This window comes from Sorex fumeus, unplaced genomic scaffold, assembly GCF_029834395.1.
Source record: "Sorex fumeus unplaced genomic scaffold, SorFum_2.1 ptg000061l, whole genome shotgun sequence".
Lineage (NCBI taxonomy): Eukaryota > Metazoa > Chordata > Mammalia > Eulipotyphla > Soricidae > Sorex > Sorex fumeus.
Window position 1 is genome coordinate 38,915,839 of NW_026606118.1, and position 144,179 is coordinate 39,060,017.

Below are 144,179 nucleotides of genomic sequence, written 5' to 3' on the forward strand. Positions count from 1 at the left end.
AATAGTAATACCAGGTAATAGTATCTGGTGGATTCTCAGCTAAACAATCACTAGTGTGTACCTGGGATGAAGACCTCTGAGAGTAATACTGCATAACTACCTACTGTTTATGTGGTGACTGAGCTGAGAAAGGCCACATTCATGAACCACCTGGCTCACAAAGGAAGTCGTACCAGAAATAGTACTCTGGGTTTTGCAGCAGAAGAAACTATACTTATCAAATGTCCTGGAGTCAAACTGGCCGGCAGAGCAAAAATTCTCTATATTGCTCCAATGCCTTTCAAGGTACAGTGTTGTTGTTGTTGCTGTTGTTGTTGTTGTTTTTCAGGTGTAAAAATAGAAGGATACTGTGACTTCGTTCTTTTATAAACCATAAACTGGAAATTCCAAAACACAAGCTTCCTTTGAGAAGAGTGGTAGGAGTTTTACATCCATGTTATGTGAGCCAGGCAATAGCGGATTTGATACTCCTGCTTTTTATAGCCAGTGGTGAAATCATGCTGATGATTTGAACTGTGTAAGAAAGTGTTCTTATCTTCTGAATGTCTCAGTGATATTCTGTTTCAAAAGTATTCAGTCTTCCTCACAATGTGTTTGTTTAATATAAATTTGGCTTGAATACAGTTTTGACTTGCGGTAGATGGAATATGAAGGAAATGGCATTTTCCCAAGCAGTTATATTCAAGATTTTAGCAAAAAAGTTAGTAGTGCCCATCCATGCAGTGTGCAATGATAGCAGAAGGATGAGTGATAGTTACTAGTTCTTCTGTTAAGGGCTGGAGCAATAGCACAGTGGGTAGGGTGTTTGCCTTGCATGTGGTCGACCTGGGTTTGATCTCTGGCATCCCATATGGTCCCCCAAGCACCACCAGGAGTAATTCCTGAGTGCAGAGCCAGGAATAACTCCTGAGCATTGCTGGGAGTGACCCAAAAAGCAAACAAAACAAAACAAAACAAAACAGCCAAACCAACTCTTATTTATGAAAGACAGCTGAAATGGTAATTCATTAGATATAGAAAGCAAGAAATCTTTTTAGTTAGAACAATAATTAAACTCCAGACTCCGATTACCTCCCAAACAAATGAGAAAAATATCTAATGTGACTCAAAAAAATTCTTTTTAAGATAGAGTTTTGTTCAAGGTTAAAAGAGGACAGCTCAAAGGGCTGTGTGCATGCCTCACATGAGGGAGGCCTGGGAGATTAATTCCCAGCACTGCTGAAAGTCACCCCAGATAACGGAGTTTGGAGCAGAGCACCATTGGGTTTTGTCCCCAAACCAAAATGTAATATACATATAATTTTAAAATAATCATTGTAAAGTAAAAATAAAATTTGTAAATTCAGAAATGTGCACATAAAATATAGAATATATATGAAAAAATGTTCATTTAAGAATTTTTGCCAAATCATAACCAACTTGGTCCCAATGAGAAAGACATGCTAACAAGTTGAGATTATTTATGTTTAATAGGGGTAAGAGACTGAATAGGTTGTTTTATTTTGAGTTTTATATCTTAAAATTATTTTAAATATGAGCGTTATGTTGATAAAGCCTTGCTATTAATTCAAGGGACTGACAAAGTCTATGTTATCATAGTAGAAAATAAAGTACAACCCATGTAAGTAATACCGTACATGAACCTGAGGCCAATCGAGATCCTTAGGACCCAACTAAAGCCCACAGTTATGAAAGATCACAGTACTTACAAAACCATAGTCATTTTAACATCTGACAATTGCAACAAGGAAAAACCAGTGCTTAGTGTTCCAAAAGTTGATCTTCTTATAGATGATGTACTCTTCATAAGTGTGAGAATTGAACTTTCAAGTCATGGTGAAATTTCATGTGAAAATATTATCTTTAAGTTCTGAATTAATAGACAGGATTACATATTAAATAGAATTCGTTTAGTGCTAAAGTGATATGTTAGGACTATATGTATAGATGCATATATAACTATTAGTTGAAGATAAGGAAATGGAAAAGGGTTTCAATAAAAGGGAAGTTGGCATTTAGAAAGAAGAAAATCAATGGATAATCTAGAATAGAAGTCAATTTATCTGAAAGAATGTAGGGAATATTAGGTGAGATGTTCTAAAAATTGCATTATTTTACACAACTAAGTGGGAGAATTTTCTGGCAGTGGTTGAATGACTCACTACACTGGGTATGGTGACATCACAGGCAAAGTTCTTTACATTAGATTAAAAAAATTTATGTGTGGGGTTCACCCGTGTAAGACTGTTACAAGACATGTGTCCTGTACTTTTCATAAGGTTGTTGTCTTTAGTATTTTCTTCTTGAAAAGTTACTTGAAAAAGATTCAAATAAAATTTTTGTTGTGAACATTTTTTACAGTAGTAAGTAAATAATTGAGCAGATGAACTTAGTTTATCTTAAGAATCAACTGCAGTTAAAGAGAGTGCACTAAACAGATGGACATGGAGCATATCATGCTGTGAATTAGGAGAGTGCTGGACATAAGATCTTACCTTTTACACCACTGCCTCAACACCTACTTAGAATATCTGTCTCTTTGATATATGTATTTTTAGTAAATTTGGTATTTTATTTTAATTTCTGAGGTGATTATCAGATCCATACATCACCTTTCCAAGTCAACACCAACCAACACCAAGAAAGGGATGCTAAGGGTCATATTTATCGGAAAAGTTCTAGTCAACATAGTCATAACTTTTGATCCAAATGTGAATTTTACGGCCTAACTGGTTGATTAGAAAAGGGATTAAGGAACTTCCCAGATAGATGAGTTGAATTCTTTACATTCCAGTGTCTTAAGCTGTGGGTCAAGACCCTATATGGGCTCTCATAACTAAATGTGAATATTGAAAAATTTGGCAAGAGTGAACAGTTTTTAAATTTACAATGTCCAAAAATTAATTCAAAATAAACAGTGAAATAAAACCAAGATGTTTCTGGTAGTAGTCACAACATACTGCAATTCTTAGGCCAAAAGATGTTGTGAGTTAAAAGTTTAAGAAGCTCTGCTTTAGGGATAAAGATGGCAATATTACAGAGAATAAGACTCAAGTCTGGCATGCAAGAACCTCCCAGTTCAATTTCCAATACCACCTGGTCCCCTAAGCATTACTGGTGCAACCCTGGAGGTCCCCAAGCATTGCTGCAGCGATTGAGGAAATTCCAACACCATGAGCTCTGGTATTGAATCAACAGCATGGTTGACTGAGAAGCATTGGGAATGGTCTCAGAACCCTAAAACTATGGAAATGACATAAGGAAAAGAGAAACGCATTATAGGATTATTAGTGCTTGGTGGACTTGGGTGTTCCTCTGGAACACTGTTGGGGAAGTACTTCAATATACCTAAACTCCCTGCAGGAGGAGCAAGGACAACACCATGTTATCCAACAAGTTCTTCCAGATACAAAATTAAAAAAATTCAATGATTGCACTTACAAATGAGATGATGAAGTGAAAGGCACTTACTTTGGAGGTTGTACAGTAAATAGCATTTTCTGGTTTTGGGTGAAAAATTAAGGCAGTGCTTGCATACTACTTCATCAGAACACTCAATTACTCAGTTCTAAATGCCTGCTTCACTGTCATATACCCCACTATATGGCAATCCTCACTGACACACACACACCAGTGAGACACACTTTTAGGTCTAGTGCTGGTGTTTGATACTTGTGTCAACATTATTTGTTGAGTGAAAGAGTTAATTTAGACCTCATGTCAACCTTCCCATGTACATTTGGAAAAAATTACTAATTTCTGCACTGTACTAATACTACTGACTTAAAATTTAGTTTTGGATTTCCATTTCTATCATCTTACAACTGCACTTTCTACTAAATCTTAAATTTAAGTCAATTCCATTGTTTCTTTAGGGATAATTTTATTTTGAACACAGATTATGGACATAGGGTCACGACTCAGAAATTGAGTTTCAAGACTAAAAAATTAATAAAATGAGATAAACACTGACAATAAGTGAAAAAAACTTGAAAGTAGCTATAAGCTGCTAACCTGAGTTTCTTTTCTTCTTGTAAGAAATAGGAGAAGGGCTGGAGCAATAGCCCAGTGGGTAGGGCGTTTGCCTTGCACAGGGAGAACTCAGGTTCTATTCCCAGCATCCCATATGATCCCCTGAGCACTGCCAGGAGTAATTCCTGAGTGCATGAGCCAGGAGTAACCTCTGTGCATTGCTGGGTGTGACCCAAAAAGAAAAAAAAGAAAAAAGAAATAGGAGAGATGGTGTTGGAGGTTTTTTCTTGTATGGTTCTACTAATGTCTTGTATATCCTGGATATTAATCCCTTATCTAATAAGTATTGGGTAAATAATTTTTCCCCATTCAGTGGGCTCCCTCTGTATTTTGGTCACTGTTTCTCTTGAGGTACAGAAGCTTCTTAGGAGACATTGGTGATGGAAAATGTACACTGGTGTAAGGATGGCTGAAACTCAATCATGAAAGCTTTGTAACTGTATCTCACGGTGATTCAATAAAAAATATGTTCATGGATTGGGAAAAAAAGAAACAGGAGAGAAACTTTTCCATCTGTACCTCTGAGAGCTGGGCAAAAAAATGAGTCATTTTTTCAGTAGAGGCATCTATGTAGGTCATGCAATTTGCTAATATTTTATACCAGTAATTTGACACTCAGAGCTTGACTGCAGCGAGTAAGGAAGGGTATTGACTGGGGAGTGATCAGATTCTTTACTGAAACAGCTGTGGAGCAACTGGATATTATATTTCCTGTTCACACAATTTTACTTCATTCCAAGATGCAATATGTAAACATCGGACTCAGGGATAAGCTTTCTGAATGTTGATGCTGGCCAAAGCTTTACAGCTGGATTTCTAGGAAGTGAAAAGCAAAACAAAACAAAAAGCAAAAAAAAATCCAACCTGGTTGCAGCATTTGTAAACTTCCTTAGTGCACATGATTTCTATCACAAATTCCAGATCCCAGTGTGATGTCAAGTAGATCACATAATTCCCAAATCAAATGGTTATCTTCATTTGGTATAAGTAAACTACAACACAAGACTGAGTCTCATATTTGTGGGGGCCTTTCCTGTCAGCTGATTGTAGAGTTTAGTGATTTTTTTTTTTACTAATTCACATGGGGTGCAGCGATAGCACAGTGGGTAGTTTGCCTTGCACGTGGCAGACCCGGGTTTGATTCCTTCGTCCCTCTCAGAGGGGCCGGCAAGCTACTGAGAGTATCCCACCCGCACGGCAGAGCCTGGCAAGCTCCCTATGGTGTATTTGATATGCCAAAAGCAGTAACAACAAGTCTCACAATGGAGATGTTACTGGTACCCGCTCGAGCAAATCGATGAACAATGGGAGGACAGTGCTACAGTGCTACTAATTCACATATCTAGTCATTTTCTAAACTATCACTATAAAATGTCTTGTGACAAGAATGGAGGACAAAAAATGTTAATACTACCTTATAAATATCAATAGTCTAACAGATTATTTTTAGCAAGTAAATGTAATATTGGAGCTATGTATTGGCAATAAGAGATGAAAAATGAGAAAGTACTGAAGTTCCTTGAAGACAAAGAGCATATTTATGATTTAATAACTTAATGAACATATTTTAGCAAATATAATGTGACACGAGATTCTAAATATTAAGCTTGTCACTTGTCACTTGTCATCCTGTTGCTCATGATTTTCTCAAGCAGGCTCCAGTAATATCTCCATTTGTCCCTGTCACGTGCTGGTGTAGCCCAATGGTGTCTGCTCACTCCAGGAACACAAAGAACCTCAAACAGTTCATTGAGGGTTTTAATGAAGAAGTCTGACCAACTCGTAGGTGGGCAGCCACACATTCTTTTGACGTTCCTCAGAATCCAGTCGGTAACAGCTCTAGTCCAGCAATGGTCTCTAAATCGCATTATATGTCCGGCCCATCTGATTTTCAATGCCTTGGCAAACAAGACAGCGTCACTGATTCTTGATCATTGACAGAGGTCAGAACTCTGGATTCCTTCTCTCACTGGAGTGAAATGAGATATTCCAATCATAGTTCTTTTGATTCCTATTTGGGAGACCCAAATAGTGTTCTCTTCCTGTTTTTATAGGGCCCAGTTCTCTGAGGCATATGTTAGTGCAGGAAGAACGGTAGAGTCGAAAAGATGTGCCCAGAACTGGAGGGTCTTCAACTTCTTAACCACTTCTTAGACACTCTTGAAGGCGTTCCATGCCTCTCTCTTCCTCCTGCACAGTTCATGTCCCAGGTCATTCATCATGTTGAGTTCTCAACCTAGATACACATAACTGCTGCAATCAGAGATGTTCATTCTGTTGAGAGCAAATGGAATGTCAGTAACGAGTCCGTTTCTCATGAACATTGTCTTGGTGAGATTCAACTGCAGTCCGACCTTTCCACAATCACAGTCGAAGTCGGCCAGCATTCATGCCGCTTGGCTGATATTTGGTGTTATTAGAATGATGTCATCAGCAAAGCGGAGGTGATATAGTTGCCGACTGTCTACACTTCCATTTCTTCCCATTTCAGTCGTCGTGTGACATTCTCGAGGGTGGCACTGAAGAGTTTTGGTGAAATGGTATCACCCTGACTAACCCCTCTCTTGACTTCAATGATCACCTCCCTATAGAATGGTGATATCCTGGTAATAAATTCATAATACTGTTCATGGAGGATCCTGATGTACTGAGTTTGAACAGGGCTAGGGCTTCGATGACCACTTCAGTCTCAACAGAATGAAAGGCCTTCTTTAAATCAATGAATGTTAAACAGAGTGGCATCTCAAGAATCCTTAATGAGCTTGGTCACCATGTGGATATGGTCAATAGTGCTGAATCCTTTTTGGAACCCGGATTGCTCGCATGGTTGTCCTTAGTCTAGTGTTTTACCAATCCTACTCAGGATGACTTGAGTGAATAATCTGTAGATGACAGGCAACAGGCAGATAGGACGATAGTTGCTGATGTCGTGGATGTCTCCTTTCTTGTACAATAGAACAGTCCTGCTGGTTTTCCACTAGGATGGAACCTTACATTCAGACAGGTAGCATGTGAAGAGCCAAGCCAGTGTATTGATGAGTACTAGCAGCAGATTCTTCAGGTGTTTGGGTCTGAGCTTGTCGGGACTGGGTGCCGTATGCTTCTTTACCGATGAAATGGCATGTCAGGTTTTGGAAGGGAGAATGCTGGGTATGACATATCTATCCTGTGGATAAGGGAGGATCAGGGCAGGGATCAGATACTGTAGATAAGGGAGGAGTAGGGAGGGGGCCCTCTATTGTAGATAAGTGAGGAGTAGGAAGGTCCACTGACCTCCATGGTTCACCACCTCATCGTGGTAATGGGGTGGAAATGGTGCCAACCAGCACAGAGCGAAGCATCAGGTACTGGCAGAGATGCAGGCAGGTGCAGGGCTGGACTCCTTGCATTGACTGTGTCGATCTGGTCATTACTTTCTATACTTGAGCAGCACGTCCATGCACAAGGTGTGTATCATCTTTGTGAGAGTACAAATGGTTACAATATGCCAAGCAAATGGCATAGCCTGGCAAGCTACCCATGGCATATTCGATATGCCAAACAGTAACAAAAATTGGCTCATTCCCCTAACCCGAGAAGAGCCCCCAGTATTGCAGTGTCAAGAAGGACGAACAAGGAGAGGCTGCTAAAATCCCAGGGCCAAACTAGGCAGCCAAAACGATGAAGAACTAAAATGACTGTATGCACTTTAAACACATATAAACTGGCATTGAAAGCATCCATTGAGGACCTGATGGTGCAAGTGCAGAAGACCAAGTACAACGTCATTAGATTGTCAGAGATAAGAAGGCATTGATCACATCACACTGTTTCAACACTGGAGAAAAACTGTTCCTCGGAACATGTGACAGTAGAGACGTTGGTGGTGTCAGTTTCATAGTCAAAATGAACTTGGCCATGAGTATTGATTTGTTCGAATGCCTAACAACCTGAATCTAATGCTTACATTTGAATAGATGTGGCTCATTGCCAATAGTTTTTGTCTTCATCTCTATGCACCAACATCCAACTATGACAAAGAAGAAATTGAGAAGTTCTACATGGAGCTGGAGAAGTTCTATAAAGAAGACCACACCTTCTACAAGGTTATTGTCGGTGATTTTAATGCCAAGATAGGATCGAGAAGGTCGTCTGAAGAACTCCACATTGGGACCCATGGCCTAGAATGGAATGAATAGGGTAAGAAAGAGACTAAGTTCATCATGTTAACTAAGACCATCCATGGTAACTCATAGTCCTAGAAGGCAGAATCTAAATGTTGGACATGGGAGTCTCCTGGTGGACAGTTCCACAATAAAATTGATCACATAATATTCAATCAATGGTTTTGCCTGACCAATGTTGGTATTGTTCCAAACAGGATTAGACTACCGTCTCCTTCATGCAAAATTCTACTTCATGGAGTGGGGAGAAAGGGCTGCAAAATTTTAGAAGAAAATTCCCAAAACAACCACCAACTGGGAGCTCTTCGGCACTATTGCAGCAATATGGGAAGATGCCATTGTTTACAACATTGACAAAGAACCTCCATGATTGTGCAAGGAACACTGAGAGAGAGAAAGCCACCAAAAGATGCCTGTCTTCAGGAACTCTCGGGCTCATTCGCCAATTTGGTTTGGCACAAGCCTCAGGCAATCAAAAGCAAACATCCAAGCTCACAAAGCTGTGCAGAGAAGTGATGAAGGAAGACCTCAAATAGAGAAGAGCAGCAGTGATGGCTAATGTGGCAGAAGTTGGGAAAAGTATTAGCAACGCCCGCCTGTCCTTCACCCACTACAAGACCAGGATGACTGCCTTCTGACATCCTGATGGATCTATCACATCTTTCAGAAGGGCAGTGGAAAAGGTTATCCAAATATTAAGCTAAGAAATTCAAATTAGAATTAAAATATTTAGAATATTTAAAATATTTAGAATAATAAATTTAGAATATTTAAAATATTCACACTGTAAGAGGAAAAATGAATGTTCTAGTTTGAGTTCAATTGTAGAAGTGGGTATTTGGAATAGCAATGGCATAAAAGCACAAAATCCACACTGCTTAGCAGTAATAAGATCCTAAACAATACGTCTACTTGTCTACTCCATGGCTTTCTAGATTCATTCTTGCAATACCATGTAATCTGCTCTAATCTAACTGTGCATCTTAAAACTGCTCTGAAATTTTTATCGCCTGATACTAAAACTTAGGTCTCCCACTCTTGGATTCAAGTAACACTGAGTAAGTATTTCCATAGGTAAAGGTAAAGGCCCTCCCGTTGATCGTCGATTTGCTCGAGCGGGCCCAGTAACGTCTCCATTGGAGACTTTGTTGTTACTGTGTCTGGCATATCCAATACTCTCGGTAGCTTGCCAGGCTCTCCGAGAGGGGCGGAGGAATCGAACTCGGGTCGGCCATGTTGGCCGCTTGTAAGGCGAATGCCCTACCGCTGTGCTATCGCTCCACCCCATTTCCATAGAACCATTTGTTATTGTTGTTTTGGGGCACATCTGGAGGTACTCAGAGAGCTATTCCAGACTCTGTACTCAGAAGAATCTTCTGTTAGTACTTATGGGACAACATGGGGTGCCAAGCAAGCTGTATGTGAGGCAAGTACCTTATCCCCTGTACTATCCCTTTGGTTTCTTCATATAGCTATTTTTTAAAAAATTCTTTTATTTTATAAGTTAGCTCACAATATTTTATTACATTTAATATTCAAAGCACCAATTCCACCACCATTACACCTTCCCACCACCAAATTTGAGATGTTTCCATCCCAAACCCCAATCCCTGTCCCAAAACACAATAGAAAGAATATATTTTGTATTGTCTGTTATGAAGAACTGCTGAACATGCTTACAAAAAAAGTTTTCATATAGGAAACAGTGTGAAGATTGTTCTATTTTGCCAGGAGCCATTAAGACGTTCTATAGGATATCACTAACATGTTCTTAAAGTTTCAGTGATGTGAGCTTTGGTATATATATATATATATATATATATATATATATATATATATATATATCTGAAAATATGTATATATGCATAAGTATATATTTCCATCTATGATTTGTTGTCTACAGTCTGAACTCCATCAAATATGGTGTGGTAATTATGGAGAATGGGTAGGGATTATCTTATGATGTGTCCAGGAATATGTTCACTCATATGTGAGACTCAGCCCGAGTGAGGTTTTCATTTGCCGGGGCTGGTTCCCTTGGGGTGGGGAGCGCTATCACCCACCCCCTTCTGGGGTGCCCTGAGGAAGACAACCTGGCACAGAGCCCAGTGGCATGGTTATAGGGGCCTCATGTTATGCTCCCTTCCAGGAGAAGCAGCCCTGTGATCTGGATGGTGGTCAATGATCCATATAACTATATTTAAGGAAAGTACACTATCATAGTTATTGTCTATCTTATTGTTTTTTGATTTTTGAAAACATTATATTAATTTATAGGTTTTATGGCCCCACATGATTTTGTGATTCATAGTTTAAGAAGTTAGGCTCTCTCATCCGAGACAACAGGAGGGGAGGAGACAAGTCCCACCACCTGCCTCAATTGAGCCCCAGCAGCCCCAAACCTCCAGAACCTAATTGCCTCCAGGCTCACGGCCCATCTCCACAGACTCAGGATGAATCCTCATGCATGAGACGGAACCCACTGAAAACCTCAGGTATGTGGCTTTTGTGACAGAAATCTCCAGGCTCTCGCAGAGTTGGGAATAGGTGACTACTGCGTCTCCCTGTTCTTCTGGGAGTCTGCCAGTCACGGCCATGAACTCTCTCTGGAACCTACCTATCAGCTCATTAATGGCCATGATACAAAGACTCACAAATAAATCTCCAAAGAGTGCCACAAGCTGTGTAAACTCACACAAAATAGGGGGCACGGCACCCACAGCGGCGGTGGCTCTATCTCTCCCGCCGCCCGCGTTCGGTAGTCTCACCCTTCTCCCACCCCGGAGAGGTCGATGGCGATGGTCAGGCGGAGGAAGGAACGAGTGCCAGGCTGGTAGGCATTAGTCGTAGTTTATTCTGATTCTCTCCTCATCTGTCTCTGATCCCTCTCTCCTTCTCTCTCTCTGTTTCTCCTCGTCTCTCCTTCTGTCTCTGCCCCCCATTCTTCCTCCCCCAGCTACTTCATACTCCTTCTCCATCCCCCTTCATCCTCCTCTTTCTTCTGATCCTCTCTGAACTTCTTCTTCCTTCTGCCCCCAGCCCACTCCTACAGTACAGTTAAATCCTCTCTCCACGAGGAATTGGGGGAACAATTACACATAGGTGTGGTCACAATTAGTAGGGGTAGAAATCTTAGCCTCAGGGAAAGCCGCTCCTAGGACAGATCCTTTCTCAGCAGGATGACCCACCCTAGAGCATAATCCCATGGGCGTGCCTCTCCTCTCCTTGTCCGACAAGCATATAAGAATATATAATATAAAACATTTTGTATGGATACAGTAAGAAATATCTTAAACTTATAGAATTGTTCTCCTAGGGCCATCTCGATCTCAGACTACAGTGCTCAGGCCAGATAGTCTTTCCCACCCCTAGCAGGATCCTAGTCTCGACGTTACTTTTGGATCATAACAGCATTTGTCTATCTATGATCAAACTCTTAACTTATAGTTAAGAATCATGGCACTTTGACCTGACCCACTTCGATGCCAGGGTAGCTCACCACTTGCCCTGGGTCCATTCAGTCCCTCGTTGGGACCCTGCTTTTGGGGTGTTAGGAACTAAGGGCAACTGAGGCTTAAGTTGAGAAAGCAGATGCCCAGGAGTGAATAATATTCAAAGCCAATCAAATCCTAAGTTACAAAGCATAATGTTAACGGTCTTCCTGTATCTATACAAAAAAAGGCATTGCTTTAAAGTAAACTGTTCATAAGGCATAAGGAGAGGAGAAAGGCAATATTTCACTCATACATATAAAATCATAGATTTCTGGGAAACTGATTTTACAGATTAACAAAGTCTGATTAAGGGGAAAACTGATTAATTGGGTGGGAAGGAGAGCGTAGGGAAGACTGTTTACATGTTTACATGTAAACACAATGGAAGTGGAAGTGCCTCTGGAGCACTGTGATGGGTGTAACCAGATTAATGGGTGTAACCAGATTAATGGGTGTAACCAGATAAATCTAAGCTTCTTGTTGAAGGACAAAGCAATGTTACCCAACAACAAGCTGCAGAGATACCTCCAGATCCCAAAGTCACCTCCAGTTGTATCACCCTATTTAAAAGTTTAGAATACCTGGAACGCACTGCTGTGAAATCTTACATTCTACTCCACTGATGTATAAAGAATAGCACACCACATTTGATGGGTTGTAAGGTAGAAGACAGTTGCTCTTGATAAAAAAAAAAAAATTAGCACACAAGGCTCAATTTGTAACAACATGTTAGTAATCTCTTATACAAGGGCTTAATGGATCCAGGATGAGATATAACAATCTTCACATACTTTTTTCTAAGAAAACTTTTTTGGATTATTTTTAGCAGATTATTCAAAACAACCAATACAAAATAAATCATTTAGGACCACCTTTTGGGCAGGCCTGTGTGGTGATGGGAAAATTTGAAATCATGGTGGTAAAGGTGTAATGGTGGTGGGATGGTATTGGAATATTGAATTTAATAAATTATAGTGAACAATTTAAAAATATATCACAGTGAGTTGCAAAGTTAAAAAACTCGTGGAGGGTTGGTGAATAGGGGAGTGAGATGCTATGGTAGAGGGACATTTGTACTTAAGTGGTGGACACGTATTGTGTGTAAAATGTTTTGCTGAGGGTGAACCTTATTCCCCAAAAGAACATGCTCATGTAAACGAATGCTATCTCATAAAATATTTTTAACTTAAAAAATTCATAAATTTTCATCTAAGAAATCAAACCTGCACTTCAAAATTGAAATTATTGTTTCCTTATAATCATATATACTCCTAAATAAAAACTAAGCAAAATTCATTCAGTCATATGTAACAAAATATATTTTATTTAAGTGGCTCTAGTTATGAATTACCAGATGGTTTAATATTTAATTCTTATTCATATAAATGAATCAGTAGATCAAGATTAGCACTTTAGTACTGCCCTCCCATTGTTCATTGATTTGCTCGAGCGGGCCCAGTAACATCTCCATTGTGAGACTTTGTTGTTACTGTGTTTGGCATATCAAATACGTCATGGGTAGCTTGCCAGACTTTGCTGTGCGGGCGAGATCCTCTCAGTAGCTTGCCAGGCTCTCCGAGAGGGGCAGAGAAATTGAACTCGGGTCAGAAAGGCCAGCTGCGTGCAAGACAAAAGCCTACCACTGTGCTAGATCAAGATTAAAATTTATAATGATCTCACTAGAAAGCAAAACAAATTTCAGTAAAATTTAGTATTTTTTTTTACTGAAAGAGTATTCATAATTAGTTGAAAGGACATTTTCTCTGTACACTAACTAATATCTGTATGGTGTTTCCACTTCTGGTTTCAACAAAATATTTTATTGTAGAATAAGTATCTTAGTGAAAACAGGGAAAGTTAGGCATGCATATAACATGCATTGTTCTCTGCCCCATGATGATATTGTTAAGTGATTTGGCCCTGGACTGTGGGTAAGGTCTTTTGAGATCTTTGAACCTCACACGAATACTCTGTAAAGTAGCTGCAATATTTATTATTCTAATAGAATTCATGGAAGGCATGCATTTTATTGAAATGAAGCAGAACACCCCTCTCTCTTCCACCTTGCTAAGTAGAAGGGCAAAACAATGTTTTTTCCATAACCCAAAGACAGTTGAATATGCCAGAATAAACCCAACCTTGTAGCACAGACCAGAGAGAGAATAAGTCACAAGTTTCTTACAATAGAGATTCATATTTGCTTCTGCCAGTAGTATGTTTTAAATATATATACATATATTTATTAATAACTACTTCTGATAAAGATTTTTAAAATATTCCTTTGATCAGGCTAAAATGCACAACATATCCAAACGTTTCTTCCCTTTTCACCTCCAGGTTGTGCAATATAAACTCACAGTGTTATTAATGTATCTCACTCTGTTATTCTCCACTTTACTATATATGGTAAGACCAGAGAACATTCTTAAAAGAGGCAAGCATTCTTCCTATTGAAGGTATGAACAGTTCTCCCTTTCTCTTTCCCCTGGGCTGCAGATCTTCTTCAGAGGAATGTTTTTAAAAGCAGAGAGAGCAATAAATCCATGGGTAGGCCCCACATAAGCTCTATCACAAAATATGTATTTCCTCAAATCTTAGGAAATACTTTACCTAACTAAAGAGCTCTTGGATTATGTATTGAAGTCAGTCTGAAATTTTAAGAGTTCAACTGTGATGGTTATTCTGTCTTCCTAATTTACTTTGGTATTTAGCACAGCAGGTAGGATGTTTGCCTTGCACTCGGCTGACATGGCTGACCTGGATTCGATTCCTCCATCCCTCTCAGAGAGCCCGGTAAGCTACCAAGAATGTCCTGCCCACACGGCAAAGCCTGCAAGCTCTCTGTGGATATACCAAAAACAGTAAAAACAAAGTCTCACAATGGAGACATTACCGGTGCTCGCTCGAGCAAATCAATGAACAATGGGAAGACAGTGCTACAGTGCTATATAGAAATAATAATTTTTTTAGGTTCTCCTTTATATCATTATTTTTCATGCCCCAAATCAAAAATAACCTGGAAATTGTATGTGTAGATGAATTTATATGCTTTATATTTATAATATTCACACAAACTGTGTAAACCTAAGTACTATTTATTTATTTATTTATTTATTTTTTATAATTTATTTCTTTATTGAATCACTGTGGGAAAAGTTACAGAGCTTTCGGGTTTAGGTCTCAGTCATGTAGATATCAAACACATTTCCCTTTCCCAATACTTATTATTAACCGGGAACCCCAATAGAACCCCACCTCCCACCCCTCCCAATTCCTGTGAGGCAGATGAGTTCTAGTTAATACTCTATCTACTTTGACTAGATACATTGTTTTGATAGAAGATGCACCATTATTGTTTAGAGTTTACAACCCCACCCCCCCAATCAGACATGCTGAAACAGCGTTGTGAAATGATTTGCTTTCTACAGCTGGGTTTAAGAATAAAATGATGTCACACGGCCGCTATTGTGGCCGCATGGTTTTGGATTTCTGCTATTTTACTTATTAACCCTGGAAGTATTTCTATTAAAAGTTAGATAGTTAAGAGATTGGTTTCTGTGCTCTGGAGTCATGGCCGTGTCGGAGAGCCGCTCGTGGGGGGCAGCTGGTGACCTCGGTCGGGCATGAAGGACGGCCCATTACGCCCCCCTTCCCATGAGGTCCCTGCCGCTCCCACCCCCGGCTCAAACCTGCTGTCCCCCAAGTACTATCTAAATGCTCACCTCTCCATTCCATTGTAGAATGCCCCAGCCTTTGCCTATGGCTGTTTTAAAATTATTTATTTTTTTAATTGAATCATAGTGACACAGTTACAAAGTTGTTCATGATTAGATTTCAGTTACATAATGATCCAACACCCAACTCTTCACCAGTGTACATTTTCCACTACCAATGTCCCCAGTTTCCCTCCCACACGCCCATCTCTCTCTCTTTCTCTCTTTCTCTCTCTATTTCTTTTTGGGCATTATAATTTGCAATACAGATATTAATAGCCATCATGTATATAACTTTACCTATTTTGTTTTGGCAGATCTAAGGCAAGTGACTAACTGTGCCTTAGTCTTTTGATAGTACTCTTTTTATTCATTTTATGCAGAACCCTAGAAAGAAAACATTGGTTATTTTCATAAGTAATACATATTTTGTGGTAGAGCTCATGGACCTTCTGTTATAAACTTGAAAGTGATCAGATGTAGATATAGACATTTCATTTTTTTCTTATCCCTCTGCTTTTAATATCTGTCTGAGAAACATACCCCTTCTGCTCTTTTCTTTCTAGTAGAATTTTAATGAAGAATCTTTGTCTATGTATGTCAAATATGTCAAGGCAGGATCAGGAGGTCAGTGTGATTCAGGGGTCAGTATTATAAAGTTGGTGTCCAAATACACTGAAAGTCTCATTTTCAAAGTATAATTGAATAATATGACCCTATCTTCTTTCTGTCTCATATTTTCCCTGACCCACAATAAATTCTAAAATAAGGCATCAAAAAGAGGTATTAGGATTGACTTCCTATGTACCAACAAGTCATTGTAACTGTGCTGTACAAAAAAGAAGTACAAAATATGGCATATAGCAATATGAATTTATTTCTCTCATTGACCAGACACTGTGGCTCTCTACTGTGTTCTTGAGTGCAGATGGAAGAAGTAACAAGCTAATAGAAGTTTTTCCTGTAATGAGAATATAAATGCAAGAATATAATGAATAAAATCATATAAATGATCCTATTATTTCATGCTGCTGTTAGTATTACATACACACATTGCATTCATTAACCAAAATCAACCTTTTGAAATGTACTCTGCTTTAGAGGCCATGTCCAGTTATATGACAAAGAGGGTGAGGATGAACTAAGGTCTGTAATTCAATTTACCACAGTCTAAAATTCTTAACAACTATAATAAAGGAAAGTAGAGAAATAAAGACTGCTGAGTAGAAGTTGAGATGTCTCTTCTTTTCCCCACTTGAGCTATAAAGTTTTATTTCCAGTTCTCTGCATGAACTAGATACTGTCTAACTTCAATGTTATAGCATATGCTAGTCTTAATCTAAAATGCCTTTACCTTCGCTAATCTAAGACTATAAATCTTTTAAGATCTCCCAAGTCCCCGTTTAAGTCTTCCACGATTTCCAACTTTTGTATATGTTGTCATTACAAATCTACTTCTTATATTCTTCTTTAAAATCCAGGATTATATATTTGAAATCATGTTGTTTATGTCAAAACAGTGCTTTTATAAACAAGATTGCCTAGTAGTATCTCCAGAATAGTATATAGTCTCTGGAGCCTAAGGTTGCTAGAGCACCTGGAATGATCCCTGAGCACAGAGACAGGAGTTTTAATAGCCCTAATGCCTCCCATTCCTCCAAAACACGGAAAAGATTTTTAATCATGGTTTGTTCACTTGATGACTTGACATCCCGTTACTCATCGATTTGCTCGAGCAGGTGCCAGTAACATCTCCATTCATCCCTGTCGCGTGCTAATATAGCCCAATGGCATCTGCTCCTTCTAGGAACACAAAGAGCCTCAAACTGATTGTTCAGGGTTTGACAAAGAAGTCTGACCATTTCATAGGTGGGCGGCCACTCTATCTTTTGACATCCTGTGGAATCCAGTCAGTAATGGCTCTAGTCCAACAGTTGTCTCCAAACCTCATTACATGTCCAGCCCATCTGATTTTTGATGCCTTGGCAAAGGAGATAGTATCCCTGATTCTTGACCATCGAAGGAGGTCAGAAATCTGGACTCTTTCTCTCATTTGAGTGAAGGAGGTTACTCTAAGCATAGCTCTTTCGATTCCTCTTTGGGAGACCCAAATAGCGTTCTCATCCTGTTTCCATAGGGCCCAGGTCTCTGAGGTGTATATTAATGCAGGAAGAACAGTGGAATTGAAGAGATGTTCCGGGAGCCAGAGGTTCTTCGTCCTCTTAGCTATTTCTCTGAAGTTCTTGAAGGCGTTCCAAGCCGCTCTCTTCCTCCTGTGCAACTCAGGTGCCAGGTCATTCATCATGTTGACTTCTCGACCTAGGTACACAAGACTGTTGCATTAGGAGATGTTCATCCCGGTGAGAGTGAATTGAATGTCAGGAATGAGACCGTTTCTCATAAACATTGTCTTTGTGAGATTCAGCTGTAGTCTGACCTTTTCACACTCACAGTCGAAGTTGGCCAGCATTTGTGCTGCTTGGCTGCTGTTTGGTGTTATAAGAAGGATGTCATCAGCAAAGCGGAGGTGGTATAGTTGCCGAACATCTATCTTCACTCTCATTCCTTCTCATTCCAGTCGTTGCATGACTTTCTCGAGGGTGGCACTGAAGAGTTTCCGTGAAATGGTATCACCCTGCTGATCCCCTCTCTTGACGTCAATGATTACTTCTTTGTAGAATGGTGAGATCCTGGTAGTGAATCCGTAATACAGCTCATGGAGGACCCTGATGTACTGAGTTTGAACGCCCAGTTTGGCTAGGGCTTCAATGACCACTTCAGTCTCAATAGAATCAAAGGCCTTCTTTAAATCAATGAGCCTTAGACAGTGCGGCATCTTGAACTCCTGAGAAACTCCTGAGAACTCATTGAGATGAGCTTGGTTATCATGTGTATATGGTTGATTGTGCTAAATCCATTTCGGAAACCACCTTTCTCGCATGGTTGTCCTTCATTTAGTGTTTTGCCAATCCTATTCAGGATGACTCGAGTGAACAGCTTGTAGATGACAGACAATAGGTAGATTGGACAATTGTTGCCAATGGTGTGAATGTCTCACTTCCTGTACAGTATTACAGTCCTGCTGGTTTTCCATTGGGGCAGAACCTTGCATTCAGACAGGTAGTGTGTGAAGAGCTGAGCCAGTGTATTGATAAGTACTGATGGCAGGTTCTTCAGGTATTCGGGTCTGACCTTGTCTAGGCCAGTTGATGTTTGCTTCTTTACCCCGATGAAATGGCATGTCGGATTTCGAAAGGGAGAACTTTGGGAACAACATATTCATCCTGTGGAATTTGGTATGTGGACAGGTGGACATGGCTATCGAAGATATCCGAGTTGATGTCATGGATAATCTTCTCCATTGCCCTTTTGGAAGATGTGATAGATCCATCAGGACGTCGGAGGGCAGTCATCTTGGTCTTGGGGTTGGCGAAGGACAGGCGGGCATTGTGAAAGCTTTTCCCAGGTTCTGCCTCATCTGCCAGCACTGCTGCTCTTCTCTCTTTGAGGTCTTCCTTTATTGCTTCTCTGCACTGCTTTGTAAGCTTGGACATTCGCTTGTGGTTGCCTAAGTCTTGTGCCAAGCCACATTGGCGAATAAGCTCAAGAGTTTCCGAAGACAGGCGTCCTTTTGCGGCTATCTCTCTCTTGGCATTCTTCGCACAATCATGGGGGTGCTGAAGAAGTCAATCATATTTCTTGTCAATGTTGTCAACGACGGTATCTCCCCATGTTGCTGCAATAGTGCCAAAGAGCTCCCAGTTGATGGTCTTTCTGGGAGTTCTCTTCTTAAACTTTGCAGCCCCTTTTCCCCACTCTGTGAAGTAGAATTTTGCATGAAGAAGATGGTGGTCCGATTCCATTTGGAATTTTGGCACAACAATGACATCAATCAGGCAATACCATTGATTGAATATTATGTGGTCAATTTTGTTGTGGAACCATCTGAGAGACTCCCAAGTCCAACGTCTAGATTTGGACTTCTGGAATTGTGAGTTACAATGGATGGTCTTGGTCGACATGATGAACTCAGACAGTCTCTCACCCTGTTCGTTCCATTCAAAGCCATCGGTCTCGATGTGGAGTTCTTCGGCTGATCTTCTTGGTCCTATTCTTGGCAATGATCCTGTAGAAGGTGTGGTCTTCTTTATAGCACTTCTCCAGCTCCATGTAGAACTTCTCAATTTCTCCTTCATCATAATTGGATGTTGGTGCATAGACGACAAAGATAGAAACTGCCGGCAGTAGCCACATCTATTCAAGTGTAATCATCAGATTCGGGTTATCAGCATTCGAATGAATCAATGTTTATGGCCAAGTTCATGTTGACAAGGACACCGACACCACTGATGCCTCTTTTGTCGCATGTTCAGAGGAACAGTTCTTCCCCAGTGTCAAAAATGGCATTATGTGATTGATGCCTTCTGGTCTTGGTTAGACTAATGATGTTGTACTTGATCTTTCGTGCTTGCACCATCAGGTCCTCCATGGATACATCCGATGCCAGTGTACATGCATTGAAAGTACAGACAGTCATTTTTGTCCTTCTTCATTGTGGCAGCCTAGGTCGACCCTGATATTTTATCAGCTTCTCCTTCTTCTTCCTTCCTAATGCTGCCATATTGGCGGTTCTTTCAGGGTCAGGGGAATGAGACCCATTGTAATTACTGGTTTTGGCATATCAAATACACCACGGATAGCTTGCCAGACTCTGCAGTGCAGATGGAACACTCTCGGTAGCTTGCCAGGCTCTCCGAGAGGGATAGAGACTTGTAGGTGGCTTCTAATCGTCTTTGCAGGTGTTCCCCTGGTTTAAATCATATTTCAACACAACGAAATACAGTGAGGTAATCTTGTATTAAGTGTTTTATGATGTGTTGCACAGCCACATTGCATCCGCACAGTCCTGAAAGTGTCCTGGAGTGTGTTGGCGGCCAGGTAGTGGAGGTAGTGGAGGTAGTGGAGGTAGTGGAGGTAATGGAGGTCTGCCGGGCTGCTGGAAGCAGGCAGAGGATCTCTGTTTCCGGGTCTGTTGAGCCTGGAGTCCAAGGTCACAGAGTTCCGCTTTCCTCGCTCTGTTGGGCTTCACTCCTGCATGAGTCTTGGCCTGAGTATCCAGAAAGCGTCCTGAAGTGTGTCGGCGGCTGGTTAGCAGAGGTAGTGGAGGTAATCAAGGTCTGCTGGGCTGTTGGGAGCAGGCCAACATGGTTTGTTAAAAAGTAAATATTCATTATGTCCATTTCTTAATTTTGGCCCAAGGTATTAATGCTAGCTAATCCCGAAACTAAAAAATTTTGAAACGGTACATTTAGTCATGTGACTGTAACACTGTAGCACTGTCCTCCCATATTCATCAATTTGCTCAAGCGGGCACCAGTAACGTCTCTATTGTGAGACTTGTTGTTACTGTGTTTGGCATATCGAATACGCCACGGGGAGCTTTCCAGGCTCTGCTATGCGGGTGGATAGTCTTGGTAGCTTGCGGGACTCTTCGAGAGGGATGGAGGAATCAAATCAGGGTTGGCCACGTGCAAGGCAAACAACCTACCTGCTGTGCTATTGCTCTAGCCCTTAGTCATGTGACATCTTTATTAAGTCCTCAAGATAGCCAGACCTAATGGGGAAATACTTCATAGGATACTGTGTGTGCTTGAAGAAAGGGATGACAAAATGAAGAAACATCCCACTGCTTGAAGTCAGGGGAGAATGCATCACTATTTTCTTTTTAATTTAATCACCTTGAGATACAATTACAAAGCTGCTCATGATGGGGTTTCAATTATACAATGTTTCAACACCCATTCCTCCACCAGTGTACATTTCCCATCACCAATGTCCCCAGTTTCCTCCTACACCTTCACTCTTCTCCCTCTTCCTTTCCTCCTCCTCCTCCTCCTCCTCCTCCTCCTCCTCTTCCACCTCCACCTCCTCCTCCTCATCTTCCTCTTCCTCTTCTTCATCTTTCTTCTTCTTCTCTCAATCTGTGTGTGTGTGTGTGTGTATGTGTGTGTCTCCTATGGAGCACTATGGTTTGCAATACAATGTCATTATTTTCTAAACTGCAACATGTTTGGGTCATGTTCTTACTTGCTCCCTTCATGCTATTATGTGGGTTATGTGCACCCACAAAAAAATGCTCAGTGAAATGCTCAAGAAATATCTCTGCTAGAGAACAGATTTTGGCACAGTCTCTGGATGAGAGTGGAAAGATTCTGACACAGACTCTTTCAGCAAGATGAATCAGCACAGAGTTGGAAGAATGGAAAATTCTGCACAAGCAACCACACATCAAGCTGAGCTGGCAGTAGCAGTGCCACTGGTGAAGATCTGCCAATAGAGCAAGCAGAATCAGTCTTCTATCAGCTACAGAGATTACTAGAATCACTGTCTGGAAAGTTGATATAACGCTCTTTTTCATCACTAAACCATATCTATGAGAGTCCAGCTTCAAATACAAAGATATGGGGTGGGGGTGGAGGTGTTGTAGCACTGTAGCACTGTCCTCCCATTGTTCATCGATTTGCTCAAGCGGGGACCAGTAACGTCTCCATTGTGGGACTGATTGTTACTGTTTTGGGCATATAAAATACATCACAGGGAGCTTGCCAGGCTCTGGGGTGCGGGCAGGATACTCTCAGTATCTTGCCGGGCTCTCCGAGAGAGACGGAGGAATCGAACCTGGGTCAGTCACGTTCAAGGCAAATACCCTAACTGCTGTGCTATTGCCCCAACCCAGGGGTGGAGTATATAATAAAAATTATTTGGGACAAGAAAGCAAATAGGAAGGATTTATCTTAGCAAGAATAGTTGGTAGCTTGTGGGAAATTCAGAGTTAAAGAAAAGCTCTTTCAGAGATTCAAGCACAAATTCTAATTATGGAAGAGGAGGGTGAAGAGGAAGAGAATGTTGAAACTGCTATGGAAGATAGGACATAAATTTGGTCATATTACAAGCAAATGTATGAATGGCAAGAGCAATTCAGACCTGTAGAACACCAGTAGTGATTATGTAATACTGTAAATGCTACTATGTAATTAATGCAAACATGTTAAAAAAAAGAACGTTTTTTGTATTTCAAGAGTAATTACAGTTTGAAATTACAGATTGAAAATTTTTACGGTTTTCTTCATTAGCAATATTATGACTTCTTATTTGAAAACTCTCTCTACTTTAATCTGTATCACTATCCTCATTCATTAATGACATGTTTCAAACTTTCTTCCTCTGTTTACAGAACATTAAGCACCCAAGAAACTGAGATACATAATGCAGATACTCTTCTTCGGGTACACTGTGTTCAAATCATTGGAACAATTCCTATTCTTAAAATCTAAGAACCATCTTGTCTGAAGAGCCATTGTGACTTGGTCTCTTCTCACCTCTCAGGACTCAAGTTAATCATTCACAATACTGGTCAAGGAAAATCCAGTTACAAGGCTTTTTTCTCCCTTTACAAATATTATTTCAAAATTACTTGTGAGAAAGTCTGAAAGGTGTAGGCATCACAAAGATCCCAACATCTTTGCACTGTCACTTCACTTTAAGGAACCAAAGGTGAGAATTTATCCTGTGACTTGTATATCAGAACTTTATAGGTAAGATATATATATATATATACATATATATATATATACATATATATATATATATATGCTATTTTTGCTTTTTGGGTCACAGCCGGCGATGCACAGAGGTTACTCCTGGCTCATATGCTCAGGAATTACTACTGGTGGCACCTGGGGGACATATGGGATGCTGGGAATCGAACCTGGGTCAGCAATATACAAGGCAAATGCCCTACTTGCTGTGCTATTGCTCCAGCCCCTCTCTGGACATTCTAAAGTGTTTTAACTTCTTTGATAGTTTAAGCAGAACAATTTTAAAACTGCTTAAAAATATTCGTTAAACCTGCTTGTTTTTGTCTGGTTGAGTTCACAGATCACAGATCATCCTGTTATTCGTCGATTGCCTCGAGCAGGCCCCAGTAACGTCTCCTTCATCCTAGCCCTGAGATTATATTCAAGGCTCTTTAGGAGAATAAGACCCATCATTGTTACTGGTATTTGGCATATTGGGTACACCACGGGGAGTTTGCCAGACTCTGCCGTGTGGGCAGGCTACATTCGGTAGCCTGCCAGTTTGTCAAAGTAGGAATGAGATGTCATAATAAGATGTTGCGCGGCTGCGAATGCGTCTGCGTGGTTCCGGGAGCTGGTTTTTATAGTCTCTGAGTCTTGGCCGCTGATGGGATTACACAGCGCCAGGGGGCCAGTTGGTGGGTGTGACCCCCGCCTACTGGAATTTGGAGGATCTGGGTGGAGGGTGCTCGACTCCAATCCGAGTAGGCTTGGAGATCTTGGGCCCCGGAACCCACGTGGTTTTGTCCCTCTGCCGGTACCTTCAGGTGTGCGGAGAGTGGTCTCAGCATGGTGGTGGCTGGTCCTGGAGGTCTTCGGCTGCCGGGGCCCTGGTCAAGGTGGGGAGGAAAGCTCAACCCGCTCCCCTCCAACGGGCCCCGGTGAGGAATAGCCAGGCGCGGGGGCAGGAGACTGCACTGTTCTCCCTCCGGGAGCTGGTTTTTATAGTCTCTGAGTCTTGGCCGCTGATGGGATTACACGGCGCCAGGGGGCCAGTTGGTGGGTGTGACCCCCGCCTACTGGAATTTGGAGGATCTGGGTGGAGGATGCTGGTTGAGTTATGATAAAATATAGTGTGCACATTTAAAATATGACAACATGAACAAAGTGCAGCATTAAATGAAAAAGTTTATATTTATATAACTTTACTTGTCCAACCATTCCTATTTCAAATGAAATCACTGTAGTAATAATCTTGGGATATGCTATTTTCTGGATTGTAGCTGTGTGTAGCTCACCTATTTTAATTTTGTGAAACATACTGAATTAAGAGAGCAGCTGTAAGCTCTCTGCCTCTTATACTAATTTGATCATTGGAGCACTCCAGAGTAGCATTTCAAATATGCTAACAACATTAAAGAATTTGGATTCCAGAGGAAAATTTAATGCTGTGCAACTTTTTCAGCTCATTGTTTTCTGATTTTGACTAAACTATTTTTTTCTACTTTGAATATTTCTTCACGTTCTTCCATTTTCTTTTTGCAGAAATGGAGTTGATTTCTCATAATACTGATAAGCAGAAGCCTGAACTGACAGTGTCCATCCTTCTTCTACCATAGTGTATATTTACTTCATAAAAAAGGGGCAACAGGAGAGCATAAAATGTTCTGCAAAATTTCCTGAAAAGCTCTTCTGGGGTCTCTGACTGGTGAAAACAGATCTGATGTTTCTGAAAGGTTTGTCTCCATGCCCTCCAGAGAAAACACACCTGATGGCATTCTTTCAAACTAACACAACTTTAAAGATTTCCCAAATTTCAAAACAAATTATTCCCAGTTTCCTACTGAATTGAATTAAATTGCGTGTGCTTTAAAATGCTTGACTCATTGATTTGATTTAATCAATTTGATTCATTTGAAGGAAAAATAAATGACAGGGCAGATCAAGTTTCAAGTTAAAATAAAACTAGCTCGGAGTTCATTTGGTTTTCCTTTGGATCTCTAAGTCTACATCAGTTTTTAACTCTCTCCTCTCACCTTCAGACATTTAATTATGTCTTTCTTTCTTTCTTTGGTACATTCAGACATTACACTTTTATTTTATTTACCTGGGCAGATGTTACTTCATTTCTGTCCTATGAATTGATTTTATTTGGTGCTTGAATTATTTGACGATATGTCAGCAAGTACAGATTAAAAATAATTTTAATTTGGCTGCTATTATTTATCTCCTTTGTCCAGGGTAAGAAGTAGAAGTGAACAGATGACTGAGATCGTTTGAGAGGAGAACAATTCTATTGTACATTTTATTTGTTCATGCGTTTATTTATGTATTCACTCAAAAGATAGTTAACAAATTAGGTACCAAGCACCTCACATCTGGCTATTACTGTAATACACAGGTGAGAATTTTGATAAAGTTTCTATCTCTATCAGAAAACTTAGGAGTTTGATCAAGGGAAGATATTTATTAGATGCAAATTTATAACTGCACTGACTGAACTTTATAACAAATGTTTTTGACCTATAGCAAGATAGAATCATTTAGAGAAAACAACTGAGAAGGATTATATTTCAGGGGCAGGGTTACAAGTCAAGTAAAAACTGGAAGCTCAACAGTGACTTCATTAGGAAGCCAACAATAAAATCTATAATATTGATGGCAAAGTCAGCTTTAGGTAGGTACCAGAGTGTTCCAGAGGAACTGGAGTCACCTTAAAAAACAATACCACCAATTACAATACCCCTGGCAAAAAAAGGAGAACTGTGACTTCCATTTCCCTCTCATCAGTTTTCCTCCAGTGATTATTTTATTGACTGGATACCAGTTGGTACCGGAGTTCATGATTTTGTTTGCATAGAGCTCCACAAGAGAGGGATTTTAGGATTTGCTTACCCAGGCCCTATAAAAGAAAATTTAAACAGGAATTAGTAATATTTTTAAATAGTACTAGAAATATCAAGGATAAATCCTCTATTCATTTTCTACCTTGACATCAGCAGGCTACATATCCTAGCTACACAGTCATAAATTTTTACTGGTTGACTTCATACTTTTCCTTTTCATTAGACATAACTCTGAGTAAAGAAAAAAAAGTATGGTGAAAAAATCTCTAAATATGGTATAAGAAATCAAAGAAGAAATTAAAATATACATAGCTATGTTCTCAATATAGATACAAAGGAGAAACAAGATTACTGAACCACCGTAAAGAAAAAAGTATTAGATTTAAATCTATCCTTCATATTGATACTAAAGTAGTATGAAGTATATTTTATACTAAATGTACTTTATGCTAAGATTTAAATCTAAGCTTTATATTTGTAAATTGTAACTGTACATGTGAGACCTTTGGAAATTTATTTAATCAAGCTGACCTGAGTTTCTTCATTTAAAAAATGATGGGGAATAATGCTATGAAGGTTTCCATAGAGCAGAGACAGAAATCGCAGGCTGATTGCAGGATTGAGGGATAGTGACAATTTAAATTTTTGTTTTTACATCTTTAATGTTTATTAAACAATTGGCTAAATAATAGGTACTCAATAAAGCTACTTTTATTATGTTGAAAGAAAAATTATTTGTCATCCAAATCTATGTTCATTGACTTAATGTCAATTAGAATAAGCAAATACAACATATGTAAAAGCATTTGTATTTCTTCTTTCCCAGTAGTAATCAAATTTCTTAAACATTTGTCATCTCTTTCTCCCAGATAATGAGTCATACCTGTCTTATCCCCTATGGTGCATACAATCACTGTATCACTGTCATCCTGTTGTTCATCAATTGCCTCGAGCAGACACCAGTAATGTCTCCTTCGTCCTAGCCCTGAGATTTTAGAAAGTGCCACATTCGAGGCTCTTTCAGGGTCAGGAGAATGAGACCCATCATTGTTACTGGTTTTTGGCATATTGAATACGCCACAGGGAGTTGCCAGACTCTGCTGTGCAGGCAGGATACTTTTCGTAGCCTGCCAGGTTCTTCAGAGTAAGAACTAGATAATAAGATGTTGTGCAGCTGCCAATGCGTCTGTGCGCATCGGGGAGCTGGGTTTTGTAGTCTCTGGACCTTGGCCATTGATGAGATTACATGGCGCCAGAGGCAGTTGGTGGGTGTAATGCCTACATACTGGAAGATGGGGGATCTGGGTGGAGGAGGCCCAGTCCCAATCTGACCAGGCTTGGAGATCTACGCGCCGGGTCCTGCACACCTGGGTTCCTCTGCCAATTCCTTCATGTGTGAGTCTCGTCCGAACATGGGGAGAGTGGTCTTAAGCATGGCTGTGGCTGGAACCGGAGGTCTTCAGAAGCTGGGACTCTGCTTGGGGTTGGGAGAGAAACTCAACCCACCCCCCTCCAAGGAGCCCCGGTGAAGACAGCCAGGCACAGCGGCAGGAGATTCTGCTCTGTTCTCTTCCAGGAGCTGGGTTTTATAGTCTCTGGGTCTTGGCTGTTGATAGGACTACTGGAATATGGGGGATCTGGGTGGAGGAGGCCCAGTCCCAATCTGAGCAGGCTTGGAGATCTACACCCCAGGTTCCGCATACGTGGGTTCCTCTGCCGGTTCCTTCATGTGTGAGGCTCGTCCGATACAATAGAATCTTCTAAGATATAAAAGTTCCAGAAATCATTGTTGAAGTTCAGGTTTCATTTTAGTAATTGATTGAGTTGCTGATAATTCTGAAGTGTTTAAGGTTTTGCTAGTTTCAGTTCTAAATGCAAAAGATTACTTCCCCACAACCTTCCTGAATGACATGTATGAATGATTAAATCTACTGCTTCTGTATCGAAAGAAATGTCTTATGGACACATGAGAAAATGCTCTACACCATTAATCATCAGGGAGATGCAGATCAAAACAACAATGAAATATCATTTCACACCACAGAGACTGATCCACATCTACAAGAACAAAAGCAACCGGTGCTGGCATGGATGTGGCGAGAAAGGGACCCTCTTTCACTGCTGGTGGGAATGCCAACTGGTTCAGCCCTTCTGGAAAACAGTATGGATGATTCTCAAAAAACTAGAAATTGAGCTCCCATTTGACCCAGCAATACCACTCCTGGGAATATGCCCTGGAGAGGCAAAAAGTATAGTCGAAACGACATCTGCAGTTGTCTGTCCATTGCAGCACTGTTTACAATAGCTAGAATCTGGAAAAACCTGAGTGCCCGAGAACAGATGACTGGTTAAAGAAACTTTCGTACATCTACACAATGGAATATTATATAGCTGTCATAAAGGATGAAGTAATAAAATTTACGTACAAGTGGTACTACATGGAAAGTATCATGCTAAGCGAAATGAGTCAGAAAGAGAGGGATAGACATAGAAAGATTGCATTCATCTGGGAAACATAAAGTAACAAAATAGGAGACTAACACCTAAGAATGGCCGAGATAAATATCAAGAAGTTTACTCCATGGCTTGGAGGCCAGCTTCACACTCTAGGGGTAAAGGCAGCCTAGATGTAGAATGGAGAACCAAATGGGAGGTATTGGGAGGATTCCCCCAGGATGGGAGAAACATGCTGAGACTAGACTCTAGACCGAACATGTTGCCACTCGATGCCTCTTTTGTAGGCCACAGCACCCAAAGAGAGAGAGAGAACAAAAGGGAGCACCATGCCACAGAGGCAGGGTGGGATGGGGGTATGAAGGCGGTGGGAGGGGTACTGGGAACAGTGGTGGTGGAAAATGGGCACTGGTGGAGGGATGGGTACTCGATCATTGTACAACAGAAACCCAATCACAAAAATTTGTAAGTCTACAACTGTACCTCATGGTGTTCCACTAATAAAAAAAATTAAAAAAAAAAAGGAAATGTCTTATGGACACAGATTGCTCAATAAAAGAGTAGAAAACTCTCAACTAAATTCCCCAGGTGCCAGTATAATTCTGTTGAATAGCCCAGCGGTAGGGCATTTGCCTTGCACGCAGCCAACATGGCCGACCCGAGTTCGATTCCTCCACCCCTCTCAGAGAGCCCGGCAAGCTACCGAGAGTATCTCGCCCGCACGGCAGAGCCTGGAAAGCTCCCCATGACGTATTCGATATGCCAAACACAGTAACAATGTTTACTATAAACATCCAAAAATTATTCAGATAAGAAAATCTTTAAATAATGGTAAACTAAAGAAGAAATTATTCTTGGTCATTTCTTTTCTGTAAATGAGAAAGTCTAAAGTTGTGAGTAATAATAAATAAGACAGGTTATATCTTGAATATAAAAATAATTTTGACTTGTGATACATAATTTTAGAACACATGCTACTTGATCTTGATCACTTGACTTCCCGTTAATCATTGATTTGCTCAAGCGGGCGCCAGTAACATCTTCATTTGACCTTGTCCCATGCTAGTGTAGCCCAGTGGCGTCCGTTCGTTCTAGGAACATGAAGAGCCTCTAACCAATCATTCAGGATCTTGATGAAGAAGTCTGACCATCTGGTAGGTGGGCGGCCACACCATCTTTTGACATCCTGTGGAATCCAGTCAGTAATAGCTCTAGTCTAGCGGTCTTCTTTAAATCTCATTACGTGACCAGCCCATCTGATTTTTGACACCTAGGCAAATGAGACAGTGTCCCTGATTCTTGATCATTGATGGATGTCGGAACTCCGGATTCTTTCTCTCATTTGAGTGAAATGTGATATTCCAAGCATAGCTCTTTCTATTCTTCTTTGGGAGACCTGAATAGTGTTCTCATCCTGTTTTCGTAGGGCCCAGGTCTCTGAGGCATATGTTAATACGGAAAGAACAGTGGAATCGAAGAGACGTGCCCGAAGCCGGAGGTTCTTCGTCCTCTTAGCTATTTCTTCTAGGCTCTTGAAGGCGTTCCAAGCCGCTCTCTTCCTCCTGCGCAACTCAGGTGCCAGGTCATTCACCATGTTGATTTCTCGACCTAGGTACACAAAACTGTTGCATTCAGAGATGTTTGTTTCGTTAAGAGTGAATGGAACATCAGGATCAAGATGGTTTCTCATAAACATTGTCTTCGTAAGATTCAGCTGTAGTCCGACCTTTCGACACTCACAGTCGAAGTCAGCTAGCATTTGTGCCGCTTGGCTAATGTTTGGTATTATAAGAAGAATGTCATCAGCAAAGCAGAGGTAGTGTAGTTGCTGACCATCTATCTTCACTCCCATTCCTTCCCATTCTAGTCATCACATGACTTTCTTGAGGGTGGCAATGAAGAGCTTCTGTGAAATGGTATCGCCCTGCCGAACCCCTCTCTTGACATCAACGATCACTTCTTTGTAGAATGGTGAGATCCTGGTAGTGAATCTGCAATACAGCTCACGGAGGATCTTGATGTATTGGTCTTGAATGCCCTGATTGGCTAGGGCTTCAATGACCGCTTCCGTCTCAACAGAATCAAAGGCCTTCTTTAAATCAATGAACGTTAGACAGAGTGGCATCTTGAAACCCCAAGAAACCTCAATGAGCTTGGTTATCATGTGGATATGGTCAATCGTGCTGAATCCTTTGCAGAACCCAGCTTGCTTGAATGGTTGTCCTTAGTCTAGTGTTCTGACAATCCTATTCAGGATGACTCGTGAACAGCTTGTAGATGACAGATAATAGGCAGATTGGTCGATTGTTGCCAATGTCGTGAATGTCTCCTTTCTTGTACAGTAGTACAATCCTGCTAGATTTCCATTGGGATGGAACCTTGCATTCAGACAGGTAGTGTGTGAATTGCCGAGCCAGTGTATTGATGAGTAATGACGGCAGGTTCTTCAGGTGTTCTGATCTGACCTTGTCTGGACCAGATGCTGTTCACTTCTTTACAGGTGAAATGGCATGGTAGATTTCGGAAGGGAGAAAGACATAACCATCCTGCGGGATTTGGTATGTGGGCAGATGAACGTGGTTATCGAAGAGATCCGAGTAGAAGTCATGGATAATCTTCTCCATTGCCCTTTTGGAAGATGTGATAGATCCATCAGGACGTTGGAGAGCAGTCATCTTGGTCTTGTAGTTGGCGAAGGACAGGTGGGAGTTGCGAATGCTTTTCCTGGCTTCTGCCACATCTGCCAGCACTGCTGTTTTTCTCTCTTTGAGGTCTTCCTTTATAGCTTCTCTACAGTGTTTTGTGAGCTTAGACTTTTGCTTATCGTTGCCTGAGACTCGCGACAAGCCACTGTTGGCAAATAAGCTCAAGAGTTTTCAAAGACAAGCATCTTTTCATGGCTATCTCTCTCTTGACATTCTTCGCACAATCATGGAGGTACTGAACCAGTCAATCGTATTCCTCGTCAATGTTGTCAACAATGGCATCTTCCCATGTTGCCGTAATAGTGCCAAAGAACTCCCAGTTGGTGGTCGTTCTGGGAGTTCTCTTCTTAAACTTTGCATCCCTTTATTCCCGCTCTGTGAAGTAGAATTTTGCACGAAGGAGATGGTGGTTCAATCCCATTTAGAATTTTGGGACAACAGTGACATCGGTCAGCAAAACCATCGATTGAAAATGATGTGGTCAATTTCATTGTGGAACTGTTCACCAGGAGACTCCCATGTCCAACGTTTAGATTCAGCCTTCTGGAACTGTGAGTTACCATGGATGATCTTGGTCGATATGATGAACTCAGTCTCTTTCCCTGTTCATTCCATTCCATTTGAACCATGGAAAACTTCCGCAAGGGTGATTAAAGGCCATCCTAAAATCCTCTATCTCTCTAGGAGAGCATGGCAAGCTACCGAGATTATCCTGCCCACATGGCAGAGTCTGGCAAGCTATCTATGGTGTATTTGATATGCCAAAACCAGTAATTACAATGGGTCTCCTTCCCCTGACACTGAAAGCACCACCAATATGGCAGCGTAAGAAGGATGAGAGGCTGATAAAAATCTCAAGGCCGAAATAGGCTGCCAAAACAAAGAAAGACAAAAAAATGAATATCTGTACTTTCAATGCATGTACGTATACTGGCATCGGATGCATCCATCGAGGACCTGATGGTACAAGCATGAAAGATCAAGTACGACATCATTGGTTCTACCGAGACCAAAAGGCATTAATCACAAATCACATCAAACCATTTTCGACACTGGAGAAGAACTGTTCCTCCGAACATGCGACAAAAGAGGTGTCAGTGGTGTCGGTGTCCTTGTCAACGTGAACTTGGCCATGAGCATTGATTCATTCAAATGCCTAACAACCCGAATAGGATGATTACACTTGAATAGATGTAGCTCATTGCCAGCAGTTTTTATCTTTGTTGTCTACGCACCAACATCCAATTATGATGAAGGAGAAATTGAGAAGTTCTACATGGAGCTAGAGAAGTTCTATAAAGAAGACCACACCTTCTACAAGATCTTTGTCGGTGATTTTAATGCCTAGATAGGACCGAGAAGATCAGCCGAAGAACTCCACGTCAGGACCCATGGCCTAAGTGTAATAGGAAAGAGAATTACATTTGATTCAAGATTGAGAGCTACGTTGAGCCAAAATCTAGGAAGGTTATGACAGTCAAACACGATTTGGGGTAAAAGGAAGAAAAGCAGTTTAACAGGAGTAAAGTGGATGAAGGGGAATAATGGACATGTATTTTTATACATGTCCATACATGTCCAAATGATTAAAGGAATGGCAGTTCGGTTTTTGTAGCCTGAACCAGCAAAGAATGACTAATATCATCATGCCAATGAACTTTTAGCATATAATTGAGTATAATGGTGTTTGGGGTAAAAAGTATTTACAGATGTTTGCTTTGTTTCAGGATCACACCTGGTGGTGCTCAGGGCCTACTCCTGGCTATGTGCTTAGGGATCAATCCTGGTGGGGTATAGGGACCATATGTGGTGACAGGGATCAAATCCAGGTCCCACACATACGTGGTTTAAAGCACCCTACTCTCTCAGCTCCAGCAAAAAGTAGTATATTCAGGTACGTGGAAATGCTGTGTATACAGAAGAATACCACCAGGGTAAAAAAAAAAAAGGCATGAATGATGGAAAACTTCCCCATTTTCTTCAGTCTCTGGTAAGCAAGTACCAGTTTCTTTGGGTCTTCCAACTCTCAGACAAGCACCACAGAACACCTCATGGCAGATTCCCATCCTCTTCAACTATTCCTGACAGTTCTGGCTGAAGAGACAGTTCTGAAGAGCTTTTAGAAACTGAGTGCTGTACTAGGTCAGCACATTAGAGTTACAGAATTGAAGATTCATGTCCTTTTGTGTCATTTCACTTGAGTAGTCCCTAGTTGGCAGACTTTTTTTTAAAATTCCTTAAGGACTATGGAACTTAAAGAAATATAAAAACACATTTTATATTCTCGCCTTGTTGGTAAACTGGTACGTTATTACTTGGAAAAGAAAGGTGACAAGGAATGAAGTGGTCTTGCCATAGGACACATCCTGTGTGTGGGGATGATGGGAACCCAGGGAACCTCACCAATACTCAGAGTTCGGTTCATGGTCAGTTCATGCAGACCAGAGGTTCTTAGGGCCATCGGGGCATCTCAGGTGTGTGTGTGGTATGGGGCGGGCGCGGTGAAGGGGCATGGCAGAAAGGGATGGAGAGGTCGTGCCTGAGAGATCCAAGTAGTTCAAGCAAGGAATGCACTCCATTTGTTTGCTTTATCACAACACACTCTGTTCTGATTTAAGATTTGATCGGGGATCTACACAAAGAAGACCTAAAGGTCAAGCCTCAGTGCGGTTGCCAACTTGGAACGCTTAAACCATATATTTCCATGACTAATACACAAATACATTCAATGAACCCACACATCACCAACGGATCATTTTCTTTCTCATTGATTCAAGCGATTTTTTTTTTTTGCTCGAGAGAGTGTAATGACGTAAACGACCAACTTCATACTAAAGTGGACTAAAAGTCTAATTAGGGCATTTTTCCGGTGGATCTCAGAGCCCACCTTGGTACACATTCATAACCTGAAACTTGGTTATTTTCCCAGGCCTGGGGCATTTGGTACATTCTGCTCCTCCCACTACAACATTCCCCTAACTATAACTGGCATCTGCATTTCCGTAAGTGCTCTATTCTTTACTCTTCTCCCTCCTTCTTCGACAATTCCCAGAATCATGAGAAAAGACCTCTTTCCAGCTGCCTTGCGGAGCATTTTCGGTCTGCTCCGAACAAGAGGTAATGGCATACAATTTTAAGTTTGCTGTTTTTTTTTTTTTTTAATGAGAACCTCATCACTTGCAGGGCACATGTTGAGTGTTAAATTGGGGTGGGGATAGATACAAATACGTATGTGTTCGTTAGAGAACGCGGGAGAGAAAGGAAAATGCATCTTTCTCCCCCCTTCCCCTTTTCAGGTTTCCTTAAACTGATCCTCTTGCTCTCCTCTGCCAGGCATTAACGAGCGTCTGAAGTGCAAACGGGCTTTGGGAGTTAGTTGCCCCAGCCCTGCGGTCGTGCAGAAAGCGTCGGGGCGCAGCGCGCTGCAGGCCTGCAACTGCAACTGCGCGGGCTCGGATTGCAGGAGCGCCGCGCGGGTGGGGGTGGGCGGGCTGGGGCCGCGGCGGGGGCGGGATTTCCGGGACCCAGGCAGAGGCCCCGGGGAGCGGGTGAGTGGCTCGCGGAGGGGGGCGCGTCTTAAAGGGGACGCGAGGCCCAGAGCAGGAAAGCGTCGGCCGGAGCGGAGGACCGGCGAGCCGGAAGAGCGTGGGGGTAAGTGGCGGAGGGGGAGGGCTGGGGGGGAGGCCCAACAGGCTTTCGGGGAAGTGGAAGAAGGAGGGGAGAAAGCGGAAGAGGGTCCCGCGGGAGCGGAAAAGGAAGTGGCCGGGGCTGCGGTGCTTTAAGCGTCCCCTGGGCGTCGCGGGGCTTGGTGGAGGGCGGTTCGTCCTGCTGCTCGGCGCGGGGCTGGAGCGCATAGCGGCTGCCCACTGCCCTCTGCTGGCCGTGGGGACACAGTGGCCGGCGCCGGGACGGACCTGGAGGTGAAGGAGGTCGGTGGGGCAAAAGCTTTCCTTGGGAAAGTGGAGAGGTCGGCGACATTTTGCAGAAAACAGCGGGGTGTGACTTCAAGGTTATTTTATTTTATTTTTTTTTTAATTTGTGGGGTTAGGAGGGTCGGACCCGGGCCGTGCTCGGGGCTCCTCCTGGCTTTGCAACTCCGCTGGGGGTCCGATCCTAACGAGCTGCCTTCCAGGCCAGCACCTTCCCAACGCTGCACCCACCAGCCCGCAGCGCACTTCCCTTCTAAGGGGAAGGCTTCCCAGGCGTCAGCCAGGTCCGGGCCCCTTTGCTGACTTGCCGGTGCACTGGATGACAGCTGCTCCCGAAGGAAAGCCACTTGGTTTCCTGCACGGACCGTTCGGACGCTCAGCAACCACCCCACTCCCCAAGCGCCCCCGAGCGCTTTATGCTTCCGTAAACCCGAGTTTGTCCATTTCCGAATTCTTGGGAGCCTCAGTGTTCCTGGTAAAGTTTGACACATAGACGTTAAGAGTCTAGAGCATGCGTTAAAAACCCCGCATAAATTACCCGTTGAAAGGGACAGAATGATTCAGGATTCGCCAGCTTGAGAGGGAATCCCGAACGACCCTACCCTCCGGCCGCCCCCACTTTTTTCCTATTTCCCTTTCGGGAAGCCTTCTGTATTCCAAGGATTGCTTGGAGTCTAAGAGAGAGAGAGGAAAAAAAAAAGTAAACTAAAAGCATCCCAGCAAAGACCTTCTCCGAAGACCTCGGGCTTAGGAGGGAGGAAGCTCTGGGGGCGGAGGCGAGGGGCCCGTGGGGGAAGGTGAGGCTGTGATTATCGCCAGGGCGCTGAGCTGTGGGGGAGGAGTCTCATCATCAGATCACCCTTGGCTATTTTACTGGTCCTCACCCGAAAGATCTGGGACGCAGGCGCTGATCAGCACTCCAGTGCAAGAAAGTAACTTCCCGAGAATTGGAATGGCGTCGGAAAGAGGTGGTGGGGAGAATGAAAAAGGTATGTGGAGAACTGAGGTGTGGGCAGAATGTTAACCTTCAAACGGATGGATGGCTCGGATTCTTTTTTTTTTTTTAACACAATTGTTTTATTGATTTCATACAATCAAATACTGCCAGCTAGCATTACTTCCACTCATGCATCATTAAAAACAAAAGGATTCTTTCCTTGGTGTTTTCAAATGATGCAGTATACAATACAATAAACAAAAAAGTTAGAACTTAAAATACACCCTGATTAATTATGGAAACTGGTAATTTTTTTAAAAAGCATAATAATAATTTGGTTCCTTCATAAAATGGAAATTTAAATATTTCTTCTGATAGTCTTGAGGTTATCATTATGTTATGAATAGTGCAAAGTGTGGCACACAGTTTCATCTAGAAAGGCATCTTACACACCTCATTAAAGAAACAAAATGTGCATAACAAAATGCTTACAGTCAACAATGCATGATAGAAAGCATGTTTCAGATACAAGGCTTGCTTTCCATTTCCAGCCTCTACCTAGGCGAGCTGTGAGAGCCACTATTTTTTTTTAGTTTTTGCATTATCATTTATAGCATTACAGATTAATTACACATGATATACTATTATACATTTAACCCTGAATATAAGAAAAACATAATTGATGCTTGAAAAAGATGGCTCGGATTCTTAAGACTGGCATGGGAAGATTTGCTTAAAGGAACAAATGCATTGGGGATTAATAAGGCACGACTATGAGTCATGAGGGAAGGCTATTTCCTATAGAACCTGGGTTGGTAGAGGGCCGGAGTTAAAGTTACGATGAAGGGTAAGCCATAGAGGGATCGCCTAGGTAGTGGCTGGAAATGCAAAGCAAGCCTGAATGATTTGAAGACTAAAGGTGATTTGGGCAGAGTGAAATGGAAGGACATGGGCCATGTACCCTGAAACTTGAAAGGTAGGTTCTGTCCTACCTGCCTACAGATCAGAACTCGGGATTCAGATCAGATATTGACCTGATGGGTCCCATTCTCCTAACCCTGAACGAGCATTGAATATGGCTCTTTTAAAATCTCAGGGCTGGGAAGAAGGAGACGTTACTGGTGCCTGCTCGAGGCAATCGACGAACAACAGGATGATCGTGATCGTGATTGACATTCCAAAATGAATAATTTCAGAAATTTCCTTTTTTGCTACTTTCCTTAGGCTAATTGTGAAGTCTGTGTTTGTTTTCCGTGTTTAGTAATTCTCGTGCATGATGAATGGAGGTTACAACTTTTAACAAAACAGTTTTTTCCCCCATTGTGCTTGGAGGGGAAACTATTTTGTCACTTTTGCAGAACCTTGCCACTAATGGAGATAATGCCTTTGATGCCAGGTGTTTTGGGGACTCTTATCTTTCCAGCAAATTTGTTCTAAACTATTGCTCAGCTGATTTGAATTGACTTAGGACACCAATATATCCTGCCTAATAGGTTTTAAACATAACCTTTGTCTTGAAGAAATTTTATAAAATCTGTGAATACCTCAGATTTATATTGCCTTATTACTCTGAAACAAATTCGGAATGCTGCCAGTTTAAGTCTTGATTTGGTTTTGTTCAGTTGTACTTTCAGATACAAATAGTATCATATGGCTAATACCTTATTTACCTAGCATGAAAGGTTTTTTTTTTTTTAATGGTTCTGGGATTACTTCTAGTGTACTCCAGGATCACTCTCTCTGGCTAAGCAAAGGCTCTTATGCTTATTACCCTTCGAGTCTTCTCCTTTGGTCCTCAGAACATTTATTTAGTCTGATTTTAAAATTAGGATGAGGGTTTAGGATAAGGGTATAGTTCTACTTGCTAGGTTCTTGTCAGATTCCTTGAATTGTATTCTCAATCTTTGGATCAGAAAATTTAGGAGGATTAAGATTTCCCCTCTTTTGTTTTTTAAGTTTTTTTATTGAATCACCATAAGATACACAACTACAATGTTTTTGGTTGGGTTCCACTTATACAGTATTTCAACACCCATCCTTCCACCCGTGCACATTTCCCACTACCAATGTTCCCAGTTTCCCTCCCACCACCCATACAACCGCCCCCCCCCCCCTTTTTCTTCCTCTCCTTCTCCCTCTTCCCTTTTGAGGTTTTCAGTACTGAAACTGAAAGATTATCATGTTTTTTCCTTTACCTATTTTCAGCACACAGTTCTTATCCAGAGTGATCGTTTCCAACTATCCTTGTTGTAGTGGTACCTTCTCTATCCCACCTGTCTTCTTCCCCAACATTTGAGGCAGGCTTCCAAACATGGACTAGTCCTCCTGGCTCTTGTTTCTACTGTCCTTGGGTTTAGTCTAATATTATTTTTTTTAACATAGCACAAATGAGTACAGTCAGTCTATGTCCCTCTCCTTATGCCTCATTTCACTTAGCATGATACTTGTCATGTGCATCTATTTGTAAGTGTATTTCATAACTTCATTTTTCCTAACAGCCCCATACTATTCCATTGTGTAGATGTACCATAGTTTTCTTAACCAATCATCTGTTCTAGGGCACACAGGTTGTTTCCAGATTCTGGCTAGAGTGAATAGAACTGCAATGAACATAAAAGTGCACATCAAATTTCTGCTCTGTGTTTTTGTTGCCCTCGTTTTTTTTTTTTTTTCGGACTCTATTCTATCAGAAAAGAGAAGGGGAGCAGGGTATGAGGAAAGTAGAGAATAAAAATGGAGAGGTGGAGAGATCGTACCGTGCGATGGAATTGTTTCACTTTTATGTTCAGAAATCCGTAAAGTGTGATATAAATTACTTGTCTTCTGCTCAAAACTATTATCTTCCTTTCTAATGAAAAAGTGAGAAACTGCTAAAGTAGGTTAAATCTTGGGTTCCCTACATAAGTTTGCCACTAATAGTGTCAAGGTCCACAGGTCCCATTGGGTACGTTGTTTCTCACTCTGAGAAAGTTAGAAGATATAATTAGCCCTAACTCAGTCTTTTAGGGTCAGTCTGTTAACAGAGTACAGAGACCATCATCAACCAGACCTTTTAAATATATGGATGGTCAACAACAAATGTTAAATATAGGTTAAAATGTTTTATCGGTCTCATTAAAGTTTAAATTTAAAAAAATTTGGAGGGCGGGGATGATGGTTGTGCTACAACCTGTGGTGCTCAAGGGCTGATCCTGGCTACTGCTCCGTATGTGCCCCTTGGTTGTGTCATGAGAATATATGTAGTGCCTGGGATCAAACCAAGAGTTGACCTCATGCAAAGCAAGCACCTTGCCTCCTGTACTCTCTGGCCCAGTTTTAATATTTTTATTAATGATTCAGTAGAGATTGTGTGTTCACGTACTTTGTAAACTGTCCTCCCGTTGTTCATCGATTTGCTCAAGCGGGCCCAGTAACATCTCCGTTTGAGACTTGTTACCGTGTTTGGCGTATTGAGTACGTCACGGGTAGCTTGCCAGGCTTTGTCGTGCTTTGCCAGGCTTGCCAGGCTTTGCCGTGTGGGCGAGATACTCTGGGTAGCTTGCCAGGCTCTCTGAGAGGGGCGGAAGAATCGAACCTGGCTTGGCTGGGCTGGCTGTGGGCAAGACAAACGCTCTATCACTGTGCTGTCGCTCCTGTGGCACAATGGATAGCGCATTGGACTTCTAGACTTTATAAACATTTTTAAAAAATTGTCATTGGAGCCCAAGAAGTTAGCTGAAGTGCTAGTGTGCACATTTTGCATGTGGAGGCCTGGTTTTCATCCCTGCCACCGCAGGCTCCCCAAGCCCCTCTCGACGACACTAAGCATCTTTTTTGCTCTTTTTGGGTCATATCCAGTTATGCATAGGGGTTGCTCCTGGCTCATGCACTCAGGAATTACTCCTGGCGGTGCTCGATGAACATATGGAATGCTGGGAATCGAACCGGGGTCGGCTGCATGCAAGGCAAGTGCCCTACCTGCTGTGCTATCCCTCCAGCCCCTGGATCCTCAGCATCTTGGTGGGAGTTACCTTCTCCCCTCCCCACAGCTCCGCTGGGTGTGAACACCTAAATGCACACAGAAATATCAGTCCAACTCCTCTCTGAGTAGAAGCAGAGTTCACAGCTTGAACTAATAATTTTGTTATGTAAAGTATCTTTCATTTCAGTATTTGGGGGATGGTAGTATACTTTAGCTCCTTTTGCCTTTATTCTGTCATTAAACAAGTTTTTTTTTTTTTAAATGTTTTTTGGCCATGCCTATAAGTGCTCAGGGCTGACTCCTGGCAGGCCAGAGGGACCATATGGGAACAAACCCAGGTTGGGTTCATGGCAGATGTCCTCCCTGTGGATCACATTGAATGCAGGTTGGCTGCATGCAAGTCAAGCACCTCTGCTATCTTCCAACCTCTTATTGTTGTAATGTTCATTTGGATTCATTCATTTATTTTGAAATTTCAAAATCTTGCAGTATCCATTGAATTAACAGAAAATATCCTGGGAGAGCCCGGCAGCTACCAAGGGTATCTTGCCTGCACGGCAAAGCAAAGCGTGGCAAGCTCGCCAAACCCAGTAACAAGTCTCACAATGTTACTGGGCCCGCTCGAGCAAATCGATGAACAACGGGAGGACAGTGATAGTGACAGATTATAAAATTAGGTGTGTGTGTCATTTTTGCTTTCTAGGCCTTTAGATATCTTCAGGTCAGTAATACAATAGAATCAGTTACTATATATAATTTTCTAAATTGATAAGTAGAAGAGAGAATGGAATGGGAGAGTGCTGACAATTAAGATACTCCATGAGTTTTGGAAAAGGAGTATGGAATGGCCAACAGATGAGGTCACTAACAGGAGTTTTTGTTTTGTTTTTGGACCACACTCGGCAGTGCTCAAGGCATAATACATAGTACTACATGGTATGGAGGATCAAACCCAGGCCTCCTACATACAAACCATGCACTCCAGTCCTTTGAACTAGTGCATTCAACTTATTAAAGGTATCTTTAACTGATTAGATATTTTATCTCACAACTTGTAACCTTTTAGTACTTTCCTTCGTTGTTTATTCTGTTTACCATCTTGCCCCAAGTAAGTATTAACCTCAGTTCATAAGTGGGTCGCCCAATGTTTTTATTAATTAACTTATGATACCAATAACAATAACTATAGGCATTTTTTTTGAGAGAGTTCAGGGTTTAAAAGGGAGAGATAAAGTAGACATGTTCGGTTCTAATAAAATGTTTGCTCACCTCATTTGTGGGATCCGTGTGATCACTTACTTTTTTTTTTAAACTAAGAAAGCCAGTAAATTTATTTTATATTTATTTATTTATTTATTAATTTTTATTAGTGAAACACCATGAGGTACAGTTGCAGACTTAAAAATTTTTGTGCTTGGGTTTCAGTTATACAATGATCGAGTACCCATCCCTCCACCAGTGCCCATTTCCCACCACCACGGATCCCAGTATCCTTCCCACCGCCCCCCTCCACCCCCCCCCCCCCCCCCCCCCCCCCGTTCTCCCCATCCCACACTGCCTCTGTGGCAGGGCATTCCCTTTTGATCTCTCTCTCCTTTTGGGTGGTGTGGTTTGCAAAAGAGGCATTGAATGGCAATCATGTTCGGTCTATAGTCTACTTTCACAATGCATCTCCTATATTGGGAGGATCGTCCCAACACCCTTTATTTGGTGCTCCCTTCTCTATCTGAGTTGCCATTTCTCCTAGCATGTACGGCTGGCCTCTAAGCCATGGAGTAAACCCCTGGTACTAATTTTGGCTATTCTTGGGTATTAGTCACCTATTTTGGTACTTTATGTTCCCCAGATGAATACGATCTTTCTATGTCCTTCTCTTTCTGACTTATTTCGCTTAGCATGATACTTTCTATGTAGTAACACTTGTATGGGCTGGAGCAATAGCACAGAGGTAGGGCATTTGCTTTGCACTCGGCCGGCCGGCCAACCCGGGTTCAATTCCTTTGTGCCTCTCAGAGAGCCCGGCAAGCTACTGAGAGTATCTCGCCCTCACCTGGCAAGCTCCCAGTGATGTGTTTGATATGCTAAACACAGTAACAATAAGTCTCACAATGGAGACCTTAACTGGGCCCACTCAAGAATTGATGAACAACAGGAGGGACAGTGCTACAGTGCTACCACTTGTATGTAAATTTCATGACTTCATCTATTCTAACAGCTACATAATACTCCATTATGTAGATGTACCAAAGTTTCTTTAACCAGTCATCAGTTCTTGGGCACTCAGTTTTTTTCCAGATTCTAGCTATTGTAAACAGTGCTGCAATGAACAAACAAGTGCAGATGTCACTTAGACTATACTTTTTTGCTTCTCTGGGATATATTCCCAGGAGTGGTACTCTAGGTCAAATGGGACCTCAGTTTCTAATTTTTTGAGAATCGTCCATAATGTTTTCCAAAAGGGCTGAATCATTCGGCATTCCCACCAGTAGTGGAGGAGAGTCCCTTTCTTGCCACATCCGTGCCAAGACTGGTTGCTTTTGTTCTTTTGGATGTGGGCCAGTCTCTGTAGTGTGTGATGATATCTCATTGTTGTTTTGATCTGCATCTCCCTGGTGATTAATAATGTAGAGAATTTTCTCATGTGCTTTAGCCATTCGGATTTCTTCTTTGAGAAAGTTTCTGTTCATTTCTTCACCCCGTTTTGTAGTAAGAGTTTGAGGTTGGGGAGGTTGATTCCTCCCATTTTCTTTTTCCCAAGAATTGCTTTAGCTATTCGTGGGGGCTTATTGTTCCATATGAATTTCAGGAGTGTTTGCTCCATTTCTTTGAAGAATGTCATGGGTATTGTTATAGGGATTGCATTGAATTTGTACAATGCTTTGGGAAGTATTGCCATTTTGACAATGTTAATTCTCCTGATTCATGAACAGGGGATATTTTTCCATTTCCTTGTGTCCTCTTTTATTTCCTGAAGTAGCGTTTTGTAGTTTTCTTTGTACAGGTCCTTTACTTCCTTAGTTAAGCTGATTCCTATGTACTTGATTTTCTGGGGCACAATTGTGAACGGGATTGTTTTTTTTTTTTTTTTTCCACTTTCTCCTCTCTCACTATTTGCCTATAGGAAAGCCATGGAATTTTGGGTATTGATTTTATAGCCTGCAACTTTACTATACAAGTCTATTGTTTCTAGGAGTTTCTTGGTAGAAGTTTAAGAGTTCTCTAAATATAATATCATATCATCTACGAATAATGAGAGCCTGATTTCTTCCTTTCATATCTCAATTTCCTTAATATCTTTTTCTTGCCAAATCACTATTGCAAGTACTTCCAGTACTATATTGAACAGCAGTGGAGAGAGTGGGCATCCTTGTCTCATCCCTGATCTTAGAGGGAAGACTGTTTTTCTCCATTTAGGATGCTGCTTGCTGTAGGCTTGTGGTAGATGGCTTTAACTATATTGAGGAAAGTCCCCTCTAAACCCATTTTGGCGAGGGTTTTCATCATAAACGGGTGCTGGATCTTGTCAAATGCTTTCTCTGCATCTATTGATATGATCATATGGTTTTTATCTTTTCTTTCATTGATATGATGGATTATGTTGATTGATTTCCAAGTGTTAAACCATTCTTGCATCCCCAGGATGAATCCCACTTGATCATGGTGTATGAACTTTTTGATGAGTAGTTGAATTCTGTTTGCTAGTATTTTGTTGAGAATCTTCATATCCGTGTTCATCAGGGATATCGGCCTGTAGTTTTCTTTTCTTGTGGTGTCTTTGTTTCCTTTTGGTATTAGAGAGATACGGGCTCCATGGAAACTGTTTGGGTGAGTTTCTGTTTCTTCAATTTCCTGGAAAAGCTCGAAAAGAACTGGCAATAGGTCCTCTTTAAATGTTTGGAAAAATTCACTAGTGGATCCATCTGGACCTGGGCTTTTGTTTTTGGGAAGACTTTTGATTAAAGTTTCAATTTCCATTTCTTGTAGGTTCTCTTGTTTCATGGCATACAGACTTTCAAAATAGTCTCTGATGATCTTTTGAATTTCTTTGGTTTCTGCTGTGATATGCCCCATCTCATTTCTAATTCAGTTTATTAGGGTTCTCTCTCTCTTTCGTCACGAGTCTTGCTAGTGATTTATCTCTCATTTTTTTTTCTTGAAGAACCAGCTCTTGGTTTCATTGATCTTTCGGATTTTTTTTGGTTTCCGTGTCGTTGATTTCTGCTCTAAGTTTTATGATCTCTTTCCTTCTGTCTGATTTGGGCGCCTTTTGTTGATCCTTTTCTAAGATCTTGAGTTGTGAAGTCAAATTTTTTATGTGCATCCTTTCTTCCTTCCTGAGAAATGTTTGCAGAGCTATAAATTTTCATCTTAACATGGCTTTGCTGCATCACATAGGTTCTGGTAGCTTGTGTCTTCATTCTCATTTGATTCCAGGTATCTTTTGATTTCGTCCTTGACTTCCTTCCTGATCCACTCGTTGTTCAGCATTGAGTTGTTTAATTTTCAGGTGTTTGATTTGGTTCTCTTTGTCTATGTGTGATTCACATCTATTCTCAGTGCATCGTGGTCTGAAAAGATTGTTGATACTATTTCTATCTTCCTGATTCTATTGAGGTATGCTCTGTGTCCTAGCACATGGTCTATCTTGGAAAATGTCTCAGGTGCACTGGAGAAGAATGTGTATTCTTTCTTTTTGGGGTGTAAAGACCTGTGTAGGTCTATAAGCCCTCTCTCTTCTATTTCTTCTTTCAAAGCCAATGTTTCCTTGCTGAGTTTTGTTCTTGTTGATCTATCAATATGATAAGGCGATGTTGAAGTCTCCAACTATTATTGTGTTGCTAGCATTGTCCCCCTTAACATGTTAGCACTTGTTTTAAATATTTATCTGTTCCCTCATTAGGTGCTATACATTTAAGAGTGTGATTTCTTCCTGTTGTACATATCCCTGATGAATAGAAAATAGCCCTTGCTATTCCTTCTAATCTTTTTCAACCTGAAATTGATGTTGTCGGAAACTAGTATGGCCACCCCTACTTTTTTGAGGGGGCTGCTTGCTTGCAGGATTGTTTTTCATCTTTTGACTTTGAGTCTGTGTTTGCTCTGACTGTTGAGATGAGTTTCTTGTAGGCAGCAGAAAGTTGGGTTCTGTCTCTGAATCCATTTTGTCACTGTATGTCTCTTAATTGGTGAATTTAGACTGTTGACGTTGAGAGAGATTATTGTTATGGGGTTTTGTGTCCTCTTTCTGTAAGGGTTTGTTGTGCTTGTAAGGTTTGTCTATTCTTATAGTAGCCCCTTTAGCCTTTCTTTTAGGTTTGGTTTTGAGTCTATGAAGTTCCTGAGCTGCTGTTTATCTAGGAAATAGTGTACCATTCCTTTGAGTTTGAGTGAGAGTTTAGCCGGATAAAGTATTCTTGGTGAAACATTCATTTCTGTGAGTTTTTTCACTGTATCCCACCATTGCCTTCAGTCTTGGAGGGTTTCCTCTGAAAGGTCTGCTGTGAATCTAAGGGGTGCTCCTTTGTGTGTGATTTCCTTCTTTGACCTTGCTGCTTGCAGTATTGTGTCTCTATCCATGGCATCCATTGTTCTAACTATGATATGTCTTGGAGTGTTTTTGTTAGGGTCTCTTTTAGTTGGCACCCTTTGAGCTCTTTGAATCTGAATGGCTGCATTGTCCAGCTCTGGGAATTTTTCAGCAATTTTTCAGTTTAACTGTGGCTTTTTCATTGGATTGTTTCCCTGAGTTCTGGTACTCCAATGATTCTAATGTTGTTCCTCTTGGAATCATCCCCTAAGACTCTGATTCGCTCTAGATCTATTTTGAGGTCTCTTGCCATTGTTTGTTGTTGCCTGTTGGCTTGGTGCAGCTGATTTTCCAGCTCACAGATTCTGTCTTCAGCTGTGGTCATTCTTCAGTTGAGGGCACAGACTGAGTTTTTTATTTCATCTACCGAATCTTTTATTCGTGACATTTCTGTGTGTAGTTTTCCAATTTCTGCTCTCATTTCTTCCTGTAATTTCTCAATTATTTCTCTCTTCTTCTCCCTATATATCTATTCTTATAGGGGCTGCTATAAGGATAGATATCCATGTTACTGGATATCTGTCTGACTGTTTCATTGAGTTCATTGAACATCTTCATTACTTTATATCTGAATTCTTTCTCAGAGAGGTCCTTTAGGTGAGTAGCATCTATTGAGGCTTCTGGACTTTTTTCACCATCCTCCCTACGTGGTGGGGATTTGCGTTGTTTCTTCATGTTGTTGTGGAGGTATGGGGACTGAGATGTTATACTAGATTTCTTGGTATGACTAAACAACTTACAGCAGTGTGAGCGTCTGCCAGCCTGAAATTAGGCCACACACACTTCTACAGAAGCCACGCCCACTTTGAAAAGGCCACGCCCCCCACTGGTATCTGGTGTGTATGGGGGTACTAGCTGGGAGGGAAAGAATACCGGCACAGCATTGGGGACTAAGAGAAAGAGGCTTAGGGATGCTGTCGTCCCATGGTCCTAGAGGATTCCTGGGGTGCTTGCGCAGAGAAAGCCATCACTTATGATTTTTTTATTTTGCTACTAAATTTCTTAATTTCTGGTCATTTTTATTCGATAATGGGGAGACATTGCTTCGATCTATTGCAACTTAAAATAGAGGTTCTTTATCATATTTGACGTTAAGTTTTAAGAAAGAATTGATATAAGTCCAAAAGAATTTGCTTCTAAGAAGTATTTTTGACATTTTAATCTTGTCGGAATAATCCTAGCTATTGTTAGAATTTACCCTCTGTATTGACTGATGTCATCTTCCTCCTTCCCTTCCTCCCTGAATTACCAGGTTACAAAATTATTCATGATTTGAGTTTTAGTCATACAGTGTTCCAGCACCAGTCTCTTCACCAATGTCCCCTTCCCTCCACCAATGTCACCAGTTTCTCTTCCACCCCCTCAGCCTGCCTCTATGGCAGGCACTTCCCCCTTTTTCTCTTTTCCTTTAAGGCACTGTGACTTCCAATACTGTTCCTGAAAGTGTATCATACACATCACTTTACCTCCTTCAGCACCCAGTTCTCATCCAAATTGACCACTTCCCCTTATCATTGTCTTAATGATCACTTCTCTTTCTTCCACACTCTGTGGCAGGTATTCTACAAAGGACCAGTTTCCCTGCCCTTTGTTTCTATTGTCTTCGGATGTTACTCTCCTACAGTGTCTTTATATCCCACAAATGTGTGAGATCATTCTGTGTAGTCTGCCCCTCCGTGACAGACAGCATGATACTCTTAGGCATTTCACGCATCATGATACTCTTCAGATCCATCCATGTATCAGGTAAACTTTATGACTTCATCTGTTCTGATGACTGTGTAGTATTCCATTGTGTCTATATACCATACCTTCTTTTGCTTTTTTTTTTTTTTTTTGCTTTTTGGGTCACACCCGGCGATGTACAGGGGTTACTCCTGGCTTTGCACTCAGGAATTACTCCTGGCGGTGCTCGGGGGACCATATGGGATGCTGGGAACCGAACCCGGGTCAGCCGCGTGCAAGGCAAACGCCCTACCCGCTGTGCTATCGCTCCAGCCCATACCATACCTTCTTAATCCAGTCATTTGTTTTTAGACACTTGGATTGTTTCCAGATTTTGGCTCTTATGAATAGTGCTGCAAAGAACATAGGGGTACAGATGTCTTTTCTGAATTGTTTTTTGGGGGTCTTAGAGTATATTCCCAAGAGTCATTTCTGAGTCATTTATTTGGAAGCTCAGTTTTTGAGAAATGTCCATATGTTTTCTGGAAAGGTCGGAGCAGTTAACATTCCCTCTAGCAGTGAATGAGGGCCCATTTTTCCTTTCATCCACACCAACACTGGTTGTTCTTTGTGATGAGTTCCAGATTTCTTGATAGAGGTGATACCTCACTGTTGTTTTTTTTCCCATAGTCAGAGGTGAATATTTATTAATTCATATAAAATTTTACAAGATCTCCATGGTGCTATAAACATAGGCACATTTTTTTTAATTTATCTTCTTTTTTTTTTTTTATTAGTGAACCGGGTAGGGCGTCTGCCTTGCACGCAGCCAACATGGCCGACCCGAGTTTGATTCCTCCGCCCCTCTCGGAGAGCCCGGCAAGCTACCGAGAGTAGTCGATATGCCAGACACAGTAACAGCAAAGTCTCCAATGGAGACGTTACTGGGCCCGCTCGAGCAAATCTACGATTAATGGGAGGGCCTTTACTTTACTTTTACTTTTAGTGAAACACCATGAGTACAGTTATAGACTTATAAATTTTTGTGCTTGGGTTTCAGTTATACAATGATCAAGTACCCATCCCTCCACCAGTGCCCATCCTCCACCACCATGAGTCCCAGCATCCCTCCCCCCCCGTCTCACCCGCCTCTGGCAGGGCATTCTCCCTTGTTCTCTCTTTCTTCTTTTGGGTACTGTGTTTTGCAAGAGAGGCATTGAGTGGCAATCATGTTTGGTCTGTAGACCACTCTCAGCATGCTTCTCCCGCCCTGGGAGGGTCCTCACAACACCCTTTATTTGGTGCTCTCTTCTCCATCTGAGCTTCCTTTTCACCTAGCACGTGTGGCTGGAACATAGGCACATTTTTTAAAAACTCAAGATATATTAAAAAATTATCCTCTCATCCAGTTCATTCCAATGTCCTCAAAAGCGAGGAGCAAGTATTGTAGAAGCCGGGTTGGGGGTGAGGTGGAGGAAGCTGCCGCTCATTACTTTGGGAAAAAAATTGGTGGTTATATGTATGTATATATTCACATATATGTGGATGTATATATATACACATATATATATTCATACACATATATATTCATTCCTATTGGATCTTTAAATTCCTATGGGATGGTTTGACAATGTTTCACCACACGAAGGGATGGGTAGTTTCCCATTCTGTCCCTGGGTTTGGGAGACGACCAGCACAGCTTGGGGGATGAAGAAGAGCCTCACTGTTGTTTTGACTTGCATTTTTCTGATGATTAGTGGTAAAGAGCATTTTGAGCATTTTTAAAATATGCCTTTTGGCCATTTGTATTTCTTCCTTGAATAAGTTTCTGTTCCTCTCATCCCCAATTTTTGATGGGGTTGAATTTTTTTTTAATTGTAAAATTCTACCAGTGTGCTTTATATATGTTGGATATTAGTGCTTTATCAGATGAGTGGTGGGCATATAATTTCTCCCAATCTGTGGGCTCTTTGTCTTCTTAGTTCCTGGTTCCTTTGAGATAAAGAAGATTCTTAATTTAATGTAGTCTCATTTGTTTATCTTTGCTTCCACTTGTTTGGTCAATGGCATTTCATTCTTTAAGATGCTCTAGCTTCAGTTCATGGAGAGTTCTGCTTACATTTTCCTTTATGTACCTTATGGATATCTAGGTCTTTAATTCGTTTGATTGAACTTTTGTACAAGGTGTTAGGAAGAGGTCTAAGTTCATTTCTTAGCAGTTGTTCTAATATTGTACTCCCTAATATAAAGAAAAAGAAAGAAACACTGTCCTCCCATTGTTCATCGATTTGCTTGAGCGGGCCCAGTAACGTTTCCATTGTGAGACTTCTTGTTACTGTGTTTGGCATACTGAATACTCTCGGTAGCTTGCCAGGCTCTCCAAGAGGGGCAGAGGAATCGAACCCGGCTCAGTCGGGCTGACTGCGTGCAAGGCAAACGCCCTACCGCTGTGCTATCACTCCAGCCCCTAATATAAAATAATATAATATTTCCTCATTGGATACATACCTATTTAGAAGTATGAGTGCTTCCTGATATATATATCACTTGATCATTAAGAAATAACCCTTTCTGTCTTTTTTTTTTCTTTTTGGGTCACATCTGGCGATGCACGGGGGTTACTCCTGGCTCATGCACTCAGGAATTACTCCTGGCGGTGCTCAGGGGACCATATTGGGATGCTGGGAATCGAACCCGGGTCAGCCGCGTGCAAGGCAAATGCCCTACCGGCTGTGCTATCGCTCCAGCCCCCTCTTTGTCTTTTTAATTTGTTTAAGCTACCTGAGGTCAATTTTGTCTGATACCAGTATGGGCATACCAGCCTTTCTGTGGGGATTGTTTGCTTGAAATATTGTCTTCTAACCTTTGACTTTGAGTCTATGTTTGTCCTAACTCTGAAAATGTGTTTTTTATAGGCAGTAGAAGGTTTGATTCAGTTTTTGAATCCATCTTTCCACTCTGTTCCTCTTAATTGATACATTTAGACCTGTCACATTGAATGAAATTATTATCAGGAAATTTTTTTTTTGTGCTATTTTCCTGTAGAAGTTTGGCATGTTTGTGACATTTGTCTTGGTTAAGTTTTTGTAAGGTTCTTGTAAGATTGGTTTTGAGTCTATCAAGTTCTTGAGCTGTTGTTTATCTGAGAAGCTGTGTATCGTTCCTTGATATCTGAATGAGAGTGTGGCTGGGTGGGTATTCTTGGTGAGGTGTTCATTCCATTAAGGGTTTACTATTATTTCCCCATTATCTTTGGGTCTGCAGGATGTCGTTTAATAAAATTGCTGTAATTTCCTTTGTTTAACTTGATACTTTTGGTATTCTATCTATGGTTTTTAATCATTCTGATAAAGAATGTGACTTAGGGTTTTTTAAAATTAAGTCTTTTTTAGCTAGTCCCCTTTGGCCCTCTTGAGTCTGGGCGCATACACTCTTCAACTCTGGATATTTCTCAGTTATTATTTCTTTGACTATTGCTTCTTTAATGGAATTTCCTTCCAGGTCACCTGGAACCCCCGATGACTTTTATGTTGTTCCTCTTGGATTTGTGCCATAGTTCTCTTGTCTGCTTTTCATTTATTACGTGGATGTTTTGCATCTTTTGCTGTTTGGAGGTTTTTTTGTACCTTGTCTTGGAGCTCACTGATCTGTCCTCAGCTGCTGTTACTCTGCTGCTGAGATCTTCCCATGAGTTTTTCATTTTCACATACTAAACTCTTTAGTTCTGTCATTTCTGCTTGTATTTTTCTCATTGCTCTCATAATTTGCTTGTATTTTATTTGCTATATGTTCCATTGAGTTCCTTAAACACCCTCGTCATTTCGTCTCTAAATTCCTTATCAAAGAGGTTAAGTAACTGGTTATTATGGTTGAGGCTTCAGGATAACATTCTTCCACACTAAGCGTGGTGGGATTCTGCGTTGCTTTCCCATTGTGTCTTTTGCAGTCTAGAGATGTTTCTTGTCTGTTATTGTGCGGCCAGGTTGTTGTTCTGTGGCCAGAGTTACGTTGTCATTGTATACTCACAGTGAGATTTGAGGAAGTGCAGTAATGTGAGCGTGCTAGTGGCAACGCGCTGTGCAGTGACCTATCCTGGGCAAACAGAATGGAGGTGGCTCTTGAGTACTGATCCTAAAAGGCCTCTGGTCAAGACACTGCTGATATTATTGGGACTGGGCTAGAGCCAGGCTTGGTGGCCTACGGCCTCCCTTTCTTTTCTGATGGGTCCTGACAAGGGAGATGAAATGGTGGATGGCTCCTCTGATGCAGTATTTCTAAGAACAGATTTACTGTCTAAGTTCCATAGTGCAAAGAACTATCTCTTTGTTTCATAATTTCTGGGTTCAAACCAAGGTTTTGAGTTTTACTATTTTTTAGGCAGGGCTTCAGATAGATGTGTCTTTAGTTGGACTGCCACTAGGCCGGGATCTCAGCTTTGTTTACCCTATGCCTTTTTTTTAAAAAATTACTCAAGGAAAGTGTCAATGGGTCGTATATGTCTTTGAGAGGTAGGAATTAGGGGAGATGAGATTATAAAAATACAGACAATAACTGATACTATGCTGTGCTACTTTCTCTACTTTTGTGCATTATAAAATTATAGAAATTAAAATTTTTTAAAAAACAAAAAATATGAAGAGTGGTAATATTTATTATAATTGAGGGACATTACATTATTTTATCTTATAGTTTTGGAACATTTTGGAATTTTTGCAGTGAATTTGTAATAATCTTTTAAAGTTGAACAAAGGAATATGTTGTTATGACTGGTAGTATACTGGGAAAGTGATTGTGTGACCTTGGGAAAGTGTCTTTGTGACTGAGAGAGAATTAAAAGTGAAAGGCATGTTTAACAGAGTAAGTTGGCTACTCAGTAAATTCTTTCAGATAAATGACCAAGGAATTAAATAAATACTTACCCAAAACATACACAAGAATGTATATCAGGGACCAGAGCAGTAGTACAGATGGTCTGATGCTTGCTTTGCATGTAGCCAACCTTGGTTTGATCTTTAACACCCTATATGGTCCCCCGAGGCCTGCTGGGAGTGATCCTAAGCTCAGCCAGAAGAAAGTCCTGAGCACTGCCAGATGTAACCCCCCAAAAACTAAAGTTTACGGTAGCTCTTGTAATTCCCTCAAATGAAAACACCCCAAAATTTTACTTTAGAACAGAAATATTTCATATAAACAACTGTAATGAGAATTTAATTGAATTCTCACATATATATTATAGCAGTAATGAGTGTTATAAACTCAATTTGCAATATATAAAGTATTATAAACCAGACACAAAAGGATATTTGTTATTTAATGTATATAAAATTCAGGCTGCTCTTACAGGTCAAGGTAGTTGTTATCCTTATTTAGATTTGTGACTAGGAAAAGGTCACACAATGGACTTCCGATATTCAGGCTCTGTTGCTTGATCTGGGTGCTATTTACTTAGATGTGTTTGTCAGTGAAAATTTATTGAACTGTAACTTATGATGTATATATTTCTTTGATGATGGAGAAAGGAAAGCCTATGGCAGAGATGGTACTACCCAGGATGTTTATATAAAATAAGACAAGTGACTTAACTCTCTGGAACAAAAAACCACATTCTTTTTTTGCCCATTTTCTTTAGGATTTTCCCAGTCTTTTTCTAGGAAAGCATTGCAGGAGGTAAAAATGATGCTAAGAAAGCTTATTTGGGAAAGGAATTGTTCTTGTAGCATTCCCTTTTGGAGACTGCTTTTAGGTTTGGGGGACTACCTGAGTTGCCAGGAATTGAATCGGGGATTGACTGCATACGTGACAAGTGCCTTAATCTCTCATCTCTTTGGCCCCATAAAGACTTGCAGGATGAGGGTACTCCCAATGAACTAGAAAGGTCTCTCACTAAAGCCAGTCACTAAAATATTAGGAAAGTGAGTGTCTTTTCATTTGGACTATTGCATACTTATTATCTTTTCCAGAAATGGCAAGTCTTTTGAAGACATCATCCCTAACTGTCAGGACAAAATTGCTACACCAGTCAGCACTTTATAATACATCTCATGGCTTCCATGAGGAAGAAGTTAAAAAAAAGCTAATGCAGTTTCCTGGTGGATCTGTTGACCTTCAGAAAGAAGAGGATGGCATTGGCATTCTTACTCTGAATAATCCAAGTAAAATGAACGCTTTCTCAGGTATTGTATGTATTTCTTCTGCTAGGTAAAGAACGACACAAAAATCTAATCGACTGTTACGTGATTTTTCTTACTCTGGTGACAGAATTTATAGAGGAAAAAGAATCACACAAAGAAGTCACACAAATTATCTACATTTGAAAAAAGTTTTATTAAATCACCATGAGATAAACAGTTACAAATTTGCCCTGATTGGGTTTCAGTCATACAATATTCCAGCACCCATTCCTTCACCAGTGTACATTTCCCACCAACAGTGTCCCAAATTTCCCTCCTACTCCCTACTCCACTCTGTCCCTATGACAGACACTTTTCTTCTCTTTCTCCTCTCTCCTTTCTCTCTCTCTCTCTTCTCTCTCTCTCTCTCTCTCTCTCTCTCTCTCTCTCTCTCTCTCTCTCTCTCTCTCTCCTTTTGGTCTCTGTGGTTTGTGGTACAGGTACAGTAAGATTATCATGTATATCCCTTTACCTACTTTTAGCACTCAATTCTTGTCAGATTGATCATTTCCAATTGTCATTGTCATAGTGGTCCCTTCCCTATCCTAATTTCCTCGAATTTTCTTCTCTACCATGCCTTCACTTGTGACAAGCTTCCAACAGTGGGCCAGTCCTTCTGTCCCTCATTTCTATTGTCCATGGGTAATAGTCTCATACTGTGTTTTTTATATCCCACAAATGAGTACAATCATCCTATGTCTGTCCCTCTCCTTCTGACGCATTTCACTCAGTATGATACTCTTCATGTTTATCCATTTATAAGCAAATTTTGTGACTTTATTTTTCCTAACAGCTGCATACTATTCCATTGTGTGGATGTACCAGTTTCTTTAACCAGTTGTCTGTTCTTGGGCATTCAGTTTGTTTCCAGCTTTTGCCTATTGTGAAGAGTACTGTAATAAAGATAGAAGTGCAGATGGCATTTCTGCCGTCTGTTTTGTTTTTGCACTCCCAGAGTACATTCCCAGTACTGCCAACATTTTTAATTAATATTTTTTAGTCAGCATTTTAGTGATAAAAAAGCATGTATTCAGATGTTGATGGAAAAGTAACTCAGATTAATCTTGAGTATTTTTTCTCATTGGAATTTATTAACTTGTGTTAAGCCAGTGTCATCAGCAGGCAAGATGAAGGAGGTTTGAGAGCTATTTTTTAAAACTAGAGAGGAGGCGGAGAGAGAGAGAGCTCAATAGGCTAAGCACTTCCGTTGCATGCTGGAGGCCTAGGTTTGAACTGGCACTGCTGATCCTTTGGGTACTGCCAGGAGTGACCCCTTCACACCAAGCTAGCATAGAGAGTAGTGCACCACCAATTGTGGCTGTGAAACAAAACACAAAATAAAAAACTAGAGAGGAAAAATCTGTCCATAAAAAAAAAAACAATTAGCTTAATTTCCCCCCTGTGAATTGAAATAAGGCTGTCCTTACTTTACGTCATTATTATTTTTTTTTGGTGTGTGGGGGGGGTGCCATCACAGGAGGTACCAAGGAATCCTGGGAGCCCCACCCAGTGATTCTTTGCCAGCTGCCTGGTGTTCCAGTGTGAGTGCCAAGTACCCAAGGACGAGGTGCTTTGGGGGCCCTGACATGCTGGGCACTACCCAGGCCACGCTGGCAGTGCTTGTGGGCCCCCAGAGCCACTACCTAGTGGTACTCGGTGACTTCCAGGACTGTACCCAGTAAAGCGCGGGGATGGTCAACTGCCCACAAGGTGTATGTAACTTAACCCCGTCTTACTTATCTTTCCAGTCTCATCATTGTAGCACCGACCTCCCGTTGTTCATTGATTTGCTCAAGCAGGCACCAGTAACATCTCCATCATGAGACTTGTTGTTACTGTTTTTGGCATATCGAATATGCCACGGGAAGCTTGCTGTGCGGGCAATATACTCTTGGTAGCTTACCGGGCTCTCCGAGAGGGACAGAGGAATCGAACCCGGGTTGGCCACGTGCAAGAAAATGCCCTACCTGCTGTGCTATTGCCGCGCAGTCCTATCATTGGATCACCAGGAATGATCCTTGAGTGCAGAGTCCGGAGTATCCCTGAGCAGAGCCACATGTAGTCCAAATATAAAATAAAAAACCCAAAATTAAAAAAAAACCCAGGATGCATAGGGGACCATATTGGGTTCTGGGGATCAAACCAAAAGTGGTCATATGCATGGCAAGCACCCTATCTACTGTACTATCACTTAGGCCCCCATTCATTCGTTTTAACCACGTAATTACAATAATCATTGAAAATACAGCATTTGGCAATTTGTTGACCCTTTCTTAATGTTTAGGTACTGCTATGTTTTGCTTGTATAAGGCAAGAGTCCAAGACAAGACTCTTGGTTTATGAGAATTTTATGATTAAGTCCTAGAGGCCTTTTTTTTTTCTTGTATATAAGGTCATTTGGGGAGGGGGGGCGGGAATCAAAGATTAAATTCTAATTATGGCATTATGTCTGGATAAAAGCAAAACCGTGCTCACTACCCAGCACTAGTATGTCAAAGTGGTTTTGGTCATCTCTGTCAGTTATGTGTATCATGGGGGTAAAAGATAATCTTCAGTTGCATTTGAAATCTACCCTATGGCACCAGTACAATAAACACTTGGTAGACAGTAAATATTTATAAAATATGTAACCTAAGTGTCTTGTTTTGCCCACCAGCTTCTAAATTATTTTTACTTTACTAATAGTGTATGTGTGTCTGATTGCCCTTTCTCTTTTCTGTTAGGTGTAATGATGTTACAACTTCTGGAAAAAGTGATTGAGCTCGAAAACTGGAAAGAAGGGAAAGGAGTCATTGTCCGTGGAGCAAAAAATACGTTCTCCTCGGGATCTGATCTGAATGCCGTGAAGGCACTAGGCACTCCAGAGGCAAGTGTTGCTTGACTGCTGAATTCTGTATGGTTACTCAGTACATGTAATTCTTTAGTTTATATTTTATTTATGTGGTTATTCTGATAACAGCCTTTATGGCCTTCAAAGTGACAGTTTTTAATTTTTACATTAAAATTAGGGCATAGTAGTGTGAAGTACCAGTGGAAAGAGAGAGAGAGAGAGAGAGAGAGAGAGAGAGAGAGAGAGAGAGAGAGAGAGAGAGAGAGAGAGAAGAATGTTAACAATAACTGGAGTTGACTATTAGAGTCACTAAGATTTGAATTTTTTTAGAAATTTTTTTTTGGTTGCTTTGGGGTCACATCCAGTGATGCTCATGGGTTACTCCTGGCTCTGCACTCAGAAATTACTCCTGTTGCTTGGAGGACCATATGGGATGCTGGGGATCGAACCCTGGTCGGCCGCGTGCAAGGCAAACACCCTACCCACTATACTATCGCTCCAGCGCCCTTTTTAGAAAATTTTTAAGAAAAAAATATTCATTTGTTTTGGGGCCAAACCCTGTAATGCTCAGGATTCTGGCAGAGTTGATAAGGGGGTCACTTCTGTGGTACTTTGGGAAGTAAGGGAAAGGGGATCAAACCTGGGTCTTCTTGTACTTCCATCCTTTGCACTACCTTTCTGCCCAGAATTTGAATTCTCCCTTAGCATATAATGATAAGCTATGTTATTTGAGAGGCTTAGTATTGCTCTGATATATAATAGGCTTTAGTAAATGGTCATTTTTTTTCATTTCATTTCATCATCCTGTTATTTGTCGATTGCCTCGAGCAGGCCCCAGTAACGTCTCTTTCATCCTAACCCTGAGATTATATTCAAGGCTCTTTAGGAGAATGAGACCCATCATTGTTACTGGTATTTGGCATATTTGGTAAGCCACAGGGAGTTTGCCAAACTCTGCTCTGTGGGCAGGCTACATTAGATAGCCTGCAAGTTTGTCCAAAGTAGGAATGAGATAATAAGATGTCATAAAAAGATGTAAATGGTAACAATGGAAAATGGTAACAATGGAAAAACATTATCCTGATAGAAAAGAAACATTATCCTGATAGAAAAGAAATCCTAATCATTTTATCATTCATCCTAAAATCTATTTTCCTTGAATTTGTTTATCTCTCTACCCATATTCTTCTAGGTTTAAAAAAGAGAGAAATGAAAAGAAAAAGAAAAGATGATATTTTTTTGCTTTTTTAGATGTATGGTATCTGTGGGTAATAATTTCTTACTGACATTCTGCAACTCACATCTGTAGCACTGTAGCACTGTCCTCCCATTGTTCATCGATTTGCTCGAGCGGGCCCAGTAACGTCTCCATTGTGAGACTTGTTGTTACTGTGTTTGGCATACCGAATACGTCATGGGTAGCTTGCCAGGCTTTGCCGTGCCAGCGAAATACTCTCAGTAGCTTGCCAGGCTCTCCGAGAGGGGCTGAGGAATCGAACCTGGCTCGGCCAGGCTGGCTGCTCGCAAGGCAAACGCCTTACCCACTGTGCTATCACTCACGTCACTGTATATAATGCATGATTTCTTTTTGTGTAAACATATGAGGAGTGATTCCTAATTTGGTAAATCAGAGCACTGATTTGGCAGATTTGTGACCAAGTGTTTAGATAAATTTTTGTCTTTTTTTTTTTTTTTTGGTCTACACCTGGCAGTTCTTAGGGCTTACTTCTGGCTCTGTGCTTGGAGATCACTACTGGCAGTGCTTGGGAGCCCATATGGGGTGCCCAGAATTGACACTGGGTATGCCATGTGTAAGGCAAGTGCCCTACCCTCTGTACTATCATTCTGGTTTCCATGGCTCAGCTATTTTTTTTTAATGTAGTTGATCCCTTAAGTGCTAGAAGAAATGCAGGGAAAAAGGAATTCCTATCCACTATTAGATTAGTCATCTAGTTCAGCTCTATAGAAAACAATATTATATAGACTTCCTTAAAAATTAGGCATTTAACTTCCATGTGATCCAGCAATTCCATTCTTGGTGTCTATGTCAGAAGCCTAAAACAGATGTTTCACAAAGATATTTGCTTTTCTATATTCATTGCTGTGCTTTTTATTCACATAGTCAAGATCTGGAAATGGCCTCCGTGCCTAAGACAGAGGAATGGATAAAAAAAATTGTGGCATGTATACATAACGAAATACACTCAGCTATAAGAAAATAAGGAGATCATGTAGTTTTCTGTTACATGGATGAAACTGGAGAGTATCATGCTGAGTGAAGTCAAAGGGAGAGAAATGGTCTCTCAGATTGAATGGTCTCTCATATGTGGAATTCAGAGAATTAGTAAGAGAAGTAAAAAATGGCCAATGGTAACAGCCCCTGAGGGCAGGTATACAGAACTGAGTTTGAAAAGAGGCAGCCACGGGTTGGGGGGAGGGGGGGGGTGGGGGGGTAGACAGTGAATGGGAGCATACTTGGGGACAGTGGGGCTCTGATGGCTTGCTGATGGTGGGTGTAGTGTTGGGGAAGGTATGCCCAAAGCACTGCTGTTAAGAATATTGTAAATCACAATGGTGAAATAAAAGTTGGTGGGGGTGGGTGGGTGGCTGGTTTCCTTTAGTTATCCTTTATTTAATGAGCAGGAAATGAGCTTGAATTATCTTTTGTTAATCACTTAAACCTTTCCTTACAAGTTTTGGAGATTGATTTGCATAGTAGTAACATTGTCCCCCCCAAAATTATAAAATATAAAATAGGAAGAAATCTAATGAGTGTTTTTTTTTAACTTGAATTTGGTACCTTAAACTTTCTATAAACTGCAGGCAAACTCTTTTCAGAAAACAAATAATTAAAATACAATTTTAGTTTTTAAGTGATGAAAAAAATTAAGTCTGTAGTATTCTGCAGGCTTTGCTAGTCAAGGTTATGTCCTAAGGAAAAATTTGGCATTTTGGAAACCTTTGTAAGCAATTCAGCTTGATGATATCTTTCCTCAACACCCCTGTCCGTCCTTCACCCCCATACCCCCATGCCAATTCTTTTTCCTTTCTGCAAATCTATTGTACTTTCTCTTTATTATTTAAATGTGAATACTGGTGTGTATCACTGGTGGCTCACACTTGAATGTGATTTTATTTAACATAAACTGCAGTGATTTCAGGGTTCTGGCTTGACTTCTTAGATTTTGCCACTATCATTGTATACTTCCATTTCAGTCCTTAATTTATGGACACACTTTTTTTTTCTGTCTTTCCATATATTATAAGGAAATAGTTAAATGTATACATCAGTACTTAGAAAGAAAGCTTTGCTCACTTATGGATCTAGGATGGTATTTTTCCAGGCCCGGCATTTTTTTCACTCAGCATGAATGTAACTTAGAGTAAATATTAAGTTAATATTTTCTTTTTTCAATAAGTTGAACACTGATTCTTACCAGTGTGGTACTGGGAAGAGTTGGAAAGAGAGTTTGTGTCTTAGAGTATCATTATAGACATGAAAATATGTCTAAAACTAGTAGTTCTGAAAACATTTTTTTTCTTTTGGTACTTCCAAGCTTCCAGTTTATGTATTTCACTGTCGATGCAGGTCTAACTTTTCTTTTGGTTCCTTTTCCCCAGCTTATTCCATCACAAGTAGGGGTTTATTTTTCTCATTGACTTTTCTTTTTTAAAACATTTTTATTATTAGAGTTTAACAAGATGACAGTAATATGAATGCTTATAAGATTGATGTATGCAGTTACCACACCTGAGCACCACCAAGTGCCCAGGACCAGCTACCAATGACGTATCATTTCTAGTCTTCTACATGATGCCCATTCACCTCTCTACTCTCCTCCCCTGCCACACCCCAGCCCCACAACCCCTGTTGGGCAATCTCAGTCTGAAGAACAAAATTTTGAAGACTTTGGTGTCATTTGATACTGTCCATTTTCCATGTGGTACTTCTCTGCATACCACAGATAATTGAGGTCATCCTCTATCCTTTTCCCTTGTATTTCACTTTATGTGACATCCTTTCTCTCCAAGTTACAGCAAATTGAATCAATTCATCTTATAACTTCATGATATTTCATTGTGTATATATGCTAAAACTTCTTCTATCATTGGATATTTGTTTCCAAATAGTTACATATTAAGTGCTTCAATGATCATAGTGTGTGAATCTTTTTTAATTGTGTGTGTTTGTTTGTGTGTGTATGTGTGTATTTGAGGGGACTGATGCAAGAAGTGGAATTCTAGTTCCAGGGTCATATGTGATCTCTATTCTTATTTGAGAAATCTCTACAGTATTTTTAGTATTTTTTATAGGTCGCCCCTTTCTTGTGCAGATTATTTAATAGTGAACTAAATACAATCCTTGTAAGAGAGATTGCAAGTACTACAACTAAGTTATAATAAAAAGTTAAAGTGATATTATAATAAAAAATTAAAGTAAAACAGGAGAAAACTATCGTGCAGGAGTTTTCCATATCTTGATGGAAAATACTTGATATGAGCCTTTCTTTAAGTCAAAGTATAGTTTATTTCAAATAGAGAGGGCAATGGAGCAAAGATACAAGAACAACAAGTGTAAGGTGTTAGAAGAATGGTAAGATTTTGACCAAAGTTAGGGTATTTTAGGGGCATAGTCATCCGTAAATCTGGTAACATAATTTGACATCAGTTAAGGTTGTATTCTTTTGCAATATGATATCATCACTGGATAGGAAGTTTTATCAGGCAGAAAGGTGCAAAGTATGTTGAAGAGGTAAAAGAAATTAGATAGTTTAAAAAGAAAACTTTTGTTTTGGTGCCGAACCCAGATTGGGCAGGGGAGGTACTCTCTACTTTTCATTCTGGGCTTGCTCCTGTGTTGCTTGGAGGATCATATGGTATTGGGGATCAAACCAAAAATTCGAGTAGAACGAAAAGCATGTGCTCCAGCCCTTTCAGCCATTTATCAGGCTCCAGAGTTTGAAATACTTATAAGAAACATATTTAAAGAGTTTGCAATTTGTGTAGCTACCAAGATGAGAACCTCAGTAGTCTGGGGAAATAACCTATGTAGAATTATATACTAGGAATAATTATACGCTGGAATAATATATACTGGGATTATATTTCCACAGCATAATATTTGCCATCATTTGATTACTTGATCATATGACATCCTGTTACTCATTGATTTGCTCGTGCAGGCACCAGTAACGTCTCCATTCATCCCTGTCACGTGCTAGTGTAGCCCAATGGTGTCTGCTCACTCCAGGGACACGAAGAACCTCAAACCGTTCATTCAGGTTCTTGACGAAGAAGTCTGACCATCTCGTAGGTGGGCAGCCACACATTCTTTTGACATCTGTTGGAATGTCAGTAAAGGCTCTAGTCCATCAATCATCTCCAAATCACACTACATGTCCAGCCCATCTTATTTTCGACGCCTTCGCAAACGACACAGCATCCCTGATTCTTAACCATCGACGGAGGTCGGAGCTCCGGATTTCTTCTCTGCCTTGAGTGAAGCAGGTTACTCCAAGCATAGCTTTTTTGATTCCTTTTTGGGAGACCTAAATAGCGTTCTCATCCTGTTTTCGTAGGGCCCAGGTCTCTGAGGAGTATGTTAATGCAGGAAGAAAAGTGGAATTGAAGAGATGTGCCCGGAGCTGTAGGTTATTTGTCCTTTTAGCTATTTCTATTTCTTCAACTCTCTTGAAGGTGTTCCAAGCCACTCTCTTCCTCCTGCGCAACTCAGGTGCCAGGTTGTTCGTCATGTTAAGTTCTTGACCTAGGTACACATACCTGCTGCATTCAGAGTTGTTTGTTCCATTGAGAGCGAATGGAATGTCAGGAACAAGTCTGTTTCTTCTGAACATTGTCCTGGTGAGATTCAATCTTTTCCTGCAGTCCAACCTTTCCACAATGACGGTCGAGGTCGGCCAGCATTTGTGCCACTTGGCTAATGTTTGGTGTTATTAGAACGATGTCATCAGTGAAGCGGAGGTGATGTAGTTGCCGATCATCTATCTTCGTTCCCATTCCTTCCCATTCCAGTCATTGCATGACGTTCTCGAGGGTGGCACTGAAGAGTTTTGGTAAAATATATCACCCTGCTGAACCCCTCTCTTGACGTGGATGATCACTTCCTTGTAGAATGGTGAGATCCTGGAGGATCCTAATGTATTGAGTTTGAACGTCCTGCTTGGCTAGGGCTTCGATCGCCACTTCCATCTCAACAAAATCAGAGGCCTTCTTTAAATCAGTGAATGGTAGACAGAGCAGCAACTTGAACTCCTGAGAAATCTCAATGAGCTTGGTCACCATGTGGATATGGTCGATTATGCTGAATCCTTTTCGGAACCGGGCTTGCCCGCATGGTTGTCCTTCATCTAGTGTTCTGTCAATCCTATTCAGGATGACTCGAGTGAACAGCTTGTAGACGACAGACAACAGGCAGATTGGGAGTTAGTTGCCAATGTTGTGAATGTTTCCTTTCTTGTACAGTAGTACAGTCATGCGGGTTTTCCACTGGGACGGAACCTTGCATTCAGACACGTTGCGTGTGAAGAGCCAAGCCAGTGTATTGATAAGTACTGACTGACGGCAGGTTCTTCAGGTGTTCAGGTCTGACCTTGTCTGGGCTGGGTGCTGTTCACTTCTTTACCCATGAAATGGTATGTCGGATTTCGGAAGGGAGAACAATAGGAACGACATATCCATCCTGCGGAATTTTGTATATGGGCAGGTGGACGTGGCTATCAAAGAGATCCGAGTAGAAATCATGGATAATCTTTTCCATTGCCCTTCTGGAAGATGTGATAGATCCATCAGGATGTCGTAGGGCAGTCATATTGGTCTTGTAGTTGGTGAAGGACAGGCGGGTGTTGCAAATGCTTTTCCCAGCTTCTGCCTCATCTGCCAGCACTGCTGCTCTTCTCCCTTTGAGGTCTTCCTTTATCGCTTCCCTGCACTGTTTTGTGAGTTTGGACATTAGCTTGTGGTTGCCTGAGGCTCCATAAATATTTGCTCCATAATATCTGCCATAATATTTACATGATGTTTTGTAAAGAGTTGTAAGAGATCAAATGTCATACTACATCATTTGCATTTTAGACAGCAGCAAATAATTTTCAATGAAAGCCTCACTTACAAGTTACATTATTTGTTTTATTGCTCTATAAATTCTGTTTTTGCCTTAAATGTTTGAAGTATTAAACTTTTTTATTTTTCTTATTTTAAGGATGGCGTGGCCTTGTGTATGTTCATGCAAAATACTTTAACAAGATTTATGAGGTAATGTCTCTCTCTCACTACAATTTCTAAAAAAACCAAAAATATCTTTTTGTTGTTTTTTATATCAGTTAAAATATATGAACTGATTTTCAAGTTATAAAATATGTTAACTGATTTTCAAGTTATTTTTATTCTTACGGTATTCATATAGACAATAGTAATTTAAATTTTATGAAATTTTGCAAGCATTTTTAATATTCATTTTGATAAGTATACTTTAAAGCTAAGATGTAAGGCAAAAAAAGACAATTTATATTACGGAGTTTAATATCTTAACAGTTTATATTACTATCTGTATTTAGAGACATGGGTAATGTGAAATAAGGTTAATTAGAAGAGAATTGCTATTTTTTCCAGTACTATAGTGAGTTTTCCATTATGATCAACAAGCTTATCCTTTTTAGTGTTTGTTAGTATTTCATTTTGAAAATACTTTCTAAAGTGAAAAATATTAATACTCCACTTTTCTTTTTTCCCCTTATTACATAGACTTCCTTTAATAAGTGTTGCGCTTATTCAAGGAAGGGCAATGGGTGGAGGAGCAGAATTTACTACAGCATGTGATTTCAGGTAAGATGAAAATTGTATTCTCTTAGCATAAACATAATATATGCTATTTTATGGAATTTTTAACCTGAAATCTCATCCATAAACCCGATTCAGAACCTCTGTCTTTGAAGTAGATATTTTTACATGTGTTCTGTTTATCACTGTTTTTTTTTTATGTCAGAAGGTATTTCTTGTAGGCCAGAGAGATAGTACAGCAGGTACGGACATTTGGCATTGCATGCAACAAAAACCGGTTTCAATTCCCGACACTCCATATGGTCCCCGTAGCTTACCAGGAGTGGCCCAAAAACAAAGGAAAAAAATATGCTTCTTCTGATTACTCATGGAATTTTAAGAAGACTTTCTAATCTTTTGATATTTTTATATGTAAAGCAAAAATGTTTAATGGCTTATTGCAAAATGAAAGCCAGCATAAATGATTTAAAATGATAATCTGTATAACCAGGATACAGATCAAGAATTCTAACAGTGTTAATGAAATGAAGCCCTTCATTTCTTCCTCAGGGAAACTATTTTCCCGAACGTATATCTTTTTAGTTACATAATAAATTGTTCCTTTTTTTATTTCATAAAGGACACCATATAAAGTGTGTAAAAAAATTCAGTAAACTATGCAAAGTACGGGCTGGAGCGATAGCACAGAGGGTAGGGCGTTTAACTTGCATGCGGCCGTCCTGGTCTACCGAAGTTCGATTCATCCGCCCCTCTCGGAGAGCCCAGCAAGCTACTGAGAGTATCTCGCTCACATGGCAAACCTCGCAAGCTACTGGTGAGGTATTCGATTTGCCAAACACTGTAACAACAAGTCTCACATTGTTACTGGGCCCTCTCATCAGTGAGCAGCAAAACCATGAGCAACGGAGGACAGTCACAGTGACAGTGATGCAAAGTAATACATTTTGTATTTTTTATAATCATGTTTGTTTCAGTTTACGATTCAAAATATATGACTTTGTCTTCACATAGAGATGTTAAAATATTTTTTTGTATTACTTTACTTACTTTACTTTAAGAGAATTTTCAAAGAGCCTAGTCCTGTTGAAAACTAGAACTGGAGGATTCTCACTTGATAGTGCCCTCTGCTGTCATCAGTGCAAATTGCATTAGTTTCTTCATTAGTTTAGAATTTGTTGGTTTTTGTTTTATAGTAGGAAACATGCTGTGAAACTAATTAGAAAATGTACATCTGTGAAGAGACTAAAAGCCTTTATCATTTTAACCTGAAATTAGGTACTTGTGAAATACGTAATTTAAATACATAATTTTAATGTGATAAAATATTCAATGTTTACTACAGTTAATGAAGTTATATAAGTGTGCATTATCAATTAAAGATGGCCTTTGGAGAGACTCTAATGTTACAGTCTAGTTTCATTTCTAAGCAGTTTTGTTTTTTAAGACTTTTGTATCACCCTTCATGTTCTTTTCTGATCTGTGGGAATAGTTAGTGTTTATGACTAAATTTAGGCAAAAATTATAGGAAAAATGATCAGAGGCTGTTGTCTTTCAACAGTGCTAATTTGTCTTGTCTTATTCCCTAAATGAAGTGTCACATGTCCTAGTTTTAGTTATGAGATGTCTGAGGATACTGGCCTCATTTGATGTTATCTTCTAACATACTATGTATATTCACATTGCTTCCAGGCAGATATTCTATTTTTATGGACCCATTTTTCTGGGCTTGGTGGAACTGGGGGCCTCCAGGCTCACACCTGGCAGTGCTCACGGCAGGGCAGTCATTCCCAGCGATGCTCAGCATGTGTTGCTAGGAACTGAACTCAGGTGAAGCACATGTGTCCTAACTGCTTCACTGTCTGCTGGCCCCAGACCAGTGGTTTTCAACCTTTATATACTTGTGAACAAGTGTCAGTCTGTGGGCCAGAGGTTGAAGACTACAAGTCTAGGGACAACTTTATACTGTCTCACTAGCAGAAACATTGTTTTTTTCTGTAGTTACTAGAACAGTGTTTTGTTTTATATGCACATAACACACACATTTGTAGACACAAATACATGCACATGCATACATAATCCCCCCCCCACACACACACACACACAACCCAGAGTAATACAAAAGAAAACAGAACTTATTCCAGTTTTGCTGTCAGCATAATCACATTACAGTAGTACCAGATAATTGCATTTTACCTCTAGAACTAAATTTTTTTCCCCTAGAACTAAATCATGTGTAATTTAGTAAGGTCTATCAGAAAAGTTTCTATTTTGAAGTATATTTGGTAATTGGAAAATTTACCTATTTTATAATATTTAAATTTTTATTTTTAAACTTCATGGAGGGCTGGAGCGATAGCACAGCGGTAGGGCGTTTGCCTTGCACGCAGCCAATATGGCCGACCTGAGTTCGATTCCTCCACCCCTCTCGGAGAGCTGGGCAAGCTACCGAGAGTATCTTGCCCGCACGGCAGAGCCTGGCAAGCTACCCGTGACGTGCTCGATATGCTAAACACAGAAACAAGTCTCATGATGGAGACGTTACTGGGCCCGCTCAAGCAAATCGATGAACAACGGGAGGACCATGACCAAACTCTATGAAAGGCTACCACCTGAATATTCCATATCTTTTACTAACAGAATACCCGGTTTTGAAGATTAATAATTTTATTAAAAGTATAAAACATTTAATTGATTTTTAAGGTTGTATTTACTCGAGCGGGCCCAGTAACGTCTCCATTGGAGACTTTGTTGTTACTGTGTCTGACATATCGAATACTCTCGGTAGCTTGCCGGGCTCTCCGAGAGGGGTGGAGGAATCGAACTCGGGTCGGCCATGTTGGCTGCGTGCAAGGCAAACGCCCTACCCGCTGTGTTATCGCTCCAGCCCTAAGTATTAAATGTAGAGTGCCATAGCAGTAGCTAGAAGGGCTAAGAGCACATGCTATGAATGTGTCGCAGGAATCACAGGTTTGATTCCCAGCACCACATGGGCCTCCAAATACTGCCGTGAGAGTACCAGAGCATCACGGGGTATGACCTCCAAACAAAACATTATTACATAATCATTCACTTAGACACGATATAATGAATATGAGATTTGATCACAACAGATATTTTTAAAAGATCATCTCAATTTGTTCAGTTTGAAAATATTTTTCAAAAAGGCATCTTGTGAAATATAGCAAAGGAAAAACAGCCATGTGGTATAGATGGTACTCTTCACGCAGAATTACAAATGTACATGATTAACTTTTATTGTCATAATCATTTGTATAATCCAACATACATACTATCCAACAACGGTTTTAGTAACTTTTATGTTCACCTGATTCCTAGCTCCTGACAATCATTTTTGTATTGTAGACGTAGCTCTTAGCCAGTATCAGTAATGTCTACCTCAATAATTTTTGATGTTCTATTATAACTGTGCAGTAACCCTCATAATTTTGCATTAGATCTAGACTCCTTAAATTTTCTCCTCTATTGAAAAATTATTTATTGAATCCTCCTATTTCCATGGTTATTTGCCTTCTAAAAACAATTGTTCATACTGAGGCAGATTTTCTCTTGTAGGAATTCACAGCTGTGAAACAAATTCTCTGACCCAGTAGGTTAATAAATAGGCTTTTGTGAGAATTCTCTACTGAAATTTTCTATTTAAAGGGTCAGAGCTTCAAAAGAAGAGTCTGTTGTTCTTGATGCTGATAGACCCAGACCACCTGCAGCTGAGCGCTTAACCACTTTGAACTTCAGATCTTTTTTTGCCATGAAGTTTGAAAGCAGTAATTTTTCTTAAAATATTAAAGTTCTGATATTATTGGTCCAAATTAAGGTTTTAAGATAATGAAAGTTTCTCAGGGAAGCATAGTGGAAATAAAAACTCACAGGCAGCATAACACGACAAGCATCCTTTTGATAGCATACAAATATTTAACTGTCAAGTGTGAAGTCCGGTACTTTGCCTTGTTTCTTTGTTGCTCCTTAATCATTCCACTTTCTCTTAACTGTTCCAATCACAAAAATCTCAAGGTTTGGGAAAAATGAATCCCTGCAAAAGGAATTCACCGACTCCAGTCCTCTGTCAACTTTCTTTAATGCTTCTATCCAACTCTAGCTAACTATTGTAATATACCGTGATATTATAAGTACTACACAGTGAAGCTAACTGGCCTTGGATTAAATGTTGGCTTGGCCATTTGTTGTCCATTTTCCCCACTATAAAACAAGACTATTACTGTACTTCATAGTCCTAAAGGTTATAAAGTTCCTTACATTGAGGAGTTATGAAGTGACACATAAATATATGCTAACAAAGCATCCAGGACGATCCTCAAAAGAATAAGTTGGATGGATGCTAATCACTTGTTGCCTCTTCTGGAATTTCATACTATAAAGTTAAACTTCACTGGTGTTAAATGTGCCTCCGAATTTCATCTGTTAATCTGTTTGCTCTATTTCAGCTACATTATTAGTGTATTCCCCGTAGAAGCCCAGCAGTTTTACTTCTAGGCCTGGAATTTAAAGTCCCTTTCTGAGCACATTCTTAATCCCAGCTTTTTACATGTTCATTTCTTGGAGAAGCTTTTGGGAGTGTTCAGAGGCTTTGTCCATTTGAAGTAACAGTCTCAAATTCTAGTAAATTGCCCTGTTTTTTTTTTGTTTGTTTGTTTCATTTTAGGCTGCAAATCACTGTAGAAAGATAGAACTTTGAGCTTTCTGAATTAAATATAGTTTGCAAAGTAAAAACAAAAACAAAAAATGTTTTTTAGAACGAACTGTTAAGTACTATGTAATAAGTTTGAATTCTAGACTTAAGCTTTCTGAACAATGGTTTTGACGTATCTAGATTAGCTCATGAATAGGTAGTACTTAGTGACTAAAGCATATATACTTTGTTACAATCAAGTTTTTCTTTTTCTTTTTTGCAGATTAATGACTAAAGGGAGTGAGATCAGATTTGTCCACAAGGAGATGGGGATAATACCAAGCTGGGGTGGTGCTACTCGGCTGGTTAATATAATCGGCAGTAGACAAGCTCTCAAAGTCTTAAGTGGGGCCCTTAAACTAGATTCAGTGAAAGCTTTGAACATAGGAATGGCCGAGGAGGTCTTGCAGTCTTCAGATGAAAATGAATCTCTACAAGAGGCACAAGAGTGGCTGAAGCAATTTACCAAAGGGCCACCAGAAGTAATCAGAGCAATGAAAAAGTCTGTGTCGTCAGTCAAGCAGCTTTGTTTTGAGGAGGCATTACAGACTGAAAGAGATCTTGTAGGCACGGTTTGGGGTGGACCTGCAAACTTAGAGGCGATTGCTAGAAGAGGAAAATTTAAATAACTTGAAAAAATACAAGTATAAACTCTCGTAATTAAAATGTATTAACAGTTATGTCAGATTTTGAAGTCTACTGTTAGTATCTTTCTGAACTTTTAGACTTTCTGAGCAATGGTAATCAGTATAGGCATTTGAACAATGGTAATGGTGATAGGTGACTGAATACCATTCTGAACAATGGTATAGATAACTGAATACCCGAACTTATTGACTGCCTCGTTTGCAGTATACTTGGGTCACTACAAAGTTTTGGTTTAAAAAAAATATAAATTCCTTAATTCTTATAGTTTTTAGACTATAACCAAAGATCCTATTGTTTACAAAGTCTATTCCTAAGATTAATTTTCATACAGATTTTATCCTATTTTATATATAACTTTCAGACCAATGATGAATCTTATAAGAACAAAAATGGAGAGGCAAGGTGAGGGATAAGAAGTCATTTTCTTCAGCTAGAATACGTAAGTCCTGGGGAATGGTACTTGATGCCTCCTTCCTCTACCCTCCTACAAATTTGGAGCTTTACTAATTTGATCATTTTAAGAATTTTCCATTTGAATTATGAACAATGATAATCATATGGTGAGTCTGCTATAAACTGGCGATTTGTGTGCTCTGGAATTTCTAAACGAGTAATTAAGTACTATTTACCATATAGTTACAAAGTTTAATTTTACATCAAAACTGCCTAAGTCTTCAAAGGGACTCATGAAGCAGCTTATGTGATATCGGGTTTCTGTTTTGTGAAAAGTGAATAACCCTTTTCAAGTAAATGTAACAAAAATACGTAACTCACAATTTTATGATCGCAGTAACACTTAAAAAAATATGATTCAAGTTAGGTTCCAATTCTAACCTGTCACCAGAAGAAAGACAATTTCAAAGTAGTGATAGTTTTTCTTTTCGACTGTAACAATGCACATCTAAAAATATTAAAAATTATTTACATAAATGCTTTATCAGTATGTTCTATTGTTTTTAAGTTTGGAATCGTATTTTTTTTATTGCTATTTTTAATGATGTTTGCAGTGCTATAGAAACCACCGCCAAAGTTCTAGTACCATCCCAACATACACCCTCAGAGCTCAGGACCTGAGCTCCCAACTCCAAACTTCGTATGTGTTATGTCAGGGATCAAATCTATGTCCTCATTTGTGTGAAGCACATGCCCACTTGAGTTAGCAAAACTTAGTAAGTCAAACTCAAAGTTGCTTTTATCTAGAACCCCCTAGCTAGATTACATATTAATTCAATACTTCATACCCTTGCCATAGATTTTACATATTGTTTAAAGTGAATGATCTATGATCTATTGATGCTACTTATAAATAAGCCTATGATTTAATTCACATTAGTGTAAGAATATAACTACTGAGATAGGCAAAGAAATAGTCTTTACTACCATATGAAATTTAAGTTTCACAGGCTGTAGGTTTATTATCATACACGTTTAATGTAGCATACTTCCCATGATTCTGTTTTTTCTCTATAAAGGAGTCAAACTTCTGTGCAAGTAGCACTGTACTGTATGTAGCACTGTCCTCCCATTGTTCATCTATTTGCTTGAGCGGGCACCAGTAATGTCTCCATTGTGAAACTTGTTACTGTTTTTGGTATATCGAATATACCACAGGTAGCTTGCCAGTAACTATTAAAATTGAATGCTATCAATTCAGACTAATAACATTTGCCTAAAGTTGTCAAAGTATTTCCCAGACTCAAATAAAAGACAAATTATTTTTGATAAACTCTAGAATTTATTAAATTATAAATCCTGTAACCAAAAAGAAAAATGCAGATCAAGAGAAATCTCAAACTACAAGGACTAGACAGCAAAGCCTATTGGAACACCATGAAGTATGTTATAAACAACATTCTGAAACATAAGTTATTAGCTGTTATCTTTACATTTCCATTTCAGTAACTTTACTATTAAATAGTTGTTATTCATCTATTTTAAAATTCCAATTCACATCTATCCTCACATTAAGGTTCTCTTTCGTACTGATACCAGACATTCTAGAGGTGCCAGATTTTAGTAATGGGTTTATGTCAATTCATGCAGAAAAAGAAGACGCGGTGCAAAGTCATGAGAACTGGAAGTAATGCACAGATAATACACACTGGCCAAAAGAACTGAAGAAATTAAAAACAAAACAAAACTGAACTATAAAATAAACAGACCTCAAGAAAACTGGGTTAATACAGCTCTCAACTATTAACACCCAAGTTCCTTACATTAAATAAATTTCTCAACAGAAACATGTTAGACTTTTAATTACAAGTCTATCCTTCCCATACCCCTTCCCACCCCAATTCCCAAAATGTACTACTAGGGATGAGTATAATGTTACATGGGCAGAAATTTACAGATAACCACTTTAACCTTGAGCATAGCGCTGAAGATTTTATTTAAACTTCAGTTACTGTGCACTGTCCATCAGGCCGCCTAGATCTAACGCTCACTGTTCCACCCCCTGCCACTGATCGATCATTTCCCAATTGATCTGATCTATCAGATACTGTCTGGTTTGCATTAGGAACCAAAAGTCTCTGTTGGATCAAGGACTGTTGTGCAACTAGCGCAGATACGTCCTCACTATCACTACTAGCATCCGATTCCGTTTCCTCAATGGAGGTGTCTGGTGCAGGAACCCTGCCTGAAGAGGGTGATTCATGATCTTCTTCTCCTTCTCCTCGATGACTCCTTTCAGTTATGCTATCTCCATTGAGCTGTAAATGACCAAAAGAGTCTTCTAGGGAAGTGCTTGCATCAGGGGATGGTGTTGCAGGACTTGTCAGCTGACCATCTACTGATGTCAGGGGCCTCACAGAAGATACCAGAGGCTGAACAGAAGCTCCACTTTGTGCTGATACACTGTCCGCTCCATCTGCAGAGTTCTCTCTTGCCAGGTTTACAGCACTAGCATCACAATCCAGTCTAAGTCCAGCGACTCCCTTCTTTGGTATATCTATGATATCCCGCTTAATCTTCCTGCGACGTCCATGTTCATTTCTCCTATACTGAACCATATTTTCAAGATCGGCAACATACAAAAACCCAGCAATTAACATTTCAGTGCTCTTTTTACCTTTGGAAAAAGCATCTTCTAGCTCTCTACTGGTACGCTCATCATACTGCCACCACCCATTTCTTCCTTCATAATACCAGGCATATTCACCATTTCCTCGGCTTGCTGCCTTGAGTTCTTCTGGTGACAGTAAGGTTGGCTTGTCAAGGAAATCCTCTGGAATTTCTTGTCTACAAAGAGCACATCGCTTTCCAAGCCATGAAGCTCCCTTCACACACAAATAGCAGAAAACATGCTTACAGGGTAGACTGACTGGGTGAACACATGTTTGCAGACAAATGGCACATTCAGGGACAGTTAGAGAAGGTGTGGTATTAGAACAGGACTCATTCGTTTTCCTGTTCGTAGGAAGCATATTTATTGAATGATCGATTTCACCACAACCAGCCATCCTAAGAAAATGAGAGAAAATACAGTATTAAAATACTTAAATTTTTCTAATATAAATTCAACAATTCAGAAGACACCAATTTAGTACAAGTGACATACTAAATAATGGCTACACAAATGATGAAAGTAGAGGGAATCAAATACAGGAAAATCTGTGTCTATTTATGTATCATTTTTACCTGCGTGGGGTAAAGGTAAAGGTAAAGGCCCTCCCGTTGATCGTCGATTTGCTCGAGCGGGCCCAGTAACGTCTCCATTGGAGACTTTGTTGTTACTGTGTCTGGCATATCGAATACTCTCGGTAGCTTGCCGGGCTCTCCGAGAGGGGCGGAAGAATCGAACTTGGGTCGGCCATGTTGGCCACTTGTAAGGCGAACGCCCTACCCGCTGTGCTATCGCTAATTGAAAGATGGGGGTGGGGTGGGGAAGAAGTAATCTGATTATATCTGGAGAAATAAAAAAAGTCAATGATAACCTTTTAGGATATCACATGTTTGAATTTTGCAAATATTCTTAGGTATTAGTATATTTTGGGTTCTTGACAAGAATATAGCCTGTATATTAAAATTTATACCTAACTTACATTTAAATGATTCAGTATAAAATTAGAAATTGAATCAGCATTAACTGAAATCCTAGAACTTCTCTATCTCTGCTTTATATCTAAAAAAACTGCTTACATCAGTTTTATTTCATTCTCCTGTCTAGTGAAATACTAAAGGCTTCAATTACTATTGCCATTTTCTAAATCTCATGCTTTTCTTGGTGTACTCCTTTAAGATGATCTCATTTACTCTCATATCACCTATATACAAATGACATACAAATTACCATCAGTTCAGGTCTCTCAGTCTTACACCTTGATTTCTAATTAAGATATTTTCTAATTAGATATTTCCTTAGATAACTTGAGTATCAAGGTATCTTGGATATCCTGCATAAATTCAATTTTATTTGAATTTTATTTCCTTATCTGTGCTCCACTAATGACACCACTAATCACCACTTATCTAAAAAACTCAACCCTGCCTGAAACTATTCACCCAAATGAGCAAGTTTTAGTAATTATCCCCTATCTTCTGAATCCACATTCTATATACTACTCTAGTCACCAAGTAAACAGTTTATTAAATTACTACATCACTGTCACTGTCCTCCCGTTCATCGATTTGCTCGAGCGGGCCCAGTAACGTCTCCATTGGAGACTTTGTTGTTACTGTGTTTGGCATATCGAATACATCACGGGGAGCTTGCCAGGCTCTGCCGTGCGGGCGAGACACTCTGGGTAGCTTGCTGGGCTCTCCGAGAGGGGCGGAGGAATCGAACTCGGGTCGGCCATGTTGGCTGCGTGCAAGGCAAATGCCCTACCCGCTGTGCTATCGCTCCAGCCTGAATTACTACATATCAAGCCTTATTCCTTTCACGCTTTAAAATTTGATCTTATATTAAGGATCAACAGGCTTTGCATAGTTTAGATTCCACCTTCACATCTGCCAGATCTCACTACAAATTTCCACTTCTTCAGGCTTAGAGCCATGATGGCTACTCTGTCTAATAAAAGAATTTTCTCTATGATTATTTTCCCAGTTCCTATAATATCCCACATCCCTCCTTATACCCATTTTATATTTACCTCTTGGAAAAGCCTCCATGACTAGTTCAAATCAAACTTAAAAAAAAAAACTTACTACAAGCCCTTCTTATTCTGAGCATTCATTTAAATAAAAATGTTACATTTACTTATTTCCCTTAAAAACACGCTCTCCCCCCTAACTCCCAGGTTTTCTAACTTCCCTTAAAGACAAGTAATACTCATGATGTTCTTCTGTGGGGGATCCAATGTTCACACTGGGTTTAATGCCTAGAAATCTACTATTTCAAAATCAATATAAACATCTACCCACCACCCAAAATCTGCTACCCAGAACTATTCTAAAACCTGGTTGCAATTGTGTACCCAAAAGGTCTATCAATATTCTCCAGGTACCTGACATTTAGCATGACTAAAAGCAAAATTATCTGTTCTTTCATACCTCCATCCTCTTCCTTTGCTCTATATCTTGGAAAAAACTTGGAGTCATCCTTAATGCTTTCCTATTCCTTCCCTGTTCTCTTTTCTACAACATAAACCAGAATATGTTTCCTCTATACCCGAAAACTGTGGCCTTAAGCCTCTTGGACATATAAGATCATGCAAAAGTGTTCTACCCCCCCACCAAGTCTTTTCTCCCTCTTATCTCTTCTCATTTGAATCATGTCTTAATTCAATCTTCAAGTTTCCTACTGGCCACATATCTAACCTGTATTTCTAAGAATTTGTCTTCAAGTACACCAGGGCTAGAGAGTATTTGGTCCACATGCCAGAGAAGGTCCAGTGTTATTAGGGGTTTGGACCTGGTACATGACAGCAGAGATATGTACACTTTTTGTCAGTGCAATCACCCATCTGCTTGTTCTGAATGACTTGTGAATCATGTTATAAATATTCAAACGGTCCTTGGAAGGAAAAAAGTTTCCCACGCGTGGGGCTGAAGAGATAGTAGAGCAGGCAGGGCTGTATACTGCCTTGCATGTGGCTGACCTAGGCTCAATTCCTGGCACTCACTGGATTCCCCAAGCCCTGCCAGAATAATTCCTGAGCACAGAGCCAGGAGTAACCCCTGAGTACTGCCAAGTGTGGTCTCCAAACCAAAATACAATAAAAAGTTCCCTACCCCTTAAATATACTGACACAACTGATGAAGGCTGAAGCCTTTTTTTTTCCTAAAGAATAAAACAAACTTAATATTCTGACTTCACTATTTTTTCTGTATTGACCAAAAACAGTATTTCACAGTGCTGGCAGTAAAACCCAGGGCCTCAAATATGCAAAGTATGCACTTTACCACTAAGTATATCCCCAGACCCTAAAATTACATGTTTTTAACAAATATCCCAGAGGATTATTTGCAGAAACCTCAGGGAGACACTAAATTAGGGAAAGTGGCTTCATTTTCCTAACTTTTCTTCATTAGTGAGATTAGTACTCCAACAGTGATTAAACAAAATAGCATGTTAGCATTGTCCTCCGCTGTTCATCTATTTGCTTGAGCGGGAACCAGTAATGTCTCCATTGTGAGATTTGTTGTTACTGTTTTTGGCATACTGAATATGCCACGAGGAGCTTGCCAGGCTCTGCCATGCAGGGGGGATACTCTCGGTAGCTTGCCAGGCTCTCCAAGAAGGACAGAGGAATCAAACCCGGATCAGCCACATGCAAGGCAAACACCCTACCCGCTGTGCTATCACTCCAGAAATAATCTGAGCTAAATATCTAGAAAGCACCTAGGAATATAGTAGATATCAAACACTCGCTTTACTTAAAATCTCTTTCTTTTCCACCATTTTACCACAGACTGCTTCCTGACTTTGTGATGCATATGTCGGTATTCCTTACTCTCCTGGTTTAAAAACTATTTCCTAATTTTCTCATGTTGTTAAAATTCTAATAATCCTAAAGACCAAAATAAGGACTGAGAAAATAGGTCAAAAGGCTGTCACAGGAGGTTCCAAACTCAATCCCTGGCACTAGAAAGCCCTCTCCAGCCCCACAAACCACTAGATGTATTCTGGTCATCTCTAGCACTTCACCAAATCAAATAAAATATTGACAGCCATGCTGAGGATCACGGGGATGGGGTGCAGGAGGTAGAAGGGGGATGGTGGTAGCTCCTGGCCTACTGAGCACTGCTTTTGTGTGTCCATCACCTCCACCTGGGCTGGAGTGATAGCACAGTGGGTAGGGCATTTGCCTTGCACGCAGTAATATGGCCGACCGGAGTTCAATTCCTCCACCCCTCTCGGAAAGCCCGGCAAGCTACCCAGGGTATCTTGCTTGCACGGCAAAGCCTGGCAAGCTACCTGTGACTTATTCGATATGCCAAACACAGTGACAAGTCTCACAATGTTACTGGGCCCGCTCAAGCAAATCGATGAACAACGGGAGGACAGTAGGACAGTAACAGTGACAGATTATCACCTCCACCAAACAGAAGCCAACAGAAAATTTCTGTTCATACGCAATACTGCAGATAGAATTAATCTTTAGTTCTCAAAACATTTTAATCTTAATATTGCATTTGTTCCACTACTCAATTATTAATTATGTATGTCTCATTTACTAGACCACAGTATAGGTTTCTTGATGGCTAACACCTGGACATTTGACTTACACAACTGAAAGAGCATTTTATGTATTTTTTAATTTCAAAATATTTTTATGCACATACATAAACATTTGTTATGTATATACATAAACAAGAATTTTACAAAAGATCTGTTTTCCCAACTTTATTTGCTGTACTTTTTTTGGCTACACCCTGGTAATATTCAGGGACTACTCCTGACTCTGAATTCAGCAATCACTCCTAGCTGGCTCTGGGTTGCCAGAGATGGAACCCAAGCTAGCGAAGTGCAAGAAAAGCACTTACTTACTGTATTATCTCTCTAGCCCTTATTTTCTAATCTTTAAATAAAAATACTTACTGGTTTCAATTTTCTATCAAATTCTTAACACTGACTAGTAATGACAGGCACGCTTTTCATCAGTTATGAAATTAAAAGCATCTTATCAGAAAAGTAGATATGACAGATCTCTAAACTGGGAAACAAAACAGTATTTACAAAAGGTCACTCTTTTGTTCAGTTTGTTTTAGTTTTGGGACACACCTAATGATGCTCAAGGGTAACTTCTGGCTCTGCATTCAGGAATTACTCCTAGTACTTTATGGGGGACCATATGGAATGCCAGGGATGGAACTTGGGCTGGCTGTGTGCATGGCAAGTGTCCTACCCACTGTACTCTTCTGTATGTCTCCAGCCCCTGATTCAGTATTCTGTTACCAAAACCATGAAAGTCAGTAAAATATTCACTGAATTTTTCATGAGTTACGTCAAGTTAGTGTTCAGATGGAAATGATGTTTGTCTTACAAAAATAAAAATGTTTCATTAAGAATACAATGACAGAGTAATGGTACAACGGATAGGGCACTTGCCTTGCACAAGCTCAACCCTGGTTTATTACCTTGTACCCATATAGTCCCCTGAGCTCTACCAGGAGATTTCTTAGTGCAGAGCCAGCAGTAAACATGGAACACCAAAAGTTGTGCCCCACCCCCCAAAATGAATTACAGTAAAATTCAATATGAAAAAGATCAAGGTAGTACAGTATTTTAGAAGACATATTTCACAAAGAATGATAGAAAAACACTAATATAACTTGAACGATTTTTAACATAAATCAAAATGCAATAATTTACTAAGTTAAAAAAGTGAGTATGAAATTAAGTTGCTTTAATGTAGTAAAATAAGATTTTAGTGACTAATGTTTTTATAATGCATACATACTTATTCACACATTTTAGTTTCTTTGACTTTCTATGAGCACACTCCCATCTCTGGTTTTGGGGGTAGGAAGGGGGAGGGAGAGAAAAGAGAGAAGAGAGAGGAGGAGAGGAGAAGAGAGGAGAGCAGAGAAAAGAGAGAGAGGAGAGAGTAAAGAGAGAGGAAAGAGAGGAGAGAGAGGGAGGAGAGAGGGAGAGAGGGAGGAGAGAGGGAGAGGGGGGGAGAGAGGGAGAGGGAGGGAGAGGGGGGGAGAGAGAGAGAGAGAGAGAGAGAGAGAGAGGCTAAGACCCAAGTAGGAGTTTATAAAAGCAAGGCAAGTGCTTTACTACTAAGCCACATGCTAGCCCCTTCAGTTTCACTTTTTATAGATTCTCTGAAATCCACGTAATAATTTAATATGAACAGAATTCTATTTCAATAATGCATTAAGTTGACACAAATACTTATATTAAAACTAATTATGAGATATTTTATTTCAAAGCAGTCTTTTTCATACACTGCCATTTGGAAAAGCCATGATGTTATACTTACATTTCTGTTACAGATGCCTGCCATTAAAATAAAACATCATCTTCATCAACAGGCAGCCAGTTTGCAGTATCTTCTCTTCCACCATTGGTTCATTCTATACGGCAAAAAACAAAAAACAAAAAACATTTCAACATCAACTTCTCTGAGACTAATTACAGACAAAATGAATAAAGTCGTATGTGTGATCCTTTAACAAAATTCAGTGCCAAGTTTTATCTTCAGAGTAAAAAAAGTCAAGACAACAATACTTGCTTTCAACCTGTTATTCAACACTATGCTAGATGTTCTAGCAGTGCACTTAAATTCTATCTAGAGTAATTGTAACTCAAAAAAAAAAAAGAAATAAAGGCATACGTAATGATGGAAAGAAAGTAAAACTATTTGCACATAGTGAAAGTATCTCTATTTTATGTTTAAATTCTCAGAGAATTCCCAAGAAAAATAATACATTCAGCAAAGTTGCAGGTTAAAGGTCAATGCACTAAAATGTGTTTCTCTAATAGTCAATAATCCAAAAAGAAAATTAAGGTATTCCATTTATACCTGCACCTGAAAGAATAAAATACCTTATAAATGAACAGAGTCCAGGGTTCCAGGGAATTATGCAAAGAGAAAAGTGGAAGGAAAATGATAAGTACTGTATGTTTTCACCTATGTATTACAAAAATATAAAACTGAGGCCAAAGCAGGAAGCCAACAAAATAGCAAGCCTTGACAATAGAATTGAAATAGCCTGAGAAGGAGCAGAAGGTGCAGAAACTTGAAAACAAACAAAAGGCCAGAGGGATAGCACAATGGGCTGGAATGTATGCTTTGCACTGCATGATCCCAAGAACCACCAGGAGCGACCCACAACACGCAGTCAAGAGTAGCCCCTGAGCACAGCTGAGTATGGCCCCAAATTAAAAACAGTATTTTTTTTAAAAAAAGCAAGAATATAAATTAAATTAAAATACAAAATAGCTAGGAGCCCACAACCAGCAAGGCAAAAAACATAATATAAGCTAAAAATGTAGAAGAAATTTTATTTATTGACTGGAAAACTATAAAAACAAGTATTACGCAAAGTGATTTACAAACTTAATCTAAGCCTTATCAAAGTTTCAACAGCTTTTTCTAAGAGATGGGAAAGCCATTTCTCAAATTCAAAGAATAGAGAAATAACAAATACCCAAAACAACATTGAAAAAAAATGATGTTAGATAACTCACAATTTCCAGTATAACATATTGAAATGCTGTAGTACTAAAGGCAATATAAACTGTATAACAAGGTAGACAAACATACTAATAAAAGAGTCCAAACATAAACCCATACATTTTATATTTAAAATGGTGTAAATTCCATTCAATGGGGAAACAGTCTCCTAAAAAAATTCCGAGAAAACTAAATTTCTACATAAGAATGAATTAAGTCAGACCCTTCAAGCTATATATAAAAATTAACTGAAATGGATCCACCAAATCTTAGAATGTAAGACCTATCAAACACTCTACAAGATAAAAGTATAGAGGTTAACTCCCACTATGACATCAAAAACATAGCAACTGAAAAAAATCCCAACAAACTAAACTTCATCAAAATACAAGTTACAAGAGACTGTCCCAAAAAAGTGAAAAGACAATCTACAAATTTTTTACAAATCGTAATAAGGATTTAGTAACTACAAATATAAAGAATTCCTACAACCTAAGGACAAAAGACAAATATTAATGGTGAAAAAACTTGGGTAGATCATTTTTTCAAAGACATGAAAAGGTCTCTAATGCTACGTACATGAAAAGATGCTCAACTTCATATGCCTGAGAGAAATTAAATATAAATCACAATGACTTATCACCTGACACTGATTAGAATGGTACTTCCTTAGGATGGAAAAGGGAAGATCAGGATCTGGGGAGCAGGTGAACAAACTGGAATCCTGATACAGTGTTGTTAGGGCTAACTGGCAAAGCCACTATGAAATAGTTTGACAGTTTTCAAAAGAGTAACATATAAAATTACAATATAATCCAGCAATTTTATGACCAGCTATAAACCCAGAAGAAATGAAAATTGTTCATTTGAGACATTAATATACCAACACTCACTGCAAAATTATTCAAGGAAGGCTAAAGTTGGATACATAACACAAGTGCCCATGAACAAAATGGACAAGCAAACTGTAGTGTATATACAAATACAATGTGCTACTACTTTCATAAAAAGGAGGAAGTTCATATATATTTATGACATGGATAAGCTTATTATGTAAAAGAAGCCAGACACTCAGAACAAATGCTATTTGATTACACTTATATGAAATATGTAAACAGGTAAGTTCAGAAAAAGGAAGTAGATTGGAGGTTAACCGATCTAGGGAAGAGTGTAGAATGATGAGCTAACTCTTTTAGACCAATTTTCACATTCTGTTGACTGAGGCCGTGTGTTACTCCCTTAATATGTTCCTTTATATGGCAAATATGAGAAAGATTATTCTCTGTCTTTATAAAGGCTGACTTCACTCAGCATCCACGAGACCTCTCTAGTTCCATCCATGTGGCAATATGCCTGATTTCAATTTTTTTTTGCCTTTTTGGGTCACACCCAGCGATGCACAGGGTTTACCCTCGCTCTGCACTCAGGAATTACTCCTGGCAGTGCTCGGGGGACCTTATGGGATGCTGGGAATTGAACCCGGGTCTGCTGCATGCAAGGCAAACGCCCTACCTGCTGTGCTATCGCTCCAGTCCGACTTTAAGTTTTTAAAAGTCATTTTAGTTAGCCAAAATGTAAGGAATGAAAGGACAGAGATGGGGGAAGAGAGAAACATAGAGGAAGAGATAACATCGCTCATTTGATTTCATCTTTTCTTAGAGCTCAACTGTATTCCAGTTTCTTATAGCTCAACTATATTCAACTGTATATATATATATATATATATGTGTGTGTGTGCACACACACACACACACACGAACACACACACCTGAGTGCGCTATGATTTCTTTACCCAGTCATCTGTTCTGTTTCCAGATCTCGGTTATTGTGAATAGTGCTGCGAAAAAACATTGGAGCACAACAGGTCTTTTCAAAATAGTGTTTTGGGGTATGTCAGGTAGATGCCAAGTAGTGGAACTGTTAGGTCGTGTGGAAGCTCAATTTAACCCTTTGAGTATAGTTGATGGTGAAAAAGTTTTGAACTGTATGATAGTGAGAGCTGTATGACAGTCAAAATGTAATTAATGATATTAACTTGTATTCTTAAAAGTAGTAAACTGTAAAACAATGAAAGAATTAAAGTCACCCATCTGTTATACTGAAATGTTCCCAACCACTGCTTTCCTACTAGAAGGTATTATGTGCAAAGGATATCATCACATTAACTAAGACTTCCTAGTGACAGGTTACATCCAAGTTTATAACCATTAAATCAAACTTCTCAAAAGATTCCTTTTGTCTAGGGATTTAGAGGCACCAATCAAACTATGTCAGTAACAATCCTTTTTTCTCATTCTCTCCTCCTACTTCACCTTGCCCTGTAAGAGGCAGATTACATTATACAAAACTTACTCAGAATTAAGCATGAATGATGACTAAAGAGGTGGTAAAGGCCTCAAAGAAACAAGACAGGGGAGAACTAAAACATCTTTCAATTTCATGTGCCTCTCAAAGTATGAGATTAGAACGCCCTAAAATCTGGGATGTTAGTAGTGAAAGGCATCTTTCACGTATGTGTCAGTTTATTCCACCAAATGTTTAACAATATTTCTCAACTGAAGAATATTCAAAAGTAAGTGGCTAAGAGGGTTTCTAATTAGCCTGATTTTTCATTTTACTCTTAGTTTAGAATTTGGTCTTTATTATTACTCCCCTGACTCAACTTTACTCCTGTTTCACTACCCTCTACAAGCTACAATTGCATCACAGAAGAATCCACTCACTTCCCTCAGCAGTATTCTTTAACTGTGGATTTTCACACACAAGGCAGAAGGTAACACTTGCATTCTAATATGATTCTTATCAAAAGCACCTTACAACTGAACATAATGACCTATACCTATATTCTTGAACATTAAAGAAACTGACTTTATATTCTCAGTATTAGTCATCCTCCTCATCTTAACTCATGGCACATACTGGAAAATTATGAAAATGAACCATCTAAAACCCAAAACAGAGGTTCTTAAGTCACATATGTAATGAAAACGTTTCTTTTACCAGTAATATTAAAAACAAAAAACATAAAAGTAAGCAATTCACTTATTTAACCCATATATTCAAAACATTACCATTTCCACACTTACTCAATATAACTATTGTGAGATTTTATATTTTTGAGTTTGTGTGTAAACTATGAAATCTGGGATAAACTGTACACTTTATAATAGCACAATTCTATTCACACTAAGTGCTCAATAGCTCCATGTCACTAGCAGCTAGCATATTGGGTAATTTAAACTTAAAATATCATGCGTAAGAATATTTTAAAATACGACTAGTCAATGAACAGAAAAAATTAACTCCTCTCATGGACTAGACAAAGACCAAAAAGAAATTTGCATATTCTATTTGTGATGGACATGGGCTAGATAACCTCAATTCTGCCAAACTGATCCATCAATAATAACCTCTGGGAATTATAATGCTAGTTGGGTACAGTATAAGGGATGACAAAAATATTCTGGATAGTCACGTGAAGTTCTTAGGAAGATTTCTACATTACCTCAAACGAGTGACTTTTTAAAAGTATGTACATGTTGGCAAAGGACTTTTTAGTTCAACCAAAAAAGTGAGGAGGATCTAACTGTAACTACAGGACAAATATCTCAAATTCAACAGTTTCTGAATTACCATAGAAAATTTACCACAATATTTTGACATGTATACTACTAATTACTTAATGGGTTACGAATCCTTCCTCAAGTTAAAATTTATATATAAATGAACTGTTAGTAGGATAATAAAAAAAAATCCTGAATATACTTGAAATTAAATGAAGTATTTCTGCTCCTTATCAATTCAGAAGGGATAAAAAGCGACAGGCCAAATTTAAAAATACATAAAAGTTTAGAAAATATCAGTGAATTTAAATAATTTATTCACACAGAATTAAGTATATCCCAACTATTAATACTATGCAATTTAAAATTTGTGAGCACTTAAATTCATATATGTCTATATAAACCATCATTTTCTCTGAAAATATCGAGGTTTAATTCTAATTCGGCTTTTCAAGTGGAATTCAAGGTTAAAAATATTATTTTCCAAGATAACAAATTCAAATAAATATTTAAGTAATGAAGGAAAAGCAAATAACAGTTTAAATATCAAATTATATTTGAAAACCCTGTATTTTTCAAGTATTAACAGTAAATATTTAATAAAGATTTATTTCAAACAGACAAAACAGGAAGTATTCTTTATAAAAACCCTAAGTGACAGAAAAGAAAAATATCAAATCTACCAATTTTGGTATTCGACCCTTCCACAATGCTTTATGGGGATGGAGTAGAGAAACTGAGTGTAATTTAGCAGATGTATTTAATACTTCTCTTACAAAGAACCAGGTCGGAAAATGTTACTAAAAATCCTACTGTTTCCATCTTTAAGCTTTGTTAAAACTTAACTTAGAGAAAGAACAGGTTGCATTGGGAAACAAAGTCTCCAGTGAAAATTCATTTCAACTTAAAGGGCAATACTTTCTACACAACTTATTTTAAAGAATGATTTCCCTTACTGTGCATTATGTCTCTTAAAAAATGCAATGTACGGCAATCTATGATCCTAACAAATTTCATACTCGTTTTACATTTTCCCTTAAATAGTGAGATTTGTACTTTATTTTAATGAAGCATAAAGTGTGATCAAATACTCTGAGTGTGAACAAATATATCAAACAGAAGTACATATCTGCAACCATTTTGTGAATAAGATTCTGCTGCTAACAATATTTGACCCAGTCCAAGTCGTAATTCTCACCTCCACCATGCCGTAATTCTGAATTATTTAACAGTCATCTAACGACATGTTTTAATTATTGAGAAAAGATAATAAGGCACAAATATTAAATAGTCCATAAATATTCACGTGGCTGAAACAATTCAAATATGATGGTTACCATACCCAGCAAGAATATTCCTAACTCACAATGCTGGCTCCTAAATTCAATTTCCTTGGGTATCACCAGAAACCAGTCAAGAGAATGAAAAGGCTCACCCGGCAGCTTCTGTTATTGAGAGGAAAGGCATTAAAATGCCCAAGTAATGGTATGTTAGGAGTGTCATGCTTAGCAAAGAGCTAATACGCAGACTCACATTTTTTAAACAGAACAAAGTTTTGTTCTGAAATAAAATATTTAAAATATTTAACACTACCTGCCCCTTTCATCCAACAATTTGATGGTAAATGGCATCAAAATACTTCACCAGCTGATATATGTCCTAAAAGGAAAAAAAAATTCATCTTCTTTCTACTCTAATGACTAGCCATTTGAAAAAAGTTTTCCAAAAGTTTTTAACAGGCAGAAAATAACACTATCTTCAAATATTTAATTTCCCTTACATTTGTTTTGTCTACAGCTTACATAGGCTCATTTCAAACCTAAACTCAAAATCAAAGGTCAGTCTTAACAAAATACTCCAATTTAAGACAAGTTCAACAAAATATTCCAATTTAAGACTTACAAAACTAACCAGTACACCTGAAATCTATTCCTAAAGTGGCATTCAAGCTTCCTGTTTTCTCTTCAAAACAGGCCTTACTTGACAGGGTCTCCTGTGTTTCTAGATCAGACAACCCATTTTGAGGGTCACGAAAACATCGACACCAACATCATTTAAAACCCTTTTATGAGTGCGGGTCATTGTCATGATCTCTAATTAAGCCACGTCTTTTAAAAGTCTACCTCGAGATCCATTTATTACAAAGACAAAGCAGTCTGACGCTTCCAGGGTCTGTAAACACAGCCAGCCGACTTCCACGCCAAAGTCACACTTCCCAGCACCCTCCAAGAAAAAGTCCCAAGCGCAGCGGCAGAGGGGTGGGGGTGGAGGCCCGCAGCAGCCTTCTGGCACCTGAAATGTCAATCGTAGACAGACCGAAGGGGGAAAAAAAAAAAGCTGTTCTCTCTCTCTTCTCTGGAAACTCTCTACACCTCAATCCCAGTTTCAGGAAGGCAAAAATGTCACTGAGCAAACAAAAACGGTGCTGCACTTTCAGAACTTGAGCTGGTGCAGCGACCAGCGTCTACAAAGATGCATTTACAAGGCGGGGTGTGTGTGTGTGTGGGGGGGGGGGGGGGGGAAGAGGAGGGATCTAGTTGCCCGAATGAGTGAAACTAAAATAAATAAATAAAATAAAACAATAACAACAGTTCAGCAGCCTTTGCCTAGCAGCCCAAGGAAAAATAAAACAGCTACAACAATAGATGACCTGGACTCTTCCCCCCCATCCCCACCCCCTGCCCCCCCCCCCCCAAACCCCCGCACAAAGTACGGACGTTTGGGGTAAAGGAAGGGAACTCCTGCAGCAGCTGGCAGCCAGAACAAAAGCCACAGCCTGGGCTGTGCGGGAGATGCGCCGCCGAGCTGCATCTCGAGTGGTTCCGAAGCGCCCCCCCACCCCCCCGGAATCGCCGTCAAAACAACCGCGGCGACTCCGACTCCGCAGCGCCGGCTCGGACCCGGGCCCGGGAGGCGGAGGAGGGGGGGCGGGCAGGGCAGGCTGCTCCGCGGAGCTGACTTGCCCGGCACACGGCGGCAGCAGCAGGAAGGGGGCTGGGAGGGAGTGGAAGAGACTCCGGGAGAAAAAAAAAATTAAAAAAAAGAAAAAAAACACAACGCAGGGGCAGGACGCCCCGGCTTCCCTCGGACCCAAGCCAGGCCAAGGGAGAAGAAGCCTGCCGCCGGGGAAAAGAAACAGGGCGCGGGCTCCCCGCCGCTCCTCCGCCGTCCTCAACGAGGGTCACTCCCGAGTCCGGAAGGGCAAGAAGGGTCCCCGAGTTGCAGAGGCCTGACACCACCGCCGCGGGGAGCCGGAGAAGAGAGGGGGGAGCCGGCGGCCACCGAGGCCGGCGCCCGCGGACCCCGGCCGCCAGAGGCTGCGCAGTCATGGCCGCGGCTCCGCCTCTCGCACCCCGACCGAGCCCAGCGCCGCCGGGGCCGCCGGCCGCGGACCACACGCACCCGGCCCGCCCGTCACAGTCCTGCCGACGACGGCCAGCCGAGGCGGGGGCGGCCGCCCGCGAGCTCCGGGGCTGCTGCTGCATCCCGCCGGGCCGTCGGCACCCGCCGCGGCACCCCCCGCCTCCCCCTACCCGGGGCGTCCGACGCCCACGTCCCGGCCCCTGACCCCGCCGCCGCCGCCGCCGCCGCCCCTCCTCGGGCCCGGGGAACGGGGCCGACACACGGAGCGCGTCGCGGTTCCGGGTGACACCGCGGGGCCAGCGCGCCTCTGGCCCGGGCGACGAGCCGAGAGGAGCTGACTTCCCTCGCCCCCCTCCCCCACCGCTCGTCCCTCAACGCCCCGCCGGCGCCGGGCCCTGACTCGCACCTCTCAGACCACAGCCGCGGCCGCCTTGGGAGTCTTTTCTCTTCGGCCTCCGAGCCCCGCAGCGGCCGGGGACGCGCGCGGCCTTCACGTGACCGCCCGTCGCGTTGCGAGGGGCGGGGCCGCGCGGGGCGGAAGCGGCGCCCGAGCCAGTCTCGCCCCGCCCCGCCTCCCCACGCCCCGCCCCCGACGCGCGCCTCGGGTTGCCCGCCTGCTTTCTGCTCTTTGGGAGCCTTCGATTTGACTTTGGATCGTTCCAACGGCTTTCTATACATATATATATATATATATATATATATTATATATGAAACCAGTTTATTTCAGGGCCATATATATCAATATGTAACCAATTCCTGAGGACTACCATCTGTTCTATGATAATCAAGTATGCACAGTGTTTTCTATATATATATAATTAAATATGTGTGTGTGTGTATATATATATATATATGCTTTTCCTGTAACTAGGAACTAGAATGCAAATGCAAATGCGCCAGAGAGACTTCTGGGCCGTTGGAAGTAAGACTCGTGTAGGGCCAGCAGGTGGTGCTACTCAGAAACCCAGCATTCAGACCCAGAAAAAGATTTCGGGACGAAGTGCTTTTAGCAAAGAACTGCTTGTTCTCTTAAAAAAAAAAAAAAAAGGGCGGGCAACTTTTAAGATTGGACGGTTTATTCATCTTCTGAATGGTTGTGCAATTTAATCTGAAAATTGAAAGATTCTTCCTTTTGGGATTCATTTTCCTTAACAGAATCGGGTATTGGAAGTTGGAGGAGAAAAAAGTGAAGTCAGTACAACAACCGAAAACTAAAGTTTGGTGCATATGTTTGATTTTAAACTTCAAAACTCTGGCATTCAAACCCTCCATTTGATTTTAAACATGGTCAGTTCTTACTGGAATTCACTATTTCCTAAATTTCAAGTGAAATTAGTTAGAAGAGCAGGCTTTTTTTTTTTTAAAAAAGGAAATATTTCAACAACATTCCAGTACCTTATGTGCAATGCTATTGCATTTTGATATCTCATTGTTTATTCGAGATTGGAAAATTTCATCAAACAGAAATTTGTTATTCCTCTGAAACCAATTTATTTCAGGGCCTTTTCATCCATATATATCAATATGTAACCAATTCCTGAGGAGTACCATCTGTTCTATGATAAGTATGCACAGTAATTTCTATAATTATACATTTTTATTACGTTGTTACGTTTCTTTTTGAGCCATATAGTTATACTCATCCCACACACCCTATGAATAGATAATAACAACATTTAAGTTTATATGTACTTTAAGATTCCAAATTGAAAATATACTAATATTAGCATTTGCTAAAACACTGTTATAAATGCTTTACACTACCTACACAATCACAATGAGATAGTTACTGTTGTTATCCCCATTTTTACAAAAGGCATAGCCAAGACTAGAATCCAGATATTGAATAACACACTTTGCTGTAAGAGATAATTTATCTCTTCGTCTTTATCAATTAGTAAGTGACCTGCTTAAAGACTTTTTTTTTGGTCTAATATACAGTGAGAATTCGAACACAGGTATATTTCAAGATCCATACATACTTTAGAATAAGTTAAACACAGTTCTTCAATTCCTCTTGGCACCTATTTGGAATAGGTCTCTAAATTATTTGTAGTCTTTTCACTTATTACATACATAAAAGGAATGAATCAACATGAATCCCAATACAACGCCCTTCCATGCTTCACCATGATCTTAGTTACCTGAGTGAATAACTTTGTTTTCTCTTGTCTATCTTGAAGTCCTCCTAAGAGTGTGGTGTGACACATCCTGGTATTCAGGGGCTACTCTTGGCTCTGAGCCTAAGAGTGATCCCTCACAGTGCCTAGGGACCATATGGAGTTGCCTGGGATTTGAACCAGGATTGGCTCTAACCAACCCGTTAATTTCTCTCTCTTAAATCCCATATCCTTATTTTAGATAATTTGTTGGCTTTCTTCAATATATAATAAGAATCCAGCAACTTGCCACCTCTAGTACAACCTACATCATCACTTCCCTTGGATTATTGTAATAGCCTGGGTCTGATCTTCCTGTGTAGAGTCTATTCTAAACACAGAGGCCAAAACAAAATGATTGCAAGGAAAGTTATAGCATGCCACTTTTCACTTTTCTGTTCAAAACTTCTCATGGCTTCTGCAAGCAAAGTAAAAATTCAACATCATCTTTTCCATCTGTCCTCTACTAATCACCTATTTAAAATCATGACATCCTCCAATCCCAAGATTTTGTATTCCCCTTGGCTTTTTCTCCCAGTCATTATCACAATGTAAAGAATGGTTTTGCTTGCTTAGTCACCTTTACTCTGTGTCTCTCTCCAACACGAAGCATAAATCTTTCAAGGCCATAAATTGGTGTTTGACTTTATATACGATCTTCTAAGATTAGGGTCTGGTACATTGATAGGAGCTTTCTGTAAATGTATGTTAAATAATGTTCATATAAATGAATGCATATGTATATGTATTTACATATGAAGCAATTGATGCTGCTCTTTCAAGAAATCAAGGCAATTTCTTAATATTTTTCAACACTTGTATATAAAAAGGAGAACTGAATTATGGGACAGTATGTATCCCACCCCTACCAGCAACTTGGAAGAAAGATAGTGGAATTTCTATGAATAGTATTGAACAGCATTTCTCAACTGCTTCAGAAACACTTAAAAGTCTATTTGTTTTCAGAAATTGTGAAGATGCCCAAACTTTCCATGATTTCCTTAAATAGCCAGAGTCTTAGCAATTAGGATATCTCTATAATAATTTTACTGCCCCTTGCTCTCTGTTCTGTTTCATTAAATCAAAAATAAAGGAATTGCAACAGACTACTAAGAATTGCTTATTGTGTATAAAATATTGTATCTCTCATAAGGGATAAAATATTTAATGAAAACCTCATATTAGTCCCATACATTCCTTCTCTTCCATGCTATCCTCAAATACCTCAAAATGTTTTATGCTAATAGTTTTGCTTCATGATCAAACTATTTTATCTTTAGTAATTTCTAAAGGCAACCATTGAAAACATTCATAAGAAAAGTTATTGATGTAGTTAGTTTGGATTTCAAAGTGTATTTTAGCATTCACTGACAATCCTTGAGGAATTGTCAGAGGGACCTGGAAGTGAAAACTGTGTTGATGATACTAAGTCTCTAGTTACCTTGTTTCTATCCCTTTTCTCCTTCCCACAAGTGGAGTTTTCCCCCAAAAAGTTACTTATGTGTTGTGACAGATGGTTAGGCTAGGCATTAAAACAATTTGAAAAATGTAAAATAATGGCACTCTTCTATGTTTAGCTTTGTTTTGAAAGTACAATTATTTTTTTAAAAAATTTAATTTATATATTTAAATTAGCAATTAATGTGTTGTTTCAATGTTAATAGATATTTTAAATAGTTCTGTTTTAATGTCTAATTTTGTAAATATTGATACATTGATACATTGACAAGTGTGTAATCTCACACAAAAGGGACACGGCACACAGCGGTGGTGGCTCTATCTCTCCCACCGCCCGCGTTCGTTAGTCTCACCCTTCTCCCACCCCAGGGAGGTCGATGGCGATGGTCAGGTGGAGGAAGGAAATGAGGGCCAGACTGGTTGGTCTTAGTCGCAGTTTATTCCAATCCTCTCTCCATCTACACCAGTCTTTCTTCTCTGCCTCGGCCCCTTTTCCCATTCTACAATCTCATTATATCTCTCTCCAGGAGGAATTGGGGGAACAATTACACATAGGTGTGGTCACAATTAGTAGGGGTAGAAATCTTAGCCTCAGGGAAAGCCGCTCCTAGGACAGATCCTTTCTCAGCAGGATGACCCACCCTAGAGCATAATCCCATGGGCGTGCCTCTCCTCTCCTTGTCCGACAAGCATATAAGAATATATAATATAAAACATTTTGTATGGATACAGTAAGAAATATCTTAAACTTATAGAATTGTTCTCCTAGGGCCATCTCGATCTCAGACTACAGTGCTCAGGCCAGATAGTCTTTCCCACCCCTAGCAGGATCCTAGTCTCGACGTTACTTTTGGATCATAACAGCATTTGTCTATCTATGATCAAACTCTTAACTTATAGTTAAGAATCATGGCACTTTGACCTGGCCCACTTCGATGCCAGGGTAGCTCACCACTTGCCCTGGGTCCATTCAGTCCCTCGTCGGGACCCTGCTTTTGGGGTGTTAGGAACTAAGGGCAACTGAGGCTTAAGTTGAGAAAGCAGATGCCCAGGAGTGAATAATATTCAAAGCCAATCAAATCCTAAGTTACAAAGCATAATGTTAACGGTCTTCCTGTATCTATACAAAAAAAGGCATTGCTTTAAAGTAAACTGTTCATAAGGCATAAGGAGAGGAGAAAGGCAATATTTCATTCATACATATAAAATCATAGATTTCTGGGAATCTGACCTTACAAATTAACAGAGTCTGATTAGGGGGAAAGCTGATTAACTGGGTGGGGAGGGGAGCATAGGGAAGACTGTTTACAGATAAACACAATGGAATGGAAGTGCCTCAGGAGCACTGTGATGGGCGTAACCAGATAAACCGAGGCTTCTTGTGGAAGAAGGACAAAGCAATGTCACCCTACAACTCCCCTTTTTCTGTTTACAAAAACACAAAAATTTGAAATAGAAAGAGTAACAATTACAAACAAAAAAGTCTCATTTGTTGGACTTCAATCCACCCCTGAACCCAACATCTCCCCCTTTTCTGTTTACAAAATGCCAAAGATCATAATAGACGGGTCAGGGACTCAGTATTAGCTAGTCTTTTCCGAAAGAGGCAGGATCCTATAACCAATAGAATGAACATGATCAATAAGGCCATACCAGCACTACCAAGAGCGTGGGTAATGCTTTGCCACCATGACCTCGGGTCAAGGCCCTGTAAGGCATCCGCAATACCCTGGGCTAAGTTTTCATACTGAACTCCTGGGAGTTTATCCTTAAACACCCGAACAATCTCATCCTGAAGGGCGAGAGCATCTAAAGACATATTTCCCTTCAGGTCTTGCAAATGGTATCTGATTTTGTCCCAAGTATGAGCAGACCCATTATATCTATGGGGGATAACACAGAAAGAAGAGCTATTCCAGTCACAAAACAGTCTCATTTGTTGCTCTAAGATATCAACCCACCCCTGGCCCCAAAGTAGTGCTTGTTGTAAAGTGTCCAATCGTTGCTCGACATCGTGGTTGACGGTAGCCTGCATTTTCCAGAGATGGTGAGAGTCATTTTGCCAGGTTTTGACGAAATCGTGCATCTGGATTGATGTTTGAAGAGCTGTTCCCACAACAGCAGCAGTAGTGGTCACAGCAATGAGTCCCAGGATAGCCACAATCAGGATTCCAAGAAATCATCGAGAACGCCGGAGCAGTCGTGTCACAACTTCAGTCAGGAGTCCTTCAGCAGGGGAGCGTTGCCATTCTCTGGTCAGGTTCACTGGTAGCCATATGTGTGATCTGGACTTTAATAAAATTATACTGTGGGGAGAATCTTGGATTGAGAGGGAAGAAATGAGACAGGTAAATAATGCACAATCATGACAAGAAGTTCAACAGACAAGTATCAATAGCAGGTTTTTTTTTTAAGTCTCCTATTATATTTTAAGAGCAGAAGGGCTTCCAAAACCAGAAAAGTTTGATATCATGATCTTGGATTATTTTTCATACCAACCCAAAGTTAGATTTCTTCCCATGTGCCAGTAATCATCTGATAGCTACGAACACAGCTTTTTCATATGTTTGGAAACAGAACAAACCAGATTCCGGAATGCACCCATCATTATAGCTAGCAGATGAATATGAAGAGAGCCAAGGGGAAGTTTTGGAAACAAACTTTTCCATTGTAGTTGAGATTTTGCTCCCAAAACTGATACATACCCTGACCTCTGTCCTTCCATTTGATGTTGTTCAACTTATAGTGATAAACTAATATATATTTCTCTATGTGCTTTTTTATTAAATGACATTACTCTCTTTTAATACTGAGCTTAGTATTAAAAATGTGAATACAGCCTCTATTTTACTTCCAACAGAATTATTTGATATTTAACAACTAGATGATTAGTAAAAATGGTACAGTATACTCTAGTATATAAAGGAACAGGTTTACGATAGTATCACTGTATCACTATATCACTATCATTCCATTATTCATTGATTTACTCGAGCAGGTGCCAGTAACGTCTCCATTTGTCCCAGCCCTGAGATTTTAGCAGCCTCTCCTTACTCGTCTTTCCCGATGTTGCCATATTGGAGGCTCTTTCAGGGTCAGCGGAATAAGACCTGTTATTGTTACTGTTTTTGGCATATCGAATATGCCAAGGGTAGCTTGCCAGGCTCTGCTGTGCAGGCGGGATACTCTCGGTACCTTGCTGGGCTCTCCGATATATATATACATGTATGTATATATATTTCCCTTTATGATTTGTTGCCTACTGTCTGAACCCCATCAAATATGGTGTTACCACCATATAGTAGAGGCACTAAATAGATTTTTAAAATGTCACTTAAAATAAAATATTTAGAACATCAATATCAGGTGATTTTATAATAAAATGCATATTTGATATTTTATTAATGGGTGAAATTTATGCACACTAATTCTTGGCCTAACACACTACAATTTAGAAACTTAAAGTTTGCTTTTGAATGATAGCAGATTCTCAGGGCTTATTCCTGGCAGGGCTCAGGTGACCATATGCAGTGCCAGGGATTGAGTCTGGCACTGGGATTAAACCAGGGTAGGTTGTGTGAAAGGCAAATGCCTTATATGCTGTACTGTTTCTTTGACTCCAAATTTTAAATATTTTTCAGAGTAAAAAGCTCAAGGACCTTAGGCATGTTTTGTGTGAAAAGCACAAACCCCCCTAAGTATTTTGAACAAAGGGAATCCTATTACAGTGCCTTTGGTTGTAATATATTAGAAAACTGGAGAAGTTAAAAAGAGATTCCTAAAATCGGTAACTGCAAAGACTTACTGATCAAAGGCTGGAGGAACACATTCCTTTTTGAAAAATTAGGATAGGTAGGTAGGTGCTATTGGGAGCTGCAGGTATACAGAAATTCATCATGAAAATGTAAAGACATTCTACTGAATAGGGGAAAGTATTTTTACACCATTCATCTGACAAAATCATATGACAATATAGCCATACATCTGACAACCAAGAGATGAGGAACTAACAAAACTCTAGAGCAACAAAAACAACAAGTTCATTAAAAATGGGAGAGTACTAAAAAAAAGAAAAGAAAAAACTTTTTAAAAATATAAAAATGGGAAGAAAATCTGAACTGAAGGAGGCATACAGATGGCTTACAGGCAATGAGAGATTTCTCATTACCACTTTTCAGAGAAATCATATCAAGGGGCAATTTGATACCAATTCATACCTGTGAGTGAGCATATGGGCTCACTCATATGTTAGATATAGAAAAGCAAAGCACTGTAACAGACAAATCCAAATGGAAAAAAACTGGTGGACTCATACCGCACGTGGTTGCCAGAAGGGATCGGAGGAGAGGGGAACTGACAGAACTGTGGTGGAGGGATATTTGTACTTTGGTGGTGGTTTTGATGTGGTAACATGCATTTGAAGAGGTATGAAATTGTGTCCTAAAACATGTGTTTTATAAATGAATGTTATCGCAAAGAAAACAAATACAAGAAAACGTACAGTAGAACAAATAAACGTTGGGCAAGTTTGGTTAAGATATTGGATAAAAATAAGCATTCTTAAGAATGAGAGAGGGGGGCTGGAGCAATAGCAAAGCAGGTAGGGCGTTTGCCTTGCACGCAGCCAACCCAGGTTCGATTCCCAGCATCCCATATGGTCCCCTGAGCACCATCAGGGATAATTCCTGAGTGCAGAGCCAGGAGTAACCCCTGTGCATCACTGGGTGTGACCCCAAAAAGCAAAAAAAAAAAAGAGAGAGGAAAATTATACAATGGAGGAAGTTATTATTACTAGGTAGCACTATACTAAAATTTTTGAAAATATTAGAAACATGAGTAATTTATAATATACCAATCTTATTTGTACACAAAGAATAATTTTCTATACTTTGAATATGATAAATCAATAAGCAATTCTATGTAGAATCTTGTTATGTTCTAAATGGATGTCCCCTCAAAATTCATAGTAAATTTACATTAAAATCCACATTTTTACAATATTCATAGGTGGGATCTCTAGGAGTGTTTAGGTGTCAAAAGTAGAGCCCTCATGAATGTGATTAGTGTCTTTTTAAAAGGCAACACCCGTATACTCCACTCCTTCTGCTATAGAGGTTACAAATCTGTGATGTAGAAGAGGACTCTTATCCCAATAAAAGAATGTGTTGATTTCCTGAATGAATAAGCTATCAGGACTTTGGTATTCTGTTACAGCAGTCCAAAAGAAGTTAAGGCAAACTTCTTATCCTGCATCTTTGGTGGTTTCTTCTTGTCGATAGTGTTGCAGCTGAAGTTCCATTACCTCAAGAAGATTTTTTCTGATGATTCATAGTTCCTCAATCATCTCTCAGCCTTCATATCCTGTCACATCACACTGTTAATTTCACTAGAGCACTTTAAAAAAAATCTTAGCATTTGTACTTTGAAATTCTATTTCTTGTTTGATATGTCTTCACTTTTGAGAAATCTAAGTTTCTTTTATTTTTTTATTTTTAGGAATGGGGGCGGGGCCACACTTGCTGATGCTCAGAACTTACTACTGACTCTGCTCTCAGAGATCACTCCAGAGTGGCTCAGGGAACTATATGTGATGCAGTGGTGGGACCTGGGTGGACCATATTCAAGGCAGCACCCTACCTGCTCTGGCTGGCCTGAGTATGTAAGTTTCTTGAAAATGGAAGTTTCGATTAATTTTTCCTGTCCAGTGAAAACAGAACTGAGGCACAAAATTGTTGATGTCAATAACACTCTCTTTTGTTTTGTTTGGGACAGATACCACACAGTGCTCAAGGACTTTTCTTGGTTCTGTGTTCCTGGTTGTGCTTGAGAGCCCACATACGCTGCCAGTGATCAAACTATGGTCAGATGCATGCAAGGCAAGTGCTTTACCTGCTATTGTATTTATCTTGCTCCAAAAAGTCTTAAATTGATATAATTATTTCTTAGGAAAGAAAGACCATTTCTAGAATCATAATACATGTCCAAGTATAGAAAAATAGTTCTTAATCTGATGCTTATCTTTGTTTTCCCTTTGTTCATCTTTGCTTTCATTTTCTTAGCCAATCACATTGTGTTGTTGAAAATGCCTCTAGATTCAATGTCATGAAAGGTTCTGCCTATGTTTTCCTCAAAATAATTTGTGGATTTGGGTCCATATTTAAATACCAAAAGTTTGAAAAATTATTTTTACTAAAATGTTTAACTTAATTTAATTAAATATGTACTGGATTTTTAATTTAATAAGTACATAATTTGAAATAAAAATTTCAAATTAAAATCTGAAAGGTCGTTATCAGAGAGGACAGCGGGTAAGGCATTTGCCTTGCACGCGGCTGACCCGAGTTTGATTCCTCCGTCCCTCTCGGAGAGCTGGTAAGCTACCGAGAGTTTCCTGCCTGCATGGCAGAGCCTGGCAAGCTCCCTGTGGCGTATTTGATATGCAAAAAACAGTAACAACAAGTCTCACAATGGAGATGTTATTGGTGACTGCTGGAGCAAAGGAGGACAGTGCTACAGCGCCACAGTGTTATCAGAGATAGATAAATTATTGTTACTATTATTTTTATTATTTTAGTTTTGGGGTCACACCGAGAGATGTTCTGGGATTAAGCTCTGTGCTTAAGGATCACTCCTGGCAGGCTCAGGGGACCATATGAGTTGCCTGATACTGAACCTGGATTGGCTGCATGCAAGGCAAAGACCCTAATTGCTGAAGTATCACTCCGGCCTTGAAAAGTTATTTTGAAATTTAATCAAATGTGAAGGAAATAATAGACAACTACTAATATAAAAATGTGTAACTTGATGAAGGAAAATTAAGATCTTCATATAACAGGCGATGATTTCAACAATTCTTCGGGAAAATTGCCTGCATGGAGAAAAAATGTATTGCATTTACCTCTCATACTATCAAGTAAAGATTGCAAACTGGAGATATTTGTATTATAACTGGGTCATAAATGTATAATGTTTGTTGTATGGTACTCTAATTCTTTTTTAATCAAGAAAAGCACACATGGTCACACATCAAAACAAAAATTTCTAAAGGGCTGGAGATGTGGTTCAGAGGTCTGCATGTGTGAAATCCTGGGAGTGATCTTCAGAGCCCAAACAGAACAAAACAAAGCAACAATAAAAGCAACCAAAAAACAACAAAAAATGAGAAGACAATATAAATCAGGAGATAGGGCAACACTAGACTTTTTTCACAGATGGCAGAAATTGGCAAGAACAGAGAAATATGCCTCCCAATCCCACCCCCACAGTTTTCTGCAATTTGGCACAACTCGCCCTACCTTCTGTTTGATATTAGCTTGCCTCACACGTTTCTGAATGACTCCGATCATAGTCACTTGAGTTGAAATTTCCAGATATATCTCGTTAGCTACATAAGACAAAACTATGAAATATATTAGAAAAAAAATGAGTGAATACTTGATTTTTGTAAATTAACTTAAGACAATTGATGAAAGATCAGGTTTTAGACAATTTACTTAACCACAGTCTCTGAGGGAAGAGATGATTAATTACTTCCCCATAATCTATCAGATTACCAAAAAAAGCAAATCTTAGACTAAATTCATCCACACATTCAGTCATTTATGAAGTTTTTTTTTTTTAAAGAAATAGGTAAAGCTTGCTAGTGATCAAATCTTGGCATCATTTCATCACAAAATGGACAAGACATAGACCCATAGATAGATTTTTGTCCAAGCAAGAGTAAGAAATATCTCTGAAATTTTAATATAATTCACAGTCGTTTTTCCCCAAAGGTGGAAAGGGTAATTCTTTCATTTTAATCATTTTATTTACTAAATTTGCCTTCTATCTGTAATCTATGAGGTACCTTCTTTGACATGGAGGATTCCACAATCACTATATATATATATATATATATATATATATATATATATATACTGTAGAAAATAGCTTATCTTTTTGCTGCTGTGCCTCAATGCAACAGAGATTCCTAGCAGCTACTAAAGGCAGGAACAATTCTAAAGTCTCAGTATATTCAGAATAATTCATCTATCCAGCCTCAGAGAGTGAAGAAAGCATCTTCCTCTCCCAAATAGGGGCCCACTTCTTGTCCTACTCTAATATCCACTGCTTCCCAGAATGATCAATTTTGAATGAATCCTTTCTTTTATTAAGAAAAAAAATAATCTTGCACCAAAGTTCAACTGGCAATTGCAACAGGATTCTACATTGGTATATTTCCCAAGACCTGTGTAATTCAGTCATGCAATGGACATCTGTTGTTCATGCTTGCCAAAATCCATTTCCCCTTCCTTTGAAATGGTGCCCTGAAATTAACATAGGGAAAAATACTCCTTCATTATTGCGTACACCCCTGGGTACAGACATCAATCATTTTGATGTCCCAATTTCACCTGGCCAAGAGATGGACATGTGATCCAAACTGTATCAATCTGTGCTTTCATTTTCCTTGGAATTTGAAGCACATGCAGAATGAGGAGAAAGGTGGGAAAAGCAATTTGAGCTGATCAATCCTGTCTGACTCTTGATTACCATTCATTTACATTTTCCTGTAAACTTTTTGACTCATGGCTTCTCCAAGGCTGATTCTGAGATACTATGAAGTTATCTCATATTCTTCAATCCTCCAACATATTTTCTCTGTGCCTGATAAGCTGAGTGGATTTTGTTTCTTACACTCAGAATCTTAACTATTCCATTAATAGTTCTCTAGTCACATTTGCATGTTTTATGGAAGTATGCTCTTTTTCCAGATTTTTTTGTTACTTAGTTCCACAATACAACCCTAAATTGTTCTTAGCATTTTACCAACACCATTGACACATCCAGTAATTTCTCTTGAGATGTTTTAAGAAGTGACTATACCTGGAATCTGCTGCTGCTGCTGCTGTTTCTGCTGCTGCTTCTTGTTGTTGTTGTTGTTGTTGTTGTTGTTGTTGTTCTTCTTCTTCTTCTTCTTCTTCTTCTTCTTCTTCTTCTTCTTCTTCTTCTTCTTCTTCTTCTTCTTCGTCGTCGTCTTCTTCTTCTTCTTCCTCCTCCCCTGTCCTTCTCCTCCTTATTGTTCCTCCACCACCTCCTCTTCTACCTCCTCCTCCCCCTTTCTGACTTCCTGTTCTTCTTTCTTCTCCTTCTCTTCCTCTCTCTTATCACCTTTCCACTCCTCCCCCTTCTCCTCTTTCTCCTTCATCTGTTTCTGCTTAGTATTACTTTGAATAGAAAATATTCATTTAAGTTTTAATGAAAAAAGGAGAATGTAAGTGAAAGTAATAATCAGCAATTTGAATGTTCTCCTGTTGCTGCCTGGCAGGAATGAAAATTATGTGACAGGTATAATCAGGGCTGAGAGTTTTGTGTTCTGGGGTATAAATGGATCACATCTTTGGAAAAGACATTCCCTTGTCTTGTCATATATCTTGTGTAGACATTCCCAGTCTTCAAAGACACTTACTTTATAGAAATGTCTCTTCAATGGTATAAGCCTAAGGCAAAAATATGGTCAATACTGGAAAAGCATTTTCATATTTAAATGAAATTTTACATTTGAATGAAATATTGAAATATGTACGTATTAAATTTATTCTTCCATATGATTTTAGGATCTTTAAAAAATCTTTATTTAGTTACTATGATTTGCAATACTCTTAATGGTTATTTCATGAATACATCATTTGAACAACGTAGCCACCACCATAGTGTTCTTTTCCTTCCTCTAAAAGTCCCTCCTGCTCAACCCTTCTCCTCTGGCAAACTCAGCTCTGTGGAACAACTCTCCAGTTCTGTTGCCCTTGGCCATTTGTAGAATCATTTTGAAATTCCTTTAAAAACTCCTACTGGGGCTATATTAAGTTATATAGAATTAATAGAATAATATGGCATGGGTCATCAATAAAATGCAAGATATTAGTTAAATTTGAAATAAAGATAAACAGAAAACTACATATAACTATCACATGAATATAACATGCAATATATGCATATTTATCTAAGCAATAAGTATATTCAATGTAGTATAGTTGTTAGTGTATACTTATTCCAAAGTTATTCAGATTTTGTTTGAAATTCTAATTTAATTTAGTAGTCTTAGTAGTCTCTCTCTAGGGCTGGAGCGATAGCACAGCGGTAGGGCATTTGCCTTGCACGCAGCCAACATGGCCGACGCGAGTTCGATTCCTCCGCCCCTCTCAGAGAGCGTGGCAAGCTACCGAGAGTATCTCGCCTGCAGGGCAGAGCCTGGCAAGCCACCCGTGTTGTATTCAATATGCCAAACACAGTAACAACAAAATCTCCAATGGAGATGTTACTGGGCCCGCTCGAGCAAATCGATGAACAACGGGAGGGGCCTCGAGCAGTCTCTCTCTACTTGCTCATTCTGGCAATCCTAAATTGGGAAGACATGACTTCTTTCAAATATTGAGTTGGAGCCAGGAATTTAGTGCAAGAATTAGAATGAATGTATGTATCCAATCTGGGTTTGATTCGTGGCTCCACATTAACTTCTCAGACATCACTCATGTGGCTCTGGAGACTCCCAAGCACCACCTTTGCTGGTCTCTGGCAATGCAGAGCCCAAACCTCATAGCATCCTTAGGCTCAAGCAAGAGCCATCAGCACTGAAGGCTGAATAGTGCCAAGAGTGGCAGACCCTTTGTGTCCCCTAAGCACCACCTGGTAAGTTAAAAAATAAGTCGTCCCTATGCTGAAATGTTATATACTCAGCATCAATTTAATATTTACATCACTAAGTGCACAATTTAATATTTACATCACTAAGTGCAGTCTCTGCCCCCGCGCCTCGGTGTTCCTTCCCGGAGTCCCTTGGAGGGGAGCGGGTTGAGCTTTCCTCCCCGCCCCGGCCAGGGCTACGGCAGCCGGAGACCTCCAGGACCAGCCACCACCATGCTGAGACCACTCTCCGCACACCTGAAGGTACTGGCAGAGGGACAAAGCCACGCGGGTTCCGGGGCCGAGACCTCCAAGCCTACTCGAATTGGAGTCGAGCATCTTCCACCCAGATCCTCCAAATTCCAGTAGGCGGGGGTCACACCCACCACCTGGCCCCCTGGCGCCGTGTAATCCCATCAGCGGCCAAGACTCAGAGACTATAAAATCCAGATCCCGGACGAGAGCAGTGCAGTCTCTGCCCCCGCGCCTCGGTGTTCCTTCCCGGAGTCCCTTGGAGGGGAGCGGGTTGAGCTTTCCTCCCCGCCCCGGCCAGGGCTACGGCAGCCGGAGACCTCCAGGACCAGCCACCACCATGCTGAGACCACTCTCCGCACACCTGAAGGTACTGGCAGAGGGACAAAGCCACGCGGGTTCCGGGGTCGAGACCTCCAAGCCTACTCGAATTGGAGTCGAGCATCTTCCACCCAGATCCTCCAAATTCCAGTAGGCGGGGGTCACACCCACCACCTGGCCCCCTGGCGCCGTGTAATCCCATCAGCGGCCAAGACTCAGAGACTATAAAATCCAGATCCCGGAACCGCGCGGCCGCATTCGCTGCCGCGCGACATCTTATTATCTCATTCCTACTTTGAACAAACTTGCAGGCTGTCGAATGTAGCCTGCCCACAGGGCAGAGTCTGGCAAACTCCCCGTGGCCTACCAAATATGCCAAATACCAGTAACAATGATGGGTCTCATTCTCCTAAAGAGCCCTGAATATAATCTCAGGGCTAGGATGAAAGAGACGTTACTGGGGCCTGCTCGAGGCAATCACTAAATAATAATTGCACATCATCCTTATTTTGTTTCATTTATTCTTAATTACTTGAATATTTAAAGTTATTGTTGGTAGGCCTATTGTCATTAAGAGGACCTCTATTAGTTAACTAGTTAATTAGTTAATATAAGCAACCTTGTTGGACTATACTAGTCTTTCAAGTGACATGAATTTTTTATTCACAATAATATCAATGAAACAAATTGTTTTTATTTCTTCTTTTGTTTCATATATACATATAAATATATATACACTTTATTATTTATTTACACCATATTGTATACGGTCACCTGCAATCAGATTCTGGTAATAAAGAAATTAGAATGAGAATGATGGAATAAGAAAGTTTAAAAAATAGATGTGGGTGTGTGTTTTTAAATACTATTCTCTATTAGAAGACAGCTGACCTATCAAGAACTTGTCTTTGACACTATATGCATTTTCCAAGTGCATTTTTTAAGTAGACTAAGAATTGGGAATAAATTTTTCCCCAAAGAATATTCTTGGACTGGAAAGATAGTACAGAAGGTAAGGCACTTGCCTTGCACACAGCCGACCCTGGGTTTGACTCCCTGCACCATATCTGATCTCTCAAGCACTGCCAGGAGTAATCCCTGAGCACAAAGCCAGGTGTAAACCCTGAGAACAGCTGTGTGTGACTCCCCAAACAAAACAAAAACTCCATAGAACATGCATATATAAAAATAGTCATTCTAGCCATAAAATGTCAGTTTAAATCTATTACTTTTTATTTCTTCTAAATTTTCATAAAGTAAAAAGGCCCGAGCGGGCGCAGTAACGTCTCCATTGGAGACTTTGTTGTTACTGTGTTTGGCATATCGAATACGACACGGGGAGCTTGCCAGGCTCTGCCGTGCAGGCGAGATACTCTCGGTAGCTTGCCGGGCTCTACGAGGGGGCGGAGGAATCGAACTCGGGTCAGCCATGTTGGCTGCGTGCAAGGCAAACACCCTTCATATATATAAAAATAGTTAACAAATAGATAATCAAATTAAATAATGATCAAACTAAAATTTTAATAAAATAAAATACTTCTAAAATTAAAATATGAAAAAAATATAAGGGCTTGGGTCATACATACATGCTTACTCCTCGTTCTGTGCTCAGGGATCACTCCTGACAGTGCTCAGGGCACCACATGTGGTTCCAGGGATAGAATCTAGGTTGACCTTGTGTAAGACAAGTGCCTAAACCCCCATACAATCTCTTTGATACCGGCAATGGTATTTTTTATATTTAATGATTATGTACAGTTAAATAAGTTGTATGTTGATATTTTACCTTTAGAAAGTAAATTTTAATCTATAAATTTAAGGTTCTAGTGGTGCAAATTTTTATCCAAGTTTCATGGGCTACAGCTCTGAGGTTTATTCTTTAATCTAGTTCTATAATTCATGCATATTATAATTGGTATAATATTTATAATAATTAATGCAATTTATTTTATTGCTATTATATATTATCTATGAAATATATTACTCGAGTATTATTAACATCTATAAAAACAAAGTAGTATTAATTTAACATTAAATTTGTCTTCAATAAGCCTCCTCTCTTGCAAATAGTTTAGGAGATCTCTACTTTGTTCTAGAATAGATGCTTTGTCCACACCACATATTTTGCTTTGAACTCTTCTCTGGCCATCTGGGGAGAAAAGAACACTGTTGATAAAATTAACAGTCATTCCAGTTACCAGGCCTGTATTGCTTTCTATCTTAACTTTTGTGTTTGCCTCTTGAGTACAAAGGAATTTTATCCTGATTGGAGTATGAATTACACATACCCAGATACATTTACAGGTTAAAAATACATCAGAAACATAAAGTATGATAAACATACCAGAACTTAAGATGTTAAAAAAAAAAAGGCCTGAAGAGTCTAAACAAAACAGCCATGTAGGAAGTTAGGGAAATACATGCAATGTAAACAAGTAATCCAGAAGACAAGTTTTTGGGTCAAGTAATACAGTATGTTTAGTTAGCTCCAAATAAAGTACGTGACCAAAACCACACAGTCTGTCATTTATTTATTTTCTTTCCCACAAATGATCCAACTCTCAGGTTTACTAGTTGCCTCAGAGACATTTTCTTGTCTTCAACTTTAGTTTCCCATGACACTTCCTTCTGGAAAATGTCCCAGTCTTGAGCCCTTGATGTTTTCTCAGACATCTACATTTCGAACCTGTTTCTGCTTGAATGGTGTGGCAGATGAATGATAGTCACACTTAATTTTTTTTATACTGCTCTTCCCATCAGGAGGTGGGGTCTATCTCTCTTCCTCTTAATTGTTTGGGCAGGAAGCTACTTAGAAAGTTTCAGACTTGTTTTAATGTGATTAGAAGCTTCTGCTTAGGTCTCTTTAAGCCATGCACTGTCAACTAAGAGTTCAAACTATGTTTCTGGGGAAACTCACGGAAAAGTTTGAAAACAGGCAAATGGTCTCAGCTAGCCCAGCTCTCTGGCTTGCTGTAACAAGGTGCCATACATGGTAGTGAAACAACCTTAACTCTTGCAGTTGAATCCATCCACCAGGCAAAATAAATAAGTTGGCATCCTCTAGAGAAAAACTATTGCCTAGCTGAGTGTGCTTAAATTCCTGACTCACAAAATGATAACAAACAAATAGTTATTATTTTTAAGCCATTAAATTTTGAAGTCATTTTTTTTCACACAGCAATTGATAATGAAAACAAATGCTTATTCTGAACATTGGGCTTAATTTTCACTTCTACAATAATTCGTGTCTGTTTCCTCTCACTTTCTGTCCCTGAAGGTGGAGAGAATCCTTCAGATCATATCACCAAGGCTGTTCCCAAAATATTTAACTTTATGGTTTAGTTTTCCTAGCTGATCCATCCCATTCTTCTTGAGTCTTGCATATCCATACACACATATAATCATATATAATTTATATAATCATATATAACATATTTTCTATTTTATTTTATATATTTGTATTTATAAAGTGGGCTTGCCTTTTATTTTTAGTTTACAGATCTCTCGCAGTTATTGTATACTAAGAATTTTAAACATACCTTTATCAGTTTCCCACAGATTTTGTAAGATATGTTTAACTGCACAGAGAATGTGTCAATAGTTTTCTACCCAATTATTTCTTTTTCTTTCCTATTCTTATAACTAATTTTTCTCTCTTTCTGGAGAATCCCACAATTATTTCTTGTGCCAATTATGTTCTGGGGTAGTTACATGCTTCTAAGAATCCTTTCCTAAGACAAAATTCAGTCTTACATATTGTAAACTTGGAGGTGTTCTGCCAGAAATTGCACAGGCCTCCAAGTCTCCAAGAATAATGACAGAATAATTGTCTCTTCAAAGGAATGCCAACTTGTAGACGATGGACAACAGGCATATCGGGTGATACTTGCCGTGCTGATGTCTTGTACAGTAGTACAGTCCTGCTGTTTTTTCATTGGGATGGAACCTTGCATTCAGACAGGTAGTGTGCGAAGAGCCAAGCCAGTGTATTGATGAAAACTGACTGCAGGTTCTTTAGGTGTTCGGGTCTGACCTCGTCTGGACCTGTGCTGGTCACTTCTTTACCAATGAAATGGCGTGTCAGATTTCAGAAGGAAGAACGTTGGGAACGACATATCCATCCTGCGGAATTTGGTATGTGGGCAGGTGCACGGGGCTATCAAAGAGATCTGAGTAGCAGTGATGGATAATCTTCTCCATTGCCCTTCTGGAAGATGTGATAGATCCATCAGGACGTCGGAGGGCAGTCATCTTGGTCTTGTAGTTGGCGAAAGACAGGCGGGCGTTACGAATGCTTTTTCCCAGCTTCTCTTCTCTCTTTGAAGTCTTCCTTTATCACTTCTCTGCACTGCTTTATGAGCTCAGACATTTGCTTGCGATTCCCTGAGGATCATGACCAGCCATGTTGGCGAATGAACTCGAGAGTTTTCGAAGACAGGCATCATTTTGTGGCTATCTCTCCCTTGGCATTCCTCGCACAATCATGGAGGTGCTGAACCAGTAGATTGTATTTTTCGTCGATGTTGTCAATGACAGCATCTTCCCATGTTGACACAATAGTGCCAAAGAGCTCCCAGTTGGTGGTCGTTCTGGGAGTTCTCTTCTTAAACTTTGTAGCCCCTTCTCCCCGCTCTGTGAAGTAGAATTTTGCATGAAGGAGACAGTGTTCTATTCCCATTTGTAATTTTAGGACAACATCGACATTGGTCAGGCAAAATGGTCGATTGAATATGATGTGGTCAATTTCACTGTGGAACTCTCCACTGGGTGACTCCCATGTCCAACGTTTAGATTAGGCCTTCTGGAACTGTGAGTTACCATGGATGGTCTTGGTCGACATGATGAACTCAAATAGTTTCTCACGCTGTCATTCCATTCTAGGCCATGGGTCCCGATATGGAGTTCTTTGGGCAACCTTCTTGGTCCTATCTTGACATTAAAATCACCAACAATGATCTTGTAAAAGATAATTTTGAGATAATTTTCTCTAAATCTGTGGACAAGATAACTTTTGTAGGTTTAAGGCTCTTTTCAAAAGTCGCAGTTTCATATTAGAAGCTGGTGGAGGATAGCTCAGTAATGGTGAAAAGAAACTAAGGTATCTAAGCAGAACAAGGAAAATATACCCAGCCATATCAATACCATAATGTAAAGAATAAGAGCAGAAATATTTTGGGAAAAATTGAGTTAGTTCAAATTTATTTTTAAAAGTAAGTCTTATCAGATAAACATCACGATCACAATCATCCTGTTGCTCATTGATTGCCTCGAGCAGGCACCAGTAAAGTCTCCTTCGTCCTAGCTCTGAGATTTTAAAAAGTGCCATATTCAAGGCTCTTTCAGGGTTAGGAGAATTAGACCCATCATTCTTACTGATATTTGGCATATTGGGTACGCCACAGGGAGTTTGCCAGACTCTGTCATGTGGGCAGGTTACATTAGGTAGCCTGCCAGGTTGTCCAAAGTAAGAACGAGATAATAAGATGCTTCCAGGAGCTGGGTTTTATAGTCTCTGGGTCTTGGCCGTTGATGGGATTACACAGCGCTAGGGGGTCAGTTGGTGGGTGTGACCCCTGCCTACTGGAAGTTGGAGGATCTGGGTAGAGGATGCTCAGCCCCGATCCGAGCAGGCTTGGAGATCTCAGCCCCGGGACCTGCATGCCTTTGTTCCTCTGCCGGTACCTTCATGCGTATGGAGAGTGGTCTCAGCATGGTGGTGGCTGGTTCTGTAGGTCTTCGGCTGCCAGAGCTCTGCTCGGGGCGGGGAGGGAAACTCAACCCTCCCCCCTCCAAGGGGCCCTGGCAAGGACAGCCAGGCGTGGGAGCAGGAGACTCTGCGCTGTTCTCTTCCAGGATCTGGGTTTTATATGACTCCATGTAATCCCATCAATGGCCAAGACCCAGAGATTTATAAAACCGGGAGTTGGGTTTTATATGGCACTGTGTAATCCCAACAACGGCCAAGACTATAAAACCCAGCTCCCGGAAGAGAACAGCGCAGTCTCCTGACGCCGCACCTGGCTGTCCTCACTGGGGCCCCTTGGAGGGGGGCGGGTTGAGTTTCCCTCCCCGCCCCGAGCAGAGCTCTGGCAGCCGAAGACCTACAGAGTCAGCCACAACCATGCTGAGACCACTCTCCACACGCATGAAGGTACCGTCAGAGGAACAAAGGCATGCTGGTCCCGGGGCTGAGATCTCCAAGCCTGCTAGGATCGGGGCTGAGCATCCTCCACCCAGATCCTCCATCTTCCAATAGGCAGGAGTCACACTCACCAACTGGCCCCCTGGTGCCGTGTAATCCCATCAACGGCCAAGACCCAGAGACTATCAGATAAACATATAAAGAAAAAGATGATGTATTATATATATTCAATGGAATAATACTAAGCTCTAAGAAATATGGAATCTTAATTGTAATATATATAGAAATAGAGGTGTTCTTGCTAAACAGAGTAAGTCAGAAGGAAAAGATAAATACAGATGATCTCACTTATATACATGTTATACAGACTCAAAGTAGAAGAACATAGTGTTAAGAAAAACCTTTGAATTCTCACCATGGAACTGAGGTTGTAGACAGGTACAAAAGGAGGTGGAGAGATGGAAGAGGTTCAGTAAACTATGGTAGAGAGATATTGATTCTTGGGTGGTGAATGTGTACTGTGATAATATACATTTTGGTATATCCCTGAAATATGTACAATCACTTATATACCATTACTTCAATAAAAACAAAAACAGTAGCTCATATAAATGTTGGTGCTTTGACATATAGAATATGATTTACTGCAGATATATCTCTTGACATTGCACGTAACTAACCTAACACTAGTTAGGTTTCTTTGTATTCGCTCTCTTTTTTTTTTTTTTAACAACAGGAACTATACTCTATCTTGCTTAATTCAAACTCATTTTCTTTATATTTACAAGTTGGCACAGGCAATAAGGTGTAAGACAGAGAAGAGGCGTCATTTCAAGTTAACTCATATTGCTGTACATTAACATTTTCAGATAAACAAGACCACTAAATGAGGTGTTGAGAGCTAAATTCTCTTTTGGCTACCTGACCTGACCCAAGAAAATGAAATGATGGGAGTTGTTGAGAGGGGTAATTGGAATAAATTTTTGCCATTTCCTCATCTCAGAGGTGCCAAATGGACACATTAAACTCACTTCTAAGTCCTGTGCAGCCTTTCATTGACTTGTTATTGCATGGAAAAATCAACCAATGAGTCAATAGTGTAGTTTATATTTGGAACCATTCACATTCTTTTCTAAATTTCTTATTGGCCCCTCTGGGCCTTCCTATGAATCTACTGCCTTTGGGGTTATCTTCTACTAAAACACAGGAAATTAATACTAGTTTTACCTATTTTCACTATTACAATGTGTGCAATTGTTAAATAAATCCTCAAATGTCAAAATGTAGTCAGTATTAGTACCGAGTATATAATGTATGAAAACTATAATTTAGTCATCATGAGAGCTTTTATCACTCCAATTGATCAAGAAAATAGACCCTTACCCACATTTCAAACAGGCTAACTTCAAACAGGCCAACACCAGAGTTACTGCCAAGGGGCTACTGAATTTGAGCAACGTGACACAACCATGGAATGCATTTGAGATGTCTTTGAGATGATTATAGTCTTGCTTTCTAACCTTGATAATCTGAGAATGTGCTCCAAATGTGCTCAAACCTTTGAGGTGGTCCAGACCTTGATTTGCAAAACAACGTTCTTGGGAATATCTGCTTCTGCATTCTACTACCAGCTGCCTGAAAATGTCCCATTAACTATCAGATATCCTATGAAAAGGATTTTTTTCCCTTGTTTAGGCCCAGTCTTTGGAGTAGGTGCCCTACTGGGTCCGCCAAAATAATTAAAACAGCTCTTTTACTTTTCAGAGCATGTTGCTTGGTTTTCCTCTAGCTACTTATGAGAATTTATGCAACGCAACCAGAGATAAATATTCTTGCCATTTGTGAAACACAACGTCCTGCCTTCTGTTAACTTTTTTTGTAATTTTTTCTTCTGTCCTTCCTTCACTTCCTTCTTTCCTATACTTCTATCCGAGAGAGAGAGAGAGAGAGAGAGAGAGAGAGAGAGAGAGAGAGAGAGAGAGAAGACAGTCTCAAGGTTAAGAAAAAAAGCAGGCTGAAAGCACTTTATGGAACAAATTGAAGAGTCAAGTCTCTGTAGAAATCAAATGTTAGTGAAATTTGAGCTTGTAGCTATATAAAAAAAAACTGCTCTGAAAATAGTAATGAGGGCTTTTAAAAACAAATCCCCATATAGGTGACCTGATAAAGTCTGCAACAGTCTTAGAAGGTAAAATGAAAGGACTCTGGTTTGAATCAGTTCAAATATAAAGAATCCTCATCTACACTGGGTGGGCGGTGGGAGGGAGTTTCAACTCTTTAGTAAAAAGAAACTTAAAGTCCATTTTAGAACTCAACTATATTAGAAGAATGTTAGAACTTCTTCTTCATCTCTCTCTCTCTGTCTCTCTTTCTCTCACACTCTCACACACACAAATACACAGATATGTATATTTAGATGTGATAAAATATATGAGTATGTGAGTGTGTTTACTTAGGGATGTGTGAACTACAGATTTCTTTCTTTTTTTTATCCATTGCTTTTTATTCGATGTTGATGTTGCTGCACTGACCAGGGATTGCACACATTCTTGCTGAGGCTTGACTTCTTTGGTCATGGTGCTTGAACATATTTTTGTTCACTGATGGATCAAACTGTGGTGCTTGCACATCATGTGTGGGGTGGGGGGCGGAGGGCAGAGAGGGGACACACACTTGGCTGTGTTAAAGTCTTATTATTGGCTTATTCTGTGTTAAAGTCTTAATTCTTTGTACACCCAAAGAGTGATTTGGGTGTACAAATCACTCTTTGCAGTATTTGTATACCATATGTGGTGCTGGGGATGAAACCTGGGTCAGCTTCATGATAGTACAGCTCTGTCACTGTACCATCTCTCCAGCCTACCTCATACATCTTTTTTGTTGTGATGCTTGCTGAGGGGCAGACTGTTAGTTGCATTGGCTGTGGTATATAAAAATATCACATATGAACCTGAGGCTTGCAGACTGCTAGCATCTCAGTGTCTGTGAGTAGAAAGGGAGAAGGTAGCAGTGCTACACGTTCAAGGCATTCATCCAGTGATACTTAGGTGGAACAGGAAGCATACAGGGAGCCAGGGATTAAATTCAGAATTGTCCACTTAAACTATATCCCACTCCACTTAAGCAATTATCCACTTAAGCTATATTTTACAGAGATTTTTTTTTAAGGGGACCATACTTGGAAATGCTCATGGGTTACTTTTTGCTGTGTGCTAGAGATTTCTTCTTCTTGTACTTAGGAAACCATTTGATTCTGGGGATTGAACTCAAATCTCCAGAAGGCAGTGGTTATGTTTCATCTTGTTGAATTATCTCTGGTTCTACACCAAAGACTTTCGTGTGTTAAAATGTGATTATTGCAGGACTCACCAAACTTTTTCATTTTATTCATAATAGTACTTGTACTTGGGCTGGAGCGATAGCACAGCTGGTAGGGCATTTGCCTTGCACGCAGCCAACATGGCCTACCCGAGTTGGATTCCTCCGCCACTCTCAGAGAGCCCGGCAAGCTACCGAGAGTATCTCGCCTGCACGGCAAAGCCTGGCAAGCTACCAGTGATGTATTCGATATGCCAAACACAGTAACAAGTGTCACAATGGAGACGTTACTGGGCCCACTTGAGGAAACTGATGAACAACGGGAGTACAGTGACAGTGACAGAACTTATACTCATAAATCTGAAAAACAAATATTGGTAATATTGTAGCACTGTAGCACTGTCCTCTTGTTGTTCATCGATTTGCTCAAGAGGGCCTTCCGCCCCTCTCGGAGAGCCCAGCAAGCTACCGAGAGTATCTCGCCTGCACGCAAAGCCTGGAAAGCTACCCATGATGTATTTGATATACCAAACACAGTAACAATTTCTCACAATTAGCAATACAAGCACAGAAAATTAAATCAAAGAGTGATATCCTTTAAGTTATGTAAGATTGCCTCCAAAATCCTATAGAGAGATCTAGTCACCTTTCGATCACCATATGTTGATTCCTTTGATTTGGATAATGGAATTTAAGAGACCTAGGAATAAAGTCCAGTGGAAGACCTCTTGCTATTTTTTTTTTTTTTTGGCTTTTTGGGTCACACCTGGTGATGCACAGGGATTACTCCTGGCTCTGCACTCAGGTATTACTCCTGGCGGTAGCTCAGGGGACCATATGGGATGCTGTGAATCGAACCCGGGTCGGCCGCATGGAAGGCAAACGCCCTACCTGCTGTGCTATCACTCCAGCCCCCCTCTTGCTATTTTTTTCTTCCAAAGTTCAAATCTCAATTCTGAATTTCAGTACCATTTGAGTCTAGAAAAGCACACTACCTAGCAGTGGAACAGTGGAAGAAAGACTAGAAAAACCAAGAAAGTTTTTGACCCAAAGCAGAGAGCAGAGCTGGCTGGATTGTCTGTCTTTGTGTGTATTGGGTTGGCTGGGAGAGGAGCTCAAGGGAGCAACCTTGGCTCTTCTGCAGCTGGGTGGAAGAGCTAGCCAGGGTTATGCAACTTACACTAGATAAAAGCCTCATCCAGCTATATGAGGTCAGAAATGTAAAATGTTTAAAAATTGCTTTCTTTCTATAAAACTAAAAAAACCCTTATTTTTAATGAAAGCAATGTGATTTTTAAAGGCTATTTTTATTTATTATCATTGAGACACTTAAACTAATGTCAATGTTTACAGTACTGATATCCACAATTACTATACCAAACCACCACCAAATTGACCCAAATCCTCCAGTGTAGTCTCTATGTCACCTCTAGTCTGGTCTTATTTTGTCTATTCTCCCTCCACTTTATATTTGAATTTTATTTTTTTTCAAACTTTTATTTTATCAAAACACCATGAATTACAAACTTATTCATAGTTGGCTTTTTGACATAAAATGTCACATCACTAATTCTATCACTAGTGTCAGCTTCCTTCTACCAGTGTCCCCAGGTTCCCCCTCCAAACCCCCATGCTCCAGTCTTAATCTACCATCTTGACAGATACCTTTTTAAATTTGGTTATTAAAGTTTGGATATCAAATATCAGAGTTGTTGACTCTGTGGTTTAGGTACTTAGCTCTATTATTCCTTACTATCTCCAATGTGCCTGGGATCCCTTGATCCCTACCCAGTAGCTTCTCCTTTCTCTATTCTCCTCATTCCCGTTCGCTCTCTTTCTTTCCTTCTACTCCTTGAACTCTGGGGCTAAGGGTAAACTAGGCATTCCCCACTGCATTTTCTTGTCAAGTTACTCTACCTTATATAAGTGATAGCATCTTCTGTTTGTCCTTCTTGTGACTTATTTCATTTAACATGTCTTCCAGAGTTATTCATGTTGCAGCAAATCACATGATTCCATCATTCCTTATATCTGCAGTATTCCATTGTGTATATATACCACATCTTCATGATCCACTGATCTGCTGTTGGACATCTAGTTTGATTCCAAATCTTAGCTATTGTACAGAATGCTGCAATGAATGGTGTTGTGCTTACGTACTTTTGAATGTATATTTTATTTACTTTTTATTGAATCACTGTGAGATAGACCCTTACAAAACTGTTCATGATTAGGTTACAGTCAGTATTCCAACACGCATTGCTCCACCAGTGTATATTTCCCAGCACCAGTGTCTCCAGGTTCCCTCTGATCACCCCCAATCCCTACCCGCAGCCTGCTTCTATGGTAGCTGATTTTCTTATGTCTCTGCCTCTGTTTCTCTCTCTCTCTTTATCTCTCTCTTCTTTTGGACATTGTGGTTTTCAATATTGATATATAAAGGTTATCAAGAATATCCCTTTGCCTACATTAAACACTCAAGTCTTGTCCAGCATGATCATTCTCAGCTATTATTGTCATTCTGGTCCCTTAGAGAAGGGACCTAACCCCCACTCCACACACACTAGTGCCTGGTTCCAACCATTGACCAGTCCTCCTAGACCATGTTTTCCCTCGCCAAGGATATTAGTCTTCTAATGTTGGGTAACATTGCTTTGTCCTTCTACAAGAAGCTTAGGTTTTATCTGGTTACACCCATTAATCTGGTTACACCCATCAATCTGGTTACACCCATCACAGTGCTCCTGAAGCACTTCTACTTCCATTGTGTTTATCTGTAAACAGTCTTCCCTATGCTCTCCTTCCCACCCAGTTAATCAGCTTTCCCCTTAATCAGATTTAGTTAATTTGTAAGATCAGTTTCCCAGAAATCTATGATTTTATATGTATGAGTGAAATATTGCCTTTCTCCTCTCCTTATGCCTTATGAATAGTTTACCTTAAAGTAATATCCTTTTTGTATAGATACAGGAAGACCGTTAACATTATGCTTTGTAACTTAGGATTTGATTGGCCTTGAATATTATTCACTCCTGGGCATCTGCTTTCTCGACTTAAGCCTCAGTTGCCCTTAGATCCTAAAACCCCCAAAGCAGGGTCCTGACGAGGGACTGAATGGACCCAGGACAAGCAGTGAGCTACCCTGGCATCGAAATGGGCCAGGCCAAAGTGCCACGATTCTTAACTAAAAGTTAAGAGTTTGATCATAGACAAATGCTGTCATGATCCAAAGGTAAAGACAAGACTAGGATCCTGCTAGGGGTGGGAAAGACTATCTGGCCTGAGCACCGTAGTCTGAGATCAAGATGGCCCTAGGAGAGCAATTCTATAAGTTTAAGATATTTCTTACTGTATCCATACAAAATGATTTATATTATATTCTTATATGCTTGTCGGACAAGGAGAGGAGAGGCACGCCCATGGGATTATGTTCTAGGGTGGGTCCTCCTGCTGAGGAAGGATCTGTCCTAGGAGCGGTCTTCCCTGAGGCTAATATTTCTACCCCTATTGATTTCTACCCCTATTGATTGTGACCGCACCTATGTGTAATTGTTTCCCCAATTCCTCTTGGAGAGAGATATAATGAGACTGTAGAGTGGGCATGGGAGAGCAGAGAGAGAGAAGGAGAGAGGGAGCAGAGACAGATGAAGAGAGAATCAGAATAAACTACGACTAATACCTACCAGCCTGGCCCTTGTTCCTTCCTCCGCCTGACCATCGGCATCGACCTCTCCGGGGTGGGAGAAGGGTGAGACTACCGAATGCGGGCGGCGGGAGAGATAGAGCCACCGCTGCCGTGTGAGTGCCGCGTGCCCCCTCTTGTGTGATTTTACACATTCTAATATATATATATGTATATGTATATGTATATATATATATATATATATACATACCACTAATGAATGCAGTCATTCTATATCTGCCCCACTTCTTGAGACTCATTTCACTCAGCATGATACTCTCCATGTCCATCCATTTATAGGCAAATTTCATGACTTCATTTTTCCTGTCACTGTCACTGTCACTGTCCTCCCATTGTTCATCGATTTGCTCGAGCGGGCCCAGTAACGTCTCCATCGGAGACTTTGTTGTTACTGTGTTTGGCATATCGAATACATCACGGGTAGCTTGCCAGGCTCTGCCGTGTGGGCGAGATACTCTCAGTAGCTTGCTGGGCTCTCTGAGAGGGGCGGAGGAATCGAACTTGGGTCGGCCATGTTGACTGCGTGCAAGGCAAATGCCCTACCGCTGTGCTATTGCTCCAGCCTAACAACTGCATAGTATTTCATTGTGTAGATGTACCATAGTTTCTTTATCCATTCATCTGTTCTTGGGCACTCAGGTTGTTTCCAGATTCTGGCTATGGTAAATAGTGCTGCAATGAATATAGGAGTGCAGATGGTGTTTCTGCTGTGTATATATGGGTCCTGAGGTTATATTCCCAGAAGTGATATTTCTGGGTCAAATATGAGCTCAGTTTCTAGTTTTTTTTTGAGGAAAGTCCATACTGTTTTCCAAAAAGGCTGAACCAGTCCGCACTCCCACCAACAATGAAGGAGAGTCCCTTTCTCCTCACATCTATGCCAGCACTAGTTGCTCTTTTTCTTTTGGATATGTACCAGTCTCTGTGGTGTAAGATGAAATATCATTGTTGTTTTGATCTGCATCTCTTGATCATTAGTGGTGAAGAGCATTTTTCATGTGTTTTGGCCATTTGAATTTCTTCTTTGAGAAAATCTCTATTCATTTCATTGCCCCATTTTATGATGGAGTTGGAATTTTTGTGAAGTTCAATCAGTTCCTTGTATATCTTTGATATTAACCCCTTATCAGAAAGATATTGAGTGAATAAACTTTTACATTCTGTAAACGGTTTTTTGTATCTTGATCACTGTTTCTTTTGAGGTACAGAAGCTTCTTAGCTTAATGTAGTTTCATTTGTTTATCTTTGCTTCCACTTGTGTGGTCAGTGTTGTTTCATCTTTGAGATACTGTTAGCTTCAACATCGCGTAAGGTTTTGTCTACCTTTTCTTCCACACACCTTATGGATTCTGCTCTGATGCTGAGCTCCTTTTTTGGGGGGGGGGTCACACCAGGTGATGCTCAGGGGTTACTCCTAGCTCTGTGCTCAGGAATCACTCCTGGCACTGTTCAGGGGACCATATAGGATGCTGGAAATAGAACCCGGGTCGGCTGCATGCAAGGCAAATACCCTACCCACTGTGCTAACTCTCGAGACCCTGATGTTGAGGTCTTGAATCCACTTTTTAAAATTGAATCACTGTGGGAAACAGTTACAAAGCTTTCATGATTGATTTTAAACCTTACAATGATCAAACACCCATACCTACACCAGTGTACATTTTCCTCCACCAATGTCCCCAGTATCCTTCCCACCACCCCCACTCCACCCCATCCCCTGCCTCTATGGTGGACAATTTCCTCCTTACTCTCTCTGTACTTTGGGGGCATTGTGTTTGCAATACAGTTAAATACATTTTGATCTGACTTTTCTACATGTTGCTAGATAGAGGTTTGAGCTCTTTTTTTTTTTTTGCATGTAGCTCTCCAGTTTTGCCATCACCACTTGTTAAAGCTTTCCTTGCTTCACTTCATATTTCTTGCTCCCTCATCAAAGATTAAATGATCATATATTTGAGGGTGTGTGTCAGATAGTCAACTATATTGAATGAATGTTTTTCAGTCCTAGAGGTAGATGTCCAAAAGTAAAATTGCTGGATTGTAGGGTACTTCAATTTTAGGTTTATTTAAAACTTTCCATACTGTTTCGATAGGGGCTGAACCAGACTACACTCCCACCAGCAGTGGATGAGTTTTTTTTTTCACCATATTCCACCAACACAAGATTATTCTCATTACTTTTGATATGTGCCATTTTCACTGTTGTGGAACAGTATCTTGTCCTTTTGATTTTAATTTCCCTAATAATAAGTAATGGTGAGCATTTCTCCTGTGTCTGTTGGCCATATGTTGATCTTCCCCAGAGAAGTGTCTGGTCATAATTTCCTTTCTCCATTTTTTGATGTTTATTTGCTATTGTTATGCTGCTGATTGTTAATCACTTAATCACTTAACTTCCCGTTAGTCGTCGATTTGCTCGAGCGGGCGCCAGTAACGTCTCCATTTGTCCCTGTCGCGTGCTAGTGTAGCCCAATGGCATCTGTTCGCCCCGGGAACATGAAGGGCCTCAAACCGATCGTTCATGATCTTGACGAAGTCTGACCATCTGGTAGGTGGGCGGCCACGCGGTCTTTTGACATCCCGTGGAATCCAATCAGTAACAGCTCTAGTCCAACGGTCGTCTTTAAATCTCATTACATGACCAGCCCATCTGATTTTCGACACCTTGGCAAATGAGACAGCGTCCCTGATCCTTGATCGTCGACGGATGTCAGAACTCCGGATTCGTTCTCTCATTTGAGTGAAACGTGATATTCCAAGCATAGCTCTTTCTATTCTTCTTTGGGAGACCTGAATAGCATTCTCATCCTGTTTGCGTAGGGCCCAGGTCTCTGAGGCATATGTTAATGCAGGAAGAACAGTGGAATCAAAGAGATGTGCCCGGAGCCGGAGGTTCTTCGTCCTCTTAGCTATTTCTTCGACGTTCTTGAAGGCGTTCCAAGCCGCTCTCTTCCTCCTGCGCAGCTCGGGTGCCAGATCATTTGTCATGTTGACCTTTCGACCTAGGTAGACATAGCTGTTGCATTTGGAGATGGTCGTTCCATTGAGAGCGAATGGGGCGTCAGGAACAAGGCTGTTTCTCATAAACATTGTCTTCGTGAGATTCAGCTGTAGTCCTACCTTTCCACACTCACGGTCAAAGTCGGCCAGCATTTGTGCCGCTTGGCTGATGTTTGGTGTTATTAAAACAATGTCATCAGCAAAGCAGAGGTGGTGTAGTTGCCGACCATCTATCTTCACTCCCATTCCTTCCCATTCCAGTCGTCGCATGATGTTCTCGAGGGTGGCACTGAAGAGTTTCGGTGAAATGGTATCACCCTGCCGCACCCCTCTCTTGACATCAACGATCACTTCTTTGTAGAATGGTGAGATCCTGGTAGTGAATCCGCAATACAGTTCACGGAGGATCCTGATGTATTGGGCTTGAATGCCCTGATTGGCTAGGGCTTCAATGACCGTTTCCGTCTCAACAGAATCAAAGGCCTTCTTTAAATCAATGAATGTTAAACAGAGAGGCATCTTGAACTCCCGAGAAACCTCAATGAGCTTGGTTATCGTGTGGATATGGTCGATGGTGCTGAATCCTTTGCGGAACCCTGCTTGCTCGCATGGTTGTCCTTCATCTAGTGTTCTGCCAATCCTATTTAGGATGACTTTAGTGAACAACTTGTAGATGACAGACAATAGGCAGATCGGGCGATAGTTGCCAATGTCATGGATGTCTCCCTTCTTGAACAGTAGTACGGTCCTGCTGGTTTTCCATTGGGACGGAACCTTGCATTCAGACAGGTAGCGAGTGAAGAGCCGAGCCAGTGTATTGATGAGTACTGACGGCAGGTTCTTCAGGTGTTCAGGTCTGACCTTGTCTGGGCCGGGTGCTGTTTGTTTCTTTACCGACGAAATGGCGTGTCGGATTTCGGAAGGGAGAACGTTGGGAACGACATATCCATCCTGTGGAATTTGGTATGTCGGCAAGTGGACATGGCTATCGAAGAGATTTGAGTAGAAGTCATAGATAATCTTCTCCATTGCCGTTCTGGAGGATGTGATGGATCCATCAGGACGTCGGAGGGAAGTCATCTTGGTCTTATAGTTGGCGAAGGACAGGCGGGCGTTATGAATACTTTTCCCGGCTTCTGCCGCATCTACCAGTACTTCTGCTCTTCTCTCTTTGAGGTCTTCCTTGATCGCATCTCTGCACTGCTTTGCGAGCTCGGACGTTAGCTTGCGGTTGCCTGAGGCATGCGCCAAACCACGCTGGCGAATTAGCTCAAGAGTTTTCGAAGATAGGCGATTTTTTGTGGCTATCTCTCTCTTGGCGTTCCTCGCACATTCATGGAGGTGCTGAACCAGTCGATCATATTCCTCGTCAATGTTGTCAACAATGGCATCTTCCCATGTTGCCGCAATGGTACCAAAGAGTTCATAGTACCATTGTTGCTGATTGTTGTGTTTTATAAATCATGGATATTGATACTTTATCTGATGTGTTGATTGCAAATATTTTGTCTCATTTAGTTAGCTGTCTTGTAGTTTTAGCCCATGTTTCGTTTGCCATGCAGAAACTCTTAAATTTTATGTCATGCCATTTGTTCATTTTTTATTCTGTTACCTTCCCAGTGGAATTTTATCATTGAAGACACCTTTGAGGGTCAGATCTTGGAGTATTATTCTATATTTTCCCCAGTGCATTTTATAGATTCTGGTCTAATTTCAAGTTTTTTGAGACACTTTGAATTGACTTTTGTGTAAAAGTCTTTTCTTTCTTCCTTCCTTCCTTCCTTCCTTCCTTCCTTCCTTCCTTCCTTCCTTCCTTTCTTTCTTTCGCATCACAACCGGCGATGCTCAGGGGTTACTCCTGGCTCATGCACTCAGGAATTGCTCCTGGCGGAGCTCAGGGGACCATATGGGGTGCTGGGAATCGAACTTACGTTGGCCATGTTGGCTGCGTGCAAGGCAAACGCCCTACCTGCTGTGCTATCGCTCCAGCCCCCGAAAAGTGATTTTATTTAAAGGTAAAGAACTGAAATTTACAAAGTTGCTCATAGTTGACTTACAGACATATGATACTGCAGCAATGACTCCCACCACCAGTGTCAATTTCCATTCACTAGTGTCTCCAGGTTTCTTCCCAGATCCCCTACCTGCTACAACCTGCACTCTTGACAGGCACCTTCCTAAGTACAGTTGTTAAAGTTTGGGTCTCTTGATTTCCATGTGATGACTTGGTGGTTTGGATATATGACTCTGCCATTCCTTACCACCACCTCCAAACAAAATTCTTAATGAAGAAAACCCTTTGTTAAAATATATATATTTTAAAATTTTTATTAGTGAAACACCATGAGATACAGTTGTAGACTTAACAATTTTTGTGCTTGGGTTTAAGTTATACAATGATTGAGTATTCATCCCTCCACCAGTGCACATTTTACACCTCCAATGCTCCCAGTATTCCTCGCACCCCCCACCTCCCCACCCTCCCCACCCCTGTGGCAGGGCAAAGTAGACTATAGACTGAACATGATTGCCACTCAATGCCTCTTTTGCAAGCCACAGCATCCAAAAGGAGAGAAAGAGAACAAAATATCTTTTTTGTTTGATTTTGGACTACACCTGGTGGTGCTCATGGCTAACTCCTGCCTCTGTGCAAGGAATCACTGTTGGTGGGATGTGGGGAACCATACGCAGTTCCAAGGATCTAACCCAGGTAGACTATATGCAAGTACCTCACCCAATATACTATCTCTTTGTCCTTAAATCAAAGAGCCTTAGCTAGATCTTATTTTCATATTATTACTGATGAAATATTAAAATATTAATATGCATATAGAAACATTTATTTTATTTGTGCCTGATACTCTATGTCTCAACTGTTGTTCGGGACTTTCAAATTTTTAGTATGTCAGTTCCAAGTCTAGCACACTAGTGTTGAGTTTATTTGTTGAGAAGTTTATTCCTATTTGTACAGCTCACACACATTCTCTTTTTCATTCATCTTGTTGTGCTTGGGGTGATGACAGTGAATGGTCCATGATGGAAATATTCTCTAAACTGGGAAAACCAGAGTGCTTTTGGAACTGAATCTCTCTCTTCTTTCTGTTCAGGAGCGATGGAATATGACATTTAACTGAAATGGTTAGAAGACATTCCACCTATCCAAAAAAAATTGAGCAAATGAAGCTGACTCTCCACCCACAGCAATAGAAATAAAACATAGGAAAAACTTCCTGAGACTATCACTGCATTTAGAAAATCCCTCCAGAATTTGGTTTATCCTGGCAGAATCTCCTGACCCTGTGCCAGGCTGTCATCACTGGAGCACCTTGGAAGGGGATGGATTGAGTTTCCCTCCCCCACCCCCGCCCCCAAAGCAGAATCCCAGCAGCAGAAAACCTCCAATGCAGCCATGCTCAAGGCCACTCTTCACACGCTCAGACGAGTCTTATTCATGAAGAAATTGGTAGAGGAACTCAGATATGCTGGACCTGTGTCTAAGATCTCCAAGTCTGCTCAGATAGGGACTGGGCCTTCTCCACCCAGCTCCCCAGATTTCCAGTAGCTTGGCAGTCACACCCATAAACTTCCCCCAGTGCCATGTAATCTCATAGATGGCCAAGATCCAGAGATTATAAAATAAAGCTCCCAGAAGAGAGTGATGCAGTATTTCCTGGAGCATGCGGTCGCATTCGCAGCCATACAACCTCTTACACTCTAGCCCACTGATGTACCTAAAGTAGCACACATTTGTTTGGTTTTAACATATTTGCTTGCGTTCTCTTATATGTGAGTTTAAATTGCTCCAGAGTGAAATACGACAGCCTTCACATCCTTCCTTTTTATTGTAGTGGGAAGATGCTCACTGGTGGGGTGGATGTTTGAATATTATCTGTAATGAAATATTGTGAACTACTTTATGAAAATAAAATATATAAAAATCGCAGAATTTGGTTTATCCTGTGGCAGTTTCAACTCCTATTCCTACAAAGTCTTGATTATTTGGTAATCCTCTAAGTTCTAAGTATTAGCTCTCCAGACAAACTTCTCTGTTTTGCTCAAACTAGTTCAATTTGGGTTTCTGATACATTAGTCCTGATCAATATACTGATTCCCATTTCAAAAAATCCCAATAAAAGCCTCATATTGGTCTGAAAGATAACTCAATGCACTGTCTGGGTTGGATCTCCAGTACTTCATAGTCCCCCAAGCACCAGCTAATGATTCTGAGCACTGAGGCAGCAGTCAGCAAGTATTCAATCAAGTGTCTTTCCACCCCACCCATAGTATATGAATCCTAACTAGGGCTTCAACTTCAATCTCTATATCCAGAACAGTAGTTATAATGATGGGAATACAACAGAAAATTTTGATCTAGACTGGATTAATCTAAGTGGCTTAGAAAAAATTGGAAAAACAAATGGTTTGAAATTTTGTGGACCAAAGGTTAATGAAAAAGTACAATTTTAAAATAGATGATAAGAATAACAAAGTAGAGGCTAAAGAAAGAAGAGAAGGAAAAAAAGGTTATTAAACAAATGCAAAATGCATTTTTCAAAATATATGCTAAGATTCACTTTTTAATATTTTTAATATAAATTTTATAATTCTTATGCAGCTCCTATTTGTTACTCAATTACTGTTGATGCAATTTTGGTTGTATTATGCTTTAGATGATGTAGAATTTTGGAATATCTAGTATGCACTAATACATCTAGTTTATCCTTATCTCCTTGTCCAGTTTGACTGTTACAGAATTGATTGCTTGGTCCATGTCACTTGATTTCTCATGAATAAGAAGCTTTTCAAAGCCTTTATAAAACTAATATATATATATATATGTATATATATATATATATATATATATATATATATATTGCGTCACACCTGGCAATGCACAAGGGTTACTCTTGGCTCTGCACTCAGGAATTACTCCTGCTGGTGCTCAGGAATTGCTCCAGAGCAATATAGGATGCTGGGAATAGAACCTGGGTCAGCTGCATGCAAGACAAACACCCTATCTGCAGTGCTATCTCTTCAGCCCCTACTTTATGTTCTTTAAGGAGAAAAATTAAATGTGAAAACATAGAATCATTGCTAAGGTTTTATGTGTAATCTTCCCCATCCCAGTTAAAGATTATCTCACCTTTCTTGTTCTTAACAAAAAATTATGTTATTTTTTCCTTGTTTGTCTGTTTGTTTTGCTTTTGGGCCATACCAAAACAGCCAGAGTTTATTCTTGGCTCTGGGGTCAGGGATCACTCCTGGTGGAACTCAGAGAACTATAAGTTATGACAGGGATCAAACCTACTTGGCCAAGTTCAAGGCAAGGCCCTTACCAGCTGTACTATCTCTCATTCCCCTGGAGTCATTATATTCTTTATTTTTACTTTCCTCTTATAGACTATGACACTTCTGATAGTTCTGTTTTCAAATAGTTACAAAATCTGATCTTCTAACAACTTTGCCACTACTCTATACTAAGACATTTTCTCCTCAGGGATTGACTTTTGTTTTTCGAAAATCTATTCTCAGTCCAGAAGCTATAGTGATTTAGTTTAAATATTAATCAGATCTTCTTTGTAGAACTTCTCCAACTTCATGTAGAACTTTTCAATTTCTTCTTTATCGTAATTGTACGTTGGTGCATAGACAATGAAGATAGAAATTGCCGGCAGTGAGCCACATCTATTCAAGTCTGATTCGGGTTGTTAAGCATTCGAATGAATCAATGCTCAAGGCCAAGTTTGTGTTGACAAGGACACCAACACCACTGATGCCTCTCGTCACATGTTCCGAGGAACAGTTCTTCTCCATTGTTGAAAATGGTGTGATGTGATCGATGCCTTCTCTTCTCGGTTAGACCAATGATGTCGAACTTCTGTGCTTGCACCATCAGGTCCTCGATGTATGCATCAGATGCCAGTGTACGTGCATTGAAAGTACAGACAGTTACTTTAGTCTTTTGTTTTGGCAGCCTAGTTTGGCCCTGAGATTTTAGCAGCCTCTCCTTGCTTATCCTTCTTAATGCTGCCATATTGGGGGCTCTTTCAGAGTCAGGGGAATGAGACCCAAACAGTATTTACTGTTTTTGGCATATCAAATACGTCATGGATCACTTGCCAGGCTCTGCCATAGCACTGTAGCACTGTCCTCCCGCTGTTCATAGATTTGCTCGAGCGGGCCCAGTAATGTCTCCATTGTGAAACTTTGTTGTTGCTGTGTTTGGCACATCAAGTTCGTCATGGGTAGCTTGCCAGGCTTTTCCGTGCAGGTGAGATACTTTTAGTAGCTAGCCGGACTCTCCAAGAGGGACAAAGGAATTGAACTCAGGTCAACCAGGCCGGCCACATTCAAGGCAAATGCCCTACCACTGTGCTATCGCTCCATGACGGTGCCAGGTTCTTCGAGAGGGATAGAGGCTTTTAGGGCAGCCTATAATCACCCTTGCAGGTGTTCCCATGGTTCAAACCATATTTTAACCCCATGAAATATGGTGAGGTAATAATGAAAAATGGGTATTAAGTGTCTTATGATGTGCGAGGTCCAGAAAGCGGCCTGGAGCACGGTGGTGGCTGGGTAGTGGAGGTAGTGGAGTTCGGCTGATGAGGTATTTATATGGTTCTGGCACAGAGGGTCTTCTGGGTGTGATCCCTGGGTCGCTGGAGATTGGTGGAAGCAGGCAGAGGATCTCTGTTTCCAGGTCCCATTGAGCCTGGAGTCCAAGATCACAAATTTCTGCTTCACCTGGCTCTGTGGGGCTTCACTCAGGCATAAGGCTCGGGCCTGAGCGGTCCAGAAAGCAGCCTGAAGCGTGCCGACAGCTGGATAGTGGAGCTAGTGGAGGTCAGCTGATGAGGTGTATATCTGATACCTTCTACAAGATCATTGTCAGTGATTTTAAGCCAAGATAGGACCAAGAAGGTCACCTGAAGAACTCCACATTAGGACCCATAACCTAGAACGGAACAAACAGGGTGAGAGACTATCTGAGTTCATCATGTCGACCAAGACCGTCCATGGTAAATCACAGTTTTAGAAGGCCAAATCTAAACGTTGGACATGGTATTCTCCCAGTGGATGGTTCCACAACAAAATTGACTACATCATATTCAATTGATGGTATTGCCTGATCATTGTCGCTGTTGTCCCAAAATTCCAAACAGGATCCGACTACCATCTCCTTTGTGCAAAATTCTACTTCACAGAGTGGGGAGAAAGGGCTGCAAAGTTTAAGAAGAGAACTCCAAGAACGATCACCAACTAGGAGCTCTTTGGCACTATTGCGGCAACATGGGAAGATGCCAGGTCCAGAAAGCGGCCTGAAGCGTGGCGACAGCTGGATAGTGGAACTAGTGGAGGTCAACTGATGAGGTATATATCTGATACCTTCTACAAAATCATTGTCAGTAATTTTAAGCCAAGATAGGACCAAGAAGGTCGCCCGAAGAACTCCACATTAGGACCCATGGCCTAGAATGGAACGAACAGGGTGAGAGACTGTCTGAGTTCATCATGTCAACCAAGACCATCCATGGTAAATCACAGTTTTAGAAGGCCAAATATGATGAAGAATATCATCAACTGGTTCAGCATCATGATTGTGTGAGGAGAGAGAGAGAAAGCCACAAAAAGATGCCTGTCTTCAGAAACTCTCAAGCTCATTCGCCAATGTGGCTTTGCGTGAGTCTCATGCAATCACAAGCAAACATCCGAGCTCACAAAGCAGTGCAGAGAAGTGATAAAGGAAGACCTCAACGAGAGAAGAGTAGCAGTGCTGAAGGATACGGCAAAAACCAGGAAAAGCATTCGCAATGCCCGCCTGTCCTTTGCCAACTACAAGATCAAGATGACTGCCCTTCGACGTCCTGATAGATCTATCACATCTTCCAGTGGACGGTTCCACAACAAAATTGACCACATCATATTCAACCAATGGTATTCAAGCGGGGCAATGGAGAAGATTATCCATGACTTCTACTCGGATCTCTTTGATAGCCATGCCCACCTGCCCACATACCAAATTCCACAGGATGGATATGTCGTTCCCAACGTTTTCCCTTCTGAAATCTGACACGCCATTTCGTTGGTAAAGAAGCAAACAGCACCTGGCCCAGACAAGGTCAGACCCGAACACCTGAAGAATCTGCCACCAGTACTTGTCGGTACACTGGCTCGGCTCTTCACACACTACCTGTCTGAATGCAAGGTTCCATCCCAATGGAAAATCAGCAGGACGGTTCTGTTGTACAAGAAGGGAGACATCCACAACATTGACAACTATCGCCTGATCTGCCTATTGTCTGTTGTCTACAAGTTGTTCACTAGATTCATCCTGAATAGGATTGGCACAACACTAGATGAAGGACAACCATGAGAGCAAGCCGGTTCTGAAAAGGATTCAGCACGACTGACCATATCCACATGGTGACCAAACTCATTGAGGTTTCTCGGGAGTTCAAGATGCCACTCTGTCTAATAGGTAAAGGTAAAGGCCCTCCCGTTGTTCATCGATTTGCTCGAGCGGGCCCAGTAACGTCTCCATTGGAGACTTTGTTGTTACTGTGTCTGGCATATCGAATACGTCACAGGGAGCTTGCCAGGCTCTGCCGTGCGGGCGAGATACTCTCGGTAGCTTGCCACGCTCTCTGAGAGGGGCGGAGGAATCCAACTCGGGTCGGCCATGTAGGCTGCGTGCAAGGCAAACGCCCTACCACTGTGCTAATGTTCATTGATTTAAAGAAGGCCTTTGATTCTGTTGAGACTGAAGCAGTTACCGAAGCCCCAGCAAAACAGGGCATTCAAACTCAATACATCAGGATCCTCTGTGAGCTGTATTACAGATTTACTACCAAGATCTCACCATTCTACAAGGAAGTGATCATCGATGTAAAGAGAGGAGGTTAGGCAGGGTGATACCATTTTACCGAAAATCTTAAGTGCCATCCTTGAGAATGTCATGCAACGACTGGAATGGGAGTGAAGATAGATGGTTGGCAACTACACCATCTCTGTTTCACTGATGACATCGTTCTAATAACACCAAACATTAGCCAAGTGGCACAAATGTTGGCTGACTTTGACTGTAAATTTGGAAAGGTCGGGCTGCAACTGAATCTCACGAAGACAATGTTCATGAGAAATGGACTTGTTCCTGACGTTCCATTTGCTCTCATCGAAACAAACATCTCCGAATGCAACAGTTATGTGTACCGAGGTCAAGAAGTCAACATGATGAATGACTGGCACCTGAGTTGCGCAGGAGGAAGAGAGTGTCCAAGAAATAGCACTTCTGGCTTCGAGCACATCTCTTCAACTTCACCGTTCTTCCTGCATTAACATACACCTCAGAGACCTAGGCTCTACGAAAACAGGATGAGAATGCTATTCGGGTCTACCAAAGAGGAATCGAAAGAGCTATGCTTGGAGTATCACGCTTCACTCAAGTGAGAGAAAGAATCCAGAATTCTGACCTCTGTTGACAATCAAGAATCAGGGACGCTGTCTTGTTTGCCAAGTCATCGTAATGCAATTTAGATACGACCACTGACTAGAGCCGTTACTGACTGAATTCCATGGGATGTCAAAAGATCTCATGGCCGCCCACCTACGAGATGATCAGATTTCTTCGTCAAGACCCTGAAGAATGGTTTGAGGCTCTTTGTGTCCCTGGAGCAAGCAGACGCCATTGAGCTACACTAGCATGCCACAGGCATGAATCGAGATGTTACTGGAGCCTGTTCAAGCAACTGGATGAGTAACTTGGGACGTCAAGTGATCAAGTGATTAATCATATCATGACATTTAAATGCTAAAATCTTCTAACATTTCCTCTTTTGTTTCAGAGTAAAATACATGAACTCTTTTCTGACCCTTTAAAATTGTCAATTCTTTTTCTATTCCCCTCTGCTATGAAGCTTTACACAGGAATCTTGTGAACATATGTAAATTTATTTTATTCACTGATGTATCCTTAGTACCTGGAATAATGCCAAGCACAGATAAGTGTGTGGTATTTGTTAAATAAATAAATGAACGTTAATTGGCTTGAGTTTCCTCTGATAATAAAGCATAAATAGTTATCTAATTTTTTAAAACTGGAGTGAATTTAAATTTTTCTTTTGCTTTTGGATATATTTTATTATATAGACATAGAAGCTGTCATAGTTCAAATATGAGACATGTTATGGCCATTTGAGGAAATGTAACAAGTTACTTTTGGAATGGAGCATACACAAAGTAGAGATTCTAGAAATAATGAGGCTGGATAGAGACCAGATGAGTTCGCTGATCTCTCTGCTAAGACATTTGGGTATTATCTTGAAAGTGGTATAGTACAACCATTATCAAGATTTAAGAAATTTTTGCCTTCTCAAGTAAGAAAATATGCTCATAAAAGGCAATAACAGGGGCTGGAGCAATAGCACAGTGGGTAGGGCGTTTGCCTTGCACGCAGCTGACCTAGGTTCGATTCCCAGCATCCCATATGGTCCCCGGAGCACTGCCAGGAATAAGTCCTGAGTGCAAAGCCAGGAGTAACCCCTGAGCATCGCTGGGTGTGACCCAAAAAACAACAACAGCAACAAAAAAGGAAATAACATACAACAAAGTTTTGTTGGACAGGATTGCATCAGAGGGAAAAATTTCTCATAAGTGGCTTTCTTGAGGTTTCTGCACACAGAGGTTTATAAATACTTATATGGTGAGTTCTTAGTAAATAAGAAATGCAACCAGCATTATTTGAAACAACGGAAACTTTGGGAATAATAAAATTTAGGAATAATAAATTTTGACTGGGAGTGTATCTGAAAGCACCACTGAAGTTTTGCAGACTCACTGAAGAACATCTTGTTAGAAAATTACAAGGCTAAGCATATTCTAGTAGTTATGAATAACAAAAAATGATTAATTTAAAGAAAAGCACTACTTCAGGAAATAAAAGAGGACACGAGGAAATGGAAAAATATCCCCTGATCATGGATGGGGAGAATCAACATTGTCAAAATGGCAATACTTCCCAAGGCACTGTACAAATTCAATGCGATCCCTATAAGGATACCCATGACATTCTTCAAAGAAATGGAGCAAACACTCCTGAAATTTATATGGAACAATAAGCCCCCACGAATAGCTAAAGCAATTCTTGGGAAAAAGAAAATGGGAGGAATCAACCTCCCTAACTTCAAGCTCTACTACAAAGCAGTAATAATCAAAACAGCATGGTACTGGAACAAAGGCAGAGTTGCAGACCAATGGAACAGAGTTGAATATACTGACATCTCCTCCCAAACATATAATCATCTAATCTTCGATAAGGGGGCAAGAAAAGTGAAATGGAGCAGGGAAAGCCTCTTTAATAAATTGTGCTGGCAAAACTGGACGGCTACATGCAAAAAAGTGGGCTCAGATCTCTGCCTAACGCCATGCACAAAAGTAAGATTGAAATGGATTTATGACCTCAACATCAGACCGGAATCCATAATGTTTATTGAAGACAAACTTGGCAAAACTCTCCACGATACTGAAGTTAATGGTATCTTCAAAGATGTCACGCCACTGGCCGAGCAAGTGAAAACAGAAATAGACAAATGGGACTATCTTAAACTAAGAAGCTTCTGCACCTCAAAAGAAACAGTGACCAAAATACAAAGACAGCCTACAGAGTGGGAAAGAATATTCACCAAGTACACATCCGACAAGGGGTTGATATCAAGGATATACAAGGTACTGGTTAAACTCCACAAGAAGAAATCACCCAACCCCGTCAAAAAATGGGGCGAGGAAATGAACAGAAACTTTCGAAAGAAGAAATCCGAATGGCAAAAAGGCACATGAGAAAATGCTCTACATCACTAATCAGAGAGATGCAGATCAAAACAACAATGAGATATCATTTCACACCACAGAGACTGGCCCACATCTACAAGAACAAAAGCAACAGGTGCTGGCGCGGATGTGGCGAGAAAGGGACCCTTCTTCACTGCTGGTGGGAATGCAGGCTGGTCCAACCCTTTTGGAAAACAGTATGGACGATTCTCAAAAAATTAGAATTTGATCTCCCATTTGACCCAGCTATAGCACTCCTGGGAATATATCCCAGAGAAGCAAAAAGGTATAGTCGAAATGACATCTGCAATTGTTTGTCCATTGCAGCACTCTTTACAATAGCCAGAATCTGGAAAAAACCTGAGTGCCCGAGAACAGATGACTGGTTAAAGAAACTTTGGTACATTTACACAATGGAGTACTATGTAGCTGTTAGAAAAGATGAAGTTATGAAATTTACATACAAGTGGTACTACATGGAAAGTATCATGTTAAGCGAAATGAGTCAGAAAGAGTGGGATAGACACAGAAAGATTGCATTCATCTGGGGAACATAAAGCAACAAAACGGGAGACTAACACCCAGGAATGGCTGAGATTAGTACCAGGAATTTTGCTCCATGACTTGAAGGCCAGCCACATGTGCTAGGTGAAAAGGAAGCTCAGATAGAGAAGAGAGCACCAAATAAAGGGTGCTGTGAGGACCCTCTCAGGGTGGGAGAAGCATGCTAAAAGTAGTCTATAGACCAAACATGATTGCCACTCAGTGCCTCTCTTGCAAAACACAGTACCCAAAAGAAGAGAGAGAGAACAAGGGGGAATGCCTGCCACAGGGTGGGACGGGGGGGGGGGGATGGGGGGTGGGAGGAATGCTAGGACCCGTGGTGGGGGAGGATGGGCACTGGTGGAGGGATGGGTACTTTATCATTGTATAACTGAAACCCAAGCACAAAAATTTATAAGTCTATAACTGTACCTCATGGTGTTTCACTAATAAAAAAAATGATTAAAAAAATAAAGAAAAATAAAGAAAGTTTATTAGAACAAAAGTGCTGAGTAGAGGTTGAATGCTGGATGTACTACCATCATGTATTTTTTCAAATCTGAGAAAAATTTAAAGGGACAGAGAAAAGTTCAAATCTGAGAAAATACATAATGACAGAGGTTTGCCAAGACAGTAAGAAAAAGAAACGAACCAATTTACAGGTAGGAGAAGAGAGTTTAGTATCTTGGATAAGTTTGAAATGCAATAGTGCATCCAGGACAAAGAGGTTCATTGAAATTTGTTTTACTTGAATTATCTTTTAACTTCATGGATCTTGAATAGATAAAGGATGGCAACTTAAATGTAATAATCATGCTAGATAATAGTTAAAATTCTATAAATGACTGAAAATTTTTCTACAGGCATAGAGAAAAATTAATAATAATAATAATCACATGAGAAAAGAATTTCAGGGAAATGATAACATCAAGAACTGTGAGCAGTCTTTCAAGGTAATTTACAGATACAAAGTAATTCCCATCAAAAGTTCTGTAGCATTTTTCAAGGGCATAGAATAAATATTTTTAAAAATTATATGAAATCATAAAGCTCCCTGAGTATCCAAACCAATCCTAAAAAAAAGGAATATGCCTGATATTGCATTACCACAGTTTAATCTTTATTACAAATCTATTGCAATTAAAATTTCATGGTCCCAGAGCAAAGACAGACTCTCAGATCAATGGAACAGAATTGAAAGCCCAGAGATAAGCCCTCAGATGTATGGGCAGTTAATTTATGACAAAGGAACAAGGAGAGCTCAACAAATCTCTAACAAATGGTTCTGAAAAACCTTAATATACATATGAAAAAGTCAAACACACCCCCTCCATACACCAAATGCTAAGGTTACATCAAAGTGAATGAAAGACCTTCATATAAAACCTGTTTCTATAAAATATGTTGAAAACAATCATACATCATGATCTTAGAAGAACCTCAGTGGTACAAGATCACTGACAAAAAAAAAAAAAACCCCAAAACATAAATAAACAAATGGAACTACACAGAACTAAAATTCTCAACTGCAAAATAAATGAGACCTAAATTAAAGTAAAAATGAACACCTCCCCCTAAATTGGATAAAATATTCACAAGTCACATATAGGTTAAAAGCTAACATCCAAATTAAAGGCTCCCTCCAAGCTCAACAACAACAAAAATTAAAAGTCTCATCAAAAAGTGGAGAGAAGAGATGAACAGAAAATTCCTCAAGGTGACATAAATATGGCCAAAAGGTATATGAGAAAGTATTCATTATCATTGATCATCAGGGGGATGAAAATCAGAATGACAATGAAGTGTAACTTCATACCAGCAAGAATGCTCAGAAACTGTAAGTGAAGGCAGAGATATGTCAAAAATGTAACTCTTATCCAATGCTGGTGGGGCTGTTATTTGGTTCACCCCCTTCATAAAACTGTTAGGATTCTTCACAAAAAGTTAAAAATAAACATTTCACTTGACTCTACAATTCTAATGTGAATGTACCCTAACTATAAAAACATTAATCTGCAAAAACATATACCCACCGATGTTTATCACAACATTAGTCACAACAGCCAAGGTTTGGAAACAACTCAAGTGCCCAACAAAAAATCGGAGTATAAGAAATGTTATGTATACGTGCATATTATTTAGATGTGAGCAAAGATGAAATCTTGTATTTTTCTGAAAACGGAATGGAATTGGATGAAGTCAGGTGAAGTGAGCCAGAAAGAAAAATACAAACACCAGATGATGTTGCTTATTTATGGAGTATAAAAAACAAAGCTAGGAGTTATACAATTCTCAATAGAAATAACCCTGAGACATGATCATTGTACCTATGATCTGAGAGCACTAGGGGAAGGGCACCTCAGGATAATGTTGGCGAGATCATGGTACACTGATTTGGACATGGTATAGTAACACTGGAGGTTTAGGAGAATAAAATTGGTACCATTTAAAAAAATAGTAGAATAATTTTTTTTTTAAAAAATAAGATACCCTGTCAGATAAGGACTGAAACAGGTTTATTGCTTTTAGCAATCAAACAAATAATTGTAAGAAGGAACTTCATAATACAGTAGAGGCCATTCTAGGGAATGGGAAAAATTGAGTTAAAAAATTGCATATTGCTCTTTGTAAAACATCTGACTCTGAAAGGACAAGAAAGTATAAGGTGATCAAGACATAAAATGGAAAATGATGAAAGAAAAATAGAAATTTAAAAATGCTAAAGTGGTACAGTTGATTTAAGTAAGGCTTCCACATAAATGGAAAGATGTGATTCAATTAACAGATGGAAAGATTAACATTTGATACACAGAAGTAAAATCCTTAGCTAAAATAGAAAAAGAAGTATATGGTTCTAACTATATTTACTTTTGTTTGTGTAGTAGGGAAAGGCAGGATGTGAAGAACATTCTTTTATGATAATCTCTATTTTCTAAAATAGAACTCATTTGCTGAGAGTGATGTAGAAAGTCAGAGTGGTGAAGGTTTGAAAATGTCATTGCGGGTAATGAGAGAGGAAGTGGACTGGGAATGGTTAGAAGTTTACTGTATAACGTTAATAGCTTGACTGATGTGGAAGACCATAAATTTGTCGTGGCATCCACCCAGGCTGTTGTGGCATTTGTTTTCAGCAGTGCTTGGCAGCCAAATATACGATGGGAAAAGGAGTTACTGTTTAATGCAAGACTAGATTTTTGTTAATTAGCTTCAGGAGGATGAAAGGTAAGGACTCTGATGGTTATGACAATCAAATTGCTTTTAAGTGGGGAGACTGGTAATTACTGTATACCTATACTTAACCAGAACCAATACTATGCATTATACAGTTTATTTCAAAACCTCACTTCAGGGGCTGGAGTGATAGCACAGCGGATAGGGCATTTGCCTTGCACGCGACCAACCCGGGTTTGATTCCCAGCATTTCATATGGTTCCCCAAGCACCGCCAGGAGAAAACAAAACAAAACAAATATGTGAAGTGGGTATTGTTACTCTCATTTACAAGTAAAGAAAATGAATTATTCATAATTTAAGAACTCTGAGAGAATATTGAGAAGTAATGTCTAATTGAAAAACTGAGGGTTAAAGTCTTTAATGAGAATGAAGAATACTGTTTGTGAACCAAAAGGTTGACTAACAGGGAGCAGAAAATTTAGGGAACTATGGAGAGTGTGTGTGATGCAGACATTAAAAATCCAGAATTGGAAGAATTCTGCATGTGTCATGCTTGAGGGTGCCCACACAGAGATAGCCAAGGAGGTTGGAGTGTTGGGTAGCTTGTCTGCACAAACGTGGTAGTCATCCAATATGCTCTTAAAAGGTGCTCTTATGACTGATCTGCATGCCTTTGATAAATGTTTAGGGAACAAGTAACAAGCCAGAAAATAGGAGTTGCATGTTAGTGTGGAACATGATTATCTTAGGTATCCTTGGCTTCTAGGAGAAGTTAATGTTTAAACACAGTAGAAAGTGTCATTGTTTAGGTTTCTTTTCTTCAGATGCATCACTCTCCTGCTGGTTCACTCCCCATTTCTTGCAAATGTCTATTAAATTTGTGTTTCTTAAATTTAAATGATCCACTCTTCAACTTTCACCTCTCTGAACTCCTATAATACCTATAATCTGACACATTGCCAAATTCTTTATAAATTAGATTCTCCTCTTCCTTGCTTTAGCTGAAAATCATTCCCTTCTAGGCAGGGGTGAACTGCAGAAGGGACTTGATGATTAATTAGCACATCTAAATCCACTTTCCACCTATGAAAAGTCCACCTCATTTATGGGGATTACAGACCTTGAATTTCATGATCCAAGTGAGAGGTTGTATCTTCAGCAGTCAGTGGTTTGAGAAAATGAGTCAATAGCTACATTGCATCATTGCATACTGGCTGAAATGGGGATTTTATTATAAGCTTCTGAACAAATTTCAGCCCAGATATGCATACATGGAGGTGAGCTACTTCCTAGGGCCTGGTATTAATGTAGAAATAGCAGAAGTACTAGAACGCTATCCATTGGTCCACTTGCTTCTTTAGATATCATACTGGACTCAGCTCCCTGTAAGGGTTATTTTTTTTTTTCTGTGTCAACACCTACTGATTCCCTTTTTGCTATGTAGTTTATTGCAATTTTATAGTTTTTTTCCTACTACTTTTTATTTGTTTGTTTTGATTCTAGGGTAGCATTCAACCTGCTACTTTATAATTTTTAGTTTTCTTGTGCATGGCAGAGCCTGGCAAGCTCCCTGTGCCATATTCGATATGCCAAAAACAGTAACAATAATGGGTCTCGTTCCCCTGACCCTGAAAGAGTCTCCAATATGGCAGCTTTAGGAAAGACGAGTAAGGAGAGGCTGCTAAAATCTCAGGGCTGGGACAAATGGAGATGTTACTTGCACCCGTTTGAGTAAATCGATGAACAACAGGATGACAGTGATACAGTGAATTTTCTTATCAATAGTCTGTTATTTCTTGTTATTTCTTTTGGCATTATACTATTCTTTTAAATTTATGTAAACATATTTTATTTAGTTTCATCAAAGCTATTGAAATTAAGTCACAGTAAAACATGAAGGACAAAGATTTGATGGGACCCATGGTGGTGGAGGATGGGTGCTGGTGGAGGGATGGGTACTTGATCACTGTATAACTGAAACCCAAGCACAAAAATTTGTAAGTCTATAACTGTACCTCATGGTGTTTCACTAATAAAAAATAAATAAATAAATATAAACTGAATAAATCATATACAGCCTGTGATAAAACAAAAAAATAGTTTGGAGACATAATAAAATAAAATAGATTTCTCCTCAAAGGTTGTACATATTATAAGGGAATTTCGAAGTTTTATGATTCCTATGTACTTGATTTTATTATTTAAAATTCAACTTGAAAGCAAGCATTCTTTACTTTTTTATAATTTGGAGAGACTAAAAATGTGTGCTTTTGACTGTTTGACTTTCTATAAAGCAGAAAGCTAGAATTATGTATTTCTTCTGGAATCTATATGCATAACATGAAATTTCTGTTTAAAGATATCAAATGTTAAATTAAGGAAGACAGTTTATACTTTTTATTTTCTGAATATGTTGGGTACAAGATATTTACAATTAGCAATTAAGTACATTAAAACATAATTGAGTGGAGTTCATGCCCAATTCAATCAGCTAATCAGTGGCTGAATAAATAGCAGTACTCCTACATAAAAAAAAAAACATAATTGACTAACTAAGAACATGTCAATATATGAACAGCACCATAAAGTTATAAAACATAATATTTTGTTAAAATTTGCATATACTGAACTGCTACTGCTAGTACTTTAAAATGGTAATCAAGGGGCTGGAGCAATAGCACAGCGGGTAGGGCCTTTGCCTTGCACACAGCCGACCCTGGTTTGATTCCCAGCATCCCATATGGTCCCCCAAACACCGCCAGGAGTGATTCCTGAGTGCAGAGCCAGGAGTAATCCCTGAGCATCAGCTGGGTGTGATCCAAAAAGCAAAAATAAAAAAAAAATGGGAATCAAATATGGGGCCCAAATGTCTGCTTCATCTAAAGTATAATTAACAGGACATGTTTTATTAGTAAAATATTTCTACCAGATAGAGAAAAGTTTACTAGAACAGTTTGGTTTCTGGTCATCAATTTGTATTTATTGATTTGGTTTAAGCTCTAACTTAAGATTTGATTGAGACAATAAGGCATCCTTAAGCTGAGTAATAATATTTTATACTTTATATATTAAACTCGGGTCGGCCATGTTGGCCGCGTGTAAGGCGAACGCCCTACCACTGTGCTATCGCTCCAGCACTGGAGCGATAGCACAGCGGGTAGGGCGTTCGCCTTACATACAGGCAACATGGCTGACCCGAGTTCGATTCCTCTGCCCCTCTCGGAGAGCCCGGCAAGCTACCGAGAGTATCTAGCCCTCACGGCAGAGCCTGGCAAGCTTCCCGTGACGTATTCGATATGCCAAACACAGTAACAACAAAGTCTCCAATGGAGACATTACTGGGCCCGCTCGAGCAAATCGAAGATCAACGGGAGGGCCTTTACTTTTACTCTTTACTTTACTTATATATTAAACATATATTTTATCATAATTACTTAGATTTACTCTATTTTTACATTTAAAAGGATTTTTGCATCTATTTAAAATTTCATCTCACATTTACTTATAACGATACACAAAACAGTATAAACTAATATATCATTTCATCAAAAAGTTGAGTAAGCAATATTGAAAAAGTAAAACTAAACTGAAACCTAGGTATAAAATAGGGAAGTAATATTGATTTGGGGCCTAAGATTTTTTTTTTTAATTTATTTATTGAATCACCATGAGAAAAGTTACAAAGCTTTTAGGTTTAAGTCTCGGTCATACAATGATCAAACACTCACCCCTCAATGCACATTTTTTACGACCAAGAACCGCAATATACCCCCATTCCCACCGGTCCCAAAGCCTATGAGGCAGATGATTTCTACTTAACTCTCTCTACTTTGATTACATTCATTATTTTGACAAAAGATGCACCATTATCATTTGAAATTTCCTCCCAACAATCAGAACTGCTGAAAAGGCATTGTGAAATAATTTGTTTTCTATTGCTGGTTAGGCAGACCATATGATTTTGGATTTCTGATATTTTACTAAATAAATCTGGAGGGATTTCTGCCAAAAGCCGGATAATTACGAGATTGTTTGTGTGCCTCTGGGGCCATGGCCATGCCAGAGAGCTGCTCGTGGGGGGCAAGTCGTGGCCTTAGTAGGGCGTGAAGGACGTACTGGTTCCACTCCCCCATCCCATGAGGCTGCAGTTGCCCTGTCACCACTGGCTCATACCTGGCTGTCCAATAAGCTCTGAGGCGGCAGCCACTGTGCTGCCGGGGGGGGGGGGGGGGTCGGGGGGGGGGGAGGCACTGTGCTGCCGTGGGGGGAGGCAGAAGAGACAAATACCCTTTCCCTCCCGCGGGGGGGGGGGGATAGGGGTCACAGAGCCATAGTTTAATGCATAGTCCATTCACATTTCTGCTGCAAGTTGCTGAGTTCTGAATTAGGTCTGTGTGACTCTGGGGCCATGACCATGCTGGAGAACTGCTCGTGGGGGGCAACTCGTGGCCTCGGTATGGTGTGAAGGACCACCTAAGATATTTTTTACAAGTCACACTTAGTGTATGGGGGAAATTTTTGCCAGAGATGGAACCTGGGGCTCCCACATGCAAAGCAAATGCTTTAACCCCTTGAACCAATTTGGTTTTGTTATTTTTATTTTTTTAAATTTTATTGAATCACTGTGAGATAGTTGAGATAGTTACAAGCTTTCATGTTTGGGTTACAATCACACAATGATCAAACACCCATCCCTCCACCAATGCCATTCCCCACCACCAGTATTCCCAGCAAACCCCCCCCCCCCCTTTCCCACCCTCTCCTGCCTCCATGGCAGACATGATTCCCTATAATCTCTCTCTACTTTTGGGCATAATGGTTCACAATACAGACTATGAGAGGTTATCATGTTTGTTCCTTTATCTACTTTCTACACTCATCTCCCATCTCGACCTATTGCATCAGCCATCTTTTTCTTAGTGATCCCTTCTCTATTCCAGCTGCCTTCTCCCCTTTGCTCATGAGGCAGGCTTCCAGCTATGGAGCAATCTATCTTTATTTATCCTTAGGTGTCAGTCTCATGTTATGTTGTTTTATATTCCACAAATGAGTGCAGTCCTTCTATGTCTGACCCTCTCTTTCTGACTCATTTCACTTAGCATGATACTCTCCATGTCTATCCATTTATGAGCAAAGTTCATGACTTCATCTCTCCTGACAGCTTCATAGTATTCTATTGTGTAGATGTACCAAAGTTTCTTTAACTAGTAATCTGTTCCAGGGCACTTGGGTTGTTTCCAGATTTTGGCTATTGTGAACAGTGCTGCAATGAACATATAGGTACAGATGTCATTTCTACTGTGCTTTTTTGCTTCCTCATGATATATTCCCAGACATGGTATTGCGGGGTCATATGGAAGCTCAATTTCTAGTTTGTGAAGGACTGTCCATATTGTTTTCCAGAAAGGCTGGACTAGTGGGCATTCCCACCAGCAGTGAGTGTACCTTTTCCCCCACATCCATGCCAGCACTGATTGCTTTTGTTCTTTTTTAATGTATGCCAGTCTCTGTGGTGTGAGATGATATCTCATTGTTGTTTTGATTGGCATCTCTCTGATGGCTAGTGACGTGGAGCATTTTTTCCTGTGCCTTTTGGCCATTTGTATTTCTTTTTTGAGGGAACTTCTGTTGATTTCTTCTCCCCATTTTTTAATGGGGTTGGAGATTTTTTTCTTGTATAATTCTTATACATCTTGTGTCTTATATATATATAAGATATATAAGTTCTGATTTATCTTGGATATTAATCCCTTATCATATGGGTATTGGGTAAATATTCTTTCCCATTCTCTGGGCTCTTTCTGTATTTTGGTCACTGTTTCTTTTGAAGTGCAGAAGCTTCTTAGTTTGATGTAGTCCCATTTGTTTATGTTTACTTCCATTTGTATGTTCAGTGCTGTTTCATCCTTAAAGATGTTTTTAGCTTCAATGTTGTGGTAGAGAGTTCTGCCTACATTTTCCTCTATGTACCTTATGGATTCATGTCTGATATTGAGGTCTTTAATCCACTTTGATCTAACTTTTGTGCCTGGCATTAGACAGAGGTCAGAGTTCCTTTTTTTTTTTTTTTTTTTTTTTTGCGGGTAGCTATCCATTTTTCTCAGCACCACTTGTTGAAGAGGCTTTCCATGTTCCACTTCACATTTCATGCTCCTTTGTCAAAGATTAAGTGGTCATATATTTGGGGTCTGTGACAGAATATTCAACTCTGTTTCATTGGTCTACAGGTATGTTTCTGGCCCAGTACCATGCTGTCTTAATTACTACTGATTTGTAGTACAGTTTGAAGTTGGGGAGAATGATGCCACTCATCTTCTTTTCCCCAAGGATTGCTTTAGCTATTCTTGGGGGTTTATTGTTCCATATGAATTTAAGGAGTGTTTTTTCTATTTCTTTGATAAACGTTATGGGTATCCTGATAGAGACTGCATTGAATTTGTATAGTGCCTTGGGCAGTATTGCCATTTTGATAATGTTAATCCTTCCTATCCATGAGCAGGGGATGTATCTCCATTTCCTAGTGTCCTGTTTTATTTCTTGAGGTAGTGTTTTGTAATTTTCCTTGTATAGGTCCTTCACCTCTTTGGTTAAGCTGATTCTGAGGTACTTGATTCTCTGAGGTACTATTGTGAAAAGGATTTTTTTTTTTGTCTAATTCTTCTCTTTCGTTATTTGTATATAAGAAAGCCATGGATTTTTGGGTGTCGATTTTGTAGCCTGCCACTTTACTAAACCGACCTATTGTTTCTAGGAGCTTTTCTGTAGAATCTTTAGGGTTTTTTAAGTATAGTATCATATTGTCTGCAAATAGTTATAATTTGACCTCTTTCTTTCCTATCTGTATTCTCTTGATACCTTTCTTTTGCCTAACTGCAATGACTAGTACTTCCAGTACAATATTGAATAGGAGTGGCAAAAGTGAGCAAGCTTGTCTTGTGCCTGATCTTAGAGGGAAGGCTTTTAGTTTTTCCCCATTGAGAATGATACTTGCCATGGGCTTGTTACTATATTGAGGAAAGTTCCTTCAATGCCTATTTTGCTGAGAGTTTTCATCATAAACAGGTGCTGGATTTTGTCAAATGCTTCCTCTGCATCTATTGATATGATCATATGGATTTTATCTTTTCTTCTGTTGATATGATGGATTATGTTTATCGATTTCTGAATGTTAAACCATTCTTGCATCCCTGGGATGAATCCTACTTGTTCATGGTGTATGGTCTTTTTGATGAGTCGTTGGATTCTATTTGCTAATAGTTTGTTGAAGATCTTTGCGTCTGTGTTCATCAGGGGAATCGGCCTGTAATTCTCTTTCTTCGTGGTATCTCTGTCTGCTTTTGGTATCAAGGTGATATTTGCTTCATAGAAACTGTTCGGAAGTGTTTTTGATACTTCCAATTTGTGGAAAAGCTTAAAGAGGATTGGGAGTAAGTCCTCTTTAAAGATTTGGGAGAATTCATTAGTGAATCCATCTGGGTCAGGACTTTGGTGCTTGGGGAGTCTTTTTATTACCGTTTCAATTTCCTTGATGGTGATAGATCTGTTCAGGTATCCAAGGTCTTCTTGGTTCAGACTTGGGAGGCTATAAGAATCTAGATATTTATCCGTTTCCTCGAGGTTTTCGTGTTCCATGACACAAAGCTTCTCAAAGTACTCCCTGAGGATCCTTTAAATTTCTGTAGTTTCTGTTGTAATAACTCCCTTTTTATTTCTGATTCGGTTTATTAGGTTTTTCCTCTTCTTTTCTTTGTGAGTTTTGCTAGAGGCTTATCAATCTTGTTTATTTCTTGAAGAACTAGCTCTTGGTTTCATTGTTCTTTCAGATTATTTTTTGAGTTTCCATATCGTTAATCTCTGCTCTGAGTTTTATAATTTCCTTCCTCCTGTTTGGATTGGTCTCCTTTTGTTGGTCATTCTCCAGGCACTTAAGCTGTGAGTTTAGGTTACTAATATGGGCTCGCTCCTCCTCCCTGAGGAATGCTTGTAGAGCTATAAACTTTCCTCTTAACAGCTTTTACTGTGTCCCATAAGTTTTGGTAACTCATGTCCTCATTTTCATCCATTTTCAGGAATCTTTTGATTTTCTCTTTGATTTCCTTTCTAAGCCATTCATTGTGCAACAGTGAGCTGTTTAATGTCCAGGTGTTTGATTTAGATTTCTGTTTTTGTGTGTGATTTACTCTAATTTCAGTGCATTTTTGTCTGAAAGGATTGTTGATACAATCTCTATCTTCATAATTTTATGACGGTATGTTTTGTGGCTCAGTATGTGGTCTATCTTGGAGAATGTTCCTTGCACACTTGAGAAGAATGCGTATTCAGCTTTTTGAGAATGAAGTGTCCTGTATATATATACTAAGTCCCTTTCTTCCATTTTTTCCCTCAGATGAAGTATGTCCTTGCTAAGCTTGAGTCTGGTTGATCTATCAATAGGTGATAAAGTGGTGTTGAAGTCTCCCACTAGTATTGTGTTGCTATCGATGTCTTTCTCCAAGTCTATGAGTAGTTGTTTTAAGTACTTTGCTGACCCCTCATTAGGTGCAAATACATTTAGTATTGTAAGTTCTTCCTGTTGTGCAGATCCCTTGATCAATAGGGAAAGGCCTTCCTTCACTATCTCTTGTGACCTTCTTCAGCCTGAAATCAATGTGGTGTCATACTAGGATGGCTACCCCAGCTTTTTTATGGGAGTTGTTTGCCTGTAGGATTGTTTTCTAGCCTTTGATTTTGGCCTGTGTTTGCTCTGACTATTGAGATGTGTTTCTTGCAGGCAGCAGAATGTTGGGTTCAATTTTCTAATCCATCATGCCTCTCTGTGTCTTTTAATTGGTGTGTTTAGCCCATTGACATTGAGAGAGATTATTGCTCTGGGGTTTTGTCCCATTTTTCTATTGAAATTGGGTGTATTTGATTGTCTTGTCTTAAAGTATCCCATTTAGTTGTGCTTGTAACCTTTGTTTTGAGTCTATAAAGTTCCTGAGGTGTTGTTTGTCTGTAAAACTGTGTGTTGTTTCTTCTGTTATGAATGAGAGTCTCGCTGGGAAAAGTATTTTTTGGTGAGGCATTTATTTCATTGAGTTTTTTCACTATATCTCGCCACTATTTTGGGGCCATGAGGGTTTCATCAGACAAATCGGCTGTGAATCTTGAGGATGCTCCTCTTTGATCTTGCTGCTTTCAGAATTTTGTCTCTAGCTAAAGTTTTGGTCATTTTGATCAGGATATGTCTTGGGGTATTTTATTCGGATTTCTTCTAGTGGGTACCCTTTGGGCCTCCTGAATATGGTCGCATGTTTTCTTCAGCTCTGGAAACGTTGTAGCAATGATGTCTTTGACAGTGTCTTCTTCATCAGGGTTTTCTTCCTGTCCCTCTGGGACTCCAATAATTCTTATGTTATTCCTCTTGGCTTCATCACAATCTTCTCTTGCCATCTTTTCCCTGGATGATGAGTCTCTTTTTCATTTTCTGCTCTTTTCTGGAGAGTCTCTGGACTTCATCTTTGAGCTCACTGATTCTGTCCACAGCAGCTGTTACTCTGCTGCTGAGGCCTTCCACTGCATTTTTCAATTCACCTACCAGGTTTTTCAGGTTTGACATTTCTGTTTGTAATTTTGTTTTCATTTTCCTCATTTCTACCTTCAAATCCTCTTGTCTTTTATTTGCATTGCTTTCAATTGTTTCTTTTAGCTCCCTAAGCATCCTCAGTAGCTCCCTTCTAAATTCCTTGTCAGAAAGGTTGTCTAGCACTTCATTACTGTTGGGGACTTCCAGGCTAGCCTCTTCAATAAGTAAGCTCAGTGGGCTTCTGCGTTGCTTTACTATTGTGACTTGTGTGGTTTTGACCTTCATGCTCACTGTTACTATTCTGCTTATGATGCAGAATTAATTGATAAGGGCTTAATGAATTATTGGCTAATGTGTTTCTGGTGGTTAAGCTAACCTAGTGAAAGTTCCATCTAAGAGGGTAACTAATGGTTCCTGTGAGATATGTTGGGGGAGAATAACTCGCGACTGTGTTAGGGGCCACGGCTCTGGGAAGAGGTCTTTCCCCTTAGCGGGTACCTGGATGAGTGAGCAGAGGGTGCATGGCACGGTTCAGCTTTGGGTGCACACAGTGTGCCACAATTCCCGTCCCCCGAAGTCCAAGAATGAAAACCGGCCATACCCGGGGGTGGGGGGCGTCTAGTTAGACGTGCAGTCCTGGGAAGGGGCCCTGCCGCCGGGCGGGTACCTGGATAAGTGAGTCCCAATTTTGTTTTGAATGAAAAAAATCAATTAAGGTAAAGCAGAATTACTAAGTTAAAATTTTAAACAGAGGGGCTGGAGCAATAGTACAGCGGGTAGGGCATTTGCCTTTAAACGGCCAACCTGGGTTCAGTTCCTGGCATCCCATATGGTCCCCTAGTCACCGCCAGGAATAATTCCTGAGCGCAGTCAGGAGTAACTCCTGAGCATCACTGGGTGTGGCTCCCTCTAAAAAAGAAAGCAAAAAAATTATTTTTAAACATAAAAATGAGATGTCAGAAGAAGAAAAAGGCAAAGAAAATATATATATATATATATTGGTCACACCCAGCAATGCACAGAGGTTACTCCTGGTCTTGTGGGTGTTGCTGAACCACATGGAATGCTGGGAATTGAACCCGGGTCAGCTGCGTGCAAAGAAAACGTCCTACCCGCTGTGCTAACGCTCCAGCCACAGAAAAAGATCTTATTAAAGATTATGAAGTGATATGAGAGTTTGAGGGAATGGAAGATGGGAGATGAATGGAGGTAACAGGTAAAACTGGAAAAGCTACTGATATTGATATTTGTCTACAAGACTTGTTGTTAGAGCACATTTAGAATTTTTATTTTCAGGCAGCTAGGGTTTGAAGCAGAAGAAAACATGAAATTGCCAAATTCAGCAAAAGA

At 40.2% G+C, this 144,179-nt stretch overlaps 2 protein-coding genes across 6 annotated transcripts; one reads left to right on the forward strand and one right to left on the reverse strand.

Moving 5' to 3' along the window:
- The first annotated feature begins 34,536 nt into the window (after positions 1-34,536).
- ECHDC1 (ethylmalonyl-CoA decarboxylase 1) lies at positions 34,537-70,140 on the forward strand. Of its 5 annotated transcripts, none has more exons than XM_056126101.1 (6): positions 34,537-34,635; positions 53,024-53,236; positions 55,957-56,099; positions 63,283-63,335; positions 63,825-63,905; positions 68,789-70,140. In XM_056126101.1, the coding sequence occupies exons 2-6, from the start codon at positions 53,026-53,028 to the stop codon at positions 69,192-69,194; spliced, it is 894 nt and encodes a 297-aa protein (XP_055982076.1). In that variant the 5' UTR covers positions 34,537-34,635; positions 53,024-53,025; the 3' UTR covers positions 69,195-70,140. The 5 variants fall into 5 exon arrangements, with proteins under 5 accessions (XP_055982076.1, XP_055982072.1, XP_055982074.1 ...); XM_056126097.1 differs by lacking the exon at positions 34,537-34,635 and adding an exon at positions 34,833-34,913; XM_056126099.1 differs by lacking the exon at positions 34,537-34,635 and adding an exon at positions 34,845-34,904.
- A 766-nt stretch (positions 70,141-70,906) lies between these two features.
- Positions 70,907-87,139, reverse strand: RNF146 (ring finger protein 146). Its single transcript, XM_056125924.1, has 3 exons — positions 87,117-87,139; positions 78,588-78,681; positions 70,907-72,675 (listed from the first exon to the last, which is right to left on the reverse strand). Coding segments are annotated over exons 2-3 (1,074 nt in total). The 5' UTR covers positions 78,590-78,681; positions 87,117-87,139; the 3' UTR covers positions 70,907-71,603.
- Positions 87,140-144,179: the final 57,040 nt, after the last annotated feature.

Excerpts from the sequence above, each read along its gene's own strand:
- ECHDC1 (XM_056126096.1), top strand. The coding sequence starts at position 35,866 with ATGGCGTCGGAAAGAGGTGGTGGGGAGAATGAAAAAG. Across the intron at positions 35,903-53,023 it reads TGGTGGGGAGAATGAAAAAG|AAATGGCAAGTCTTTTGAAG; the intron begins GTATGTGGAGAA and ends TATCTTTTCCAG. Across the intron at positions 53,237-55,956 it reads TAAAATGAACGCTTTCTCAG|GTGTAATGATGTTACAACTT; the intron begins GTATTGTATGTA and ends CTTTTCTGTTAG.